General features: G+C 49.4%; 4 protein-coding genes across 14 annotated transcripts in view; 2 read left to right on the top strand and 2 right to left on the bottom strand.

The window, feature by feature from the left end:
• The window catches only part of LOC109574360 (group IID secretory phospholipase A2-like), a 51,232-nt gene extending 27,611 nt beyond the window's left edge, over positions 1-23,621 (bottom strand). Inside the window, exons 1-4 of one of the 3 annotated variants that reach the window (XM_019982361.2) lie at positions 23,346-23,501; positions 19,788-19,932; positions 17,925-18,031; positions 13,139-16,184 (exon numbers count right to left, since the gene is read on the bottom strand). In XM_019982361.2, coding sequence (XP_019837920.2) covers positions 16,033-16,184; positions 17,925-18,031; positions 19,788-19,932; positions 23,346-23,385 — 444 coding nt within the window. In that variant the 5' untranslated portion in view covers positions 23,386-23,501 and the 3' untranslated portion in view covers positions 13,139-16,032. The other 2 variants (XM_070777688.1, XM_070777684.1) reach the window with 2 other exon arrangements.
• A 25,367-nt stretch (positions 23,622-48,988) lies between these two features.
• PLA2G2F (phospholipase A2 group IIF) lies at positions 48,989-58,132 on the top strand. Its single transcript, XM_019985950.2, has 5 exons — positions 48,989-49,098; positions 49,755-49,807; positions 53,150-53,294; positions 54,658-54,767; positions 57,849-58,132. The coding sequence occupies exons 1-5, from the start codon at positions 48,989-48,991 to the stop codon at positions 58,019-58,021; spliced, it is 591 nt and encodes a 196-aa protein (XP_019841509.2). The 3' UTR covers positions 58,022-58,132.
• A 9,785-nt stretch (positions 58,133-67,917) lies between these two features.
• PLA2G2C (phospholipase A2 group IIC) lies at positions 67,918-99,325 on the bottom strand. Of its 5 annotated transcripts, none has more exons than XM_019982351.2 (5): positions 94,331-94,800; positions 87,193-87,308; positions 84,120-84,264; positions 82,110-82,213; positions 67,929-72,401 (listed from the first exon to the last, which is right to left on the bottom strand). In XM_019982351.2, the coding sequence occupies exons 2-5, from the start codon at positions 87,230-87,232 to the stop codon at positions 72,235-72,237; spliced, it is 456 nt and encodes a 151-aa protein (XP_019837910.1). In that variant the 5' UTR covers positions 87,233-87,308; positions 94,331-94,800; the 3' UTR covers positions 67,929-72,234. The 5 variants fall into 5 exon arrangements, with proteins under 5 accessions (XP_070633777.1, XP_070633748.1, XP_019837910.1 ...); XM_019982342.2 differs by having other exon boundaries at positions 94,265-94,382; XM_019982334.2 differs by lacking the exon at positions 94,331-94,800 and adding an exon at positions 98,996-99,104 and having other exon boundaries at positions 67,933-72,401.
• On the top strand, positions 98,672-106,692 carry UBXN10 (UBX domain protein 10). 5 transcript variants are annotated; one of them, XM_070777637.1, is made up of 3 exons: positions 98,693-98,766; positions 99,899-100,102; positions 103,608-106,692. In XM_070777637.1, exon 3 carries the CDS (start codon positions 103,623-103,625, stop codon positions 104,466-104,468), a length of 846 nt encoding a protein of 281 aa, XP_070633738.1. In that variant the 5' UTR covers positions 98,693-98,766; positions 99,899-100,102; positions 103,608-103,622; the 3' UTR covers positions 104,469-106,692. The 5 variants fall into 5 exon arrangements, with proteins under 5 accessions (XP_019837881.2, XP_070633738.1, XP_070633742.1 ...); XM_070777641.1 differs by having other exon boundaries at positions 98,718-98,766; positions 99,955-100,102; XM_070777640.1 differs by having other exon boundaries at positions 98,727-98,766; positions 99,902-100,102.
• Positions 106,693-141,897: the final 35,205 nt, after the last annotated feature.

The following is a 141,897-nucleotide window of genomic DNA, read 5'->3' as shown; positions in this document are numbered from 1 at the left end:
GGACACTGAAAGAGGAACTTCCCAGGTCAATAGGTACCCCATAAGCTACTGGAGATCAGTGGAGAAATAACACCAGAAAGAATGAAGGGATGGAGCCAAAGCAAAAACAATACACAGTTGTGGATGTGACTGTGTAGACCCAAGGTCCAATGCTGTAAAGAGCAATATTGCATAGGAACCTGGCATGTTAGGTCCATGAACAAGGCAAATTGGAAGTGGTCCAACAGGAGATGGCAAGAGTGAATGTCAACATTCTAGGAATAAGCGAACTGAAATGGACTGGAATGGGTGAATTTAACTCAGATGATCGTTATATGTGCTACTTCGGGCAGGAATCCCTTAGAAGAAATGGAGTAACCATCATGGTCAACCAAAGAGTCCAAAATGCAGTACTTGGATGCAATCTCAAAAACGACAGAATTATCTCTGTTCATTTCCAAGGCAAACGATTCAGTATCACAATAATCCAAGTCTATGCCCCAACCAGTAATGCTGAAGAAGCTGAACAGTTCTATGAAGACCTACAAGACCTTTTAGAACTCACACCCAGAAAAGATGTCCTTTTCATTATAGGGGACTGGAATGCAAAAGTAGGAAGTCAAGAAACACCTGGAGTAACAGGCAAATTTGGCCTTGGAATACGGAATGAAGCAGGGCAAAGGCTAATAGAGTTTTGCCAAAACAACACACTGGTCACCCTCTTCCAACAACACAAGAGAAGACTCTACACATGGACATCACCAGATGGTCAACACCGAAATCAGACTGATTATATTATTTGCAGCCAAAGATGGAGAAACTCTATACAGTCAGCAAAAACAAGACTGGGATCTTGTGGCTTGGATCATGAACTCCTTATTGCCAAATTCAGATGTAAATTGAAGAAAGTGGAGAAAACCACTAGACCATTCAGGTATGACCTAAATCAAATCCCTTATGGCTATAGTGGAAGTGAGAAATAGATTTAAGGGCCTAGATCTGATAGATAGAGTGCCTGATGAACTATGGACTGAGGTTCGTGACTTTGTACAGGAGACAGGGATCACGACCATTTCCATGGAAAAGAAAAGCAAAATGGCTGTCTGGGAGGCCATATAAATAGCTGTGAAAAGAAAATAAGCGAAAAGCACAGGAGAAAAGGAAAGATATAAACATCTAAATGCAGAGTTCCAAAGAATAGCAGGAAGAGATAAGAAAGCCTTCAGCGATCAATGCAAAGAAATAGAAGAAAACAACAGAATGGGCAAGACTAGAGATCTCTTCAAGAAAATTAGAGATAACAAGGGAACATTTCATGCAAAGATGGGCTCGATAAAGGACAGAAATAGTATGGACCTAACAGAAGCAGAAGATATTAAGAAGAGGTGGCAAGAATACACAGAAGAACTGTACAAAAAAGATCTTCACGACTCAGATAATCACAACGGTGTGATCATTCACCTAGAGCCACACATCCTGGAATGTGAAGTCAAGTGGGCCTTAGACAGTATCACTAACAAAGCTAGTGGAGGTGATGGAATTCCAGTTGAGCTATTTCAAATCCTGAAAGATGATGCTGTGAAAGTGCTGCACTCAATATGCCAGCAAATTTGGAAAACTCAGCAGTGGCCACAGGACTGGAAAAGGTCAGTTTTCATTCCAATCCCAAAGAAAGGCAATGCCAAAGAATGCTCAAACTACCGCACAATTGCACTCATCTCACATGCTAGTAAAGTAATGCTCAAAATTCTCCAAGCCAGGCTTCAGCAATACGTTAACTGTGAACTTCCAGATGTTCAAGCTGGTTTTAGAAAAGGCAGAGGAACCAGCGATCAAATTGCCAACATCTGCTGGATCATGAAAAAAGCAAGAGAGTTCCAGTAAAACATCTATTTCTGCTTTATTGACTATGCCAAAGCCTTTGACTGTGTGGATCACAAGAAACTGTGGAAAATTCTGAATGAGATGGGAATACCAGAGCACCTGACCTGCCTTGTGAGAAACGTATATGCAGGTCAGGAAGCAACAGTTAGAACTGGACATGGAACAACAGACTGGTTCCAAATAGGAAAAGGATTACATCAAGACTGTATACTGTCACCCTGCTTATTTAACCTATATGCGGAGTACATCATGAGAAACAGACTGGAAGAAGCACAAGCTGGAATCAAGATTGCTGGGGGAAATATCAATAATCTCAGATATGCAGATGACACCACCCTTATGGCAGAAAGTGAAGAGGAACTAAAAAGCCTCTTGATGAAAGTGAAAGAGGAGAGTGAAAAAGTTGGCTTAAGCTCAACATTCAGAAAAGCAAGATCATGGCATCTGGTCCCATCACTTCATGGCAAATAGATGGGGAAACAGTGGAAACAGTGTCAGACTTTATTTTCTGGGCTCCAAAATCACTGCAGATGGTGATTGCAGCTATGAAATTAAAAGATGCTTACTCCTTGGAAGGAAAGTTATGACCAACCTAGATAGCATATTGAAAAGCAGAGACATTACTTTGCCAACAAAGGTCCGTCTAGTCAAGGCTATGGTTTTTCCAGTGGTCATGTATGGATGTGAGAGTTGGACTGTGAACAAAGCTGAGTGCCGAAGAATTGATGCTTTTGAACTGTGGTGTTGGATAAGACTCTTGATAGTCCCTTGGACTGCAAGGAGATCCATCCAGTCCATTTTAAGGAGATCAGCCCTGGGATTTCTTTGGAAGGAATGATGCTAAAGCTGAAACTCCAGTACTTTGGCCACCTCATGTGAAGAGTTGACTCATTGGAAAAGACTCTAATGCTGGGAGGGATTGGGGGCAGGAGGAGAAGGGGTCGACAGAGGATGAGATGGCTGGATGGCATCACCGACTCGATGGATGTGAGTTTGAGTGAACTCAGGAGATGGTGATGGACAGGGAGGCCTGGCGTGCTGCAATGCATGGGGTCACAAAGAGTCGGACAGGACTGAGTGACTGAACTGAACTGAACTGAACTGATGTTTCTAATTGGCTTCCTTGGTGACTCAGACAGTAACGAGTCTGCCTGCAGTGCAGGAGACCCAGGTTCAATCCCTGGGTCAGGAAGATCCCGTGGAGAAGGAAATGGCAACCTGCTTCAGTATTCTTACCTGGAAAATCCCATGGACAGAGGAGCCTGATGGGCTACAGTCCATGGGTCGCAAAGAGTCAGACACGACTGAGCTACTTCCCTTTCTTTTTCTATGTTTCTAATTAACAGGCTCAAGCTTTCCTCTATTTTCTTAAACATATAGAGTATAGTGTAAGACTGTCTTAGTATGTTTATCTACTAATCCTATCATTTTTGTTCCTAAGTCTGTTTCTATTGATTTTTTTTTCATTATGACTTTTAGGTCGCCATTGCTCATCATTATAGGAAACACTCTAAGGACTTCCCTGAGGGTCAGAGTGGTTAGGACTCTGAGCTTCCACTGCATGGGGTGCTGGTTTGATCCCTGTTTGGAGAACTAAGGTCCCCCATGCTATGTCGCCAAAGAAAAGAAGAGAAAAGACTATGATAATAATAAATCTTTGTCTATTTTAAAAAGGAAGTGTCTTTAAAGTAGATTTCCAGAAGTGAAATTGCTGAATCAGAAGATAGAAATGTTCTTAGAGTTCTTCCTTTTTCTGAAATTGGTTGAAATTTAGAAACTCTCTAGCTTTTGGCTCCATCAGCAGCATATAATAGATGGAACCAATCATCTCCTGAGCCTTTCCAGCAAACCTGAGTTTTCACTTCCTTGGAAACAGAGTAGACACACTTGGTGATACTGTTCGCCCATGATCCATCGAGATCTCCAGGTGGAGGATGGAAGGAAGTAGGAGAGGGCTTAGACCCTGACGTGCAAATTCTATTAAGAATAGTTACCATCAGCTGGGGCCCAGCGAGGTTAGGAACCTGCCCAGAGTCACACAGCAGCAGGTGAGTGGCAGATTTTGGGTCAGAATACAGGTCAGCCAGAGCTGCCCCTACTACATGCTGGGCACTGTTCTAAGTGGTTCACACAGAGTAAGTGCAGAGAGGCACTGCCAGGATCCCCATGATACAGATGAGTCATTGTACCCAGGGGCTACTTTCTGAGCCAACATAGATGGAGGTGGAAATGAGAAGAGCTGGCAGAGCTTGGAGTCTGCTGCCCCCAAGCTCACTGCAGAGAAGGTGAACCCCCATCTCCTAAGAGACACCCCCTTTCAGCCAGTGACCAGAGTCCTTTGCTTGACTCATGTGCTAAGTCGCTTCAGTTGTGTCCAGCTCCTTGCAACCCTATGGACTGTAGCCTGCCTGGCTCCTCTGTCACCCCTTCCCATAAAGTCTCGTTTACTGAAATGGCCCCACTGCCTGGATTCCATCTGTGATGAAACCTGCCAGAGGCTGCTAGATGCAGCTCCGAATTATTATTATTGGTGCATAATGTCTGCATGGGAAGAGGAAATTGAAGGAAGCTGGGCTTACCAAGAGATGCTCACACTAAGGGAGAAAAGCAAAGAAAGCCAATACTATATGACATCACTTATATGTGGAATCTTTCAAAAAATGATACGAATGAATTTATTTACAAAATAAAAACAGACTCACAGACTAAGGGGAAAGTTAGGGGAGGGATAAATTAGGAGTTCAGAATTAACAAACACACTACTATATATAAAATAATGAACAAGGACTTACTGTACAACACAGGGAATTCTACTCAATATTGTGTAATATCCTATATGAGAAAAGAATCTGAAAGAGAACAGATATATGTATATGCAGAACTGAATCTCTTTGCTGTACCTCTGAAACTAATACAACATGGTAAGTCAACTAACTACCTTCCAATACAAAATAAAAATTAAATTAAAAATATAAAGAGAAAAATAGGTTAAAAATATGTATTTGTTTTCACTGCACAGCTTCAATTGTTGTTCATAATTTCATAGGATATCTTACCATCTACAAACATATTGGATGACTTAGGGGACACAGGAGATGTGGGTTGGATCCTTGGTTCAGGGTTGGATCCCTATGTTGGATCCGTAAATATCTATGGCTGATTCCTGTCGAGGTTTAGCAGAAAACAAATTCTGTAAGCAAATATCCTTCAATAAAAATACAAATTAAAAAAATAAAGAAAGAAGCTGGGCTTTCTTAGGGTCTCCTGCACTTCGTCTCCGATATGCTCTGCCAAGCGAGGAGGAGGGAGAGATTTAAAATTCCTTTGTGGGAGAGTGACCCACTTTTCTCCAGCTGCACCAAGGCAGAACTAAAGCAAGTGAATTAAATGACCAGAAACCACTCAAATGTCTGTCTGCTGCAGAATGGTAAATTATGTGATTATACCACCAACAAACCACAGCTGCACATAACAACAGGGAAAGCCTCACAAACATTATGCTGAACACAAAAGAGTACATGTTGTAAGAGAGATTTATATGAACTTCCAGACAGTCAAGCTAATCTGTACTTTTAGAAGTCAGGACAGTGGCTACCCATTGAAGGCCGTGGTGACTGGTGGGGTTACTAAGAGGGCTTCAGGGATGCTACCGATGGTCCTTCTCTTCTGGTATTGGTGACGTTGGTGTGTTCATATTCTGAAAATTCTTCCAGCTGTTCAGTTTTGATTTGTATATTCTTGTGTATCTTTTATATATACAATGATGTGAGTAATAACAATGATAATGAAGATCGTGAGAGTAAAAGCAAGTGGACTCAAACTTTGGTAGGAAAGACTTGAGATAGCCTTCTGGATGATCAGAGAGCCTTCTGGTACTTAAGATATCCTTCTGGATGATCAGATATCCTTCTGGATGATCAGGTATCCTTCTGGATAATCAGATATCCTTCTAGTACTTGAGACAGCCTTCTGGATGATCAGATATCCTTCTAGTACTTGAGATAGCCTTCTGGATGATCAGATATCCTTCTGGATGATCAGATATCCTTCTAGATGATCAGATATGTTTCTGGGTGACCCAGTATCCTTCCAGGTCATCCAATATCCTTCTAAGTGGTCCTTCTGTGTGCGTGTGTGTGTGTGTGTGTGTGTGTGCGTGCGCATGCGCGTGCACACATGCGAGGTCACTTCAGTCATGTTTGAGTCTTTGCAACCCCATGGACTGTAGCCTGCCAGGCTCCTCTGTTCATGGGATTTTCCAGACAAAAATAGCAGAGTGGGTTGCCATGTCCTTCAACAGGGGATCCAACCCTGAACCAAGGATCGAACCCACGTCTCCTGTGTCCCCTACGTCATCCAATATGTTTGTAGATGGTAAGATCTCCTACTAAGTTATGAACAACAACTGAAGCTGTGCAGTGAAAACAAATTTCTACTTTAATATCAAGCAAATCTGGCTTCAAATTCTAGCTTGTTTATGACATTAATTACATTACTTTGTCTCTCTGAACCTCAAGTTTCCCATCTGAAACTGGGACCGACATGCACTCTTTGAGGCTTGTTGTCATGATTACAAGTAGAATGGCTGGCACACAGTTGATAGTAAACGCATGGCACCTGGTGACCCCTCCCCGTCAGGAGAAAAGAGTTTAAAGTTCTGAGCTCCCCTTACACCTCAGGCCCAGAGACTCTTGCTTCTAAATGATACAGTTGGTCATAGACCAGGGAATTTCCACTTTGACTTCTCAGACAAGTGGCCACAGAATGTGATTTCAGAAGCACTCAAAACCTGCCTTCCCAGCAACTTCAATATTGTCATTGCTTGAAGGTTCTTCTTGTTTTCAGACTTGGCCTGAGTCCCTGTGACCTTCCACAAGGTCACATTACCCTGGGAAGCAGCAGAGCCTGGGTGTTCAGAAGGAGGCTTGGGGGTTAGATGGCCCAGATGTGGATCCTGACCCCCACTTGTGTTTCCTCATCTGTTAAATGGGGTGAAGGAACATGAGACTGCCCAGCTATTGGAGTTCTTGTGAGAATTCTGAGATATGGGGCTTGTGCCTAGACAGCATATTAAAAAGCAGAGACATTACTTTGTCAACAGAGGTCTGTCTAGTCAAGGCTATGGTTTTTCTAGTAGTCATGTATGGATGTGAGAATTGGACTATAAAGAAAGCTGAGTGCCAAAGAATTGATGCTTTTGAACTGTGGTGAAGGAGAAGACTCTTGAGAGTCCCTTGGACTGCAAGGAGATCCAGTGAGTCCATCCTAAAGGTGATCAATCCTGGGTGTTCATTGGAAGGACTGATGTTTAAGCTGAAACTCCAATATTTTGGCCACCTGATGCAGAGAGCTGACTCATCTGAAAAGACCCTGATGCTGGGAAAGATTGAGGGCAGGAGGAGAAGAGGACAACAGAGGATGAGATGGTTGGATGGCATCACTGACTCAATGGACACGGGTTTGGGTAGACCCCTGGAATTGGTGATGGGCAGGGAGGCCTGGTGTGCTGGGGTTCATGGAGTCACAAAGAGTCGGAATTGACTGAGCGACTGAACTGAACTGAGCTGAACACAGTAAGTGTTCAGTAATGGTAGTTGATGTTGCTGTTATTAGTACTATCTTGTGGGAGACAAAGACCACCTGTCCAAGAAATCTCAGAGGAAGCTAGCAAATGATTGATTCAGCAGGCATTTTGTAAGCACCTACTATATGCCCCATCCCCGAGTCAGACCCACCACACTGTGTGGGGTGCAGACAAGAAGCAGTAAGATACATCCCCACCTGCTAGGAGATAGTGTCCCTGGAATGACCAGACACTTTTGAGCTGGTTGGATCCTGAGCTGTGTCACCCCGCAGTGGCCTGTCTGGTGGGTGTGGGTTGGATCCTTGCATTAATTTGCACAGGCTGATTTGTGTGGAAGTGGGCTGATCTGCCTGAAGAGTCGAGTTGGGGGGATGACCACAGACCCCAAGATATTTGTCTCATGGCTTTGGCCTGAGCACTGTGGACAGAGTCCTCAGGCACAGGCTCCAGGAAGCTCCAGGCCCAGGCTCTGGTCACTGAGGGGGCCCTGCAGGGCACAGGGAACAAAACGGTGCCAATTCCGTACAGGACAGGGCTGGGGACATGCCCTGCCTCTGTGCAGAGCACGGAGTGGCTCTGACACTGGAAGGTAGGGAGACCCCACTGGGCATCCGCAGGCCCACAGCTTTGGGGTGCTGAGACCTCCAGGAACAGCAGCAGAGGTGGGGTAGGGGAGCAGAGCAGAAGACTGTGAGAGGCCTGGAACCCCTAAGTCTGCTCTGGAGACCCCCAGAAAGAACAGCAAGATTTCATGTTGTGAGGATTTAGAATGGAGCTGACTTATGTGGACCAGACAAGAGACCAGAGGCATTTCTGGCTGTTAGTATGATTCTCCCAGGGGCCCACAACCTCTTGAGACTGGGTGGAAGGGTACTCCCAAGAGATACACCATTAGCAGTGCTTTGCCTTTTTCGTTTTTAATTTTAATTTATTGCAGTATAGTTGCTTTACAATGTTGTGTTAGCTTCTACAGCACAGCAAAGTAAAGGAGCCACACACCATGTAGGTCCCTACCCTTGTGGACTTCCTTCCCACTCAGGTTACCCCAGAGCCTTAACTGGAGTTCACTGCACTATACACCATGTTCTCGTTAGTTATCTAGTTTCCGACATTGTTGCTCAGTTGCTAAGTCATGTCTGACTCGTTGTGACCTCACAGACTGTAGCCCGCCGGGCTCCTCTGTCCACGGCATTTCCCAGGCAAGAATATTGGAGTGGGTTGCCATTTCCTTCTCCAGGGGATCTTCCCATCCCGGGGATTGAACCCAACCCACATCTCCTGCATTGGCAGACAATTCTTTACCGATGAAATACCAGAATAGTACCGGTAGTACACATACCATTCACACAAGGTCTTTGATGGCACCATTTGTACCATGGGTATTATTTGTTCCATTTGCAGAAGGGGTTAGTGGAGCTCCATGGGGTCAAGTCACCTCCCAGGCAGGGCACTGACTAGACCCGGTCTCCTGTCTCAAGGCTGATTCTTTCCCAGTGGGCCTTCGACATGGGCCATCTGGACAATGGGTGGTGTTATGGGTTGAACTGTGTCCCCCCACTCCCACAAATGTATATACCCCAGTACCATGTTTGGAGATAGGGTCTTTAAAGAGGTACTTAAGTTAAAATGAGATCATTAGTGTGGGTCCTATTCTAACATGACTTGTGTCCTTTAAGAAGAGGAGATTGGGACACAGGCAGGTAGGTAGGAGACTGTTATCTGCAAGCCAATGACAAAGGCATCAGAAGGACCCAATCCTGCCTGAAATGGATCAGGACCCTCTGGTCTTTGTCCCCCCATGTCCTCTGCCTGACTTTTGTCTGTGGATAAACCTTAGCCAAAGAACAAATTTAATCAGAGAAGTGAGAACATGGAGAAACAAAGGAAAACTGTCCAAGAAGACCAAAGAATAATCATGGAGCCATTAAGCACAGTCAAGGACCTTTAGTTCCTCCTCCAGGACTATAGAGAGTATCCTGAGCCATATCCTGTGAGCTGTCTCCTGGATACTGAAACCCCAACCAGGTGGTGGTTATAAAGTGGTGGTTTAGTCACTAAGTCAAGTCCGACTGTTGTGACCCCATGGGCTGTAGCCTGCCAGGCTCCTCGGTCCATGGGATTCTCCAGGCAAGAACACTGGTTGCCATTACCTTCTCTATGCAATTTCCTTCTACCTGGTGGAGAAGTTAACTGCCTTATGACCAGACTGTAGCCTGACAAAAGCTTCCACAGTTCCAAGAATTGGCCTCAGGGAAGTGGGAACAAACTGACCCTGGAACTGAAGACCAACTATACTTGAAACAATCAAGATGATGGTCAGACCACCGATGGTCAATTTCAAAATGACTGTGAGGGCTGACTGTGCTGTTTCTGTTATGTAGCCCCCTCCTCTGTCTGTAAAAGCTCTTGCCCCCTGATTGTCAGGGGCAGGGTATGACTTTAGACAGGCATCTGCTTTCCCTAAAACCCCTCCTAGTTGCTGGTATCCAAAATAAATTTTCCTTTCCACCAGCCTTGCCTATTTATTGGCTTTTTTGGAGCAGCGAGCAGCTGGACCCCACATCTGGTTATTTACAGTACCTTGATATCTGACTTCCAGCTTCTAGAACTGTGAGAAAACAAAATTCTCTTGTTTAAGCCACCCACCCTGTGGTGCTTTGTTATGGCAGCCCGAGCAAACTAACACAGGTGTTAGGAGAGCCCAGACATGATAATGGATGCACAGGCAGGCTTCCTGGAGGTGAGCGGCCTCTAGTCATGACCTTCTTTCTTCTTCTTGGCCTCCTTCCTCTCCCCACAATGTCCACACGTGCCAAGTCAGCAGGAGAGACTGTTCTGAGGGGCTGTACTGGTCCCCAGGGTGCTGCCTGTAGCCAGACCTTCCCTGACTCCCTGAGCCACATGGCTTCCCATCTTGCTGTCTCAGTTTCCACCTCCATAAAATGGGAATCCTTTGATGCCTCCCTCCTCCAGAGTCAACTGCTTACAATTAGGAATTATTTGGCTAAATAGTCATTATACACTGTTCATGGGGTTGCCAAAGCAAGAATGCTGAAGTGGTTTGCCATTTCCTTCTCCAGTGGAGCACAACTTGTCAGAACTCTCCACCATGACCGATCCATCTTGGGTGGCCCTACACAGCATGGCTCATAGTTTCATTGAGTTAGACACAGTTGTGGTCCATGTGATCAATTTGATTAGTTTTCTGTGATTGTGGTTTTCATTCTGTCTCCTCTCCAAGGGCAATAAGGAGTTCATGATCTGAGCCACAGTCAGTTGCCGGTCTTGTTCTTGCTGACTGGATAGAGCTTCTCCATCTTTGGCTGCAAAGAATATAATCAGTCTGATTTCGGTGTTGACCATCTGGTGATGTCCATGTATAGAGTCTTCTCTTGTGTTGTTGGAAGAGGGCATTTGCTATGACCAGTGTGTTCTCTTGGCAAAACTCTATTAGCCTTTGGCCTGCTCCATTCCATGCTCCAAGGCCAAATTTGCCTGTTATTCCAGGTGTTTCCTGACTTCCTGCTTTTGCATTCCAGGCCCCTATAATGAAAAGGACATCTTTTTTGGGTGTTAGTTCTAAAAGGTCTTGTATGTCTTCATAGAACCATTCAACTTCAGCTTCTTCAGCGTTACTGGTTGGGGTATAGGCTTGGATTACCATGATATTGAATGGTTTGCCTTGGAAATGAACGGAGATCATTCTGTCATTTTAAAGATTACATCCAAGTACTGCATTTCAGACTCTTCTATTGACTATGATGGCTACTCCATTTCTTCTAAGGGATTCTTGCCCACAGTAGTAGATATAATGGTCATCTGAGTTAAATTCACCCATTCCAGTCCATATTAGTTCACTGATTCCTAGAATGTTGACATTCACTCTTGCCATCTCCTGTTTGACCACTTCCAATTTGCCTGTTCATGGACCTAACATTCCAGATTCCTATGCAATATGGCTCTTTACAGCATTGGACCTTGCGTCCATCACCAGTTACATCCACAACTGTGTATTGTTTTTGATTTGGCTCCATCCCTTCATTCTTCTGCAGTTATTCCTCCACTTATCCCCAGTAGCATATTGGGTACCTAATGACCAGGGGAGTTCATCTTTCAGTGTCCTAACTTTTTGCCTTTTCCTACTGTTCATGGGGTTCTCAAGGCAAGAATACTGAAGTGGTTTGCCATTCCCTTCTCCAGTGGACCACATTCTGTCAGACCTCTCCACCATGACCCATCCGTCTTGGGTGGCCCCACACGGCATGGCTTTGTTTCATTGAGTTAAACAAGGCTGTGGTCCGTGTGATCAGATGGGCTAGTTTTCATGATTATGGTTTCAGTGTGTCTGCCCTCTGATGTCCTCTCGTAACACCTACCATCTTAATTATGTTTCTCTTACCTTGGACGTGGGGTATCTCTTCATGGCTGCTCCAGCAAAGGGCAGCCGCGGCTCCTTACCTTGGATGAGGGGTACCTCCTCACGGCCACCCCTCCTGACCTAGAACATGGAGTAGCTCCTCTCCCACTAGACCATTCAGATATGACCTAAATCAAATCCCTGACGATTATACAGTGGAAGTGAGAAATAGATTTAAGGGACTAAATCTGATAGATAGAGTGCCTGATGAACTATGGATGGAGGTTCGTGAAGTTGTACAGGAGACAGGGATCAAAACCATCCCCAAGGAAAAGAAATGCAAAAAAGCAAAATGGTTCTCTGAGGAGGCCTTACAAATAGCTGGGAAAAGAAGAGAAGTGAAAAGCAAAGGAGAAAAAGAAAGATATTTCCATTTGAATGCAGAGTTCCAAAGAATAGCAAGGAGAGATAAGAAAGCTTTCCTCAGCAATCAATACAAAGAAATAGAGGAAAACAACAGAATGGGAAAGACTAGAGATCTCTTCAAGAAAATTACAGATACCAAGGGAATATTTCATGCAAAGATGGGCTCAATAAAGGACAGAAATGGTATGGACCTAACAGAAGCAGAAGATATTAAGAAGAGGTGGCAATAATACACAGAAGAACTGTACAAAAAAGATCTTCATGACCCAGATAATCACGATGGTGTGATCACTCACCTAGAGCCAGACATCCTGGAATGTGAAGTCAAATGGGCCTTAGGAAACATCACTTCCTATGACAAAGCTAGTGGAGGTGATGGAATTCCAGTTGAGCTATTTCAAATCCTGAAAGATGATGCTGTGAAAGTTCTTCATTCAATATGCCAGCAAATTTGGAAACTCAGCAGTGGCCACAGGACTGGAAAAGGTCAGTTTTCATTCCAATCCCAAAGAAAGGCAATGCCAAAGAATGTTCAAACTACCACACAATTGCACTCATCTCACATGCTAGTAAAGTAATGCTCAAAATTCTCCAAGCCAGGCTTCAGCAATACGTGGACGATGATGTTCCAGATGTTCAAGCTGGTTTTTGAAAAGGCAGAGGAACAAGCGATCAAATTGCAAACATCAATGGATCATCGAAAAAGCAAGAGAGTTCCAGAAAAACATCTATTTCTGCTTCATTGACTATGCCAAAACCTTTGACTGTGTGGATCACAACAAACTGGAGAATTCTTAAAGAGATGGGAATACCAGACCATCTGACATGTCTCTTGAGAAACCTGTGTGTAGGTGAGGAAGCAACAGTTAGAACTGGACATGGAACAACAGACTGGTTCCAAATAGAAAAAGGAGTACATCAAGGCTGTATATGGTCACCCTGCTATTTTAACTTCTATGCAGAGTACATCATGCGAAACACTGGGCTGGATGAAGCACAAGCTGGAATCAAGATTGCCGGGAGAAATATTAATAACATTAGATATGCAGATGACACCACCCTTATGGCAGAAAGCGAAGAACTTAAGAACCTCATGATGAAAGTGAAAGAGGCGAGTGAAAAAGTTGGCTTAAAGCTCAACATTCAGAAAACTAAGATCACGCCATCAGGTCCCAGCACTTCATGGCAAATATAGGGAAACAACGGAAACCATGACAGACTATTTTTTTGGGCCAAAATCACTGCAGATGGTGACTGCAGCCATGAAATTAAAAGACACTTACTCCTTGGAAGAAAAGTTATGACCAACCAAGACAGTATATTAAAAAGCAGAGACGTTAGTTTGCCAACAAAGTATGGTTGACAGAGCTATGTCTAGTGACTAGCTAGTCAAAGTTATGGTTTTTCCAGTGGTCATGTACGGATGTGAGAGTTGAACTATACACAAAGCTGAGCGCCGAAGAACTGATGCTTTTGAACTGTGATGTTAGAGAAGACTCTTGAGAGTGCCTTGGACTGCAAGGAAATCCAACCAGTCCATCCTAAAGAAAATCAGTCCTGAATATTCATTGGAAGGACTGATGCTGAAGCTGAAACTCCAATACTTTGACCACCTGATGTGAAGAACTGACACATTGGAAAAGACCCTGATGCTGGGAAAGATTGAAGGTGGGAAGAGAAGGGGATAAAAGAGGATGAGATGGTTGGATGGCATCACTGACTCATCAATGGACATGAGTTTGAGTAAGCTCTTGGAGTTGGTGATGGACAGGGAGGCTGACGAGCCCCACCATGGGGTCGTAAAGAGTTGGAAACTACTGGGTGATTGGACTGAACTGCTCAGGTTTTGGGATCTTAGTTCCCCAAACAGGGATCGAACCTGGGCCCTTGGCAGAGAAGGTGCAGAGTTCTAGCCACTGGACTGCCAATAAAGACCTTGGAATCTGAACCTGGCACCCATAGTTCTAAGCCTCTACTGTGCTCTCCGGCATGAGCCTCTGAGCTTCACGCAGATGGGAAACCACTCGGTCAGCTCTTTCACAGATGTGTGTCACAGCCCGGATGGTGTGGGTGGCTCCAGGTGCCCCGGCCATGTAGCTAATCCTTTATGAATGACAGGTGGGACTTCTTGTAAGAATATATTCACCATCTATCCATTCATCCAATGAAGGCAGATTCCCTAACTGCCAAGCCTGGGATGAGAATTCTTGGGCAAGGGAATGATTTATTGAGGAAGTGCCTTAGGGAGAAACCTGTAGGAGAAGAGGAAAACAGGGCAGCCAGGGCACAGATCCAGACGTCTAGGCTGAGCCCAGGAAGAGCCCTGGGGCACGCCGTGTACGACCCAGATGGCCTTGCATCAGGCGAGGAGAGGGCGGTTATGCCCTCCACAGTGTCATTCTCCCAACTCACTGGTTAGAGGTGGGCGAGGAGGGGTGGGTGATGGGCAGGGTGGCACCCAGCAGCCTGGAGGCAATCCTCAAGAGAAGGAGGCCGAAGTGTGCACTTGGCAGCTGACCCCTGGGTTGGGGACCTGGGCCAAGAGGGGATCTGGGTGGGGCCTGAACACCACCTGCCCCCACCTCCATCTCTTCTCTGGGGGCTCTTTGATTCCAAAGCATTGACTGCACACCTATCACCTGGGGGAACGGAGGAAGCAGAGATGAGAGTGACGTGGACTCCACCCTCCCGGAGCTCCAGTCTGCTCAGAGCGGCCCAGACAATCACACACCACTCAAGCGGGAGCTGGCAAGGTGAAGACACATAAAGTGCTGCGGGAGCTTGCGGGTGGGACTGAGCCCTTGGAACTGGAGAGGAATTCGCCGGGCAAGACTGTAGGAAATAGCCCTTGGACCCCGAGGAGCCTCAGGTGGGCTTAGCTACCTGGGGGACAGCAGGCCAGTGGAGCGTCGCTGCAGAAGTCCAGGTTGAGCAAATGCCTGGCAGTCAGAGAGGAAAGAGTGCCCGGAAGTCCCATGGCCTGCAGACCTGGAGCCCAGGGAGCTTGGTCTAGTCCTTGCCTCGAAAAGTATTTACTGAGCCCCTCTGGGCTCGGGGTACTGCTTTGGCCACCAGAGCTGCAATGAGTCCAAGACAAGCATTAGCCAAGTCTGCAAGGGTCCCCAAGGCTCCAAGGGACAGGGACACACTGCCAGGTAGTAACGGGTCCCAGACACTCTGCCTGCTGCCCCCCGCCCTGTCCTGGATGTGCAGAGCCTTGGGGTTGTGGGTTTTCTTTTTTTTTTTTTTTTTCATCTATTTATTTTTAATTGGAGGATAACTGTTTTGTAATATTGTGTTGGTTTCTGCCACACATCAGCATGAATCAGCCATAGGTACACATGTGTCCTGTGATGACTGGAGGGGTGGGATGGAGCGGGAGGCAGGACTCGGGGCCTTGGGGTTTGAAGAAGCAGAGTCCCATGGACAGAAAGATCCATATCGCCCTTTACAGAGGCCACTCTGGCAGCTGCTTGGATGGTGTTTTAGGGGTGGGGAGAGCCCCGAGGGGCCTGGTGAGTGGTCATGAAGGGAGAACCTGCCCCACCCTGGCCACAGACCCTGCCCCCATTGCCCACTGCTTTGCCCCAAACACACACACCCCCTGTCGGCTCCCTGGCCTTGGTTTTTCCTAAGATCTCAATCCACCCTCGGAACAGACAGCCTGGGAGATTCAGAAGGTCCAGGAGGCAAGTGGTAGCTAGGGGTGAGGCCAAGCCCCTTCCTCTTCCAGGAGTGCTTTAAAGGCTCCAGGCGGGGGTCGGGGCTGTGGCCAGTGGTCCTGGGGGGCCTTCCCCAGAGCTCAAGATGCAGGGGGACAGGCTAGAGTCTCGCCCTCGCATCTGGACAGACGACGCAGGTGATTCTTGTAGGTGTTCAGGTTCCGCTGCAGGCAGAAGGCCAACGTCTTGTCACAGGCGCACAGCTGCTGCTCACACCAGCTCCCCTTGGTGGCTGCGAGGGAGTGAAGGAGGGCACTTAAGCGGTCTGCCCCTTCCCGTGGTAGGGTGGGTCGTCGCCCCTGGAGGGGAGCTGCTGAAGGCAGCTCAGCCCTCGTCCACCCTTTGGTGCCCTTCCCGGGTCCTTGGACTCTGGCTCTGTGACCTTGGGCATGGGGTGTGACCTCCCTTTGTGCCATTGGTCCTTCGTTCATTCATCCGTTCAGTAAGCAACTGAGCACCTGTCCTTCGGGAGTCTTAGGAGGGAGAGGAGAACAGAATGGACCCCTGAGTTCACACTCCCCTGGGGCGGGGCGGGGGTGGGCAAATGTCAGAGAAGCGTGTGGTCGTTGTTGTTCAGTGGCTCAGTCCTGTCTGACTCTTTGTGACCCCACGGATGCCAGCGTGCCGGGCCTCCTTGCCCGTCACAGAAGTGAGTGCAACTGTGCTTACCCGGAAGTAAGGAACAAGACAGGGGCTCTGAGCTGGTGACTGATGGGACTGACTGAGTGTCAAAAGCCATTTGAGCTGAGATCAGAAGAGTGAGCTGTTGCTCCTACTCTGGAAAGCCAGGGTGGAGGAGAGGGACTGTCCCTGGCAGAAGGAACAGCATGTGCAAAGACTCTGAGGAAAGACAGACCATGGTGCTTCAGATTCACCATCTGTCAAATGGGGATAAGAGAGCCGGACCTACTCTATAGCATGGGGAACTCTGCTCAGTATTTTGTAATAATCTATAAGGGAAAAGATTATGTATACATACATATATATATATATTCAGATTAAAATAAGAAGGCAAAGCCTTTAGCACATAGTAAGTGGTCTATAAATGTTGGCCATTTCAGTTGTTGCCACTAAGTTCTCAGTTGACAGGGACAGCTGGTGAGCCCATTCAGCTTCTAGCCCCGGGACTTGCTGCCTTTCTCCGTGCGTGGACCCTGGGGCTTGGTGACCTGGGTTACAGCCCAGGCTTTCTCATTTGTAGCTGTGTGACCCTGAGCAAACAGTGCACTCTAGTTTCAGTTTTCTTGTCAGTAAAATGGAGATCAGGGCTTCCCAGGTGGCTCAGAATTTGCCTGCCAAGCAGGAGACATGGGCTCAAGTCCTGGGTCAGGAAGATCCCCGAGCAAGGAAATGGCAACACACTCCAGTATTTTTGCCTGGGAAATCCTGTGGACAGAGCAGATGGGCGGGTCACACGTCATGGGGTTGCGAAGAGTAAGATGTGACTTAGCGACCAAGAACAACAAGAAAGTGATCACCGGGGTGGTGCTGCCTCCTATCTGGGTTGCTCTTGAACCCATGATGATGAAAAAATGAACACTAACCTCAGTAGCCGGAGAATTCATCAAGCATGCATCTGCAGGGCACCTTATGTCTCCTCCTATTTTAGTTTTTGAATTAACTTTATGGAGCAGAATGCTATTATCATCCTGAATTTCCAGAGGAGGATCCTGAGGTTCAGAGAAGTTAAGCAAAGTGTTCAAGGTCACACAGCTGGTCGGTGGTGGGTCTGGGATCTAAGCTGAGGTCTGGCAGCCTTCCAGATCCTAAAGGGGTCAGAGTGCCTATGGGACCTCTCCGTACTTCTACCCCTATTGCTGCCTCTCCTTCACAGCCCAGATATTGAACTGGATATATGAGAAAAACAGAGAGGCTGAGCAGCTTGTGCTTTGTCACACAGCATACGAAAGCAATGTGTGCGATAACTCCTTTGCTCAGCCTCCTACTCCAACCCTGAGGCCCAGGCACTCACAACACTGGACTTTCCCCTGGAAAAAGGTGTAGTCATAGTGGTCGAAGCTGATGTCACAGTTGTCAGATTTCAGGTGACGGTAGCAGCAGTCATGTTCACGGCAGCACCTGGCAGGAGAGGACAGGAGGTGGGTGAGTCCTTGGCTGACTTGAGTCTCAGGTTGCCCCTGCCTCAGAGCAGAAACTGCGTATCTGCCTCGGAAGTCAAGACCTGCCAGGGTCTAATCTTCTTTCTAGCTAAAACTTCTCGAGTGCTTCCTGTGTACCAGGTGGTGGTTTAGTCTCTAAGGCGTGTCTGACTCTTGCGAACCCATGGACCGTAGCCCGCCAGGATCCTCTGTCCATGTGATTCTCCAGGCAAGAATACTGGGGTGGGTTGCCATTTCCTTCTCCAGGGGCTCTTCCTGACCCAGGAATCGAACCCGGGTCTCCAGCATTGCAGGAAGATTGTTTACCATCTGAACTATGAGGAAGATTCCCTCCTGTGTACCAGGCACCTGCTCTACCTAGGAATTCTCTCTTAATCCTTTTGGCCGCTCTGGGATAGAGGTACTAGCATTATCCCCATTGCACAAATGAGGAAACTGAGGCTCTGGGAGGTCAGGCCACATGCCCAAGATCATATAGCCTGTATGTGGTAGGTGAGGGTGCTGGCCTCGGGCCTGGCTGGCTCTCATCCCTCCTCTGGCAGATCCCTGGGTTGCTGTGAAAACCAGTGAGATCGTGGCAAAATGAAGTGGGGCTTTTTTAAAAACAATGTTCAACGGCAATGGGAAGTGTCTGTGGCTCTTCTAACTAGTTTGGGGTTGAGAGTGCAAGACAGACTTCAGAAAGTCTGAGGAACCCTCCAGAAGGGCTGGGGCTGGATCGGAGCTCAGTGGAGTTCCTAGCAGGGAAAAATATGAGAACATTCAGGTAAGACCTAAATCAAATCCCTTGTGATTATACAGGGCAGGTGATTAATAGATTCAAGGGATTCGATCTGATAGACACAGTGCCTTGAAGAACAGCTATGGGCTGTGGTTCGGAACATTATACAGGAGGTGGTAACCAAAATCATCCCAAAGAAAAAGATATGTAAGAAATTAAAATAGTTGTCTGAGGATACCTTACAAATAGCTGAGAAAAGAAGAGAAGCGAAAGGCAAAAGACAAAGGGAAAGATATTTCCAAATCAATGCAGAGTTCCAGAAAGAGCAAGGAGAGATAAGAAAGCCTTCCTCAGTGATCAATGCAAAGAAATAGAGGAAAACAACAGAATATGAAGGACCAGAGATCTCATCAACAAAATTGGAGACACCATGGGAATATTGCATGCAAAGATGGGCACAATAAAGGACAGAAATGGTACGGACCTAACAGAAGTGAAAGAGATTAAGAAGACGTGGCAAGAACACACAGAAGAACTATACAAAAAAGGACTTAATAACCTGGATAACCACCACAGTGTGATCACTGACCTACAGCCAGACATCCTGTTGTGTGACGTCAAGTAGGCCTTAGGAAGCTTTACTAGAAACAAAGCTATTGGAAGTGATGGAATTCCAGTTGAACTCTTTCAAACCCTAAAAGATGATGCTGTAAAAGTACTACACTCAATAAGCCAGGGAAATTTGGAAAACAGCAGTGGCCACAGGACTGAAAAAGTCAGGTTTCGTTCTGATCCCAAGGAAAGGCAATGCCGAAGAATGTTCAAACTACTGCACAATTGTGCTCGCTTCACATGCTAGCAAGGTAATGCTCAAACTCCTTCAGGCTAGGCTTCAACAGCACATGGCACCAGATGAATAAATGGATGGAGAAGAAGCAGGAGGGGAAAAGGGAGGGTCCCTGGGGAGAGGCAGAGCACGATTGGGAGGCATTACCTGTCTGTGGCATCTCTGGGTAGGCCTTGGCCACCAATTCTGCAGTAACAGCCATAGGATGAATAGAAGAAGATGGGGATCTTCCCCGTCACTTGTCTGACCATCTCGTTCAGGTCCAGTATGTCGGCCTCGGCTGGAGCCACACCTGCCAAGGAGCCCAGCCACAAGGAGAGGACGTGAGACTCAGGGAGTCCAGGGGCTGCAGGCCTGGCACCTCTGCTCTGCCTGGGCCAAACCAATGACCTTGGATAATAAAGTAACAACAAACACTACGGCTATTGGAAATATAATGACAGTTGGTAACTGATTACCATGGATTGGAAATATAATGACAATTGGTAACTGATTACCATGGATCTTTTCATGTGGAGACCTACTGACTCCTTCCTTTCCATGAGAGACTCTTTTTTTTTTTAATCCTTTTATTTTGGTTTATTCTCGATGTAGAGGAAAGTTGCCAAGATCATATAAAGAGATCTCATACACCTCCCCATTCAGTTTCCTCTCATCATGGTATATGTATGAAAACTAAGAAGCCAGTATTGGAACCATAAATGCTGTTTTTAATCTCCATTTTAGGGATGAACACACTGAGGCTCAGTAACTTGTTCCAGGTCATGGTAGCTGGTAAACAGAGGAGCAGGATTAAAGCCCAGGGCAGTCTGGTTCTGCTCTGTCTCTGGGTCACAGTCTATAGTAGGAAGACACTCCCCCCACCACCCCTGACTCCCACCACAGCCCATAGAGAATCCACACATTAAACAGTATGCCTGGGGGCTTCCCTGATGGCTCAGTGGTAAAGAATATGCCTGCCAGTGCAGGAGACACGGGTTCAATCCCTGGTCCAGGAAGAGCCCTCGTGCCGAGGAGCAGCTAAGCCCGTGCGCCACAGCTGTCATGCCTGGGAGCCACAACTACAGAGCCCACGGGCTGCAGTTACTGAAACCTACACCCCCTAGAACCTTCCTTCCACAACAAGAGACCCCCCTGTGCTGAGAAGCCCACACACCGCTACTAGAGAGAAACCTCACCCAGCAACGGAGACCCATCACTCCCAGAAATAAAATAAAAATAAATAAAATCATTTTTTTAAAAAGCCTCTTTAAAAAACTATGCATGGCTCTTGTGGGAAGCAGCATGATTTAGAAATCAATGTTTTTCATGAATATTTTTCACTTCAGTCATAATATCTGCTGGTGAGAATTGATCATTAAGGAAATTCATTTTGTTGGGAGAGAGGAATGCATTATATTGAGTTAGGAGAAATAAAATATATTAAGCCAGTGAGTTCAGGGAAGAATTTGGGAGAAACAGATGAGATGCGAAAGGGACTGGAATGTACCTGTGTGCAACCTCAGGAGATGACCAAGAACACAGATGGAGCCCAGAGTCTCAGACAGACTGGGCTGAGGAGGCCCCTTCGGGTGACCCTAGTTTTGGAAGCTCACCCCCCACCCTCAAGTAAATGGTGTTATAAAGAAAGCTCTATACTCAAATAAAGTGAGTAATAAGCAGGGGAGAGCCCTAAACTAGGGAAAGCTGGGGCTGGGATGAACTCATGCACTGGGCCAGGGGTGCCATCAGAAGCAGGGTGCTTGCCTTGTGAAGAAAGTGATAGTTACTCAGTGGTGCCCGACTCTTTGCAACCCATGGACTGTAGCCTGCTAGGCGCCTCTGTCCATGGGATGCTCCAGGAAAGAATACTGGAGTGGATAGCATTCTGTTCTCCAGGGGATCTTCCCGACCCCGGGATCGGATCTGGGTCCATTTCAGTCAGATGCTTTATTGTCTAAGCCACCAGGGCTGCAGCTAGACAGTGACTGGTAGAGTCTGGGACTCGCAGGTGGGTCGTGTCCCAGTGTGTGGAAGTCCACATTGCCACTCTCGTCTGCCATGGTGGCTCTAGCTGTACAGATGTTAAAGAGAAACCTTACTAATTTTGACTGTGCTGAGGAATGGCCCCAGGCCCCTTGGAACCCCAGATTTGGTGATAAGGCCCCAGAAACAGCCCACGGCCAAGAGAGTTAACGTGCACCCAATAAGCCAGCCAGGGATCTGAATTCGGAATCTCACCTTTTTGCTGAACCTCCATCCCCTTGTGCACCCCAAGTTTAGACCTTTCTATTCCAGCTTAGAAGTAGCCATGCAAATTCACGCCTGAATTCTGCAGCTGTTCCTCGCCAAGCAAACAAATTCAGCTTTGATTCGGGGTGCTTTCAGTGGTCTTATTTCTCACAGTTTTACAGTGAGGTCAACCCAGTCCTTGGGAATCGAGGAGCTCAACTTGTGGTCAAGAGGGCTTCAGGACACTGACTTAGCTTAACAGTGATTCCTGCCTTGGTTGCTTTTCCCATCCTCAGCTGTCACTTAGGAGGATGGAGCCCCCTCTCCCAAGGGTTAGTGACAGTGGCAGGGGCCATGTCACTACTAACTCATGCATGCACTTTGTGTGAAGTTACTTCTCGCTAACTGTTACTTACACTTGCTAAGGTTTTGTATATATTTTCTCATTAGAGTCCTTCTAACAACCCAATGAAAAGCATGTTATTGTGCCCACTTTACAGATGAGGATATAGAGGGGTAGGGGACTTGGCCAAGGTCATACCACCGGAAGCTGATGGGCCAGCATGTGAATGCAGGTTCATCTGTGTATTTCATCTCTACACCATATTGCCTCTTTGCATCTGAGAGATGAATTTGTGCAGCTTGATTGCAGTTTTCCTAATGGTTTTCACTGTAACCTGCTGATGTGTTCCTCTAGGGAATTTGGGAGTCCCCAAAACAACATAAAGCACATTAAAAAATGAAATGCAAATCCTTTCTCATATCACATATTCTGAGATGGATCAACAAGTAAAAACTCCAGTTTCCTAGCAACCAGATTTGCAACATTTTATCGATTAAAGATCAGGTGGAAACTTCACCATTTCCCAATGGACCACAGAGCCCCCAGGGTCAAGGGAGCTGAAAGGGTTCTAAAAATGTAGTGGTTTATCACTAAGTCGTGTTCAATTCTTTTGACCCCATGGACTCTAGCCTGCTAGGCTCTGCTGTCCATGGGATTTCCCAGGCAAGGATACTGGAGTGGATTGCCATTTTCTTCTCCAGGGGATCTTGCCAACCCAGGGATGGAACTTTGGTCTCTTGCATTGCAGGCTGATTCTTTACTGACTGAGCCACTAGGAAAGCCCTCTAAAAGTGTGGAGAGGTGTGCATATGTAAGAGATTACTATTATGTAGTCAGAGGGACACAGGAGAGCAGATCCATTTCTGTAGTTTGTGTCCGAGTACCACAGACGTCAGTTCAGCTGGAGCCCAGTTTCTGAACTTCTAGTTTCCCGCCTTTGCCTGCCACATAGCTTGGCCACCCACAGCTCTCTGACTGAAGCCACTGTTCCAGGGGATTGAGCCACTGACGACTCCTTGCAGGGGGCCGAATAGTGGGGGACTGGTACCGGGGCAGTGACGATCAGCACAGCAGCTCAGTTTAGGAAAGAGATACAGGGCATCCCAGCTTCCCTCCCCGCCTTCCCGGCTGTGGGTGGTGTCCCCACTTACCAGCAAAGACCAGCAGTGCGCAGAGCAGGGAGAGGCCCATGACCGCAGCACAGAGCAGTGGAGGCAGCGACTGGAAGTCCCTTGTGAGCCAGCAGCCCCTTATATCAGATGGGCCCTGCTCGCTGAGCTCGCCCCCGCCCTCCCAGCTTCAGCTCTGCCGGAGGTCACCCATGCTCTTTGTGTTTCCTCTTTTCTGGCAATGCGGAATTTTATTATTTCTGTTTTCAATATCTTTAAAAAATGTTTTTGATTGCATGTTTGGCATAGAAGATTTGGAGAAATTGAACAACTAGAAGCCATTTAAAATCATTTGTGAATCCATTCATCACCATTAATTTTTTCAATGAAATTGACATATAACATTGTATAAATTTAAGTGTACAATATATTGATGTGATATATTTATATATCATGATCTTGTGTTAGTGCAGCAATAACTAGAATTTCTATCACATTACATAATTACAATTTTTCTTTGTGGCTGGAATAATTAAGATCTAGTCTCTAGGCAAGTTTGGTGATTATGACACAACATTGTTGTCTATATTCACTGTACTGTCTAGGACTTATTTACTACTTGTTGCAAGTTTGTACACTTATACAATATTTGTCCTAGCTCCCCCCACCCCACTTTCTGTAACCACCATTTTACTCTCTATTTTAACATGTTTGTACACACACACACATATGCACAAACGGCATATTCTTTACGCACTCATCCATTGATGGGTGCTTAAGTTGTTTCCATCATTAACATCTTGGTGTCAATGTTATCCTGGCTCTATTACTCTCTGTATATATCTTTCCACACTGTTCCCTGACCAAATTAGGTAAACATTACAGGTAGTACGTTGTAGTCTGTCTTTTCATTTACTAAAATAACTTGAATATATTTCTATGTTGTTAAATCATCTCCTGCAGATTTTGAAAGGTAACCTTGTATGCCATTCATTTAAAGAATCCCCTATTGTTGAGAATATGGGTTATTTCCAATATCATACTATTCTAGACCACACAGCAGGACAGTGAAAGAACTCTTTGAGATGAAATCTCATCCCTGCCCAGAATCGTTTCTATAGGGTGTACTCCTGAAGTGGGCTTGCTGAGTCAAAGCACACCTACAATTTGAAGGCAATTGACATGTGTTGACAACTTACCCTGCAGAAGGTCTGCCCCAGTTTAAAATGGGACTCCTAATGAGGCAAATGATGTGGACCCAGCCCAACTAGGGTGGAGGTGCTGATGGCAAGACATGCTTGGCATTACAAATGGGTAGTCTGCTGCAAACGCTCTACCAGTAACCCCTAAGGTTTCCCGGAGAGTCCACGAGAGCAGAAACTGAGCTTCTTTGGTGCCTGTCAGATGGCTGTTCAAGAGCATAGAGCACAGGCTGACCTCTTTGCTGCCAGCTAACTGGTCTACCCAAAAAAAGTCAGGTCATGGCTGGGTGATCTCCCTCTCCCTCTTCCCTGTCTCTTTAAAATCTAATTTTCCTTTATTCCTAGACTCAGTCATTAACTGATCATCTCATACATGAAAAAGCAATCTGCATGCAAAATACTAAGCAGCAAATACATGAAGTCTCTCTGGCATAGTCTTGGGCATGCCTCCCCCATGTGTGCTCTGTAGCCATATGCTCTTTCCCTTTATGCTCTGACCACTGTGGGACCTTCCTGTGCACTCTCTAGGCCTGTGGTTACCCTTCTGAGCCCCAGCTTCCCCCTGAGTTGGTCTCAATCAGGCAGAAGCAAAAGTGGCCAGGACTTCTGCTGATTCCAGAAGTCTTTGCCCTAGTGGGAGAGAAGACTTGATAGATGCTGCAAAAAGTCTTCAAAATCTGCTGTCCCAGACATTCCCATAGGTCCCAGGGCACAGTTCAAAGGGAACACATTCAAACTCTAGCTTCTTCTCCTACCATCTTGGGACCCTGGGCAAGTCATTTGACCTCAAGAGCCTTGCTTTCCTCATGTGCAGAACGTGGACAATGTGGAGGCAACCGTCCCTCTCTCCTCTGATGGTCGTGGGCTTTAGAGACCACATGCACACAACACATTGCGTGCAACACACCCTCAGAGAGAATGCCGTTATGGTGACCGCACACAGATTATGTAGCATCACATGGAGACAAAGAGGCCGGCGTTCCAGATGCTTCCCGGGAGAAAGCTGCTCAGCTCCGTGTCTTCCATTTTCTCACGCGTGAAACAGGGTGGTGAGAGTGTTACGGAACCAAACTTGAGTCCACTTGCCCAGAAAAGCCAGTCTATTGACTTCAAGTCATGGTGAAGTAAAGAGCATTGTTTACTGCAGGGCACCAAGCAAGCAGTCCAGACAGCTAATGCTGAGTTCAGTTCAGTTCAGTCGCTCAGTCGTGTCCAACTCTTTCTCAAAAGGCCTGAGTTCCCATGGTGGCTTTCAGGGAAGGCTTTAAAGACAGGCTGAGGGGAAGGGGTTTGGGGGTGTGTGGTCAGCCTGTGGGCATTCTTATGATTGGTTGGTGATACGAGAACTAAGGGGTCAATATTGTCAACCTTCTGGTTCCAGTCGTCTGGGGTCTATGTGCTTGTGACAGCTTACATACAGTTGACTTCTTCTACGTGGTGATGTCTGTGAAACAGTTCATACGATTGGCTCAGAACAGCCCTTAAGGAGGAACTAAAGGTCCTCAAGTTTGCTTAATGGCTAAACTATTATTGTTTTTGTCCTGCTTGTCTGTTTTCTTTTGGCTTTGCATTTTTCTTACTTTTCTGATTAAATGCATTCATTGGAACTGGGGGAAGACCTAGGAGGTTAAAGTTTTTTTACATAGGTGAGAGGCAGGTGGAAGACTCAAGTGGGGGCAGGTGTCCTGGGAAAGCACCATAGGGTCCAGCTTGGTTACCATAGCACCTGCTTCATAGACTTGTGGGAATTAAATGAGGTAATATGGGGACAGAGCTCCGTCAGTAGCCAGAAACCAACAAATGTGAGCTACGGTGACTCCCCCCACCATCATCTTCATCTGCACCTTCGCTGCTTAAAATGAACAGAATAAATAGCTAAGCTTTGCTTTTACATTGTCTAATCTGCATTAATCCTCTCCAGTGTCTTCTCAGTGTATTTGTTTCTCTCCAAAAATTTGATCCAGTTTTTTTTTTTTTTTAAATATCTCCACATCCAAGGAGTGGTGGCTGCACGGGCACAGGAGGGCCGAGAGGAGCTACTCCACATTCAAGGTCAGGAGGGGCAGGGGTGAGGAGATACCCCTCGTCCAAGGTAAGGAGCAGTGGCTGCGCTTTGCTGGAACAACCGTGACAAGATACCCCACATTCAAGGTAAGAGAAACCCAAGTCAGACGGTAGGTGTTGCAAGAGGGCATCAGAGGGCAGACACACTGAAACCATAATCAAAGAAAACTAGTCAATCTAATCACACTAGGACCACAGCCTTGTCTAACTCAATGAAACTAAGCCATGCCTCTGGGGCCACCCAAGACTGGCGGCTCATGGTGGAGAGGTCTGATAGAATGTGGTCCACTGGAGAAGGGAATGGCAAACCACTTCAGTATTCTTGCCTTGAGAACCCCATTAACAGTATGAAAAGGTAAAAAGGTAGGACACTGAAAGAGGAAGTCCCCATGTCAGTAGGTGACCAATATGCTGCTGGAGATCAGTGGAGAAATAACTCCAGAAAGAATGAAGGGATGGAGCCAACGCAAAAACAATATCCAGTTGTGGATGGGACTGGTGATAGAAGCAAGGTCCGATGCTGTAAAGAGCAATATTGCACAGGAACCTGAAATGTTAGGTCCATGAATCAAGGCAAATTGGAAGTGGTCAAATAGGAGATGGCAAGAGTGAATGCCAACATTCTAGGAATCAGCGAACTAAAATGGCCTGGAATGGGTGAATTTAACTCAGATGACCATTATATCTACTACTGTGGGCAGGAATCCCTTAGAAGAAATGGAGTAGCCATCATGGTCAACAAAAGAGTCCAAAATGCAGTACTTGGATGTAATCTCAAAAATGACAGAATGATCTCTGTTCGTTTCCAAGGCAAACCATTCAGTACCAGAGTAATCCAAGCCTATGCCCCGACCAGTAATGCTGAAGAAGCTGAAGTTGAACGGTTCTATGAAGACCTACAAGACCTTTTAGAACTAACACCCAAAAAAGGTGTTCTTTTCATTATAGGGGACTGGAATGCAAAAGTAGGAAGTCAGGAAACACCTGGAGTAACAGGCAAATTTGGCCTTGGGGCATGGAATGGAGCAGGCCAAAGGCTAATAGAGTTTTGCCAAGAGAACACACTGGTCATAGCAAACACCCTCTTCCAACAACACAAGAGAAGACTCTATACATGGACATCACCAGATGGTCAACACCGAAATCAGACTGATTATATTCTTTGCAGCCAAAGATGGAGAAGCTCTATCCAGTCAGCAAAAACAAGACCAAGAACTGACTGTGGCTCAGATCATGAAATCCTTATTGCCAAATTCAGACTGAAATTGAAGAAAGTGGAGAAAACCACTAGACCATTCAGGTATGACCTAAATCAAATACTTTATGATTATACAGTGGAAGTGAGAAATAGATTTAAGGGCCTAGATCTGATAGATAGAGTGCCTGATGAACTATTGACTGAGGTTTGTGACATTGCACAGGAGACAGGGATCAAGACCATCCCCATGGAAAAGAAAAGCAAAAAAGCAAAATGGCTGTCTGGGGAGGCCATACAAATAGCTGTGAAAAGAAGAGAATCAAAAAGCAAAGGAGAAAAGGAAAGATATAAGCATCTGAATGCAGTGTTCCAAAGAATAGCAAGAAGAGATAAGAAAGCCTTCTTCAGTGATCAATTCAAAGAAATAGAGGAAAACAACAAAATGGGAAAGAGTAGAGAATCTTCAAGAAAATTAGAGATAACAAGGGAACATTTCATGCAAAGACGGGCTTAAAAAGGACAGAAATAATATGGACCTAACAGAAGCAGAAGATATTAAGAAGAGGTGGCAAGAATACACAGAAGAACTGTACAAAAAAGATCTTCACAACCAAGATGATCATGATGGTGTGATCACTCACCTAGAGCCACACATCCTGGAATGTGAAGTCAAGTGGGCCTTAGAAAGCATCACTATGAACAAAGCTAGTGGAGGTGATGGAATTGCAGTTGAGCTATTTCAAATCCTGAAAGATGATGCTGTGAAAGTGCTGCACTCAATATGCCAGCAAACTTGGAAAACTCAGCAGTGGACACAGGACTGGAAAAGGTCAGTTTTCATCCCAATACCAAAGAAAGGCAATGTTAAAGAATGCTCAAACTACTGCACAATTGTACTCATCTCACACGCTAGTAAAGTAATGCTCAAAATTCTCCAAGCATGGCTTCAGCAATACGTGAACCCTGAACTTTCAGATGTTCAAGCTGGATTGAGAAAAGGCAGAGGAACCAGAGATCAAATTGCCGACATCTGCTGGATCATGGAAAAAGCAAGAGAGTTCCAGAAAAACATCTATTTCTGCTTTATTGACTATGCCAAAGCCTTTGACTGTATGGATCACAATCAACTGTGGAAAATTCTGAAAGAGATGGGAATACCAGACCACCTGACCTGCATCTTGAGAAACCTATATGCAGGTCAGGAAGCAACAGTTAGAACTGGACATGGAATGACAAACTGGTTCCAAATAGGAAAAGGAGTACGTCAAGGCTGTATATTGTCACCTGCTTATTTAACTTCTATGCAGAGTACATCACGAGAAAAGTTGGGCTGGAAGAAGCACAAGCTGGAATAAAGATTGCTGGGAGAAATATCAATAACTTCAGGTATTCAGATCACAGCACTCTTATGGCAGAAAGTGAAGAGGAACTAAAAAGCCTCTTGATGAAAGTGAAAGATAAGTGTGAAAAAGTGGTCTTAAAGCTCAACATTTAGAAAACGAAGATCATGGCATCTGATCCCATCACATCATGGCAAATAGATGGGGAAACAGTGGAATCAGTGTCAGACTTTATTTTGGGGGGCTCCAAAATCACTGCAGATGGTGTCTGCAGCCATGAAATTAAAAGACGCTTACTCCTTGGAAGGAAAGTTATGACCAACCTAAATAGCATATTGAAAAGCAGAGACATTAATTTGCCAACAAAGGTCCATCTAGTCAAGGCTATGGTTTTTCCAGTGGTCATGCATGGATGTGAGAGTTTGACTGTGGAGAAAGCTGAGCACCAAAGAACTGATGCTTTTGAACTGTGGTGTTGGAGAAGACTCTTGAGAGTCCCATGAACTGCAAGGAGAACTGCAAGGAGATCCAACCAGTCCATTCTAAAGATCAGTCCCGGGTGTACTTTGGAAGGAATGATGCTAAAGCTGAAACTCCAGTACTTTGGCCACCTCATGCGAAGAGTTGACTCATTGGACAAGACTCTGATGCTGGGAGGGATTGGGGGCAGGAGGAAAAGGGGACGACAGAGGATGAGATGGCTGGATGGCATCACCAACTCGATGGACATGACTTTGAGTGAACTCGGGAGCTGGTGATGGACAGGGAGGCCTGGCGTGCTGCCATTCATGGGGTCACAAAGAGTCGGACTCGACTGAGTGACTGAACTGAACTGAACTGAACTGATGTTTCTAATTGGCTTCCCTGGTGACTCAGACAGTAACGAGTCTGCCTGCAGTGCAGGAGACCCAGGTTCGATCCCTGGGTCAGGAAGATCCTGTGAAGAAGGAAATGGCAACCTGCTTCAGTATTCTTACCTGGAAAATCCCATGGACAGAGGAGCCTGGCGGGCTACAGTCCATTGGATCGCAAAAAGTCAGACACGACTGAGCTACTTCCCTTTCTTTTTCTATGTTTCTAATTAACAGGCTCAAGCTTTCTCTATTTTCTTAAACATAGAGAATATAGGTGTAAGAATGTCTTATATGTTTATCTACTAATCCTATCATTTTGTTCCCAGGTCTGTTTCTATAGATTTTTTTTTCATAATAACTTTTAGTCTCCATTGCTCATGGTTCTAGGAAAAACTTTAGGGACTTCCCTGAGGGTCCAGTGATTAGGATCTGAGCTTCCACTACACGGTGCGCTGGTTTGATCCCTGTTTGGGGAACTAAGGTCCCCCATGCTATGTGGCCAAAGAAAAGAAGAGAAAAGACTATGATAATAATAAATCTTTGTCTATTTTAAAAGGGAAGTGTCTTTAAACTAGATTTCCAGAAGTGAAATTGCTGAATCAGAAGATAGAAATGTTCTTAGAGTTCTTCCTTTTTCTGAAATTGGTTGAAATTTTGAAACTCCCTAGCTTTTGGCTCCATCAGCAGCATATAATAGATGGAACCAATCATCTGCTGAGCCTTTCCAGCAAACCTGAGTTTTCACTTCCTTGGAAACAGAGGAGACACACTTGGTGATACTGTTCGCCCATGATCCATCGAGATCTCCAGGTGGAGGATGGAAGGAAGCAGGAGAGGGCTTAGACCCTGACGTGCAAATTCTATTAAGAATAGTTACCATCAGCTGGGGCCCAGCGAGGTTAGGAACCTGCCCAGAGTCATACAGCAGCAGGTGAGTGGCAGAATTTGGGTCAGAACACAGGTCAGCCAGAGCTGCCCCTACTACATGCTGGGCACTGTTCTAAGTGGTTCACACAGAGTAAGTGCAAAGAGGAACTGCCGGGATCCCCATGATACAGATGAGTCTTTGTACCCAGGGGCTACTTTCTTAGCCAACATAGATGGAGGTGGAAATGAGAAGAGCTGGCAGAGCTTGGAGTCTGCTGCCCCCAAGCTCACTGCAGAGAAGGTGAACCCCCATCTCCTAAGAGACACCCCCTTTCAGCCAATGACCAGAGTCCTTTGCTTGACTCATGTGCTAAGTTGCTTCAGTTGTGTCCAGCTCCTTGCAACCCTATGGACTGTAGCCTGCCAGGCTCCTCTGTCACCCCTTCCCATAAAGTCTCGTTTACCGAAATGGCCCCACTGCCTGGATTCCATCTGTGATGAAACCTGCCAGAGGCTGCTAGATGCAGCTCAGAATTATTATTATTGGTGCATAATGTCTGCATGGGAAGAGAAAATTGAAAGAAGCTGGGCTTACCAAGAGATGCTCACACTAAGGGAGAAAAGCAGAGAAAGTCAATACTATATGACATCACTTATATGTGGAATCTTTCAAAAAAATGATACGAATGAATTTATTTACAAAATAAAAACAGACTCACAGACTAAGGGGAAAGATAGGGGAGGGATAAATTAGGAGTTCAGGATTAACAAACACACTACTATATATAAAATAATGAACAAGGACTTACTGTACAACACAGGGAATTCTACTCAATATTGTGTAATATCCTATATGAGAAAAGAATCTGAAAGAGAACAGATATATGTATATGCAGAACTGAATCTCTTTGCTGTACCTCTGAAACTAACACAACATGGTAAGTCAACTAACTACCCTACAATACAAAATAAAAATTAAATAAAAAATATAAAGAGAAAAATGTTTAAAAATATGTATACCTATGGCTGATTCCTGTTGTGGTTTAGCAGAAAACAAATTCTGTAAGCAAATGTCCTTCAATAAAAATACAAATTAAAAAAATAAAGAAAGAAGCTGGGCTTTCTTGGGGTCTTCTGCACTTCATCTCTGATACACTCTGCCAAGCGAGGAAGAAGGAGAGATTTGAAATTCCTTTGTCGGAGAGTGACCCACTTTTCTCCAGCTGCACCAAGGCAGAACTAAAGCAAGTGAATTAAATGACCAGAAACCACTCAAATGTCTGTCTGCTGCAGAATGGTAAATTGTGTGATTATACCACACCAACAAACCACAGCTATACACAGCAACACGGAAAAACCTCACAGACATTATGCTGAACACAAAAGAGTACAGGTTGTAAGAGAGATTTATATGAACTTCCAGACAGTCAAGCTAATCTGTACTTTTAGAAGTCAGGACAGTGGCTACCCATTGAAGGCCGTGGTGACTGGTGGGGTTACTAAGAGGGCTTCAGGGATGCTACCAATGGTCCTTCTCTTCTGGTACTGGTGATGTTGGTGTGTTCATATTCTGAAAATTCTTCCAGCTGTTTTGATTTGTATATTCTTGTGCATCGTTTATAAATACATGAATGTGAGTAATAACAATGATAATGAAGATCGTGAGAGTAAAAGCAAGTGGACTCAAACTTTGGTAGAGTACCTGCGATAGCCTTCTGGATGATCAGATATCCTTCTGGATAATCCAATATCTTTCTGGATGATCAGATATGTTTCTAGGTGACCCAGTATCCTTCCAGGTGATCCAGTATCCTTCTAAGTGGTCCTTGTGTGTGTGTTTGTGTGTGTGTGTGCGTGTGTGTACGTGTGCGTGTGTGTACGTGTGCGTGTGTGCGTGTGTGTATGTGTGCGTGTGTGTATGTGTGTGTGCATGTGTGTATATGTGTGTGTGCGTGTGTGTATGTGTGTGTGCGCACGTGTGTGTATGTGTGTGTGTGTGTATATGTGTGTGTGCGTGCGTGTGTGTGTATATGTGTGTGTGCGTGTGTGTGTGTGCGTGTGTGTGTGTGCGCATGTGTGTGTGTGTGTGTATGTGTGCGTGCGTGTGTGTGTATATGTGTGTGTGCATGTGTGCGTGCACACATGCACGTTCTAGGTCACTTCAGTCATGTCTGAGTCTTTGTGACCCCATGGACTATAGCCTGCCAGGCTCCTCTGTTCGTGGGATTTTCCAGACAAAACCACCAGACTGGGTTGCCATGTCTTTCAACAGGGGATCCAACCCTGAACCAAGGATCAAACCCGTGTCTCCTGTGTCCCCTACGTCATCCAATATGTTTGTAGATGGTAAGATATCCTACTAAGTTATGAACAACAATTGAAGCTGTGCAGTGAAAACAAATTTCTACTTTGATATCAGGCAAATCTGGCTTCAAATTCTAGCTTGTTTATGGCATTAATTACATTACTTCATCTCTCTGAACCTCAAGTGTCCCACCTGAAACTGGGATCGACACGCACTCTTTGAGGCTTGTTGTCATGATTACAAGTAGAATGGTTGGCACACAGTTGATGGTACACGCATGGCACCTGGTGACCCCTCCCCCCAGGAGAAAGGAGTTTAAAGTTCTGAGCTCCCCTCACACCTCAGGCCCAGAGACTCTTGCTTCTAAATGATAGAGTTGGTCATAGACCAGGGAATTTCCACTTTGGCCTCTCAGACAAGTGGCCACAGAATGTGATTTCAGAATCACTCAAAACTCCCCAGGAGAAAAGAGTTTAAAGTTCTGAGCTCCCCTTACACCTCAGGCCCAGAGACTCTTGCTTCTAAATGATAGAGTTGGTCATAGACCAGGGAATTTCCGCTTTGACCTCTCAGACAAGTAGCCACAGAGTGTGATTTCAGAATCACTCAAAACCCGCCTTCCCAGCAACTTCAACACTGCCATTGCTTAAAGGTTCTTCTTGTTTTCAGACTTGGCCTGAGTTCCTGTGACCTTCCACAAGGTCACATTACCCTGGGAAGCAGCAAAGCCTGGGTGTTCAGAAGGAGGTTTGGGGGTTAGATAGCCCAGATGTGGATCCTGACCCCTACTTGTGTTTTCTCATCTGTTAAATGGGCTGAAGGAACATGAGACAGGCCAGCTATTGGAGTTCTTGTGAGAATTCTGAGATATGGGGCTTGTTCCTAGACAGCATATTAAAAGGCAGAAACATTACTTTGTCAAAAGAGGTCCATCTAGTCAAGGCTATGGTTTTCCTAATAGTCATTTATGGATGTGAGAGTTGGACTATAAAGAAAGCTGAGCACCGAAGAATTGATGCTTTTGAACTGTGGTGTTGGAGAAGACTCTTGAGAGTACCTTGGACTGCAAGGACATCCAACCAGTCCATCCCAGAGGAGATCAATCCTGGGTGTTCACTGGAAGGACTGATGTTGAAGCGGAAACTCTGATATTTTGGCCACCTGATATGAAGAACTGACTCATTTGAAAAGACCCTGATGCTGGTAAAGATTGAGGGCAGGAGGAGAAGGGGACGACAGAGGATGAGATGGCTGGATGGCATCACCAACTCAATGGACATGGGTTTCAGTGAACTCCGGGAGTTGGTGATGGACAGGGAGGCCTGGTGTGCTCGGTTCATGGGGTCACAAAGAGCTGAACGTGACTGAGCTGAACTGAACTGAACACAGTAAGTGTTCAGCAATGGTAGTTGATGTTGCTGGTATTAGTACTATCTTGTGGGAGGCAAAGACCACATGTCCCTGAAATCCCAGAGGAACTCAGCAAACAATTCAGCGGGCATAAGGTTTTGTTTGTGTCCTCCAGGAGTCTGTTTCCCAGCCCTGTGTAAGTTCTGGCAGCTCTATGATGGGGTTAATGGTGACCTCCTCCAAGAGGGTTTTTGTCATACCCAGGTCTGCTGCACTGAGAGCCCCTACCCCTGTGGCAGGCCAATGCTGACCCATACCTCTACTGGAGACACTCAAACTCTCAAAATCAGGTCTGGTTCAGTCTCTGTGGGGTCTCCTGGTGTGTGCAAGGCATTGCTTGAGCCCTCTGTCTCTGGCAGGTATGGGGTTTGATCTTAAATGTGATTTCATCCCTCCTACTGTCTTGCTGGGCTTCTCCTTTCCCTTGGGCGTGGGGTGTCTTTTTTTGGTGGGATCCAACCTTCTCTTGTTGATGATTGTTCCACAGCAAGTTGTAATTTTGGAGTTCTTACAAGAGACGATGAGCTCACATCCTACTCCGCCATCTTGATCGAGAAGAGCCAGAGCCAGAGCAAAAGCAACACCCAGCTGTGGATGTGACTGGTGGTGGAAGTAAAGCCCGATGCTGTAAAGAGCAATATTACATAGGAATCTGGAATGTTAATTCCATGAATCAAAGTAAATCAGAAGTGGTCAAACAGGAGATGGCAAGAGTGAACATCAACATTTTAGGAATCAGTGAACTAAAATGCACTGGAATGGGTGAATTTAACTCAGATGACCATTATATCAACTACTGTGGGCAAGAATCCCTTAGAAGATATGGAGTAGCCATCATAGTCAATAGAAACGCAGTACTTGGGTGCAATCTCAAAAATGACAGAATGATCTCTGGTCATTTCCAAGGCAAACCATTCAATATCATGGTAATCCAAGTCTCTGACCCAACCAGTAATGCTGAAGAAGCTGAAATTGAATGGTTCTATGAAGACCTACAGAACCTTCTAGAACTAATGCCCCAAAAAGATGTCCTTTTCATTATATGAGACTGGAATGCAAAAGTAGGAGTCAAGAGATACCTAGAGTAACAGGCAAATTTGGCCTTGGAGTATAAAATGAAGCAGGTCAAAGGCTAAGAGTATTTTGCCAAGAGAATGCACTGTTCATAGCAAACGCCCTCTTCCAACAACACAAGAGAAGACTCTACACGTGGACATCACCAGATAGTCAATACTGAAATCAGATTGATTATATTCTTTGTAGCCAAAGAGAAGAAGAAGAAGGAGAAGTTCTATAGGAGAAGTTTTATACAGTCAGCAAAAAAAAGACCAGGAGTTGACTGTGGCTCACATCATGAACTCAGTATTGCTAGATTCAGACTTAAATTGAAGAAAGTAGGGAAAACCACTAGACCATTCGGGTATGAACTAAATGAAATGCCTTACAATTATAAGTGGAAGTGAGAAATAGATTCAAGGGATTATAACTGACAGACAGAGTGCCTGAAGAACTATGGACAGAGGTTTTTGACATTGTGCAAAGAATAGCAAGGAGAGATAAGAAAGCCTTCCTCAGCGATCAATTCAAAGAAATAGAGGAAAACACTAGAATGGGAAAGACTAGAGATCTCTTCAAGAAAATTAAAGATACCAAGGGAGCTTTTCATGTAAAGACGGACACAATAAAGGACAGAAATTGTATAGACCTAACAGAGGCAGAAGATATTAAGAGGAGGTGGCAACAATACACAGAAGAACTACACAAAAAAGATCTTCGCGACCCAGATAATCATGATGGTGTTATCACTCACATAGAGCCAGATATCCTGGAATGTGATGTCAAGTGGGCCTTAGGAAGCATCACTATGAACAAAGCTAGTGGAGGTGATGAAATTTCAGTTGAGCTATTTAAAATACGAAAAGATGATGCTATGAAAGTGCTGCACTCAATATGCCAGCAAATTTGGAAAACTCAGCAGTGGCCACAGGACTGGTAAAGGTCTGTTTTCATTCCAATCTCAAAGAAAGGCAATGCCAAAGAATGTTTGAACTACCGCGCAATTTCTCTCATTACAATGCTAGCAAGGTAATGCTCAAAATTCTGCAAGCCAGGCTTCAACAGTCTGTGAACCATGAACTTCCAGATGTTCAAGCTGGATTTAGAAAAGGCTGAGGAACAAGAGATCAAATTGCTAACATTCATTGGATCATTGGAAAAGCAAGCGAGTTCCAGAAAAAACATCTACTTCTGCTTTACTGACTACACCAAATCCTTTGGCTGTGTGAATCACAACAAACTGTGGAAATTCTTCAAGAGATGGGAATACCAGACTGCCTTACCTGCCTCCTGAAATCTGTATCCAGGTCAAGAAGCAACAGTTAGAACTGGACATGGAACAACAGACTGGTTCCATATCAGGAAAGCAGTATGTCAAGGCTGTATATTGTCACTCTGCTTATTTAACTTCTATGCAGAGTACATCATGAGAAATACCAGGCTGGATGAAGCACAAGCTGGAATCAAGATTGCCGGGAGAAATATCAATAACCTCAGATATGCAGATCACAGCACTCTTATGGCAGAAAACGAAGAAGAACTAAAGAGCCTCTTGGTGAAAGTGAAAGAGGAGAGTGAAAAAGTTGGTTTAAAGCTCAACATTCAGAAAACTAAGATCATGGTATCTGGTCCCATACATCATGGCAAATAGATGCAGAAACAATGGAAACCGTGACAGACTATTTTTGAGAGTTCCAAAATCACTGCAGATGGTGACTGCAGCCATGAAAGTAAAAGACACTTACTCCTTGGAAGAAAAGTTATGACCAACCTAGACAACATATTAAAAAGCAGAAATGTTACTTTGCCAACAAAGTATGGTTGGCAAAGCTATGTTTTTTGACTAGCTAGTCAAGGCTATAGTTTTTCCAGTAGTCATGTATGGGATGTGAGTGTTGGACTATAAAGAAAGCTGAGCACCGAAAAATTGATACCTTTGAACTGCAGTGTTGGAGAAGACTCTTGAGAGTCCCTTGGACAGCAAGGAGATCCAACCAATCAGTCCTAAAGGAAATCAGTCCTGAATATTCACTGGAATGACTGATGCTGAAGCTGAAACTCCAGTACTTTGGTCATCTGATGCAAGGAAGTGACTCATTTGAAAAGAACCTGATGCTGGGAAAGACTGAAGTCAGGAGGAGAAGGAGAACGACAGAGGATGAGATGGTTGGATGGCATCACCAGCTTAATGGACATGCGTTTGAGCAAGCTCTGGGAGTCGGTGATGGACAGGGAAGCCTGGCATGCTGCAGTCCATGGGGTCACAGAGTCGGACATGACTGAGCAACTGAACTGAAATGAATTGAAATAGTCATTATATATGTGTGTATCTATATATTAATAAAACATTTTTGTTTCAAATAGAGAGGGAACATGTGTTTCTTAATTTTTTGTTTCTTTTATTTGTTTGTTTCTTTTAAAGGCAAGTTTGCTCATGGTCTTTGCTTTAGTTGTGTCTGACTCTTTGCAACCCTGTGGACTGTAGCCCACCAGTGTCCTGTCCATGGGATTTTCCTGGCTAGAATACTGGAGTGGGTTTCCATGCCTTCTCCAGGGGATCTTCCCAACCCAGATATTGAACCCACGCCTCCTGCATTGCAGGTGCATTCTTTACTGTGGAGCCACTGGGAAAGCCCCAAAATCAACTCTCTAAAGTACAATATACACAAAATTTGGTATGGTCAGTCTTTTTAATTTGGGGCACTCTAACAGGTTTGTAACAGAATTTCATGTAATGTCAATTTTTACATCCCTAATGTATAATGATGCGGAGCATCTTTTTCTCTATGCTAGTTTATCAGTCTTCATCTTCTTTGGTGAAGAGTCTGTTCAAACACTGCTTATTTTTAAAACTTGAGTGGTTTGGTTTCTTATTAAGTTTTGAGAATTCTTAACAAATTCTGGATAAAAGTCTGTTATCAGATGTGTGATATGCAAATATTTTCTTTTGCTCTATGATATATCTTTCTATTATCTTAGTATAGTCTTTAAAAGCAGAAGTTTAATTTTCATGAAGTCCAATTTATTATATTTTTTTCTCTTCTATATTGTGCTTTTAGTGTCATACCGAGAAGTCTGCCTAGTCCGATATCACAAAGACTTTCTGCTGTGATTCCTTATAAAAATGTTACAAGCTTAGGCTTTACATCTAGGCCTATGATCTGCTTTTTTTTTAAAAAATATTTTTTTAAATTTTTGGTAAAATATACAGAAGGTAACATTTGTTGCTGTTGTTCAGTTCAACGGGATAAGCCGTGTCTGACTCTTTGTGACCCCATGGACTGCAGCACCCCATGTTGGCCTGTCCTACACCATCTCCTGGAGTTTGCTCAGATCCATGTCCATTGAGTTGGCCATGCTGTCTAGCCATCTCAACACTTGCCATCTTAATTATTTTTGAATATACGGTTTACTGGCATTAAGTACATTCACAGTGTTGTGCAACCATTACCGTCATCTAGCTGCAGAATTCCTTTCCTCTGCAAAACTGAAACTGTACCCACTAACCAAAAACTCCCAGTTTCCACCTTCCCCCAGGCCCTGGCAACCACTGTTGTTCTGTGTCTATGAATCTGACTATACTAAACACCTCACATGAGTGAAATCATATAGCATATGTCCTTTTCTGAGGAGAGAAGTTTCTAATTCGGATGAACTTCCGTTTGTCTCTCTCTCTCTTTTGGCCACTTGTGCTTTTCTTGTATCTAAGAAACCACTGCCCAACCTAAGGTCACAAAGATCTCCTCCTACGTTTTCTTCTAAGAGTTTCATAGTTTTAATCCTTGCCGTTTAATCTATTACCCGTTTACTTAACACATTGCCCTCAAGTTTTATCCATATAAGTTCAGTTCAGTTTAGTGGCTCAGTCGTGTCCGACTCTTTGCAACATGGACTGCAGCACGCCCGGCCTCCCTGTCCATCAGCAACTCCCGGAGTTCACTCAAACTCATATCCATGGAGTTGGTGATGCCATCCAACCATCTCACCCTCTGTCGTCCCCTTCTCCTCCTGCCCTCAATCTTTCCCAGCATCAGGGTCTTTTCCAGTGAGTCAGTTCTTCGCATCAGGAGGCCAAAGTATTGGAGTTTCAGCCTCAGTATCAGTCCTTCCAGTGAATATTCAGGACTAATTTTCTTTAGATGGCCTGGTTGGTTCTCCTAGCAGTCCAAGGGACTCTCAAGAGTCTTCTCCAACACCACAGTTCAAAAGCATAGGTTCTTTGGTGCTCAGCTTTCTTTATGGTCCAACATTCACATCCATACATGACTACTGGAAAAACCATAGCTTTGACTACACAGACCTTTGTTGGCAAAGTAATGTCTCTGTTTTTCAATATGCTGTCTAGGTTGGCCATAACTTTTTTTTCCCAAGGAGCAAGCGTCTTTTAATTTCATGGCTGCAGTGAGTTTGGAGTCCAAGAAAGTAAAGTCTATCACAGCTTCCATTGTTTCCCCATCTATTTGCCATGAAGTGATGGGACCAGATGCCATGATCTTAGTTTTCTGAATGTTGAGTGTTTAGCCAGCTTTTTCACTCTCTTATTTCACTTTCATCAAGAGGCTCTTTAGTTCCTCTTCATTTTCTGCCATAAGGGTCGTGTCATGTGCGTATCTGAGGTTACTGATATTTCTCCCGGTAATCTTGATTCCAGCTTGTGTTTCATCAAACCCAGCATTTCGCATGATGTACTTGGCATAGAAGTTAAATAAGCAGAGTGACAATATACAGTCTTGATGTGCTCCTTTCCCAATTTGGAACTAGTCTGTTGTTCCATGTCCAGTTCTAACTGTTGCTTCTTGACCTGCATACAGATTTCTTAGGAGGCAGGTCAGATGCTCTGGTATTCCCATCTCTTTCAGAATTTTCCACAGTTTGTTGTGATCCACATAGTCAAAGGCTTTGGTGTAATCAATAAAACAGAGGTGAAGGTGAAGTCGCTCAGTCATATCTGACTCTTCGTGACCCCATGGACTGCAGCCTACCAGGCTCCTCCGTCTGTGGGATTTTCCATCTGGAACTCTCTTGCTTTCTCAATGATCCAACTGCCGCTGCTGCTAAGTCGCTTCAGTCATGTCCGACTCTGTGCAACCCCATAGACGGCAGCCCACTAGGCTCCTCTGTCCCTGGAACTCTCCAGGCAAGAATACTGAAGTGGGTTGCCGTTTCCTTCTCCAATGCATGAAAGTGAAAGGTCAAAGTGAAGTCACTTCAGTCATTCCCGACTCTTAGCGACCCCATGGACTGCAGCCTACCAGGCTCCTCCGTCTGTGGGATTTTCCATCTGGAACTCTCTTGCTTTCTCAATGATCCAACTGCCGCTGCTGCTAAGTCGCTTCAGTCATGTCCGACTCTGTGCAACCCCATAGACGGCAGCCCACTAGGCTCCTCTGTCCCTGGAACTCTCCAGGCAAGAATACTGAAGTGGGTTGCCGTTTCCTTCTCCAATGCATGAAAGTGAAAGGTCAAAGTGAAGTCACTTCAGTCATTCCCGACTCTTAGCGACCCCATGGACTGCAGCCTACCAGGCTCCTCCGTCCATGGGATTTTCCAGGCAAGAGTACTGGAGTGGGGTGCCATTGCCTTCTCCACAGATGTTGGCAATTTGATCTCTGGTTCCTCTGCCTTTTCTAAATCCAGCTTTAACATCTGGAATTTCTCCATTCCTGAGAACTTTGTTCATATGGCATATGTCAAAAATTCCTTTCTTTTTAAAGCTGAATAATATAATCCATTAAAAATAACTTTACCAAAGTATAATTTGGATACCATACCATTCATTCATTTCAAGAATATAATTATTTTGTATATTCACCGTTGTACAGCCATCACCACAATCTAATTTTAGGACATTTTCAACATGCTCCAAAGAAACCACCCCAACAGTTACTCCCCAACCTCCTCTACCGCACACTCCCTTCCCTAAGCCCTAGTGGTGGTGGTTTAGTCACTAAGTCAAGTCCAACATTAAGTAATATCCCAGGCTCCTATGTACATGGGATTTTTCCAGCAGGAATACTGGAGTGGGTTGCCATTTCCTTCTCCAGGGGATCTTCCCGATCCAGGGATCAAAGCATAGCTCTTGCATTGCAGGCAGTCTCCTGCATCGCAGGAGGATTCTTTACCACTGAGCCACCAGGGAAGCCATCTCTAAGCCATAGGCAACCGCTAATCTACTTTCTGTCTCTATAGAGTTGCCTCATCTGCAGTTTCATGTAAATGAAATCATATAATATTCGACCTTTTGTGACTGGCTTCTTTCATTTAACAATGTTCTTGAGGCTCATTCGTCTTATGTATCAATATTTTATTGTTTTTAATTGTTGAATAAAACATTTGTCAAATAAGACATGAATTCAAACAATAGTTGAATAAAACATGAATAACATTCCATTGAATAGATATTCCACCTTTCATGTATCCATTCATCAACTGATGAACGTTTGTTTTTTCTTTTGTTTTTTCTACTTTTTGGTTATTATGAATAATGCTGCTATGAACATCTGTGTGCAAATTTTTGTGTGGATGTATGTTCTCATTTCTCTTAGGTACGTACCTAGGAGTGGAGTTGCTGAGTCATGTATGGTAACTCCATGTTTAACGCTTTGAGAACTGTCAAATGTTTTCCAAAGCGGCTGCACCATTTTACATTTCCATCAGCAAAATATAAACTTTCCAGCTTGTCCACGACCTCGCCAACACTTGTTATCATTTGTCATATATGTATGTATATATATATGGCCAGTATTGTCATCCTAGTGGGTGTGAAGTCGTCTCTCATTATGGTTTTGATTGTGTTTCTCTAATGACTCATGATGTTGAGCAAATTTTCTTGGGCTTATTTGTCATTGTTAATCTTCTTTAGTGAAATGTTTATTCAAATCCTTCACCTGTTTTTTTTTTCCCCCAAACTTTAAACTTTATTTTGTGTTAGGGTATAGCCAATTAACAATGGGGTGGTAATTTAAGGTGAACAGCCCTTTACCTATTTTTAAATTGGGCTGTTATCTTTTTGCTGACATACAGGAATTCTTTACATATTCTGGACCCAAGTCCCTTATCAGATGTATAATTTACCCATATACTGTTCTATCCTATGGGCTGTCTTTTCACTTTCTTAGGAGTATGGTTTCCAACACAGAAGTCTTTAATTTTGATGAAGTTCAATTTGTCCCTTTTTCCGGTCACTTACGCTTTTGCTGTAGTATCTAAGAAAGCACTGCCTAAACTAAGGTCACAAAGATCTACTCCTATGTTTTCTTCCAAGAGCTTTATAGTTTTAATCCTTACAGTTAAATCTATTATCCATTTTGAGTTAATTTTTGTGTATGGCATGGGAAAGGAAACCAGCTTCGCTTTTTTACATGTGGATACCTAGTTGTTTCAGCATCATTTTTCTAAGGCCTCTTTCCTTCTTGAATTGTCTTGGTACCCTTGTTGAACTATGATCCATTCTGATTAATTTTTTAACATGGTGACAAGTATGGATAAAAATTTTTGTCCTTTTTTTCTCCTCCCTCCTTTCCTTCTTTCCCTCTTCTTTTTCAGATCTATTTTCAATTGTTCCACACCATTTTTGAAAATCTATTCTTCCTCCACGGAATTGCTTTTACACTTTTGTCAAAAACAAATTCTCCATAAATGTATGGGTCTAATTCTGGATCATCTATTCTATTCCACTGACTGTCTTTACACTAGTCTATACTGTGTTGATTAAAGTAACTTAATAAGCCTTAAAATTAGGTAGTATAAATCTGTCAACTCTGCTGTTTCAAAGTCAATTTGATATTCTAGGTCCTTTTCACTTCCATATGCATTTTAGGATCAGTTTGTCAGTTTCTACAAGAAAAGTGAACCAGGATTTTGATTGAGAGGGCATTGACGCTATAGAGCAAATGACATCTTAATAAAATGCAGTCTTCTGATTCATAAACATGGTCTTTCTTGATTTCTCTGGGCATTGTTTCATAGTTATCTATGTACAAGGCTTCCATGAGCTTCCCTGGTGGCTCAGATGGTAAAGAATCTGCCTGCAATGCAGGGCACCTTGGTTCAATCCTTGGGTTGGGAAGATACCCTGGAGAAGAGAATGGCTACCCATACCAGTATTTTTGCCTGGAGAATCCCATGGACAGAGGAGCCTGGTTGGCTACCGTTCGTAGGATTGCTAAGAGTTGGACACAACTGAGTGACTTTCACTTTCTTCCTTCATCTTTTCCACTATCCCTAAATATTTCATATTTTTAAATGTTACTGTTAAAGCATATTTTTCAATTCATTTTCTGGTTTTTTATTGCTAGTAAATATGAACTTAAAAGAAATTAAAAAAAAACATGAAATTACAGGCATGAAATTAAAAGGCTCTTGTTCCTTGGAAGAAAAGCTATGATCAATCTGGACAGCATATTAAAAAGCACATTATTTTGCCAACAAAGTTCCGTCTAGTCAAAGCTACCCAGGGACTGAACCGAGGTCTCCCACATTGCAAGCGGATTCTTAACCAGCTGACCCACAAGGGAAGCCCAGTATCTCAGAAGATGACTGTATTTGGATAAAGGGTTTTTAACTGAGTTTATGAGTTTATGAGATGATGCTATGAAAGTGCTGCACTCAATATGCCAGCAAATTTGGAAAACTCAGCAGTGGACACAGGACTGGAAAAGGTCAGTTTTCATTCTGATCCCAAAGAAAGGCAATGCCAAAGAATGCTCAAACTACCGCACAATTAGACTCATCTCACACACTAGTAAAGTAATGCTCAAAATTCTCCAAGCCAGGCTTCAGCAATATGTGAACCGTGAACTTCCTGATGTTCAAGCTGGTTTTAGAAAGGGCAGAGGAACCAGAGATCAAATTGCCAACATCCGCTGGATCATGGAAAAAGCAAGAGAGTTCCAGTAAAACATCTATTTCTGCTTTATTGACTATGCCAAAGCCTTTGACTGTGTGGATCACAATAAACTGTGGACAACTCTGAAAGAGATGGGAATACCAGACCACCTGACCTGCCTCTTGAGGAACCTGTGTGCAGGTCAAGAAGCAACAGTTAGAACTGGACATGGAACAACAGACTGGTTTCAAATAGGAAAAGGAGTACGTCAAGGCTGTATATTGTCACCCTGCTTATTTGACTCTATGCAGAGTACATCATGAGAAACGCTGGACTGGAAGAAGCACACACTGGAATCAAGATTGCTGGGAGAAATATCAATAACCTCAGATATGCAGATGACACCATCCTTATGGCAGAAAGTGAAGAGGAACTAAAAAGCCTCTTGATGAAAGTGAAAGAGGAGAGTGAAAAAGTGGGCTTAAAGCTCAACATTCAGAAAACGAAGATCATGGCATCTGGTCCCATCACTTCATGGGAAATAGATGGGGAAACAGTGTCAGACTTTATTTGGGGGGTTCCAAAATCACTGCAGATGGTGACTGCATGAAATTAAAAGATGCTTACTCCTTGGAAGGAAAGTTATGTCCAACCTAGACAGCATATTCAAAAAGCAGAGAGATTACTTTGCCAACAAAGGTCCGGCTAGTCAAGGCTAAGGTTTTTCCTGTGGTCATGTATGGATGTGAGAGTTGGACTGTGAAGAAGGCTGAGTGCCAAAGAATTGATTCTTTTGAACTGTGGTGTTGGAGAAGACTCTTGAGAGTCCCTTGGACTGCAAGGAGATCCAACCAGTCCATTCTGAAGGAGATCAGCCCTGGGATTTCTTTGGAAGGAATGATGCTAAAGCTGAAACTCCAGTACTTTGGCCACCTCATGCGAAGAGTTGTCTCATTGGAAAAGACTCTGATGCTGGGAGGGATTGGGGGCAGGAGGAGAAGGGGACAACAGAGGATGAGATGGCTGGATGGCATCACTGACTCAATGGACATGAGTCTGAGTGAACTCTGGGAGTTGGTGATGGACAGGGAGGCCTGGCGTGTTGTGATTCATGGGGTCACAAAGAGTCGGACACAACTGAGCGACTTCACTTTCAGTTTTCACTTTCATGCATTGGAGAAGGAAATGGCAACCCACTCCAGTGTTCTTGCCTGGAGAATCCCAGGGACAGGGGAGCCTGGTGGGCTGCCGTCTATGGGGTCTCACAGAGTCGGACAGGACTGAAGTGACTTAGCAGCAGCAGCAGCAACATTGTAAAGAATACCACAGTCAATATTCTTTTTCATCTGCCTCTAGGAACTACTCGGGTTTGTATCTCGGTTTATAGTCTCAGAAGTGGAATTACTGGGTCGACAAGTTTATTCTTGACTTTTCTGATTAAGCGCCCATGGCTGGGAGAGGAGAGAGAGGGGAAGTGCCCATCCTCCCCTCAAGGGACCAGCCCAACCGGTGGCAGCCTGTGGGAGTGTGGGATGAGAAAATGGCCCAGGACTATGCAAAGACTCCCAGGGCACCCCCGCCTGCCCTCCGCCCCAGCTATGACCTCCTTGGCATGGATCTAAGTGGCTCCCGGTTACCTGTATGTTGGCAGCTGTATCATCAGTATGGATTGGGCCTTACTTCTTGGCTGTTCCTCCTTTGGAGTTGAGTGATATCATTAAGAGGCATCTGCAAAACTCGAATAGAGAACTGAAGCCAAGCTCTGCATAGGCAAGTGAAGGCAGAGACCAGCCTCACCCTCCCATCGTCACACTCTGATCTCAGGGAGCTCCCGTCTGACAGGGCGGATGCAACCCCTGTCTTTGGGGGAACCCCTGGTCTTTATTGGAGAAATGACAGCCCTCTGTTCCCCAGGATCTCTGGCCTGAGTGCAATGCAAAGACCCACAGACCAAAACATGTACAGGTGCCCACAAAAGACTGTATCAGCAGGTACCAGTCTCCGGCATCCATGAAGGGATGGGTGATTAGATGCAGTGGGACTTTTCTAGGATAACTTCCTGGGAAAGAGAAGGGTCTGGACCCACAGACAGGAAGTTGGGCAGGGGAAGAGGAGGGGCCTGGGAAGCGGGAAATGGGACCAGCCAGCCCGCTGGTTTGGTAGAGCCAGAAGTACAAGCCGGAAAAGCCGGGGGTGGGGAGGGAAGTCCTGGGTGGGGAGGGGCTCACTCCTGTTCCTCACCAGCAAGTCTGGGGACGTCAGAAGGGACAGATGATGTGAACGTGGGCCGCGATTTGGAGGTTTCATTTCCGGTCAAACTCCTCCCCTCCCTCCCTGTTCCCACTCCCACCACCTTAATCCATCTCAAGGCTGAAGAACAGACCTCGGCTCAGTAACACACAGGTTACAAGCTTGAGCACCTGCCTTAAGCCTCACAGCGCACAACACCTGTTGTCTGTTATTATCTGGGAGCAGGATCCTTACTCAGTGACGCCTGGTTATACCCGCCCTGCAGCTGAGGACACAGAGGCCCAAGGACCAGAGCTAGCTTGTCAGGACGGCAGAGTCAAGAAGTCAGGGCGCTGGGGTCAGAGCCCCTTATCCATGTGACCGTCCACAATGGGGGTCTCTCAGGGCTCCGGCCCCCTCTGCTCCTCCCCACTCCATCTTTCCCCTACTCCATCTTTCCCCAACTTGTGCTGCTATCCCCTACCAGAGGTGAACAGCACCAACTCCCAGGCCACAAGGATCTCAGTCAGAGGTGACTGGGTTCCCAAGGGCACATTTGGGAATGTGTGGAGCCATTTCTACTTCTCAAAAGTCAGCGGGGTGTGGTGGTGGGAGCAGGGAGGAGCGTGCGTGCGTGCTAAGTCCCTTCCATTTTATCTGACTCTTTGCAGCCCTATGGACCATAGTGCCACCTGGGAAGCTAGGCTGGAGCACAGGAAGGCAGCAGCTACTGGGTCTAGTGATGGAGGTAAGGGGCGCTGCCCAAGCCCACAGGATGCCTAGGATGGCCCCGCAGAGGGGTGTCGGGTCACATGACAGTGGTGAGGGGTGCAGAGTAGCCCCGTCCCAGACGCGCAGGCTCGCCCTCCCACGTCTGCGCTGGCGGCTTCCTGTTGTCTGCCTGCACCTGTGGCCCACTCCAGTCTCAGCCAGAGGTGGGCACCCACAGCTTGCAGATGCAGGTGGAGAGTTCTCAGCAGATTCTAGACTAAAGCGCTTCCAGATGTGAAGGGATGCCCTGCAGGCACACGCGTATCCACATGGAGGGCCTCCCTGACAGAGCTGCTCCTTGACCCAACTCTGCTCTGGCTCCTTGAACTCTTTTTCTTCTCTTAGGCCTCAACTTCTGGGCTTCTGTATTCATTTTGGCATTGTTCAGTCAGGAAAGCCCAGGCGGCTCTAGTGGTAAAGAATCGGCCTGCCGATGCAGGAGTCACAAGAGATGCAGGTTCGATTCGATGCAGGAGTAGCAAAAGATGCAGGTTTGATCCCTGAGTTGGGAAGATGCCCTGGAGAAGGGCATGGCAACCCACTGCAGTATTCTTGTCTGGAGAATCCCATGGACAGAGGAGCCTGGTGGGCTACAGTCCATGGGGTTGCAGAGTCGGACACGACTGAAGAGACTGAGCACGCATGTACTGCTGAGTCAGTTCAGCCAGGATTCCTCATCTTGATGTCTGATGGGGCTCCTCACTCCCGTTGCTAGGTGACACCACCCTGCCTGCCTTCAGCCAGATCCTTCTGGTGGTGGGTTAAGCTAGAATCTCCGCTACTCCTGATGTTTCTTCTTAGTAATTGCCCATCCACTGACCTCCACCTTGCACCTTGGCTACAAATTCCCACTTTCTAGGTTCTTCTATTTGGAGTTGAATCCAATCTGTCTCCTCCATGGCAAGACTTCATCAGAGCAGTTTCCAGCCTTCTGTCTCTTGGTTATCGTGGACTCAGGGCATTGCCGGGGAGGCCTCAGCACATTGACCCAGAAGCCTGCTTATCAGTCCCCAGGATGCAAGACTCTCATAAGTTCCTTTGTTGGAAAGAAGTTTGATGGCAACTGCTTCCCAGCCAGGCTCACAACCTTCAACTTCTCTCTACAAGGGCTCTTGGGAGTCAGCAGTCCCTCCAGACCTGGTCCAATAACCCCATTGAATAAATGGTCTGCCTGGCTGTGTTTTAACAAATATTACTGAATGTTTTTCTTTAATTATCCTCATCCCTTTCGGGTGGGAAAGGAGAGAACGTGGGCTCATTTCCCTTCAGATGCTTGGAGAAAGGCCAAGCCCTCTTCTGATACATCAAGCCCCTGCCCCTGCAGGCCCAAGCACCCTGGGGTGGGATGTGACCCGGCGACTGTGGGCGGGGCGGGGGCGGAGGGAGGAGGCGGGGCCTCCTTTTTCTAGGCCATGTGCCACCCGCTTCCTGCCCAGGGGCATTGCCCCGGCACTCCCCTGCCAGTGAGCGGCAGCGAGACGCTGGGGCCTGTTCCCCGCAGCCATCGGAGCGGATTGCGGACCTTGCGAGACCTATGTCGCTGGCCCCCCAGAACCCAGAAGATGCCAGATGGGGCTCCGGCCAACCCCAAAGGGTGCAGGAAGAAGGGGCTGGTTAGACAACCCCCTGGGAGGAGAGGCCCGAGCCTCAGGACCTCTTCAAGAACCTCCAGGTACGTGCCTGCCTCCCCGGGATGGAGCCCTCGGTGGAGATGAGCAGGGAGGTGGGCGAAGAGCTGGCTCCTAGAACCTGTTTCTTCAGAAAGTCTGAGCCTCTGCTTACGGCTGAGATATTGCCTTTTCTGCACAACCGGGGCCTTGGGATCCATCAGTCCTCATAGGCACTTGAGGCCCAGAGAGGGTAAGGTAAGGGATCTATTGATGGTCACACAGCATTTTGGAAGTAGAGTTGCAGCTTGAACCCAGGGACTCAGGTCTCCTGGCTCCAGATACAAAAGCCAGCCACCAGGTGGGGTCACGTGACTGGCGTGCAAATGGAAGGGGCTGGTTCTGATGTGCGACCAGGTCCAATCCTGCAAGACAGGGAGCCCTCTGTCTCTTGGAAGCCTGGCTCGGGTGGAAGGGAAGGAGGCTCCCTGTGCCTCCCGGCTCTGCACTGCTGGGGGCTGTTGCTCCCAGAGGTGCAGGCAGGCAGGAGGTGCTCAGATGTCTCTGCAGGAGCTAATCACAGGGCAAGGGCAACAGGAACCCGGGCACCGAGGGGTGGTGTTGACTGCGGATGTAAGGAGGCTCAGGAGGGAGCCATAGGCCAGGAACCGCACGCGGTGGGGAGGGACAGACTAAGGACTGGGCTCTCTTCCCCTCTCAGATCTCACCTGGGGATGAAGAGTTTCATCACCATCACCATCCTAGCCAGCAGCGGTGAGTGAAGGTGCTGGGAAACCCCTCCTTCTGACCCCGACTCCAGCCTTTCTCCCGTGACTCAGCCATTGGCCACAGGCTCTCAGACCCACCGCTGGGTCTCTGCTCCCCGGCTCCGCCGGGCTTCCTTCCCTCTCTGCAGCTGTTTACTCCTCCAGCCACCTGTAAACACGCCCGAGGAGGTCAGCATTAACTGTTTACGAGCCTCCAGGGTGCGGGGCGCACAGCTGAGCAAGCATCATAGAGTGGTGCTGGTGGCTGGGCGTCAGGGCGCTTGGCGACACTGGGGCGCTTGTGGACATAGGAAGACGCGTTTGTGTACATACATGTGTACATGCAGATGGAACTCGTGAGCTTGCATGCAGGTATCCACACGTCTATGTGTAGGGGGTGTGTCTGAGCACATGATGATGTCTGTGTGTGTAACACACGTCTGGAAGATGGGTGAGCACGTGTTCACAGCAGTGTGTGTCTCTGGAGTGTGTAGGTGAATATAGGGAGCACACAACTGCACACGCGTGTGTGGAGCAGTGTCTGGGTGTGAGAGGTAGCGGAAGATGATGGAGGTGGTCCGGGAGCCTCTTCCTTCTTCTTTCTGGAAGGACCACCCCCGGGACCACCGAGGCTCCTGACACATGGGCAGGCATCCTGGTGGCAGGTGCCCTGTGTAGGCAGGAGAGAGGCTGGGTATTCCACTGGCCTTCTGTCCACCTGTTCAGCAGCCCCTGAACCCAACCAGGTTTGAGACAAAGAAAGAAAATACCAGAGACAAAATGAAGTTGAATGCAGCCAGACATGAGAAATGGTTGGTTGAATTCAGGCAAAGTGACCTATTATTTAGAAAATAACCCCTTGTGTCCAGCCCAGCCCAGGGGCCGGGCACAGAGGCTGCAGACTGAGTGAACACAGGTTTTGTTTCTTCTGCTCCAAGCGGAGTGCGGACGTGGCCACTCTGGGTGTTGCACATGTGTGACAGTGGGAGTGTGTATGCGTGTATAAAGGTGTGGGAGGTGAGTGTGGGTCTGTTTGTGAGACCATGTGCGTGTGAGAGGCATTTGTGGGTGAGTGTGTGTGTAACTGTGTTATATATGGAGGAGAGTGTGCAGCGGGTGAGTGTGTGTTTACATCTGCCTGCGTGTAAGAGTATGACGTGTGTCTGTCCTGCATGTGGATGGGTGAGTTTTAGGTGAGAACTGATGGTTGAGGGGTCCGGGGGATGGAAGCTGCCCCCCATCAGGGGTAACACCTACAGGACTAGGGGCAGGAGGCCAGGACCTCACAGCAGGCAGTCGGTCCCAGGCCCTGGAGGGGAGGGTCTGTCTTGCTTATGAACCCTGCCCCTGGCCCCGCAGCACTAACGGAGAAGCCTGTTTGCAGATGGGGGTCTGTCTGACCCCCAGGCTTCTGGGCACACGTTTGATTACAGTGGCAAGAATCCTGCAGAACAGAAAGGGCTTGGGGACAGCTGATGTTACTGGGAAGCCCTCTCAGCCCCCCTCTCTCTTCCATCGTGGCCAAATCAGAGACAGGCCCCCAGGTCGCAGGGACCCCTTCCTCCCTGCCCCAGACCCAGACAACCATTTACAGGCTCTAAACCACCCTCTTAAGGTTGTTGGCCGTTTCTCTCCACGCCTTTGTTTCCTCTTTCATTTGCTACTTATTCTCTGTAACGACAAAAGTCCCGAAGATAGACTGGAAGAGGCAGGTGGAGAGGGATGCCCTAAATTAGTTCTCTGACAGGAGGGCAGGCCTGGCCCAGGGTCCCAGTAAGCCCTGAGAGGGGACGCCGTGGGAAGAGCAAGGGTCTGGTGTGAGCTGGGTGCTTGCACTTCCCTGGAGGCTGGGGTTGTCATTCCCATTTTACGGATGGGAAAACCGAGGCCTAGGGAGCCTTAGTTCTGGGCCCGCATCTGTCTGACTCCAAAGTCTGTGCCTTTCCCACCAAGGCAGGTTGAGGTGGTGAGTTCCCCCATCATCACTAGGGATGTTGGACAGCCAAGTCTCCAGAAGCAAGTCGTTTCAGCCTTCGGGATTCCATCTGGGCTCTGTTTCTGAAATTCTCGGCTTCCTCCCTCTCCCACTACATTTCCTCTATCCGGCCGCAGAGTGGGGTGGGAAGCATGACTTGAGAGCAGGGGCAAAGGTGTGGAACTGGGCGCCTCGCCCCAGGCACAGTTGGAGGAGCCTCCCGGGGGAGGCAGCAGGGGTGAGGGGTGGTGAGCTGGCATCCCAGCTCCTGGGGGGTCACAGACCCGGGTCCAGGTCTGGGCTCTGCCACTTCCAGGCTGCATGGGGCAAACCACCTCTCTGAGCCTCAGCTGCTCATCCATAAAATGGGGTAAGAGCGGCCCTCCTGCCTGTGTGGTAATGGGGGGCAGGGGGGCGGGTGCGCAGCCTCACCCAGGTAAGAACCCAAACACCAGGCTCAATGTTGACTCAGCTGGGAGCCAGCATGCCTGGGAGCCCGGGAGGCAGGGAGACAGAGGAGGGCAGCAGATGGCCCCGGGGTTAGCAGCCTGAAGGGCGCCAGGAAGCTGACCCCGGGAGTCTGCTGGTATCTGAAGGGTTGTGGCACCGCCTGTGAGACAAGGACAAAGGGGAAGAAATGTATACTTGGGCGTGTGTGTGTGTGTGTGCGGGTGTGTGTGCGCACGTGCGTGCGTGCATGTGTGTGTGTGTGTGCGCGCATGCGTGTGTGTATGTGTGCGCGTGCGTGTGTGTATGTGCATGTGTGTGTGTGTGCATGTGTGTGTGTGTGCATGTGTGTGTGTGTGCATGTGTGTGTGTGTGCGCGCGCGTGTGTGTGTGTCCAGAACACCCAATTGTCTCCGGATTAACCCTGAGATGCTCCCGCCCCAGGCCCTGCTGGGAGCCCAGGAACCAGGCCAAAGCAGCAGGGCCCAGAACCCTGTTCAGAAGAGCACGTGGCATCTGGGAAGCAAGCCCCTTAGGGTGTATCAGGCACTCGGCTCTCCCTGTCTGGGTCCAAATTCTGCCTCCACTGATTTTCAACAATGTCTCCTTGGGCCAGTTGCTAAATGCTCTGGGCCTCGATCGCCTCATCTGTAAAATGGGTTTTTTTTTTTACAGGGTTGCAGTGAGCACTTGATGGACTCAGGCATGGAAGGGCGGTGGGCAGGGCCCACTTTCTTCTGGGGGCTGTGGGGCTCGGTGTGAGGACATGGGCAGAGCACCGCACGGGGCGCCCTGTGGAGTGCTGCCTCCTTCTGCTCTGCCCTCCTCCCCTGCCCCTGTCTCCCGTCCCCTGACCCCAGCCAAGTGGGCAGGAGCGGCCACGAATGGGGCTGGGAGCTCACCACACCCCTCGGCTCTCTCTCGCAGTCCTGCCTGCGGCCCGCAGCAGCCTGCTCAACCTCAAGTCCATGGTGGAGACGGTCACCGGGAGGAACGCCATCTTGTCCTTCGTGGGCTACGGCTGCTACTGCGGGCTGGGGGGCCGCGGCCTGCCCATGGACGAGGTGGACTGGTAGGTCCCGAGAGGCTGGGCCACGCTCAGAACTGGGGGGACAGCCCAGGTCAGACCGTCCCCAGTCTCCCAGTGGTGGGGGAAGGCCCTTACCCCAAGGAGGAGGCTTGTGTGCTGAGTTTGTAACCAGAAGCCTGACATTTGACCTACGTTCTCCTCAACCGTCTGGGACACTTCCTATTGTCTGTTTCCAAGGTCTTGGGCTTGGAGGCATTCAGTTCAGTTACTCAGTCGTGTCTGACTCTTTGCAACCCCTTGAACCGCAGCACGCCAGGCCTCCCTGTCCATCACCAACTCCCCGAGTTCACCCAAACCCATGTCCATTGAGTGGGTGATGCCATCCAACCATCTCATCCTCTGTCGCCCCCTTCTCTTCCTGCCCTCAATCTTTCCCAGCACCAAGGTCTAGAATTCCCATTCTCAGCGGAACCTTTGACCTGTCCCCAGACACACATGGGGTTCCCTGGTGGCTCAGATGGTAAAGTGTCTGCCTGCAATGCGGGAGACCTGGGTTCAATCCCTGGGTCGGGAAGATCCCCTGGAGAAGGAAATGGCAACCCACTCCAGTACTCTTGCCTGGAAAGTTCCATGGACAGAGGAGCCTGGTGGGCTACAGTCCATGGGGTCGCAAAGAGTCAGACACGACTGAGTGACTTCACTTTCACTTTTCCTTTCACTTTCTTTCAAACACACATGAGAGCTACAGTCACACTGTTGTGCTGAACAAAGCAAGGGCTGAGACCCCTGCCTGCTCAGACAGGAGGCCCTGGAGAGCAGGACTGTGCCTCCTCCATCAGCTGGGAGTTCCTGGAAGCCGTGGCTTGTCCTCTCCTCCTTTCCCCAACCCAAAGCAGCCAGCATGAGTCTGGCATCCCTGGGGGCTTCATAAATGCATGTTGACTAATTGCCTGCCTCTCACCAGAGGGGATGGGACAGCCACATCAGCAGTGGCTCCATGTCCCCCACCCCCAAGCCCCACTTACCCCTCCAGACTTTGGTCCCTCCCTGGCCATTCTGCACAGCCAGGAGTAGCCCCTGCATCTGGCCGGTCTCCTCCGCTGTGGACTTCACCCAGGCCCCTCCCTCCCACCCTGCCCCTCCTACAGCTGCAGCCAGGGCTCAAGGGTGGGGAGAGCCGGAGCTCTGGGGAGAGGACAGAGAGAGGGGGTCACGGACTTGATCCCAGGGCACTGGCCTGACTCCTTCTGGCTGTGTAACTTCTGGCAAGTAACTGCCCTCTCTGGGCCACCGTCTGAAGGTCTTACGTGAGGGATGGGAACAGCTGATCATGGCAGGGCTCACTGCCAGTGGGAGAGGGGCCAAGCCTGGCCACGTCTGCCTACTCTCCCCTCCCTGCCCCTAGGTGCTGCCATGCCCACGACTGCTGCTACCAGAAGCTCTTTGACCTGGGCTGCCGCACCTATGTGGACCACTACGACTACACCATCGAGAACGACACTGACATTGTCTGCAGTGAGTGCCCCCCAGTCACCCCTTCCCCAGGAAAAGCCTGAACTGCCAGCCATCCCCCTAGCCTGTGCCGGGGGCAGGGCTGCCAATGAAATGCAGGAGGTCCCAGTAACTCTGAATTTCAGATAAACAATGAAAAGTGTTTTCATGGAAGTTTACACTGACTCAGTGGACATGAGTTCAAGTGAACTCCAGGAGATACTGAAGGACAGGAAGCCTGGTGTGCTGCAGTCCAGGGGGTCGCAAAGAGTCAGACATGACTGAGCAACTGAACAGCAACAACAAATATCCTAAATACTGCGTGTGTGTGTGTGCGCGCGTGCTAAGCTGCTTCATTAGTGTCCAACTCTATTTGACTTGATGGACTGTAGCCTGCTAGAGTCCTCTGTCCATGGGACTCTCCAGGCAAGAATACCGGAGTGGGTTACCATGCCCTCCTCCAGGGGGTCTTCTCGAGCCAGGGATCGAACCTCCATCTCTTATGCCTGCTGCATTGGCAGGCAGGTTCGCCTGGGAAGCCCAAATAGTGCATGGAACATACTTACACTAAACCTTAGCAGAAAATTATTTAGTATTAGTATAAAATAAAGAAGTAGCATAAGTATATCCCATGCAATGTTTGGAATATACTTATACTAAAACGTTTATTGTCTGAAATTCAGATTTCACTGGACACCTTACTTTTGTTTGCTTGCTTGCTGAATCTAATAGGCTCTGGCACATCCCCCTGAAGCGCTCTGAGGCCCCCACCTGAATGGGCACCCTGATTCTTCAGTCCCCACTTCAGCTTTGGAGAACTTAGAGAGCAATCTTGATTCAGTGGGTCAAGTTTGGAGGGTCCCAGTTCTCTGTGTTTTTAACCAGATCCTTGGGTGATTCTGAGACTTTGTAGCAGGCTGGCCAGGGAGTCGGAAGTCCTGTGTTGACACCCAGGTTTGGCCAGCATCTCCTCCCCATGTGGCCCTGGGCAGGGTCCTTCCCTACCTCGCTTCAGTCTCCCCATGGGTACATTGAGGGGTTTGGATCTGAGCAGACCCCTTCCCTTCTAGTTCTCTCTCGGGGACCCCAGTAGATGAGGTGGCCCCATGGTACAACACCCAGTGTTTCTAGGGATTTGAGATGCTGGAGCCAGGCCTGGCAGTTTCCCTCACTTTGCCATAGACTCTCCACGGTCATTCCCCACCCGAGGGGTGCCGCATCCGAGCTGTCAGCCCAGAAGTCCCGCCTGTGGCGCCTCCTGCCTGGGCCAGCAGGTGTCCCCTGGGTAGCCCCAGGCTCCCTTTGTCCCCTTACATTAACCAGGCTGTGCGTCATGCCTCACTAAGAGCTCATGAGCAACGTCAGTTTTGCAAAAAAGAAAACAACTCAAGACTCCTGTTCTCTGGTAAAGAGTCTGATGGGGACCCAAGCACTGCTGGTGCCCCTTGGCAGCCCAGGGCTGAGTGGTACTCAGATGCTGCAGTTCAGATGTAGAGTGGAGGCACTGTTTGAGCAGGAGTCCATTAAGCAGATCAAATCTCCCTCCTCAACCCCTAAGACTGTGGACCATCCTGAGCTGTGGCCCTCACACTGGGTTCTGGGGAGTTCTGGGACCAGCAGGTCAGCTGCTGTGAGCAGTGATGGGGAGGTATCCCTGAGTGGTCCAGCTGGCTCTTTGATGTATTTTGTAGCTCAAGTGGCTTCTCTTTCAGGTGCTTGAGATATTCGTCTTTGGTAAAGAGTTTCACGTCAGAGAAAAGATTCTGCTGATAGAAAGTTTGCAAGTTTGCAAACCACTGGGCTAGTGGGTGGTTCTCGAAAGGGGTTCCCTGAACCTCAGCATCAGCATCACTTGTTAGAAATGCAGATATCAGGCCCCCACCCCAGACTCACTGAATCTGAATCTCTAGGGGTGAGGTGGGATAGCCTTTGTTTTAGGAGCCCTCCAAACAGATTTCATTTTCTTGGGCTCCAAAATCACTGCGGATGGTGACTGCAGCCATGAAAGTAAAAGACGCTTGTTCTTTGGAAGGAAAGCTATGATAAATCTAGACAGCATATTAAAAAGCAGAGATATCACTTTGTTGACAGAAGGTCCATATAGTCAAAGCTCTGATTTTTCCAGTAGTCACATCCAGTATGGATGTGAAAGTTGGACCATAAAGAAGGCCAAGCACCAAAGAATTGATGCTCTCAAACTGGGGTGCTGGAGAAGACTCTTGAGAGTCCCTTGGACTGCAAGGGGATCAAACCAGTCAATCCCAGAGGAAATCAACCCTGAATATTCACTGGAAGGACTGATGATGTGACCGAAGCTCCAATACTTTGGCCACCTGATGTGAAGAGCTGACTCATTAGAAAAACCCCGATGCTGGGAAAGATTAAGGGCAAGAGGAGAAGAGGGTGACAGAGGATGAGATGGCTGACTGGCATCACCGACTCAACAGACATGAATTTGAGGAAACTCCTGGAGACAGTGAAAGGCAAGGAAGCCTGGCGTGCTGCCGTCCATGGGGTCACAGAGTCAGACACGACTTAGCGGCAGAACAAACAATGACAAGCAGGTGATCCTAAAGCTCACCCGAGGCCGAGAACTCACGGGAAGATGATTTCTGAAGGCCAATAGTAACAACAACAACATCTGCTCCGTGGGAGGCACTGAGCTAAGCTCTTCTCGAGTGTTTTGCTCCCTCCATCCTTACCACAGCGCCCTCCAGAGTGGGGGTGCTGGGATTCTGGGCTTGAAGAGAGGAAGCCTGTGATGGTAGAAAGTGGGGAGGGGGCGGGGTGGAGATGGGGGTTAGTTCCCGACACCTGAGTTTCTACCCCAGCTCAGCCCCAGGTTTGCTGGGTGACTTAGGCAAGCCACACCCCATCCTGAGCCTCAGTTTCCCCAACTCAACACTGTCCTGTTGGGCTCCCGTGGTTGTGTGTTTCCCACACGTCAGGGGCACCTGGAGGGCTGGGAATGCAAGAGGCTGGGCCCCGGCCCTGACCTCCTGCGCCTGCAGGCCCAGGGTGGGCCCCCGGACGATGGTGCGGCTGGCCAGGACCACTTTCGGAGGCCCCTGTGATCTCAGGGTCCGCGCGCTCCACTCTCCACAGGCGAGCTCAACCAGACCGAGTGTGACAAGCAGACATGCGAGTGCGACAGGAGCGTGGTTCTGTGCCTCCAGAAGCAGACATACAGGGAGGAGCACCGCAACTATCTCAACATCTACTGCCAGGGCCCCACGCCCAACTGCAGCATCTACGAGCCGTCCCCCGTGCCGCCCTAGGTCCCCTGGGGCTGGCGGAGGAGCTGGGAGGAGGCTCTGGCCCTGGGGGCCAGGCGGATGGAGCAGGTGGAGGTGGGGGTGGATCGGGAGCCCCCGGTGTGTCTGGCCGCCTTCCCCCGGGAGCCTTCCGGTGGTCCAGAGGACTCAGAAAGGTCTGGGCCCTGGCCCTGGCCACCAGGCTCCTCAAGCCCAGCCCTGGGTGTGGCTTCATCCTGGATGCAGCAAGGGGGCGGCGCATGCCTTGTTGGGGTCTCCCCCAAGTGTGGAAGGGATCGGGGGCCTCTGAGAGGGGCCTCTCGCTGACTGAGCCAGGCACGAAAGGGTGGATCCCAGGGTCTTCAAGACCTGCAGCAGCCGCACGGGCCCAGAGCTCGGTGCGTCCTAGGGGCAGCTCCCAGGCAGACGGAGTGCTGGTCACAGGTCTGGGTTCTGGGGGCCCCTCGCTGCTCCTGCAGGATGAGTCGGGGTGATCCATGCTTTGGGGGGAGCAGGATTGTTAAAGGGGCTTTGTTAAAGAGCAGGTGGCCCCATCCTGGCCTTCATCGTTGGCACATGAGTCCCGGCCCAGATCGGATAGTCACAGGGCTTGGGTCCCAGCCCTGAAGTCCAGCCTCAGTGACCCAAAGAGCCTCTAAGCAGGCTCCTGGGCCCTGAGAGAACCCACATGCACCACCCCCACCCTGCCCCAGGTCCACAGGGACCCAGATGGGGGCACACACAAACGTGCACCCCCAGGCAGGCCTTCCTGCCTCTCCCGCTGACCCACTCAGCTCAGAGGAACAGCCTGGCCACGACTCTGCAGCCCTGAGCACTCTGAGGAAGCCCCAACCCCAGCGTCCCCAGTCTCTGACAAACACACAGGCCAAAGGGTCACGGTCTAGACGGCCAGGCCCTCCCCCGCGCCTCCCCCTATGCAGCAGCCAGGCCAGGGAGTGGAATGGGCCAGAAGCCTCTCTCCCTGGACGAGGAGGGACAAGGCTGCAGCGTCAACTCAGAATCCCGCTGCATGCGGAGGGCGCCGAGAGCTGGAACCCAGCTTGAGGAGGAGGAGACAGAGGCAGGAGGGACCAGGGCCAGGCAGGAGGCCGTGGGGAAGATTCAAGAAGGGGTAGACGGGGAACAGGATGAGGACAGGGAAAGGAGGGGGGAGCGGGGAGACACGGCGGGGGGACCAGACTCCAGACCAGAGCGGTCTTGGCAGGAGAAGGGGGAAGAGGAGCCTTGGGGACAGGGCCCCGCGGGCTGGGGGGCCGCCGGCTGGGGAGGGCGGAGGGCCAGGCCCGGCAGGCCGCCTCCCGACGGCGCCAGCATTGATGTCTTCCCAGGCACGCCTTCCTCGCCTCCCCTGCTGACCTCAGGCGTCAGCGGCCTCTGGGTGCCCAGGGCACCCCGCCGCGTCCTGCCTTCTGTCTTTGTCTGGCATCAACCCCTAAGGCCCAGTGGTGCAGCACTGTGACCCCAGGGATGCTCAGAACATCCACCAGGAATCTCGGCCCTCCCAGGGGCCCCGAGGACTTACAGTCCCCAGGGGAGGGCTGTGGGAGTGGCGAGAAGGTCTACAAAAAACCACGACAGGACTGGACCGAGCCCCACAGAGCTGCAGCTTCTAGGATGCCTGCCCTGGGGGCTAGGGTCAGCACTCACCGAGTGTGGGACCACCGCTCACCCCCTGCTGTCCTGCTGGCCACAGTGGGTGACGGCTGTGGCCCCCCGCATGCCCTGACCCCACCTGCCCAGTCGCCAAGATCCTCCTGGGAGCCCACCTTTTCCTCACCGTCCCGGGCTGACCCCCGACTTCTCTGAGCTGAATCTCCACCCCCGCTGCCCCCACAACCCAGGCAGGGATGGAGTCAGGATGGGGAGTCCCCCAGAGGAGGGGACCACAGAGGCCTGGGGCCCTTGCCCATGGAAGCCCTAGCTGGGCCCCTCCACACACAAACACACCCTCACCTTCCTGAAGGTCTGGGTGTTGGGAGGCATTCTGCTGCTAAGGGGTTCTGCCTGCCCCCTCCGTCACCCCAGACTCTCCCAAGTGCTGCGACCCCAAGAGACCGTTCCCAGGACTCGACGTCCCCTCCTCAAACTATTAAAACCCTCCTTCCTCAACTCCTCATCGCTGGATCCTCCCTGGCACGGCACCCACTGGCCAGGCGTCAGGGGAAAGCACAGCCGTTCCCTCCTGGGTCTCCGGCTCTGGGGAAAACAGGTTCCTTGGTGCCTAGCGGTGGGCATGGCCTGCTCCCTCCCTGCCTCTGGCCTGACAGCCGCCCTCCAGCAGAAGTGCAAGTGTTGGGAGGGTTGGAAAGTAGGGCTGTGGTCCAGCAATTGGACAACACGAGCAACCAGTGGGCTGAGAGCTTGCCCGGCGTCCAGTCCATGACACTCTCCATCCATCCCATCTTTTTTTTTTCTGTTGGAGAACTGAGGCCCAGGGAGGGCAGGTAACTTGCCCAAAGTCAGCCAGGCCATTAGTGATGGTGCTGGGCTCTGAATCCTCAGCCTCTGACTTTTCATGTCACCTCTTTGCACCTTCTTAACGAGGACTCGGGCCGCTGGGGCCAGTGGGACAAGCGACTGAGAGCCCAGCAGGGTGCCAGGTCCTGGGTCCTGGCTTGACCCCTTGCCTGTGAGGGGCGTCGGTTTCCCCAAGTGCGGAGACCAGAGCAGCTGTTTCAGAGGCTCCCCAAAGCTGTGGATTTTCCCGCGACACCCAGGGGTGACCTCTGGGGAAGGGGAGGCTGAGCAGACAGGAGTCGGAGGCCTCCTACTCATCCTTCCATGAGCAACCCTGCTTTTCCTGCAGTACCTACTGCCCCTTCACAAGAGCTACTGCAAGGAGAAGAGGGACTCTTCGGTCAAAAGGTTGAAAAGCCCTGGTCATGGTCATCCATTGATTGGTTCATTCATTCAGTGAACCTGTCCTGGTGGTCTCCTATGGACCAGGCTGGGCTTTACAGTAGACACTGCTGATCAGACACAGCTCCTGCCCACAGGAAGCCCACAGGAAGCCCACAGTCTGGGAGGGGGAGGCAGACATGTGGACCGACATCCTTGACATATGGGGCCAGGTGGTGTCAGGTTGGAGCCCAAGCATGTCTCTGCCAGTCCCGGAAGTGGCCCCGGAGTGGGTGGGGTGGAGCTGGAACGGTGTATTAGATGCCTCTGAGGTGGCGAGGGAGAATGGGACCATGGATTTTGAGGAAGGACTCTGCTTAACCCAGTCTGGGTGGTCTTTCTCTCCTCAGGTTAGTGAGGCCTTTGATGCTAAGGCTTGAGGAGGATGAGGGACTTCCTTCCACTGGTCTGAGGGCGGCCACCGACAAAGACGCTCTCCTTGACCACAACTTGGGCAGGCTCTTGCGAGATCTTTTCTCAACCAGGGCTCCACATGTTTTAGCAAGAATCTTGCTACGTCGGTTCACTGAGCACCCCCACCCACCCACGGTATCTGATCAAATCTCTCATCCTCCACTCCTCCCCCCACCAGTGACATCAGATCACCCCCATGCTCTTTCTCCAAGAATCCTGTTTGGTCAGTTCAGCAGAAATTCCCTACCCTCTCAGGAATTTTCCATCCCCACCTCCAACTCCTGCTGTAAATCCCCACTTAAGAAAACTCAGGATCTCACAGTGCTGTACAGCAGAGGTTAACACAACATTGTCAAGCAACTATACTCCAGGAAAAATATAAAACTGAAGATTTGAAGTCGTATTTGGAATTGAGCCCAAATCTATACTGGCCCCTGTTGCGAGAGTTTTTGAATAAAAATCTGTTTTGGCAACTTTACTATCCATCTCTGGTTTTCTAGGAGCTGTGACTCAGATGGAGGAGTCAGACTCACCACTGGACCCTGGGATCTCTGCCAACTAAAAACTGTCACTTGCCACGTGCTTCCATAAGAAGGAAGCCACCAGACACTGCAGCCGCTGACTTTTGACACTCCCTAAAAGGAGTTCGGGGTGGAAATGAGCCTCAGGAATGAGGCTCTCTGTGCTCTGGGAAAAAGTGGCAGAACAGGTCTTCAGATAGCTAGATACTTTCAGGAGAAGATTTTATGAGCCCAATTTCTAGCATCTTCTCACATATAGAAAAGCGTGAAAGTCACTTATGGAGACATCTGCTCCTCATAACTAAACAGCAACCTTCTTGACTCACGGGCATCTTTCGTAAAATGTGTGCTTGGTGGTGCATAACTCCCTTCACCAAAGTCACATATATTCTGACACCTTCCCTCTTTAACTCTTTGGAGCATTTCCTCAGCACTATTTCAGACACTATAGTTCTCATTTTGCCCCCAATAAAACTTAACTCACATCTCTCACACTGTGCCTTTTAAAAAATTCGACACCTCTCACTTTCAGTGGGAAAGCATGGTACATCCTCCTGGGTTATTACATCATAGTCCTATTCATGGTCTTTGAGCCATTTTTCACTTCTTGGTTAGACTCCATTTGCCTTTATGCTTTGTTATCTGCCTTTAAACCCGAACAGATTCTGCCATCCTGCACATTTTATTAATTCTTCTAGTTTTCTCCAGAAATGTGGCTACAACTCTTTAAATTAATGTTTCCAATTTTTGTCCCTTCCCTCTTTGTTGTAGCCACACGTTCCAGGAAACAAACTCACTCAGAAGGACAGTGCAGATGGTGGAGTGCAGTCTATTACACCGGCGGGCCCAAGGCAGAGTCTCCTCTTAGCCAAGGACCCTGACCAGCATCTGTGAAAATCTTTTATACCCCATGTGCACGTGTCTGAACCCACCACTCCAAATTCCTTGAGACTTACATAAACCAAGGAAAATACAATCCCAATAACCCCATCATTCACGTGCTATGTGCTCATGTGGTCAACAGTTAAACAATTAGCCAATAATCAATAAACCCGAGGTTACACTCTGATAGATACAGAAAAATTTATGGCCTGTCTGGAGGAAGGGGTGATTAGTGTATGTTTTCTCTTAGGCAATGAGTAACCTAGATACGATCTTCAAGGTTCCCCTGTCTGGAGGGGGTCTTATCCTTCTGTTGTTGTTTTCATGGGCACTAAACACAGAGTTCAGAGTCCATTGGAAAGGTGGCCGAGCAGGATCAGCATGAACAGGCCTAAGATGGAGTCCAGGCCCTGTGAATTCCTTCTTCATCTTGACTTGCAGTCACTGGGAACTAAAGCCAACTGTCCAGAAACTTATCGGAACTTTCTAAAGAAACCCTGGGACCTGAAGCTGGATGCGTCTATGCTCTTCTCCAAGACGCAAACGTGACTGTGACCTTAATGTCTGTGCCATCAACAAAGATGCTTCAAACTGCAAACCAGGAAGACCAACAGGTTGCCACTGCTCTCCTCACTTCACCATCTACAGATGCTTCAAGTTCAACATCTCAGTTGGCTGCCCTCTGGACTTAGAAACTAAGTTTAATTGCTCTACTCATTAATCTCTGTTTTTCTTCTCTTTTTTTTTCCTAGAAATCCCCCTCGTTTAAAAGTTTGATGGTTCGTTTACACCATCCAGAAAATACCCTTTACTGCCAAGTCTCAACAGATGGTTCCACTGGTCACTAATGAACAAAAAATGATCAATTGATAAGTGAACTGCTGAAAAAAGTTTGCTATGACTAATGTGTTCTCTTGGCAGAACTTTATGAGCCTTTGCCCTGCTTCATTCTGTACCACAAAGCCAAATTTGCCTGTTACTCCAGGTTTTTCTTGACTTCCTACTTTTGCATTCCAGTCCCCTATAATGAAAAGGACATTTTGGGGGGGTATTAGTTCTAGAAGGTCTTGTAGGTCTTCATAGAACTGTTCAACTTCAGGTTCTTCAGCATTACTGGTCGGGGCATAGACTTGGATTACCGTGATATTGCATGGTTTGCCTTGGAAACGAACAAGATCATTCTGTCATTTTTGAGATTGCATCCAAGTACTGCATTTCAGACTCTTTTGTTGACTATGATGGCTACTGCATTTCTTCTAAGCGATTCCTGCCCACAGTAGTAGATATAATGGTCATCTGAGTTAAATTCACCCATTCCAGTCCATCTTAGTTCACTGATTCCTAAAATGTCAATGTTCACTCTTGTCATCACCTGTTTGACCACTTCCAACTTGCCTTGATTCATGGACCTGACACTCCAGGTTCCTGTGCAATATTGCTCTTTACAGCGTCAGACCTTGCTTCTATCACCAGTCCCATCCACAACTGGGTGTTGTTTTTGCTTTGCCTCCATCCCTTCATTCTTTCTGGAGTTACTTCTTCACTAATCTCCACCGACCTGGGGAGTTCATCTTTCAGTGTCCTATCTTTTTGTGTTTTCATACTGTTCATGGGGTTCTCAAAGCAAGAATATTGAAGTGGTTTGCCATTCCCTTCTCCAGTGGACCACATTCTGTCAGACCTCTCCACCATGACCCACCCATCTTGGGTGGCCCCACATGGCCTGGCTTAGTTTCATTGAGTTAGACAAGGCTGTGGTCCATGTGGTCAGATTGGCCTGTTGTCTGTGATTGTGGCTTCAGTCCGTTTGCCCTCTGATGCCCTCTCTCAGCGCCTACTGTCTCACTTGGGTTTCTCTTACCTTGGACGTGGGGTATCTCTTTACGGCTGCTCCAGCAAAGCAGTCACCACCCCTGACCTTGGACATGGGGTAGCTCTTCTCGGCCACACTTCTGCACTGTCGCAGCCACTGCGCAGTGCCAAGAGAATGCACTGGTCATAGCAAACACCCTCTTCAATAACAACACAAGAGAAGACTCTACACATGGACATCACCAGATGGTCGACACCAAAATCACATTGGTTCCATTCTTTGCAGCCAAAGATGGAGAAGCTCTATACAGTCAGCAAAAACAAGACCAGGAGCTGACTGTGGCTCAGATCATGAACTTCTTATTGCCAAATTCAGACTTAAATTGAAGAAAGTGGGGAAAACCACTAAATCAAATCCCTTATGACTATACAGTGGAAGTGACAAATAGATTTAAGGGACTAGATCTGTTACACAGAGTGCCTGATGAACTATGGACGGAGGTTCATGACATTGTACAGAAGACAGGAATCAAGACCATCCCCAAAAAAAGAAATGTAAAAAAGCAAAATGGCTGTCCGAGGAGGCCTTACAAATACCTGTGAAAAGAAGGGAAGCACAAAGCAAAGGAGAAAAGGAAAGATATACCCATTTGAATGCAGGGTTCCAAAGAACAGCAAGGAGAGATGAGAAAGTCTTCCTCAGTGATCAATGCAAAGAAATAGAGGAAAACAATAGAATGGGAAAGACTAGAGATCTCTTCAAGAAAATTAGAGATACCAAGGGAACACTTCATGCAAAGATGGGCTCAATAAACGACAAAAGTGGTAGGGACCTAACAGAAGCAGAAGATATTAAGAAGAGGTGGCAAGAATACACAGAAGAACTGTACAAAAAAGATCTTCATGACCCAGATAATCACAATGGTGTGATCACTCACCTAGAGCCACACATCCTGGAATGTGAAGTCAAGTGGGCCTTAGGAAGCATCACTACAAAGAAAGCTAGTGGAGGTGATGGAATTCCAGTTGAGCTACTTCAAATCCTGAAACATGATGCTGTGAAAGTGTTGCACTCAATATGCCAGCAAATTTGGAAAACTCAGCAGTGGCCACAGGAATGGAAAAGGTCAGTTTTCATTCCAATCCCAAAGAAAAGCAATGCTAAAGAATGCTCAAACTACTGCACAATTGCATTCATCTCACACTCTAGTAAAGTAATGCTCAAAATTCTCCCAGCCAGGCTTCAGCAATACGTGAACCCTGATCTTCCAGATGTTCAAGCTGGTTTTAGAAAGGCAGAGGAACCAGAGATCAAATTGCCAACATCCAATGGATCATCGAAAAAGCAAAAGAGTTCCAGAAAAACATCTATTTCTGCTTTATTGACTATGCCAAAGCCTTTGACTGTGTAGATCACAATAAACTGTGGAAAATTCTGAAAGAGATGGGAATACCAGACCACCTGATCTGCCTCTTGAGAAATTTGTATGCAGGTCAGGAAGCAACAATTTGAACTGGACATGGAACAACAGACTGGTTCCAAATAGGAAAAGGAGTACGTCAAGTCTGTATATTGTCACCCTGCTTATTTAACTTCTATGCAGAGTACATCATGAGAAACACTGGGCTGGAAGAAGCACAAGCTGGAATCAAGATTGCCGGGAGAAATATCAATAACCTCAGATATGTAGATGACACCACCCTTATGGCAGAAAGTGAAGAAGAACTAAAGAGCCTCTTGATGAAAGTGAAAGAGGAGAGTGAAAAAGTGGGCTTAAAGCTCAACATTCAGAAAACGAAGATCATGGCATCTGGTCCCATCACTTCATGGGAAATAGATGGGGAAACAGTGGAAACAGTGGCTGACTTTATTTTTCTGGGCTCCAAATCACTGCAGATGGTGATTGCAACCATGAAATTAAAAGATGCTTACTCCTTGGAAGGAAAGTTATGACCAACCTAGACAGCATATTAAAAAGCAGAGACATTACTTTGTCAACAAAGGTCTATCTAGTCAAGGCTATGATTTTTCCAGTAGCCATGTATGGATGTGAGAGTTGGACTATAAAGAAAGCTGAGCACCAAAGATTGATGCTTTTGAACTGTGGTGTTGGAGAAGACTCTTGAGAGTCCCTTGGACTGCAAGGAGATACAAGCAGTCCATCCTAAAGGAGATCAGTCCTGGGTGTTCATTGGAGGGACTGATGTTGAAGCTGAAACTGCAATACTTTGGCCACCGGATGCAAAGAGCTGACTCATTTGAAAAGACCCTGATGCTGGGATAGATTGAGGGCAGGAGGAGAAGGGGACGACAGAGGATGAGATGGTTGGATGGCATCACCAAGAGAATGGACATGAGTTTGAGTAGTCTCTGGGAGTTGGTGATGGACAGGGAGGCCTAGCGTGCTGTGGTTCATGGGGTCACAAAGTGTTGGACATGACTGAGCGACTGAACTGAACTGAACTGAAAAAAGTTTGCACAATGTGAGAGTTGCAAGTTAAGTTTTATTTGGGGCAAAATGAGAACTGCAGTCTGAGCCTTAGTGTTTCATCTAGCTTTGAGAATCTGCTTTGAGAAGGCAAGGAGAGAGCTAGGTCTGTATCGGAGTTTTGCAACAAAGGGCAGGTAGTGAGAAACATCAAAATTTTATTGTAAATGAACTAAAACCAGGTATCCCAAGTTAAGGAATTTAGTGCTTTTCTATGTATGGAGAGATGCAAGAGTCTGGCACACTGAAATCATTCCTTCGATGGGCACGTCACCTATCTGGGTCTAGCATCTTGTGTTTTCACACCCTGAGTCTCCCCAGGGCTCACCGCAGGGAGTGGCTGCGGTCTGATGGCTGTGGTCTGATGGCTGCTAGGTGGCAGGCATTCTTTCCTTCGGAGTTCCCGTAGGGCTCAGCGGCTCACCATCCTTAGGGGCTGCAATCACTGAGGACTGTGACATCCTTTGTCTACTGATCTGGCAGGAAATATTCCATTTCTCAGAACTCATAGGGTTCAGGAGAAACACAATCTCCTCCTTCCCTGAACGAGAGGAAGGAATGGCAAAGACTCTCTCTTCGACCAAACTTCAGTCAGGCTCCTCTGAGACCTTTTATCAACTCACCCGCCACCTGTGGGCTTCTGCATTCATCTCTGCATCATTCCTGGGTCTTAGCAATGCATGCAAGGTAAGTCTCTTCAGTCGTGTCCAACTCTGTGCGACCCTATGGACCATAGCCCACCAGGCTCCTCTGTCTAAGGGATTCTCCAGGCAAGAATCGTGGTATATCAGTTTAGTGAAGATTCCCACCTTTCCTCAATATCTGATCAAATTTCTCACCCCACCTCCCCTGCCCCCCTACCCAGCTCACAGGTGATATCTGATCACCATGACCTCTCTTTAGGAAGAATCCTGTTACGTCAGTTTAGTAAAAACCCCCTACTCTCTTAGCAAGTTTCTATCCACTGATTCCCCCCACCCTTCTCCTTAGTTAGAAATCCCCACTTTTCTCTGTTCTGTTAATAACTGAGCCCAGGGACCTTCACTGGTGGCCCAGGGCCTAAGACTTCACGGTCCCAACGCAGGGGGCCAGGGTCCGACCCCTGGATGGAGAACTAGATCCCACACGCCACAGCTGAAGACGCCCATGTGCACAACTGGGACCGAAGCTCCTGCATGCGACACCTAAGGCCTGGTGCAGCCAAATAAATGGAAAAAGAAGAAGAAGCCCTGAGTCCAGTTCTATACTGTCCGTTTCCCCCTGTTGCAGTAGTTAACAAAATCTACTCTCACCACCTTAACTTTTGTCCGATTTTCTACATCATCTCTGCCCAGAGCTTGGTCAGCTTCCATTTTCACTCCTGTTCTTCAGACCCTTCCCGGGAGTGGCTGTCAAGCCTTTTCTAGAACTTGGGTGACACCTAGTGGTCATGATAGATGATGATGCTGTTTGTAGCTCAGTTGGGTCAGACTACAACCCCATGTTACCCGCCAGGTGCCTCTGTCCACGGAATTCTCCAGGCAAGAATACTGGCGTAGGTAGCCATTCCCTTCTCCAGGGGATCTTCCTGATACCCAGGCTCTGAACCTGGGTTTCCTGCCTTGCAGCTGAATTCTTTACCGTCTGAGCCACCAGGGAAGACAACGGATCATGATCAGTTACCTCCTAGGCTTTGCTCCACACCTGTTGCCCCTCTGGGTCTGAACCCAAAGTGAGACACGCTGCCCAGGCTGGCAATTCCCAAGAGAGCACTAGGAAATCATTACTGTCCCTGCACCTTATCACCGCCATCAACACCACATCTCACAAGGAGCAGACGGGGCTCAACACGGGCTCTGCGGTTCAAGGGCCACTTGGCCGTGGGCTAGTCACCCCACCCCTCCCAGTCTCCATCTCCCCTTCCTGTAAAATGCGGGCAATAATGACGAGCATCGTGGGGTCTGAGAACCACACGAGGCCATGGAGGTGAATGCTCCCAGCACAAGGCCTGGTGTCGAGACTGGAAAATCAGTGCTGGAGACTGGGGCCCTGGGCTGCGTGTTGGGACAGAGGTCCTGATGGCCAGCTCAGCAAAGGGCGGCAGGTGGAAGGAAGGAAGATGCTGATGGGGATGGATGGCCTGTGACCTTCTCTGGCAAATGGAAACCTGGCAGAACAAAGCTGTGGTTTAGCCAGAAAATCTGGCTCTCTGCACAAGACTGCTGGGGGTCAGGGAGGGGAATGATGAGGGAGAGGCTGGGGGACCAGGCAGGGGAAGGATGAGGGAGAGGCGGCAGGAAAAAGAAGGAGGCAGCTTGGTGCCCTAGATCCATGGCCAGGCGCCCGACGCCTGCCCGTCTCTGACCTGACCCAGTCTGCCCAGCTCTCCATGCTCGGGGCCGGCCGTGAACGCAGGGAGGTGGCCCTGTCCTCCCCGGAGGCTGGCACAGCAACACTGCTGTCAGCTTCCCTGGCTACGGCTTCTAAAGAGCAGCTGATGCCGCCAGCTGTGACAACCAGCAAAGCTGCGCATGGGGAGGCAGGGGTGTGTGCACGAGCCTGGAACCCTGCTGGCAGTTTGGGGTCTCAGGATGTTGGGGCCCAGGGAGCAGAGCAAAGTGTATTAAGCACTTACTGCAGCCGGCACTGGGCTCAGAGCTCTGTGTGTGCCAACTCAGCTAACCCTCCTCGCAACCCTATGAGGTGGGGGCCATTCGTAGCTGTTTCTAGGAGGAAACAGGCCCAGAGAAGCCAAGTTAGTTACTCAAGGTCATGCAACAGAAGCAGGGTTTGAATTCCAACTCCAGAACCTTAGCCTCAGAGAGTAGCCCATTGACAACCCCCTCATTGTGAGAAAGGGGATGGGAAACAAGAAAGAAGACACGGGTTCCCATTTCAGCCCCACGTGCTGGCTCAGACCCTCTGCCTCCATCTGTGAAATGGGAATGAATATGTCCTGAGATCCTGCTGCTGACCAACAACATGAGGACAGGTGAAAAGGGGCTTCAGAAAGGGTCAGTTCATTCAGTTCAGTCGCTCAGTTGTGTCCGACTCTCTGTGACCCCATGAATCACAGCACGCCAGGCCTCCCTGCCCATCACCAACTCCCGGAGTTCACTCAGACTCACATCCATCAAGTCAGTGATGCCATCCAGCCATCTCATCCTCTGTCATCCCCTTCTCCTCCTGCCCTCAATCCCTCCCAGCATCAGAGTCTTTTCCAATGAGACAACTCTTCGCATTAGGTGGCCAAAGTATTGGAGCTTCAGCTTTAGCATCAGTCCTTCCAAAGAAATCCTAGGGCTGATCTTCAGAATGGACTGGTTGGATCTCCTTGCAGTCCAAGGGACTCTCAAGAGTCTTCTCCAACACCACAGTTCAAAAACATCAATTCTTCAGTGCACAGCTTTCTTCACAGTCCAACTCTCACATCCATACATGACCACTGGAAAAACCATAGCCTTGACGAGACGGACCTTTGTTGGCAAAGTAATGTCTCCACTTTCTAATATGCTATCTAGGTTGGTCATAACTTTTCTTCCAAGGAGCAAGTGTCTTTTAATTTCATGGCTGCAGTCACCATCTGCAGTGACTTTGGAGCCCCTGAAGATAAAGTCTGTCACTGTTTCCCCATCAGTCAGCACCTGCCCTTCTCCTCCCAAGCCCTAAGGTAAGGCAAGGGCACGCCACGCTGTTCCTGGTGCCTCCAGGCGTGTCACAGTGCTGAGCCGCGGGAGTGAGGACCAAGTGCATCAGTGAGTTAGACCGCACGACAAACCACACCAAAACTTAATGTAAACAGGGCCTTATTTAGCTTGCACTTCCACAAGGTGGTGGCTTCGCCAGGGCTCAGCTGGGTGGTTGTTTTGGCCTCACTGAGGTTCTCTGTCTGTGGTCATCTGTGAGCTGGCTTTGCAGATCCTTGACGAGCACTCTCACAGGTCTGAGGTCTCAGCCCAGACAGCTGGGCGGATGACCCTGACCCTGGCGGTCTCCCATCCTCCTGCAGGCCTCCCTGGGCTTTTTCTCTTGGCGGTGGCAGTGTTCTGAAAGGGGGTGTGCCCCGGGCCTCCTGAGTCCTCGCTGGGGAACTGGCGGACCACTGCTCTCATCGTGTTTTATGGACCATACTAAGTCACAAGGCCAGCTCAGAGTTCAGATTCACAGTTGGTGGGGAAGCAGACTCTACCTCTTGATGGGAAAAGCTGAGCATTTAGGACAAGGAAGCCTGGCGTGCTGCACCCCATGGGGTCGCAAAGAGTCGGACGTAACTGAGCGACTGAACAACAGACAGAGACGTGAGGATACAGAGAGGTAAGAACAACGGTGGCTTTTTTTGTTTTTAACCAAAGAGTCTTCATTATTTTTTTTAATGATTTGGCTCCCTCAGGTCTTAGTTGCGGCACAGGGGTTTAATTACCCTGTGGCTTTGGAGATCTTAGTTCCCTGACCAGGGTCGAACCCACATCCCCCGCACTGGGCGGCAGAGTCTTAACCACTGGACCCCGGGGAAATGTCCAGCTGTGGTCATTTTTGCAATCTCCCCTACAAGCTGGGCGTCAGAATGATCAGAGTCCACCAAGACTGGCTCACTTTAATATTTATTAGAATTTATGTCTTGTGACCAGGGGCTTCTAAACGTGACCAGCAACCTTGGATCCCCCTGCCTCGCCCGCCCCAACTCTCTCTCCATCACTTCGGCGTCTTCCTGGCCGTGACATCCGGTGGCAGCCGTGGGCATGGATGTTCCCAGGCTATGTGTCCTGAGAGCTGAGAATGGCACTGACGTTTTCCTACCTTGGGGTTTTCAGAAGGCGGGACTCCAGCAAACGAGAAAAGAGTCCAGGTGCACCTCTCAGGGCCTTGGCATGTGCCCAAGACCTTGGCTCCAGCTGGATCTGGGATGTGGGTCTGGTACCCAAGTCTGCCCAGCATCCCAATCTTGGGGTGGGGATGAAGGGAGTGCTTAAGGCAGATCCTGGGGCCTTCTCCCCTTTTGGAATCTTCCTGGGGTGGGGGTAGGGGCCATCTCTCTACCTTGTCACTTTGTTTTGTAGCTTCTTAGCACTTACTGTGGTTGGAACATGTCATTTATTTATATTTATGGTCTGTCTCCCTCCATCGAAGGCCCAGATTCCGTCTTTTGCACTTTTGATCTCCAGCCCTCTGATGCCGAGTGACAAAGGAGTACCCGGGCCTGACCAGGGGCCCTGTGGCCTCGCTAGCACTGGGGCCTGTGCTTGCCGCAGTGGGGCCGGCTGGACAACTGCTTGAAGTTCTTCTCGTAGGTGGGCAGGTTCTCTCTGAAGCAGTAGGCAGACTGAGTGTCACACTCGCAGGCCCGCAGCCCACAGAGGCAGCTGACGCCGGGACCAAGGGCACACTCACCTGCAGGGAGACAGAGGGTCACAGGGGCTTCCAGCCACCCCCGGGGTTGGTTCTAAGGTTGGGGAGAACTGGGAGCTGGCGGCAAGGGGTCAAGGGTTGAAAATTGAAAGGAAAAAGGAACTGGGAGTCCTTCTCCTGCATTTCAAGCCCTTCCACCATCACAGCTGGACATGCCCTGAAGAGATACCTGGAAAGAAACAGGAGATGGGGCAGGTGTGGGCTGCACGTGAGGGGGGGAGCACTGAGTCAGCGTCCCCAAGCAGCTCCCAGGGCAAGGACACAGAACCCATCTTCTCAGAACTCAGCTCCTATTTCCAGCAGCTTACCTGGCATCTCACGTGGAAATCACTAGCATCTCCAGTATAAGATGCCCCAAAGGAAGCTCTTGATGTAAGTGCCCCTGCCCTACCCACTGATCTGGCCCTCCACCCACACTCTCAGCTTAAGAATCAGTACCACCTCCAACTCAAGCCAGAAAACAAGCAGCCAACCTCGATTCCTGCCTTCCTTTCACTTCCACATTCCATCCACCCAAAGTTCCATGGATGTCTCTACGTTTAAAATATTTCACGCTGTGCCCTCTTCTCCCCGTCTTCTTGGCCATGACCCCCTCCCTGCCATCACCAGCTCTCCCGCCCTAATGGAAGGAAATAAACAGGGACTGTCTTGGAATGAATGAGGTTCACTCTCTTGCTGAAAGCCCTGCTGTGGTTTCCTACTGTTTGAACCAAGACATCCCAAATCCTTGCCACGGACTCTGAAGCAGGCTTGCCGTAACGGGGCCCCTGCCCGCCTCCCCACCCTCACAGCCCTCACGCTCACCTTCCCTCTGCTCCGGGAACACTGGCCTCTGGGTTGGTCACATGCTTTGGTTGGTCTTGACCCAGGGCCTCTGCACTTGTACTTGCTAGTTTGTCTGACACACTTCTCTCCAGGATCTTCAAGTGGCTGGAGGCATCCCACCTTTGGGTCTTGGTCAAATTTCCTCTCTTCAGAGAGGATCTCCCTGACCACTCCAGCTAAACTTCTCCAGCCTCTCTCCCTCGCATCCCCGTTTGTTTGATACCCCGTACTTTTCACATCTCTCACTCCTCTGATTTGTTTACCTGGTTGTGTCTGTCTCTCCTGGACTAAGTGTAAGCTACGTGAGACTGAGGCTTTTTCTGTCTCGTCCCTCCCAGTGTCCCCAGGGTGCAGAACAAATGCTGGCCCACAGTATGTGCTCAACTAACAGTCCTTCAGTGAATGAAGGAAACGTTAATGGGCCTTTGGGATGGAGTGTCTGCACTGCGGCCAAATGACCACTAGGTGGGGATCTTTTATTTAGCAGTCAGAGTTGTCCGAGCTGTGGTGCTGCGTGTGCGTGCGTGCGTGTGTGTGTGTGTGTGTGTGTGTGTGTGTGGTGTTCAGTTCAGTCGCTCAATGATGTCTGACTCTCTGTGACCCCAAGGACTGCAGCATGCCAGGCCTCCCTGTCCATCATCAACCCCCAGAGCTTACTCAAACTCATGTCCATCACGTCGGTGATTCCATCCAACCATCTCATCCTCTGTCGTCCCCTTCTCCTCCCACCTTCAGTCTTTCCCAGCATCAGGGTCTTTTCAAATGAGTCAGTTTATCAGATGGCCAAAGGACTGGAGTTTCAGCTTCAGCATCAGTCCTTCCAATGAATATTCAGGACTGATTTCCTTTAGGAGGGACTCGTTGGATCTCCTTGAAGTCCAAGGGACTCTCGAGAGTCTTCTCCAACACCACAGTTCAAAAGCATCAATTCTTCTGTGCTCAGCTTTCTTTATATTCCAACTCTCACATCCATACATGACTATAATTCCCAATCTCTTTGGCACCAGAGCCCAGTTTTATGGAAGACAATTTTTCCACGGACTGGGGGTGGGGGAGGAAGAGATGGTATCAAGATGATGCGAGGGCATCACACTTATTGTGCACTTTATTTCCATTTCTATTACATCAGCTCCACCTCAGATCACCAGGCATTATTAGATCCTGGAGGTGGGGGACCCCTGGCATAAGGGATATCTAAGGCAGCCTCCTTCTGGATAACTCCATTCTCTTTTGAGGGTTTGGGGTGAGGAAGTGAGGCAGCCAGATCCCCTGATGTGTTGGCCTTGGGCAAGTTAGTTTCAGTATCATTTATAAAACGGTGATAAAAACAACAGCATCAAAAATAAACAATGCCGTCTACTTCAGGCATCATGAGGACCTTCATTGTTGTTACAGATGGAGAGGTCTGGATACGCCTGGAACACAGAGGCTGCTATTACACTGTTACTATGACGATGCTGCACATGTTGGAAGAGGAAGGCCCCTCTGAAGCTGGGCCAGTGCTGGCTACAGTCTGCTTTCTTTCCTCCTCCCTCTCAGAAGTCCACAATTCCTGCAGGAAGCTGTCCTCCTCCAGCTCGATGGAGCCTGGGCTTCTCAAGACATGTTGACACCCACCTCACGCCTCAGTAGCTCTCCACTCACCCTCAGAAAATGCACCAGGAATGGTTCCTGCTGTTCCCACTGCTCCTGGTGCCTGGATCACCTCTGCCCTCGCACATGTGTGACAATTCTACGACACCCACGGGGCCCCAGCTCCCCTGGGGCTCCCCGAGAGCCCCCGTCCCATCCGTGTCCAGGTCTCTCACCTGTGCCGCGCACAGCTGCCCGCTGGATTCCCTCCCCAGGCAGCCGCCGGGTAGGGGCTGCCGGGTCATGTGGCTGCTGCACGCAGTGGGGCTACTTGGGTGCAGGGCTCCAGCCCATCCAACCTCTCTTTCCTCCCAAAGGAAGGTGTCTGGTGCCTCGAGCTGTCCATCACCCGGGTGCTGCCTCTCTGGAAACCAGAAGGGAGTCAAGTTTCCCACACTTTCCTCTTTCTCCCCCTTCTCTCTTTCTGTTCCTCTCTTGGTCTCCTTTTCTTTCCCATCTCTTCTTTCTTCCATCTCCTTTCAGCAAGCCTCCCTCTTCCTTTCTCACCACGTCCCTTTCTTGCTTTGTCTTCTGGTCCTTTCCAAAGCATGAAGCGTAAATTCTCTCCTGATGATCAGCTCTACGTCTAATGACTGGCCCGGTCCCCAGGCCTTGGGGACTGACAGGGAGCCGCAGTCTATTGCTGTGGGCATCCCACAGCCGTAGTAGGGTCAGGCCTGCCACTGTCTAGAAGAGGCAGCCCTGGGCCAAGAAATGCCATGCCGGGAAGTCATCTTTTAACAACAAGCCCAAATCCAGACCCAGCATCCTTCAGTTTGTTGATGAAGAAACTGAGACATGAAGAACGGAACTGATAATGCTTTCTCATTCCATGAAACAGACTGAAATACTTCCAGCTGGGCTTCCTAGGCGGCGCTAGTGGTAAAGAACCCGTGTGCCAATGCAGGAGACATCAGAGACACGGGTTCCATCCCTGAGTTGGGAAGATGCCCTGATGGAGGGCATGGCAACCCACTCCAGTATTCTTGCCTGGAGAATCCCATGGACAGAGGAGCCCGGGGGGCTACAGCCCATGGGTTGCAAAGAGTCGGACATGACTGAAGCGACTTAGCACACACACAAGCACACACTTCCACCAATGAGATGGGAAGGTCTGTGCTCCTGAGTGGGCTAACCTAGGCTGCCTGCCAGGCCACTCCCTGTTTGCACCTCTGCCCTGGTCTCTAACCTCTCTCCTTGGGTGCCCCTGTTTTAAAGCCCAGGGCTTTAAATACCGCCTGAGCACTACCCACTCCTCACTTCTCCCCGCAGAGACTCCCCAGTTCTCCCTGCAGCCCTTTGAGCTCCAGACACCAGTACGCGTGTGTTCACGTGACCCCCCTCCCCACCCCCCCACCCCCGAGCGTCCGATGTGCATCTCAAACCCAGCACGGCTCATCTAGGCTCTTGCTGTGATTGCAGAGTCTGTGCTCCGCTATGCGCACGAGCTGGTAGACGCACGGTTACTCACGGATGCTCAGACCCACGATGTCAGAGTCAGCCTCCCTCGCCTCCAAGCCTCACACCGACCCCGACAGCAGGTTCTGTCGGTTCCCCTCCCAAGTGCGCCCAGCGTCTGACACTCCGCCCCAGCTACCGAGCCACACAATGGTCACTTCTCCCCAGTGCAACGGAAACAGCCCACTAGTGGCTGCCCCTCTTTCTTCCCTTGCTCCCCAACTTCTCTGGGCAGGGGCCAGAGTCTTCTTTCTAAAGGAAAATTTGAGCTGATCACTGTCTGCTTGAAGGCTTCCCCCTGCAACTGAAGGAGCAGGGGAGCCCCTCACCCCACGGCCAGGCCTTGCCAGACTCGTTTCTCATGGGACAGGCACCCCCCCACCTCCTCCGGCTAGATGCCACCTCCCTCGAGAGGCCTTCCTCCACACCTGAAGGAGCCATCCACCCCCCACTGCCGCCCTCATTCCGTAGTGTGTGGCCTTATTTTAGAGGTGTCACAGCACTGTCGCTACCCGAGTGTATCTTTCTTTCTGAATATTTCATGGACTGTCTCCCTGCCTGCACACAAGCTCCTTTCGGCCACGGAGTTTGTCTCTTTCTTGCAGATCTTCGGTGCCAAACACGCGGTAAGGGCTCCATCACCGTATGCTGCCACCTCGCTGGCTGGGCTTAGACACAGACCGCTGGGCAGTGAACAGAGCCCCCATCCCAAGCAACAGGGAGTCAGGTTCTGGATCCAGATCTGCCGCTTGCAAGCTCTGGCATCTCAGGGAAGTTGTTCCTCTCTGAATCTCTTCCCTAGGCTTTCAAATGAGGGTACAGGTTCATGTACAGACTATTTCATGAATTTCTGCACTCATTCCATCATCAAACAGATATTGAGTTTCTAACATATGCCCGGCCTTTGTCCAGGAAGCAGGGGGACAGGTCTGAGTGAGTGGACCCCACAATTGCATGGCTTCGGGCATCATTCTCTGTGGCTTTATGAGAGTGAGCACCCACCCCCTCCCCGGGGCTCCCCAGAGGGTTCAGCGGTAAAGCCATGTCTCTCCCCCAGTGCAGGAGACATGGGTTTGATCCCTGGGTCTAGAAGATCCCCTGGAGGAGGAAATGGCAACTCACTTCAGTATTCTTGCCTGGGGAATTCAAGGGACAGAGGAGCCTGGAGGCGGGCTGGCTACAGTCCATGGCGTCGCAAAAGAGTCAGACACGACCGAGCATGCATGCACCCCACCCCCACCCCCAATAAGTGCTCCCCAATCTCCTGGAGCTCAAACTCCAATTGAGGGGAGAGTTGATCCATAAGTAAACAAATAACTGAGCAAGATGAGATGGTGGCAGGTTGAGCCAGATTCTAGGAAAGGAAAAGGATGATGCGTCAGTGAGTGGAGGTGTTGTTGTGAGCAGTAAACTCAGCAAAAGAGAAAGATCTTTGCAAACTAAAAACTCCAGTGGTTACCTGGTTCACCCTCTGCCTTGGGCAGAGGGCAGAATCACAGGCTCAGAGATGGAGGTGACAGAGGGGCCTCGGGCTGGAACTCTGGCTCTGCCACCCACGGCCGGGCCCCTCTCTGCCCAACAGATGCGGGCACACATGGGTGGAGGGGGCATCACCACTTAAAATCCCTCGCGAATTCCAAGTGCTTATGCAAGCCCACTCAAGACAGGACTAACGGCCTCCCCGATTGCCTGAGGGCAGCCGTCACCACTCCGCAAGTTGGCCCCAGGGCTTGGGTTCCAGGCCTTTCTCTGCACTGCTCTCCCACTGACATTTCGAGACATGGACAGACCAGGCTGTTTTTCTCCTTTCCCTTCGCTGCTCACACCAACCACATCCAGGAGCAGCCGCTGGTTGCTAGGCAACCTGGAACTAGGCTTGGGTGCCAGATTTCAGAACTGGGAGGCTTGGGAGGTGATTAACCCTTGCAGGGCAGTTCTTTGAACTGCAGTGTAACTGAGGATTGTGGTGGGGGCAGGGGGAGAGCTTTCATCCTATAAGGGGTTAATGACATTAGTTCAAGGGGAGACCAATGCAGAAATCTCAACGGTAATAAAGAAAATCCCAGTGCTTAACTACGATGTAAAGGGGAAAAGGAAACTAGGGTTAAAAAAATAAAAAGAAATCTCAACTTCTGAAAGGAAAGGTATTAATTACGCACCCGCTCTGGGTCAGACCTCTGAGTTGGGGAGTTTTGGGGAGTGCTCAGTCTTTTGCAACCCCATGGACTGTAGCCTGCCAGGTTCCTCTGCCCATAGAATTTTCCAGGCAGGAATACTGGAGCAGGTTGCCATTCCCTTCTGCAGGGGATCTTCCAGACCCAGGGAGGGGAAGTCTCCTGCATCTCCTGCCCTGGCAGGCAGGTCTTCCCACTGGTGCCGTCTGGGAGGCCCCTGCGTTGGGTTACCTCAGTCGATTCCTTAGTGACCTTGGTGGCGTCGCTTAGCTGTGTCCAACTCTTTGCAACCCCATGGACTGCACCTGCCAGGCTCCTACATCCATGGGATTTTCCAGGCAAGATTACTGGAGTGGGTTGCCATTTCCTTCTCCAGTGACCTTAGAGACCTTAGAGACCTTCGGAAGTACTGATTAGTACTTTACAGAGAAGGAGACTAAGGCCCAGGGTGGTCATGCAATTAATCCAGCTGGAAAAGGTGAAGCTGGGATTCAGGCCCGGCTCTGCCTGACTTCAAAGCATTTGCTGTCTCTGGGCCTTTCAGCGAAGTACACGGAGCTGGAACAGGAAGATCTGGGGCACTGCAGGGCGACAAGCTCCTTCAGCTTTCCTTTGCCCCCTGGGCCGGAGCCGAACATTCTGACCTGCGTGCTTTAGATAACAAGACTTGCATTTGTGTGAGCCCCCCAGTCCAGCCCCTCCCAGCAGTCTCACGCCAGCGGGGAGGGCGGTGGGAGGCAGGAGCACCAGCTGGGGTTGGACGACCTGGTCTGAGTCCCAGCAGTCCTTTCACCGGCTGTGTGGCCTTGGTCATCTCACCTCACTCTCTGAGCCTCAGGGTCCTCCTCGACAACGGGGAGGACAGCGCCCACCTCAGAGGCTTACTGTGGACTCGTAGAGCTGAGTGCCAAGCCCACTTCAGCTGCCGATGGACTTCAGCTACGGCGAGTGCACCTGCTTTACAGATGCAGAAACAGGCCCAGAAGACTCCGGCCAGCAGTGTGTTCCCGAGCACTGGACAGTCTCAAGACACATGAGACTGAGTCTGCATGGAGCCTGGGTCAGCCCTTCCCTGCCTCTGGGCCTCAGGCTCCCCATCACTGCAGCGAGGGGTTGACTGGGCTGGTCTCCAAGAGCACTGGCAGCAGGGCCCCGGGCTGCCTCTCTCTGTGCCCCTGGCCCTGGCACAGTGCTGGCCCTGCTTGGGTACCCTGGGGGTACTCAGTTGATACTAGGCAAGGGAATAGATGTGCTTGGGGTTCACTCGGGGTCTCAGCACACCAGCAACAGACCCAGGATTAGGAGCCGGGCCGCCCAGCTCCCAGCCCTGTTCCTGGAAATAGGGACTTGGCAAGCTGAAGCTCCAATACTCTGGCCACCTGATGTGAAGAGCTGACTCACTGGAAAAGATTGCAGACGGGAGGAGAAGGGGACAACAGAGGACGAGATGGTTGGATGGCATCACCGACTCAATGGACATGAGTTTGAGTAAACTCTGGGAGTTTGTGAAGGACAGGGAGGCTTGGCATGCTGCAGTCCATGGGGTCGCAAAAAGATGGACGTGACTGAGCGACTGAACAAAGGTGGGGCTGGGAACAACAGGGCTCAGCCTGGTACTCACTGGATAGCGCAGCTGCAGAAGGGGTTGCTAGTGCCCTGGTGAGGATGGGGAAACATCCCTCTTCGCTAACTCTCTTAGACAGGCGCTGGACTCCGGGATCCCTGGCCAAGCTTCAAGAACTGGCCACCGCGAACATTCCAGTCCAGCTCCGAGACCCTGCCTGCACCTCCCGCCACCAGAGTGATGTGCCAAGCAGGCAACACTTCCTGTGCCACCTACTGGGGCTCCAGCCTCTGCTCCCGGGTCACCTTCCTCCATCTCCCGGGGTCCCTGGCTGTGGCTCCGGTCCCCACGGCAGAAGGTGAAGCGGGTTGCTAAAGAAGCTGCTCCAGGTGCAGAGGACCCAGGCCCACAGGCACTCTGAGTACGGCCCACCCACAGGAGCAGAGGGCTTGGTCTGGGGCATGGGACCACAGCGCAGGAAGAGCCTTGGCACCTACTGAAAACCTGCTTCCCTCTTCAGAGCTCTGTTCCCCTCCCTCCTCAGTCCCTGTGCTTTACGGGGCATGGGGGAAAGAGCTCTTAGAGCGTACCTTCTCTCCAAAGGATGCCTTTTCAACCACTCTAAGGTGACACCTGACATGACAGAGGTCAAGGTCAAGGTCAAGGTGAAAAGAGATGAGAAGAAACCACGTGAAGGCAAGACCACCAGCCAGACGGAGAGGAGTCGGGGCAGCTTTTCTGCGTGCCCCTCCCCAACCAAGCGACAGCCGGGCTCACCCCGTTTCCCACCCCCACCCCCAACATGTGGGGTCGGGAGGGACGAGAAACTCGGTGCCACCACTTGCGGAAGCAAGCCATCTCTGAGATCATCCTCCTCCAGTCCCCCCTCGCCCCCCATCCCCCAGACCATGATCCCGCCCTGTGTCCTGGATGTGGCGTAGGGGCCTCACAGTGGAGACACTTTGCTTTAGGCTGGAGGGTGGTCAGGAAGGCTTCTCACGCTCACATGGGAAAAACGGGGTCCCTTCCCCGTCGGCAGTCGCCCGAAGAGGGGAGAGCGGAACAGGAAACTTGGCTGAAGCTGGGCCTCCCACACACTTCCAGCTTCCTGCTACTGGCACCGGGCAGATCAAGCCAACCTGACTCCGTGAGTCCGGAGCCTGAGCTCTGGGTGGGGGGAGCTGGAAGATGAAGGCAAGGGAGGTGTTCTCCCCACCTTTGGAGGGGACAGGTGATCTCCAAGACACACTCACAGCTCTGAGTAAACACGCAAGGGAGGACAGTGGTTCCCGTGACTCCACAGGGCTGAGCGGAAGGTGAGTCACACACGCAAAGGGGCGTTCAGACCACCCGTCCTGCCGAGCTGAACAGCGTCTGAGACAAGTCTGTGGCCTGCTGCCTGCAAGTGAGCTTGCGCTTTAGATCCAGCCTGCCCTACCCAACCCCACCTGCCCCGGATCACACTCTGAGAGGTTGGAGCCCCTCCCCGCACGCTGGACACTCAGCGCTGGCCCACCCTGTCCTTTGTCCTCCTCCCTGAACGGCCTCGATGCCAGGTGGGCTCCCTACCCTACCCCAGAGCTTGGCACGCAACCCCCTTCACAAATATTTGTTCAACTGAAAGACAGCCGAGCCGCTTTGTTAACACACAACAGACATCGGGAAGAAGCTTCTCAATAGCAACAGCTGCCAAGCGCAGCCGCAAAATTCAGTGTAATCTTCAGTCAACAACTACTTATCGAGCCCAGGAAGGAGCCCGGGTGGGCAGCGGGGACTGTGGGCTGAAACCCGCACTCCAGGGGAGGGAGCTGGGGACACAGCTGTGAGCAGGGACCCGGGGCAGGGGGAACCGGGGCGGCGGGGGGGGGGGACCCGGGCTGGACTCTCAGGAAGCACAGATGCTCAGAATTGCCACTCTCCCTCCCAAAGCACTTGGGAAAAAAAAATCTCCTTTTCCCAAAGTTCTCTGGGTCCACGAGGCTGAACTTTGAGAAAGGCCCAGATTCAAGGACATTCTGTGCAGAGAGGACTACTCACAGATCACGGTCCCGTTGACCACACGGAACTGGTAGCCGTTCAACACGGGCTGGCAGCCAAGGTGCTTCACCCTCTCGTAGCAGCAGTCATGGGCCAGGCAGCACCTGCGGGCCAGACAGAGGGAGACGGCGGCTTTCCTGAGGACGGCCCTGGGAGAAGGCGGGAAAGGACTCATCCACCTCCTTCCCAGATGACAATGTACGGAAGGCAGGGAGGTGACTTCCTGGTGGTGTTAAAAGTCATAGAAAGAGCCCTTCTCTACCTACTGCTGGCTCATGAGCTCCTCATAGTGACCCTAGGAGGCGCAGTCCTTGTCCCCATTCTGTGCGGGAGGAAACGATGTTCAGAGGTGAATTTCCCCCAAATCTAGGCTCCCGTGATGTATTCATTCATTTAATGACTTGCCGTCGCTATTCAGTCCCTACGTCGTGTCCGACTCTTTTCGACCCCGTGGACTGCAGCACGCCAGACTTCCCTGTCCATCACCAACTCCCAGAGTTTGCCCAAGTTCACGTCCATTGAGTCGGTGATGCCATCCACCCATCTTACCCTCTGCCGTTCTTTTCTCCTTTTGCCTTCAATTAGTGACTGAGCACCAACTACGTGCCCAGCCCTGGGAGAGGCTCTGAGCAGACAAAGTTCAGCACATCAGATGTAATCCTTCAGTCTCTGCGCACTTGAGGCTGAGAGCCGGTGCGGCGGCAATGGGGTAGATGGGGCGGGGGTGACACTAGAGGAGAGAGAACAGCTGGGGATGGCCCCCGCCCGCCTCCCCAGCCAAGCCAGGGCGGCAGGAACGCAGAGACGGGGACTGGCCGATCCGCTGGGCTGGACGCTCAGTGTTCCTCCGTCACCATGTGCATCTACGCGTGGGCTCCTGGTTGTCATCTTTGGCTAACGGTGTTGGAATGCTCATCAGCCTTAGGACTTGGAAGGGGACGCACAGAGCATTAAGGGGCCTGGACGTTGAAACAAGAAAACTCTGGTGCAAATCCTGACTCCGCCACTCAAGGGGCTGAAGGTCTTCCGGCTCTGTGGCTTTGTTCAGTGGGCCCCTCACCACTGTCCCCTGTAAAATGGAGATGGCGGTCTGGCCTCGACCATGCGCTAGGAGGAGTCAACCAGGCCCTGCGTGCAGACCACCAGTCCCAGGGCTCAGCGCGTGCCGGGCATTTCGTCAGTGTTGGACTCCCTCCAGGGCTCTGGGGTCTTCCTGGCTAGAACAATCTGTGGTCTCATGAGCCCAGCCCAGAGCACTCGAGCTCCAGGGGTGATATTCAAGCCCTACTGTGGGGCTATATTCATCCACATTACGGTGAACATGGCCAGGAACATTTTGCTTCTCATTTCTTTAAATAAAAAGATGCACAGACCGTCCTGTTTTCTACTTCCCTGTTCCCTCCCCAGATAACACCAACCTCCACCTTTTATGGGAACTCACACCCCCCCCTCCCCATCCTGAGAAGTAGGCCTGGCAGCCGGGTCTGTGCCACATGTCCTCACCCAGATGGACAACTTCTCCAAACTGGGCCACTCAGATTCTCTCTCCTTCCTGCAGAATGGAATCAGGATGGGAGACAGCGGGTCAGTCCTACTGCACTGATAATCCTAAAACGTGAGGGCCCAAGAAAAGACGGCATTTGCCCTGAAGACTGAGAGCTCTGGGTTGCCCACATTTTTCTAGAGCTCTGGGCAGGGCTGACCATACGATCTGCAAAGCCTGGTGCAACATGAAAACGAGAGGGTCCCTTATTCAAACACCGTCCAGCATTTCAAGATGGTGACAGCAGAGCAGTGAACCTCCTGCAGGCCCCAGACCACAGGAAGCCAGCCCCAGCCCTGGGCTCCTCGAGACCTCCCTCCCACTCCCATTCAGTTTTGTCCTTCTGCTCAGGCTCACCCGAATCAGTTTGCTCCTTGCAATTTGCAAGTCTGAACATCCTCTCTGTCTTCAAGAAAGGATTTCGATGCGAATCAAATGACAGAAAGCCTCAGAGCCTCTGCACCCACCTGTCAGTGTTATCCACGGGGGTCCCCTTGCCCCCAAGCCCGCAGTAGCAGCCATATCCGTAATATGAGAAGAAGGCGCTCCGCCCTGTGATGTGCTTGACCATCCTTTGAAACTGCCAGAAGCTGCTGTGCGTGGGGGCCATAACTGACAAGAAGCAAATAAGGAAGAAGGGAAGACGTGATGAGAAAGATTGCTTTCACATCCCCTAGCCAGAGCCCCCTAAACTGGACACCAGCCCCTTTAATGGGGACGAGAGAGGGTCAGTCGGCCACATCACACAGCTAGTTTCTTGCTAACCCAGGAGGAGAAGCCAGTTTCCAGGATGTTCAGGACAATGCTGTCAACTACAGTCTTCTTCCCACAGTGAAAGACCACCATCCCGTGCAGAATGATGTTAATCATTAACAAGAAAGGTTCAAAGCCAGAAATGCCAGCAAATACAGGTGGCCCAGTAGTAAAGAATCCCCCTGCCAGTGCAGGAGATGCAAGAGATGCAGGTTTGATCCTCGGGTAGAGAAGATCCCCTGGAGGAGGAAATGGCAACCCACTGCAGTATTCTTGCCTGGAAAATTCCACGGGCAGAAGAGCCTGGTGGCCCACAGTCCATGGGATCACAAAGAGTCGGACGTGAATGAGCATAAACACACACACACACACACACACACACAAACTCAGTAATTTTTACTTCTACAAAGTGCTTAAGAAAATGAGGAGTATATATACACACATATATATATATATATAGAGAGAGAGAGAGAGAGACAGAGAGGAATGTTTGCTGCAGCATTATTTGTGATATCAAAAAATTGGAGACTACCCACATGCCTACTGACAGGGAGATAATAACTAAATGATGTCTTGAAAACATGCTACTTTTAATAGCAATATCACTAGGCAGTGGGACTCGGAAGTAGGTGGAGAAAAAAACAGGCAACATTTATCTTAACTACTTTTATGCTGCCTGATTGATATATGTATATATATATATTTTTTTTTTAACAACAAGCCTGTATTACTTTTCTATTGAAATGTTGGCAACATATGTATGCAAAGGCCTGAGTGTATGTCAGTCTCTCAGTCGTGTCTGACTCTTTGTGACCCCATGGACTGTAGCCCGCCAGGCTCCTTTGTCCATGGGATCTCCAGGTACGAATACTGGAGTGGGTTGCCATTTCCTCCTCCAGGGGATCTTCCTGACCCAGAGATCAAACCCACGTCTCCCACTCCAGGGGATTTTCCAGACTCAGGGATCAAAGCTTTGCCTCTTTCGTTTCCTTCACTGGCAGGTGGACTCTTTACCACTGCACGACCCGGGAAGCCCAGGGCCTGAAAGGATGTTTATCAAACTCTGAAGACTGTTCACATTGAAACGCATAAGGGTCTGTGAAAGATGAGAAGGGATTTTATCTTGTTACTCCACCCTAATGTACTTTACATTTTAATTACGAGTGAATCTTAGTTTTACAATAAAAATAAAATAAAAACATGAAGAAGAAAACCCAAAATGGGAGGTTTAGGGAGATTTTCCCAGGAGCCCTCCCATCTCTTCCTGTGACTTTGGATGCCTTGTGGTCCCACACACTGCGGAGGGGGCCCAAGCCCGGGGGCGGTCTCTGCTGCCGGAGCAGTACCTGGAGAGAGGGTAGGACCATACTGAGACTCCGCTCTTGGGGTACACGGAGCGGGGGGCAGGGGGCGGTGTGCAGCAGTGGTCCTGCCTGCACACAGACCCCCTGCCTCTAACATCATGATCTTGAAAACTGACTTCCACCACTGACTAAGTGAACCAGGGACCCCGTTTTTGACATTTTGACTTGGGAACCCAAAAGTGATTGTTTCACAGCTGAAACGGATAGAGAAATGGATTTGGGCAAATCTCCACTCATCTAATCAAAGCAACAAGTCAGAGGGTTTTCCAGCAAACCCAACACTGCTTCCCAGTAAGTTCTCTTTCACTTTGCAGAGATCTGTAATCCAATCTCCTGAAAGCAATGACTTATAATTACCCATTATTCCATAAGTCACCATAAGAATGCCTTTCTGAGGAGAATTAATCATTCCTATGGTGTTGGAGAAGACTCTTGAGAGTCCCTTGGACTGCAAGGAGATCCAACCAGTCCATTCTAAAGATCAGCCCTGGGTGTTCTTTGGAAGGAATGATGCTAAAGCTGAAACTCCAGTACTTTGGCCACCTCATGTGAAGAGTTGACTCATTGGAAAAGACTCTGATGCTGGGAGGGATTTGGGGGCAAGAGGAGAAGGGGACGACAGAGGATGTGATGGCTGGATGGCATCACTGACTCGATGGATGTGAGTCTGAGTGAACTCCGGGAGTTGGTGATGGACAGGGAGGCCTGGTGTGCTGCGATTCACGGGGTCGCAAAGAGTTGGACACGACTGAGTGACTGAACTGAACTGAAACTAGCTAGATGTATATCCACGCTTTTGTTCTGGAATCCATAGGACTTTAAATGAAGGCAACTTAAGATGCAGAAAACAAACTAGGGTTACCAAGGAGGCAAGAGGAGAGGGGTAAATTGGGAGACTGGAACTAACACATACATACGACTGCATATAAAACACATAACTAATAAGAACCTACCATACAGCACTCTACTCAATACTCAGTAACGACCCGTATGGGAAAAGAATCTATACAAGAGGGGACATGTGTACACACGTGTAACTGTGCTCTGGAGGGAAACTAACACAGCACTGTAAATCAACTCTACGCCAATAAAAGTTAATTTAAAAACAAGTACATAAAGGCAACTAGCATCCAAAGACTCCTGAAAGGTATATGTGTGGTACAACAGTGCTCAGATGCCCTCTTTCTTAGCAAAACCTTTGATTTTCTAAATGTTCTGTGAGATCCCAGCACTGGGCTGAATGCTTTTTGCAGGAGACGCAGAAGCAGGAGGACTTCGGTGGGGGCCCACTTCACTCCAGATTCCCCTTTGGGCGACGCTTGACTCCACTCACCTGACGCCACCTGAGAAGGGGTCGCCCCAGACACAGACACAGACAGACAGTGGGTGACACCTGGGAGCTCGCCCCGCTGCGACTACTTACGGCAGGAGGCAAAGACCACGAGAACCCCGAAGACCTTCATTCCCGAGGAGCTCAGGCGGCCCGAGGCGCCACGACCACACCTTCCTCTGTTGCCGAGGGCTCTGCCCGATGAAGTCCTATTTGGGGAGAAAATGACCAAAATGCAGGGTGCCACGTGGTGGTGAAACCCACAAGTCCGGTGCAGGTCCTCAAAGACCCTCAGTGGGGGCTCCGAGCAGACAGACTTTTCCAAACCTAATCACCTCTGAATACGATACCCCTTTGGGTATTTAGACCTAAGTATAAAGATAAGAATGGTTCAGTTGTTTGAAAAGTCCAAGTTTTTTTTTTTTTTTTTTTTTTAATTTCTTTCTTTGGCAACACTAAGCCTTCATCCTTTTTCAGTTTTCTTTTGAAGAGTCAATATTTCCTGAGGTGCCAAGTTGACAAGCAATGCCATACGGCTCGTGATGGAAATCCAGTGTGGGAAAGTCTGGCCCCATTTACAGGGCAGTCCTCCTGGGTTTTCCTTCCTTGATGACCAGGAAACTTATCCAATAAACGTAGCCCCTCTGAATCCCAGTTTCCTCTCCTAAAGAGACTAAAATTGCCTATCAGTCATTTCAAACATTTATGAAGAAATTAGTTGGAATCTTAAAAAAGTATACAAATGAACTTATTTGCAAAACAGAAATAGCCTCACAGTCATAGGAAACACAGTAATGACTGCCAAAGAGGGAAGTGCGGGGTGGATGGATGAATCAGGAGCTTGGGATTAACAGACGCACACTATTGTAAATAAAACAGACAACCAACAAGGACCTTCTACACGGCACAGGGCGCTCTACTCAGCACTGTAATGACCTACGTGGGGGAAGAAGCTGAAAACGAATAGATATATGCATAACTAGACGGGGCTTCCCTGGCGGCTCAGACGGTAAAGCGTCTGCCTGCAGTGCAGGAGACCCAGGTTCGATCCCTGGGTCGGGAAGATGCCCCAGAGAAGGGAATGGCTATCCACTCCAGGATTCTTGCCTGGAGAATCCCATGGACAGAGGAGCCTGGAGGGCTGCAGTCCACGGGGTCGCACAGAGCCGTACATGCCTGAGCGACCAACACATACACGAGTCACTCTGCTGTCACCTGGAACTGAGGCAGCACTGTAATGAATTACAGTTCAATGAAAACGAGAAAACACTCAGCAGATCACTGTCACATCTATTATTCCTAATACAGTAAATTCTTTGTAAAGAAGAAATAAAAAGAAATTAGTAGATGCCAGGTGCTATCTTCCTTAAGGGCTTCACGTGTGTTCCATCATTTAATCCTCGCAATAACCTGAGAGACTCCATTATCAGTTTCGAGATGGAGAAACTGAGGCCCAGTGAGTTTGGACAACTTCCTCCTGCTCACACAGCCCCCTACTGCACAGACTTGTGGAGATCAACTAAATAAGGCAAGTGAAACAGATTGGCACCATAAAATGCTGTTCCAGGTGACCACACCCTCTTGTTACCATTAGCAATGGTGCATGCGTACCTGCTCAGTCATGCGTGACTCTTAGCAACTGCATGGACTGTAGCCTGCCAGTCTCCTCTGTCCACGGGATTTTCCTGGTTAGAATACCAGAGTGGGTTGCCATCCCCGCTCCCAGGGGGGGTCTCCCAGACTTCGGGATCGAACCTGCATCTCGTGCATTGGCAGGCAGATTCTTCACCTCTGAGCCGCCTGGGAAGGTCATTAGCAACGGTAATGGTAGCCATAGCTGGCACACTTCTCCCAGGATGGCAGAGAAGAATGTGGGCCCAAGGTCCCATGTCCTCACATAGAGTCCTGTGGCAAAGTTTCCCAGAAAATTTCAAACAAGCGTCCTGCTCGAGCATCCTGGGAGAATTTGTTACTTTTGCCCTTACTGGCAAGATTCGGGTAGATGTTGAGAGGCTGGGCCCTGACCGGGCCTGGTCCCAGCCAGCCTTCATCTCAGATGCTGCAAGGGATGTTTTTAAATTAGGTTCCATCTTACAGGCTGACTTCGTTTCTTTTGAGTGTGAAAAAAAAAATAACTGTGTGATGGTTTAGCCCATGATGAAGCGACTCATATGTTTCAAAAGAGCGAGTGATGACACTTTGGTGAGAAGAAGAAAGGGACCTGGGTACATTTCTGGTAATGAGATAGTACAGGCTCTTAATAAGCATCAACTATTCCCTGGTGGCTCAGCGGTAAAGAGCCACAATGTAGGAGGCCTGGTTTTGATCCCGGGGTCAGGAAGATCCCCTGGAGGAGGAAATGGCAACCCACTCCAGTATTCTTGCCTGGAGAGCCCCATGGACAGAGGAGCCTGGAGGGCTACAGTCCATGGGGTCTCAAAGAGTCGGACATGACTGAAGCAACTTAGCACACACATGCCTTCTTCTAAGGAGACAAGATTGTGGCCCCAGGAGGGCCTCCAAGCTGGTTGGAGACCAAATAGGTAAATACAGACCATATCTGGATCAAAAGCACCCCACGGGAAGAGAGTCTGCTTGGCTCTCCATTGCTTCCGGAATGCTTGGCACAGTCTCTGGCAGGCCCCCTCTTTAGGGATGGGCTATCAGCTGCTCCTGACGCTCTCACTCACTCACTGGGAATTGCCTCTGTCTGCTCCAAGGTTGTGACCCTGCCCGACCATGATGGGAGGAGTAGCCCCTGGAGGAGATGATTTAAAGGGCCAAGTCCCCAGGATGTGGAGAAAAGGGGATTCTTGGGCACTGCTTGTGGGAATGTAAATCGGTGTAGCCTAGCCATGCGGAGGTTTCTCAGAATGTTAAAAACAGAACTACCATCATCAGTTCAGGTCAGTTCAGTCGTTTCTCAATCTCAATCAACCTCAATCTGAATCTCAAATGAGATTCAGTCTCAGTCGTGTCTGACTCTTTGTGAACCTATGGACTGCAGCACGCCAAGCTTCCCTGTCCATCACGGACTCCCGGAGTTTACTCAAACTCATGTCCATTGAGTCGCTGATGCCATCCAACCATCTCATCCTCTGTCGTCCCCTTTTCCTCCCGCCTTCAATCTTTCCCACCATCAGGGTCTTTTCCAATGAGTCAGTTCTTCACATCAGATGGCCAAAGTACTGGAGTTACAGCTTCAGCATCAGTCCTTCCAATCAATATTCAGGACTGATTTCCTCTAGGATAGACTGGTTGGGTTTCCTTGCATCACTACCATACAATCCAACTATTCCACTTCTGCGTAGTTACCCAAAGAAAACAGAAACACATATGACCTTTATAATCAGTGCAGCATTATTCACTATAGCCAAGATATGAAGCAACCTAAGCATTCCTTAACATGTATATGTAATGAAATATTGTTGTTCAGTTGCTAAGTCACGTCCAACTCTTTGCAACCCTATGGACTGAGGCCCTCCAGGCTCCTCTGTCCATAGGGTTTTCCAAGAGAGAATACTGGAGTGGGGTGCCATTTCCTTCTCCAGAATGAACTAAATTGTTTGCCATTTGCAACAACACGGATGGGCCTAGAGGACATTAGGCCAAGTGAAATGTCATACAGACGAAGACAAATACCATATGATTCCACCAAATGTGGTATCTGAAAAACAAAACAAATGAGCAAATAAAACAGAAACAGAGTCACAGATACAGAGAACAAACAGGTGGTTTCCACAGGGAAGGGAGGTGGAGGGTTGGGCGAAGAGGTGAGGGCATTAAGAGACATGGATTTCCAGTTATCAAATGTCACGGGGATGTAATACACAGCATAAGGACTATAGTTAATACTACTGTGATAATTTTGTGTGGTGACAGATGGTTAACAGACTTATCATGGTCACCATTGCACAGCGTGTTTCATCAGCCACTACGGTATATTCCTGAAATTAACATGATACTGTATGTCAACTATACTTCAATAAAAAAATAAATAAAGGGCGGCCCTATTGTCTCCTTCCGGACATCTCCAAAGGACAGCCCAGGCCCTGAGCGCCCTGGGGGACCACCTGTGGCCTCAGCAGCTGCCTCCAGGTGTCAGCTTCTCCTGCTCCCCAACTCTGCGGCATCCACTTTTGCACAGGTGTTGTCTCCAGGAGCCTCCCGGGGCTGCACCCCTCCGCCTGAGCCTGGGTCCAGGGAGGCCAGTCTAGGAGAGTGATGTGTGTGCCCTCTAGTGGCTGAGTAAATAAATGCCTTTGACCTCAGAGAAAGGAGCCCTGGACTCAACTCCAAAAGGAAGGAGGCATTTAGGGGGGCCTTGAATGTTCCAGTTGAGCTATTCCAAATCCTGAAAGATGATGCTGTGAAAGTGCTGCACTCAATATGCCAGCAAATTTGGAAAACTCAGCAGTGGACACAGGACTGGAAAAGGTCAGTTTTCATTCTGATCCCAAAGAAAGGCAATGCCAAAGAACACTCAAACTACCGCACAGTTGCACTCATCTCACACGCTAGTAAAGTAAGGCTCAAAATTCTCCAAGCCAGGCTTTAGCAATATGTGAACCGTGAACTTCCTGATGTTCAAGCTGGTTTTAGAAAAGGCAGAGGAACCAGAGATCAAATTGCCAACATCCGCTGGATCATGGAAAAAGCAAGAGAGTTCCAGAAAAACATCTATTTATGCTTTATTGACTATGCCAAAGACTTTGACTGTGTGGATCACAATAAACTGTGGAAAATTCTGAAAGAGATGAGAATACCAGACCACCTGATCTGCCTCTTGAGAAATTTGTATGCAGGTCAGGAAGCAACAGTTAGAACTGGACATGGAACAACAGACTGGTTCCAAATAGGAAAAGGAGTTCATCAAGGCTGTATATTGTCACCCTGTTTATTTAACTTATATGCAGAGTACATCATGAGAAACGCTGGACTGGAAGAAACACAAGCTGGAATCAACATTGCCGGGAGAAGTATCAATAACCTCAGATATGCAGATGACACCTTATGGCAGAAAGTGAAGAGGAACTAAAAAGCCTCTTGATGAAAGTGAAAGAGGAGAGTGAAAAAGTTGGCTTAAAGCTCAACATTCAGAAAACGAAGATCATGGCATCTGGTCCCATCACTTCATGGGAAATAGATGGGGAAACAGTGGAAATAGTGTCAGACTTTATTTTTCTGGGCTCCAAAATCACTACAGGTGGTGACTGCAGCTATGAAATTAAAAGACGCTTACTCCTTGGAAGGAAAGTTATGACCAACCTAGATAGCATATTGAAAAGCAGAGACATTACTTTGCCAATAAAGGTTCATCTAGTCAAGGCTATGGTTTTTCCTGTGGTCATGTATGGATGTGAGAGTTGGACTGTGAGGAAGGCTGAGCACCGAAGAATTGATGCTTTTGAACTGTGGTGTTGGAGAAGACTCTTGAGAGTCCCTTGGACTGCAAGGAGATCCAACCAGTCCATTCTGAAGGAGATCAGCCCTGAGATTTCTTTGGAAGGAATGATGCTGAAGCTGAAACTCCAGTACTTTGGCCACCTCACGTGAAGAGTTGACTCATTGGAAAAGACTCTGATGCTGGGAGGGATTGGGGTCAGGAGGAGAAGGGGACAACAGAGGATGAGATGGCTGGATGGCATCACTGACTCGATGGACGTGAGTCTGAGTGAACTCTGGGAGTTGGTGATGGACAGGGAGGCCTGGCGTGCTGTGATTCATGGGGTCGCAAAGAGTCGGACACGACTGAGTGACTGAACTGAACTGAAGTGAATGACCTCAAATTTGTTTTCTGCATCTATTTACTCCTCACTGCAACCCTTCCAGGTAGGACCTATCATTTCTTCACTTGAGAGTTGAGAAACCAACTCAGAGAGGAGACATGACCTGAAACAGATCCATGTGGCTTACCAAGTTGCGGGTGGGGGTGGCGTGCAGGACAAGCCCATGGTCCCAACTCCAAATCCATGTTCCTTCCCCCTCGCTTGGCGCCCCTGCCTAGACCTCTTGTCCGTGAGGCCTTCTGGAGGCTACAGAGCTTTTCCACAGACACTGACCTCCACAGCTACAACTTAGGCAAGACAGACGTGGTCCTCTCCCTTTGACTAATCATTTACGGGGGATTTGAAGCAAAGCCAAGGGCACAGGATCAGAGGCACAGAGACTTGATGAAGGGGGAGACAGAGCAAGTAGGCGGGTCCCTAAGAGCGACTCTCTCAAACCCATCAATTCATCTTCCGTGGGCAGTGATAAAACATTGCTCGGTTTTTTCTCCCCATGGAGAACAGAAGGAGGAAGGAGCCTGCAAGGTCCGTAAGGGTCACCATTATGCTGTTCACCTGGAGTCCAGCTAGCCCTGTGCCGGGCACTGACTAGCACTAAAAATACGGCTCACGTGTATCACGTTTACTTTCTACGTGGCACAATTCTGAGCACTTCACATGTATTTAAACATTAAGTACTCGTATCTAGTCCTCAGCTAGATAAGTACTGTCATTCTCTTTGTTTTTCTGATAAAGAAAACTAGACGTGGAGAGATGTGCAGTAATCAATATTGGATCGAATGAATGAATGGTCTGAGTCCTACCATGCTTCAAGTCTCATAAATAAAAGCAAAGCTACAACCATGGAGGACCAGAATGAGGCCAAGCCTGGCACACATGATCAACCGCAGTTCACGGACAATGGGATGGAGACTGGCAGAGGTTAGGTGTGTTGCCCTGCAAACTGACAGAGCCAGGGCTTAATCCAGGTGTGTCTGAGTCTACTTTGTTTTGGTTTTGTTTGCCACATCACGAGGCTCATGGGCTCTTAGTTCCCCAGCCAGGGATCGACCCCATGGCCCCTGCATCTGACCATCAGGGAAGTCCCCAGGTGTGTCTGACTCCAATCTCAGCACCCCGAACCCCCTTAGCAGTTCTCTTGCTCACCCGTGGGTCACTGAGCCAAGCCCTCTAAGTATCCAAAACACAGCTGAGAAAACAAAACTGACAACCCTGAGCATCCAAGCACACGGCACAAGGCTCTTACGGCAGACAAAATTCTAGCAAGAGAATCAGCCTCTTTTTCTCAGACCCAGAAGTAGGACAGGCATGACAAGCAGTGGCTGCTCTTAGCAGGAGGCAAGGGAGAGAGAGGAGTGATTAAAAGGATAACTGACCGAGCCCGTGAACCTGGGGCTGTGAGCGCGGGGCAGATGGCTGCAGTCACGTCAACAGTGTCTCACCTGGGGTGTAGTTAATGTCTTCCAAGCCCCAGGAAGACGTTGCATTGTGCAGAGTCGGCCACTTCTTGGCAGAGCCACTGAAGCTCCCCGAGCCTTGGCGTCTTCATCTGTGGGGCGGAGACAATAATCTGGCCCCCCATGGACTGCCGGCAAGACTCAGCAAGCTCCCGATGGTAAAAGCACTTGGTCAACAGTAGCCAAGGTGAGTTACCATGTCTGGTATGCTTTGCTGAAGGACACTGAGAAGCAGGCGATATATTTTTGGATATTTTCCAACCATATGGCAGAAATAATATTAAAAAAAAAACAGCAGCAGTGCTTCAAGGGGCAAATTTCATTCTCTAGAAACTTCTCTTGCAGTGCCCTCAGGAAGCTGATTCATCGGGAGGCACGACTGACTGTGCCAGTCTCTTGGCCTCTTTACCAGAAGACCCACCCAGTGGACCTTCTGCTTCAAGGCTATCTGTGATCTCAATAGACATGTCTAATGAGATTGAGGACAGACAGAGTGGGACACGGGGGCACAGACACCAAAATCCACAAGTCTCTACTTGAAAAACAAACAAACGAAAAGGCCAATTGGTCTCTGGGAACAAGCTGCTAAGGAACCGAAGCTCCTGCCTTCAGCCCAGCCCTGGGAGAGGCTATTCCCACTTCAAGCCACATACCCTCAGTGGGGGTACCAATGGGCAACTTGCAGGATCTCTCATAGAAAAGTCAGTTTGTGCAATCAACATGACCACTGCCGTTACTCTAATTCCCATTTGCTACACACCTACCACAAAGCAGGGGACACAGACACAGGCAACTTCCTGCCCATAGGGAGCTCATAACCGACTGAAGGGGAGGTGCCCTGTGAGACGAGAACCACAGGGCAATGGACTTAACCCTCACCGAGCATTTACTGCTTGCCACACACTGTGCACTGTGCTAAGACCTTTACATGCATTATCTCATTTCAGCCTCACAGCAATCCTATTCTTATCATCTCCACTCTAGGATGTGAAACTGAGGTCCAGAGAAGTTAAAGCATTTACCCAAGGTGGCCAGCTAGCCACCTAGCTGGTGGCTGGAATTCAGACTCAAGTGGTGGAGCTGGAATTCAGACTCAAGCCTTGATCCCAGAGGTCACGCCTGCCACCTCTCTTCCAGCACAAGAGGCGGGTACAGGGCAAGTGCCAGGTGGGAATGCCAGGGGGGGAGATGAGGCTGCAGGGTACACAATGGGCTTCAGAATCAGCCAAACTGGGGTTCAACACTGCTCTGCCAATCGTTAACTTGGGGGGCTCTGAGGCTCAATTGTTTTTTGCAACTACATTGGTAAGGAGGAGAGTGATGAAGATCAGAGGAGCTGACCTAGTAAAGTCCACGGTGCCATCTTTGGCATGTTCCACTGGACTGAAAGGGATTAGAGAAAGCACAGGATGGCGTGGGGGGGCAGGTATGGTCAGGAAAGGCTTTAAGAAAGTGGTGATTTTTAAGAAGAGTCTCAAAGGGTCAGTGAATTTGGATTAACTTCAAGGAAGGGACCAGGGTCAGGGCAGGCAAGCATGAAGACCCTGAAGATGAAAAAGCTGAGGGTGCATTTGGGGAACAAGCTGGCTGGAGCCCAGGAAGAGGGCTGGGGAGCAGAGAGACCCAGGGCTGTAAAGGAGGTGAGTCCACATGCAAACCCACCGGGCAGTGATCCGTGGCCATGTTTACTGAGAATCCACTTTGTTATGTGTGCCAGAGACCCGGCATTGCAGGGTTCATCCTTTAAAGACATCCTCTTCAAAGAAGGAGGTGAGACAAAAGCACAGAGTCAGCCTTCTCTTTAAAAAGCAGGCAGACACAGCAACTGGTTGGCCGGCCTCCCCTGCTTCCCTTCCCTGCAGCCTCCCCCACCAGAGCTGTGCATTCCACGGCCCCTGCGAGCAAAAGGCACAGGCCGCTAAAGATGAAACAGACCCCGGGCATAAGCACGGTTTCCCTGTGCGCCCACACGGGGACACATCCACACCCACAAACACACTCACTCACACACACACAAACAGGGTGAGAAGCCAATTTGATTTTCCAAAGGATTGCATAATCCTTAGGTGATATTAAAATAGCTGATGAAGAATCCACTTTCATCTTTTTTGGGGTGGGCGTTGAAGGGCTGAAGAGCCTGGCTTAGATATTTTCTGACAGAATCATTTACAAGAAGCAAGCCAGCAGCACAGAGCTGCAGAACCATCGGCTCCAGAAACCTCCACCTTCTGCACCCTCGTGGGTCCTTAGATGCCTCCCTGCGTGTGCAGGGCGGGTGAGGGGGTGACCCGCGCAGGAAGCCTACCCAGCCCAGGCCCCTCTCCAGCTGCTCCCACAGATCAGGTGCTTCTTTTCTGAGATGGGACGAGACACCTCTACTGAAACAACCCCCCACCTTCCCCAGGCTCCCAGAGAACTTCCGGTCCCTGCCAGTCACTTGGCTCATAATCATGTCCGGCCTGCACTGCTCTTCCAGCCTTGACTCAGACTGTGCTGAGAAGGATCTGATTTGTAACTCCTTATGGCTGTGCGACTTGTCTTCTCAGCCAAGTGTGAACACCTTGCTGGAGGGTCGGGGCCGTGCTCCATTAGAGTCCTGGGTCCACATATCCGAGCTAGCCACAGCAGCAAATGTATCGCCATTAGGCTGCACAGTGAATCTGAACTCCTTCTTCTGATGATATACGGCTCTTGAATGTCTCCTAATAATATCTTCTAATAATCTGTGTGAAAGTGTTAGTTGCTCAGTTGTATCCGACTCCTTGTGACCCCGTGGCTTGTAACCCACCACATTCTTCTGTCCATGGAATTCCCCAGGCAAGAATACTGGAGTGGGTTGCCACGCCCTCCTCCAGGGGATCTTCCCAACTCTGGGATCGAACCCAGGTCACCTGCATTGCGAACAGATTCTTTACTGTCTGAGCTACCAAGTCCTCGGATGATACAGTTGCTAGTCATTCCTTTGGAATTTCAAGAGTCTAGAACAGGGCCTGGCAGACTAAAGAGTCCAGGGAGGATTCCTTCTGAGGCTCCCTTAGTTCCATCTTGGAAGAACACTTTCATCTATTAAGTTGGGATTTGAAGGCTAGGTGGGCATGAGGCAAAGGAAGGGGATGAAGGGTTGTGGAGAGTGGCGAAGAACGTTCCAGGCAAAGGATACAGCAGAAGCGAAGGGCTGGAGTGTGGCGAAGCTGCGGACCGGTGGGGACCCGCGGACAGGGGGCAGGCTTCAGGGCAGCCCTGGAGCAGCCGTTGGTCTTAGAATCAGAGGACGGGTCCCCTCTCACTGGAACCAGAGGGAGAGAGAAAAGCAAGGAGACAGAAGTAGGCGAGTCTGCGGCTCTGAGGGCAGAGAGCTGAGGAAGCTTCCATCTGACGGCTTCTATTTTCTCTCTGAAGAGGGAGAAAGGTTACCTTCTGAGCAGGCGGAGGAATGGGGAGAGGTGAGAGATTCCAGGAGAGAGGACAAGGTTTGAAACAGCCCGTGGGAAGAAAGGAGTCAAAACTGAGCTGGAAGGATTTCTGTGTTAAGGCTGAGGGTCCAGTTGAGGTTGGAGACCGCATATGTCCATGACATCACCGCCTGTCAGGATTTCTTCAGGACCTTGGTGTGGGTGGACTGGCTGGGATTTCATCTGGTGGGAGTGATGGAAAGACCACAGGACGGGGCACGGACTCTGGCGAGGGAACAGCTGAGGCAACGGAGCTGGGATTCGACAGGGTAGGGAAGACGCAGGGTGATGGGGAGAAAGCAGAAAAGGCCATCAACAGGCCTCTGGAAGGCCTTGGAAGACAAGCATGGTAGAAGTGGCTGGAGTTAACCAAAGCTGAAGGAGTGGTCAGGAGGGTCAGCCGGCTGCAGATGTAGTTACAGGAGGGTTTTGGATGTGGCCTGGGAGTGGCAGGCTGATGGGGAAAGGAGGTCAAGAGGCAGGTGTTGGCAGGGCGACACTGAGATAAGGCACATACATCAGGCGGACAAGGGGTACCAGACCCAAACAGATGCCCTTACAACAGCGGCTGGGATTCGCGGGTTCCCAAGAATCAGCCAGTTCAGCAGCTTCATCTGAAAACCCGGGACACTGAGGTGGGTCAAGGCCTGAGCCACTTCTCACAAAAAGGGTTTGAGGCAGGCAGGAGGCCGCTCCCAGCCCCAGGCCAGGGCTCCTCTCCCCTGGTGCCCTCTCCCCCTAGGAGATGAGCAGCCAGGCAAGCCACGTGAGGAGAGGAGACAGGGGAGGCCAGGCACGGGTCCCAACCCCCTCACCGCTACCGCTACCACACCCAGCCCCTCCCCACCCGCTCTGGCCGGTCAGACCGGAAGCACGTGGCCGCCCAGCCGCGTGGTTGCCCGGGAGACCCGGGCTGTTTACCCGCGGGCTGGGCCCTGCCGCCTACAGCAGATGGAGCCGCGCGGGGAGGTGAGCGCGGCCGGCTGGGCCGCTGGGCGGGCCCCGGGGGCTGTCTTCTGCCTCCCCGGGGGCCTGGAGGGGCCAGACTCGAGCCCCGGAGGGCTCGTCCATCCCCCGACCCCGGGGAAGGCCTCCCCAGAGCAGGGCCCAGGGGCGAATCCCGGGAGACAGGCTGGGGTTCCAGGAGGGAAGGGGCTACTCCCCAGGGGCAAAGCCAGCTCAGCTGGCCAGAGCTCACCGTTGCCGGAATGGGACGGTTCCCGGGCTCTGCTGAAGCCGAGGGGCCTTGGAAACCGTTGGGCCATGTCCTCCTGGCTGGGCAGTACAGACCGGACGCAGACTGAGGGACAGGCGGACGTCCTGTGACACGGGCAGAGGCCGGAACCCGCTCTGAGCCTCCCCCAGACCAGTGCTCTTTCACCCAAGTCAACTGGCACTTTCTAGAGGCTCTTTCTTGCCCCTCCTCCCACATTGCTCCTGCTGCCCAAGCTAGCTTCCTTCTGGAGCTGCCTGTACTTGGGAAAGAGTTGAGCTCTTCCGCTCCACCAACCCCTGATCCCTGCTCCTCACTGCTGTTGGAATCATCCCCAATTCCTTTTCCAAACCTTTGATCACTTGGTGGCCCTGTGGTCCTGTTTCTCCACTCCCCCCTTTTGAACGTGGCTCTCTGCACAGGACAGTGTATTCTAATCATTAGTCCCGGGCAGAACTGGGAATGGTACCAAAGTGTTCTCATTTTCAGGCCAACTGTCCTCTCCTGATTCTTCTGAGTGTTTTCATCCTGAAATCTTCACAAGGAGGGGTGGGAATTGGCAGGGGAGAGTATTAACTGATAAACATTTTTAGAAGACCAATTCAAAACAAATGTATGTATTCTTGGTATATACCAGCAGATGGTATGTGGGTGCTTATTATTTTATTGCATTTATCGTAGGCTTAGATTTGGGTTGTGAGTGATATAGGGTGGTTTGACCTGCTAGGGGGAGGTCGGAACCTTTGGGAAGCAGGAATATGACTTTAGCTTCTCCAGTCAAAATTCTCCTTCTTTCCAGCTGATTTGGTAATTAATCCTAAGAAATGGGCACCTGTCCTTTGGCGGTTCCTTGGGAACAGTTATCAATGTTTGTTTTCTGACTCCTAGCAGGCCTCTGGGTACAGCTATTATGTTTTAAGTAAACAGGCCACTTGCCTATTCAGCTGGCAGCTTGACGGAAGCCTACGCCTAGATCCTGTCAAAAATCACTTTGTGGTTGAGAATGTGCCAGGCCCAGAGGTGGTGAGCTGAGCTGAGCAGGGTTGACGACGGCTGTGGCAGAAGCCTCCCAGGTAGAGTGTGAGACCCAAGGTGAGACTCTAAAGGCACCGCTGGCCCAGGTCCCCAGACACCTGTCTCCCCCACCTCCCCTCTCCCTGCGGGGGAAGCTGGGGAGAGCTGGTGTTCCCTCCACGTAGCAGATGGTCCCTGCACTCGCGAGGAGGCAGAGGGTTATGAAAGCAGGTTCGATGGAACGCTTTTACCTGAAGGAGGTGTTAATCTCTAAATAACCATGAGTGGGCTTAGGGGAATTAGTCATAATTGAGGATTTTTTTCCCTCTGAGATAGCTCAAAGTCATGTTATCTTATGACCAGGGTGTCTTGACTATGACACCCCCTGAACATGGATAATTATATAGCACCAAAAGGTATAGAAAGTGCATGCACACAGTCAAGTTTTACTGTTAAAAATAATCCAGCAGAGAGCCTGCGAGAACACATGACTTTCCCCATCAAAGTTGTTAAGGAAGAGGTTTCTAAGTTACCAAACTTACTGACAGTTAAACCTTCCCCAGGCATGTGTGGGAGTTAGAAGCCAAGTCTGTGATAATTCTGTAGAAGCTGTGGCGAATTAATAGCCCTTCCTTGAGTGGGGGAGGGTGGGCAGAGAGGGGGAGTCAGCTTCCCAGTTGAGCTTCTCTTTGGCAGAACAGTTGGGCAGTTCTGACCTTCCTGTGCCGCCCTGAGTTCAGCTGCAGAGCTGCTTAATTACAAGCGAAAGGCTTTAAAATTGAAGGGGAAAAAACCCCACATTCTTCACAGTTGATCAGAAAATAGATTAAATTAACAAGGAGTTGGGCAGGCATTTTTTTTTTCTTTTTTTTAATGCCGAGAAGGCTCCCAAACTCCCCAGCAGCCAGATTGAGTGTGAAAGACGAAGTGGGAACTTGGGAGTGTGGAAAGGCTCAGGCTGTGAGCAGAGTGGAGTACACACAAGGGCCTTGCAGTTAAGACAGAGCAGACTTTGAGCTGAGTAGGACTTCAGGAATACATAGGAATGTTGCATGTTTGTTTTAGCTGTGGTTTTAGTAGCGAGGAAGGCCAGACACCCTCAAATTAGGCAGTGATAGTAATATGCACAGAATGGGAATACTGGGGTGCAGAACTAAGAGGCTTGAGTTGAATCACTCAGGGTTGTGTGATGAAGGCAGCTTGGAGTAAGTCAGTGAGAAGTAAGTATATGATTAAAGTGTGGGACTGGGAGGACTCCCTGGTGGTCCAGCGGTTAGGACATGTGCTTTCACTGCTGAGGGCCCAGGTTCGATCTGTGCTCAGAGAACTAGGATCCCACACACCTTGTGGTGTGGCCACAAATAAATAAATAAAATGTGGGAGAAGAAGGGACACATGAGAACACTTTTTTGGAGACAGTTGCATATGCAGTAGCTCGTTGGAGTCCACCTTTTGGCATTTCTGAGCAGTGAGGGGGTAGACATGCGTCCCGTGAGTCACCCAGCTAGTGAGAGGTGACTGGGAGGGGACCCACCGCAGGACCCCCTGGAGAAGAACTCTGAGGCAGCTGGTAAGACTTTGAGACCTTAAATAATTGAAAGCACTAAACAAACAGGAAACCAAAAGCAGAAAGCCGAAGCCTTTACAAGTCTGGTTTTTACAGCCTTGCCTACTCTGCCTCATATTACCGTCCTCCTGTTGCAGACAAAGAGACTAAGGTTTAGAGCTAGTTACATAATGTTTTCAAGGTCACGCAGCTACTCCTATAGATGAAGAAAGCAATGTACCAGAAATGTCAACAGCTACCAAAGAAACAGAACGTGATCGGTGGTGGGGGAGAGGCCAAGCTTGGTCCTTGAGAACTGGGTATTACGGACCTGGGTTCTGTTTCTCAGGCTGGCTTGATGGCCTTGGGGCTTCACTCTTCCTTTCTGTTTTGTTTGTTTGTTTACTTATCTAGCTGTGTCTGGTCTTGGTTGCATCATGTGGGATCTTTGATGCGGTGCACAGACTCTGGTTGCAGCATGCAGGCTTAGTTGCTCCATGGCATGTGGAATCTTAGGTCCCCAAGCAGGGATGAAACCCACGTCCCCTGCGTTGCAAGGTGGATTCGTAATCACTGGACCACCAGAGAGAGTCCCCACACTTTGTGTGGCTCATGAGCTAACAGGGCTTCCCTGGTGGCTCAGACAGTAAAAAATCTGCCTGCAACACGGGAGACCTGAGTTTATTCTGGGTCGAGAAGATCCCCTGGAGGAGGGCATGGCAGCCTACTCCAGTACTCTCACCTGGAGAATCCCCATGGACACAGGAGCACGACGAGCCTGCAGTCCATGGGGTTGCACAGAGTCGGACACGACTGAGCAGCTAAGCACGAGCTAACAACCGTGTTTAATGGTTGAGAAAAAGAGAAGACTCTTCCGTGCCACATGAAAACGATACGAAATTCAAATGCCAGTGTCCATAAAGGCAGTTCTCTTGGAGCAAAGCCACACCCGTTCATTTCCACACTGTCGATGGTGGCTTTCACACTACACAGGCAGAGATGAGTAGCTGCGACAGACTGTGGCCCACAGAGCCAAAAATATTTACTCTCCAGCCATTTATGGAAAGGGACTGCCGACCCCGGTCTGGAAGCCGAATCCTCCCTGAGTTCTGGCCAGTGAGTGGACCAGCAATGGGGTCTCCTCTCCTCCCCTAGCCTGGTGACTGGGGGCAGCAGAGGGTCATTGCATGAAGTGACGTGCACCGAGCCACACAAGGTTGAATGAAAAGAAGCTCTGAGGAGATGGGAAAAGAGGGAGGAAAGGATGGAGGGAAAACCGGGGTGGCAGAGAGGGGCTCTTCCCCAGTGAGGACTGGGCCCCTCCTCTGTAAGGAGTGCACACCGCTTGTGGGTCTAGCTTTCAAGTCTTAAGTGAAGCTGAGCGTGGTTTCCTGGCTGGGCAGCCGAACAGGATTCCTTGCCCTCTTTGGAACAAAGGGAACCCCTGGTGGCTCAGACTTCTAGTCAAGAATCCACCTGCAATGTGGGAGCCCTGGGTTCTATCCCTGGGTTGGAAAGATCCCCTGGAGGAGGGCATGGCAACCCACTCCAGTATTCTTGCCTGGAGAATCCCATGGACAGAGGAGCCTGGCCAGCTACAGTCCATGGGGTTGGAGAGTCAGACATGACTGAGCAGCTAAGCGCTCCTGCGTCGTAGGCAGTCTCCTGCATCCCGAGCGGATTCTTCACCACTGAGCTACCAGGGAAGCCCAGGCTCTCTCTGGTGCAGTACTTTTATTTTTGTCATAGCAGTTGTTGCTCTTTCAAAAGATCTATTTGCTGTGGGTTTACCACCAGTCTCTTCTCACTGTAATATTTTGAGTTGCAGGGACTTGGGTTCGCTGATACCTTCCAGTGCCTGGAGTGAATGAATGAATGAATGAATTGCAGCTTCTAGAGAGAAGCTGCTCTGTACCACCCCTCCCCCTGCCCCCACTGTGGCTGGTCGTTATTCTGGCCCCTGGGGAGTGGGACGGCTCAGGTCCAGAGTCCCAGAACATTTAACCCATGGCCTCCTCTTTTCTCCTGCTTCCTTAGGGCTGTTGAGAAGCCATGGCCACAGAAGCCCCTGTGAATATAGCCCCCCCTGAATGTAGCCCTGTTGGCAGCACGGCGACCAACAGCTTCCCTTGGCAGCCAGACTCACTAAACATGCATGTCACGAGGCCCAAGTCCGCCAAGGGACGTACTCGGCCAAGACTGCACAAGCGCCTGGGCATGGAGGGGTGTTCTGGCCGTGCCCCAGCTTCTCTACCTCCAGCAATTCCCTGCGAGTCGCCGAGCAGCCATAAACCCGGAGCCTGCACCCCCGGATCCCCAGATCAGGGAGCCCCCGGCGAGATCCCGGAGCTGCTGCAGCAGGCGCCCTTTGGGGTGTCCTCTTCCCTCAATAAATACCCAGTCCTCCCTTCCATCAACAGGAGGACCCTGGAGGAGGGCGCCCTGGAGACTGTCGCTAAGAAGGCCGGCTCCCTGCAGCTCAGCAGCGCCCAGGCTCTTTCCCAGGAGGAGGCCTGCACCATGAAGATGGGTGAAAAAGATCCCCAGGCTCAAACCTGTTCCCCAGAGAGGAGAGTCCTCGTGCGGACCGAGAGACAGACCTCCTCCAGGGCCGGAGACCTGGAAGAGCCATCAGATCAAGAGCCAAGACTGCTGCTCGCCATCCGCTCACCCTCAGGCCGAAGGTTCGTCCGCCACTTCCGGCCAGCTGATGCCTTGCAGACCGTCGTGGCCGTGGCCGAACACGAGAACAAGGCTGCCTACCGACACTGCAGCATTGAAACGATGGGCGTGCCCAGGAGACGTTTCTCTGACCTCAGCAAGTCTCTGCAGGACTGTGGAATCCCCAACAAGTCGGTGCTGGGCATCTCCCAGGAAGAGGGGGAAGGTTGGTCCTGAGTCCGCAGCCATCGAACCGGGGTCCTGGGTGTCTCAGCGAGGCGCGTGCATGGGTGCCACAGCCTCCCCAGCAGCTTGCTTCCAAGTGCCATATGGACCTGGTGCACCTTCGGCTCCTGGGATGCCCGCCCTCCAAGCATCTTCTTCGGAGCCATGAAATCTACACACACACCAAATGCGTTAAGAAGATTCTCTTCCTGTTGTTCAGTTCTCTCCATCGCTGGAGTGAACTGGCAAGTGACCAAGGCTGTTCCCTGAAGAGCTGTGCCCAGGCCTCCTTTGCTGCTCAGGTCCTTCCTGGAGCACCTGGTTGCCTTTACAATGAACTTGCACTCGCTTGAAGCCAGTGGTTCGCCTTTCTGTATTTGATGCAGGATTAAACACTTCCCAGAGAGGATTCTGGTCTGTTAAATAACCAGGGTTGAGGAAGTACTGCACTGGCATTTGCGTTTCTTGCAGGCATCTTTAAGAAGCAGGCAGTTGACCTTGTTTGGGGAGCAGCCCCTCTGCCAGGCTTGGGTGGCTTGGGTTCTTGGGGATTACCGTTCGTATGAGGTGGTTTCAGGGGAAAGAATAGGTCTTTTGCTAATACAGATCCCCCAGCACATCAACATTTCCGAGAGAGCCCAAGAGCTGGAAAATAAATCCCTTCCATAAGCAGCGAGTAGCCAGGAGCCACTTAATATTTTTAACAGAGTCTGACCAGGTTTACAATTTTGGGTAGCTGCTCTCTGTGCACAAAACTTCCCCCAGACTGAGAAAAGCCAGCAGCATCTGACATCCTTGGCATTTGTCAGTGGTGGTATTGTTTGTTTTTAAACGACACAAAAACCCACAAGTCTGCACAAGTTTGTAGGAAAGGCCCCCTTGGCTGATCTGGGTGTGGATATTCTGTTTTATCCCCCAGTTTCAGGGTCTCCCAACTTCAGGCACAGAAACGCCCTGGAGATAACACAGGTGCCCCGTTCTCCGAATTAGAATCCCCTGGAGGGAGAGGGCGCCTGGGTTTGGCGTCGCTTTGCCGCACCTGTGCTGAGACCACGTGCCCAAGTAAGTGTCTGGTCGATCAGCATGACGCCTGCAGCTGTGTGGCAGGCCCCCGAGCCTTGTTTTTCCAGCTCTGAAGTGCTGACGTGGAAATCTGCCAAAGCTTCCTCGTGTGGTGAGCTCAGCAAGGCTCCCGTGTCGCATCTGGATCCCCTTTATGGCCAAATCACCATTCAGAGCGGGGAACACTTGTCCTCCCAGAGCCCTGCTGTCAGGAAGCCCTGAGTACTGATAAGCACCCCTACTTGCTAGGTACACAGAGAAGGCAGGACTTCCAGAAGCACAGCAGCAAGTGCATGTCAGGACTTCTCTGGTGGTCCAGCAGATAAGACTCCAGGCTTCCAATGCAGGGAGCGTGGGTTCAATCCCTGGTCAGGGGACTGAGATTCCACGTGCTGCCAAAAAAGCAAAACAAACCAAAACCAGGTGCATCTTATGCATAGATAAGGCCTGCAGTTGGAAATGTTACTTCCAGCAAAGCGATAACGCAGCCCTGGAGATTAACACCAGCATCATTTCTCTGAATAAGGCTTGCCTTGTCCCAAACTGCATCCCACACCACCCAGATCATTCTAGAATAGGCTATTTTGGAATGTTTTGCAACATTTCTTAATGCCATTTTGGTTAGCCACTCCTCTGATTGCAAAGGTCAGCCAGGGCGGGCAGTGCCTTGGTCAGGCCCCCGCCACTGGCCACATCCTCCGGCCACTGACCATGCAGAGGGGCCAGGGGCCAGGTAACTCACGCCTGGTACTCACAGTCCAGGAGTTTCGCCTCCCACCCAGGACTGGAGCACAGAACTCTGCCTCTGATTTCGGAGGCTAGAGGAAGAGCCTCCCACGAAATGACACCTACTCTGTGGTAAGAATAAAATCCCACCCACCTGGGACTTGGTAATTTCTCCAGGCAGGAAATCTTTAGAAAACTGCAGTGAAATGGAGCATGCTTGAAGGAGTTAGAATGTTGTGCACTTGGGGATTTGCTGCTGCTACTAGCTTAGAATTTTGGGGTGGTGGGAAAAAATTGGAAAGCATAAAGCATAGAAATATTTTAGTATTTTTGGGGATCTGTTAATAAAGCTAGATTTGAAACTCCTTAATAGGCTTTTTGTGTGTGTGTGTGAGAGGGGACAAGACAGGACAGTGCTAACAATAAAAGTCAATGTACATGAAAATGAGTTGGCAGAGAAGTGCGTCTTCTTAGTTCAGCCCAAGACTTCAGCCACCACACTTGGCTCGTGGACAGACAGCTGCATGGACCCGGTCTGCAGTTTTCTCCTTGGCAAAGCACTTGGCTCTGCTATGAGTTCCACGTCTTCTTTCCCAGGCACTCCAGATGTCTCCCCTTCCCAAAGCTGCTGATCTCAGCTCATAGCAGAGCACTGTGGTGGTTTAGTCACTAAGTCGTGTCCAACTCTTTGCAACCCCATGAACTGTAGCCCGCAGCACCTCTGTCCATGGGATTTCCCAGGCAAGAATAATGGAGTTGGTTGCCATTTCCTTCTCCACAGGGGCTCTTCCCAACCCAGGGATCAAATCTGATCTCCTGCATTGCAGGGGGTCTCTTGCATTGCAGGCAGATTCTTTACCAACTACGCCAGCAGGGAAGCCTATCAAAGCATTAAGCTTGTTTGTATGGAAAGAGACTTCTGAATTTCTCCCCCAGATCATTCCAGTACTCACTCTCCTCTTGAGGTTGTCAAGAACAGACTGTATCAGAATTTTAGAGTTCTTGGCTCTGTAGGTGGTACTGCCCATCAGATGCCCTGGCCCCGTGGGCTGAGCTGAGCCCAGGACCCAACTCTTGGTGGCCCTGGTAGGTCTGAAGTTGGCCCCTTCTGCGGTAGACTTGAGTGACTCATTTAACCAACAATCACCCAAGGCTCGCCCTGTGCCGTGCTTGCTGGCCAACGATGGCACCCTAGCATGACAGCATTGGCAAGAAAATGTGGAACCACCTTAGACAGTGGACTCCAGGCAGGTGAAGGCGACAGCTGTTGTGGTATCTGGGAGGGCCCTGGAGTAAGGGCCAGGCTGGATGGCGTCTGGTCTTCTCTCTGTCTTGTTGAAACTCAGGGGAGCCTCCTCCCCACCTCTTCTAGCACTGGCCCTGGGATGATCGCTCATCAGGGACCTGAAGTTTGCACAGGATAAAGTATTGCATGCCAAGCCACTCCAGCGCATCCCCTGATAAAGTCCAGTAGGTAAATTCATCCTGGCAGCAGAAGGAACAGCAGGAGAAAGAAGTGACTCAGCCCGTAGAATCCAAAAAGTTTTCGCCAACAGATGGCAGGTGGTTCTGACACAACAGTCCCTGCCCTGAAAGTACCCAGGGACCCAGCCCCCAGCCGCAAATCCAGGGCAGTCTTGCTGAAGAGGCGAGGTAAGCGTGACCATGGACCAGCAGCCACCCCTGAGCACCCCATAAAAAGAAAATACAACAAGGCTTGATTCCAGTGCAAAACTTCCAAGACTAGATCACTCTCACTACCAGGAATGAGAAAAGCAAGGCCTCCCACACACGAGACTTTGCCTTTGTTCACACCCTACAACCATTTGTCTGATGGCAAAGAAAGCCACCTTGCCCCAAGATGCAAAAAAAGTTTCTCTTTACACATTCTTTAACTAAGGTTTCATCATAAGTTGAGATAAAAGGGTGCACGATTCCCTTTTATGGAACCACATTCCCTTTTGTGGTTCAGGGTATACTTAAGATGAGCCTTTTATGTAGTCGGTGGGTCTACTTTTAGGACTCTTAAACAGAATTGCAAAGAAAACTAGATCACTTTGCTTCAGCGTTAGTTTGGAAATCATTCTGAGAATAACAACAGGCATATCTGTTTTCTCAGTCCCATCAAGACAACACCCCACGATAAAGTTAAGACTTTGAGCATGTTTACCCTCGCCCTGAAACCGGAACCGACCAAACTCCACCAGAGAAGCAGAGAGGGCGGGGGGCCGCTGCGGAGGAGTTAGCTGTCCAAGAGGAGCAGACTTGGTGACTCACTCATCAGCACACAGGACAGTCACTCGCATTACAAACGTGAAGCTGGGTGTTTTATTTTGTGTCCACACTGGCGACGCGACGTTTTCCTTTCCTGATGAGGGCAGTTTCCAGCAGCCCTGGCTGACACCCCTCTGTGTGCCCCTGTCTTCAAACGCTTAAGGAAACAGCAGCCACCCTGATCGGCTGATGCACAAGCCCGGGTCTCTGGAAGTATTTTGGGACACACTTAGATCTCATCTCAAGAAGGTGAACAGCTGATATGACAGCTTCCGATAGGTTCAGTGAAGTGAGCCTCAGTCCCACGGTCCTATGGAGGTGAGCAGACTGTAGGGGTCGGGGTGGAAGGTGAGAGACCAACTCCTGGGCGTTGTTAGTAACCAAGGACGAGATGGTGGTAGCTTGGGCCAGGGTGGTAGTCATAGACGGATTCTGGATACATGATCCATTTTCTTAAAAGACAAGATAGTTTGACAAGTTGTGATTTACCTGAGTGGACTTTGTTATTGTTCAGTTGCTCAGTTGTGTCCGATTCTTTGCAACCCCATGGACTTCAGCACACCAGGGTTTCCTGTCCTTCACCAACTCCCAGAGCTTGCTCAAACTCATGTCCATTGAGTCAGTGTTGCCATCTAACCATCTCATCCTCTGTCACCCCCATCTCCTCCTGCCCTCAGTCTTTCCCAACATCAGGGTCATTTCTAATAAGTTGGCTCTTCGCATCAGGTGGCCAAAGTATTGGAATTTCAGTATCAGTCCTTCCAATGAACATTCAGGACTGATCTCCTTTAGGATGGACTGGTTGGATCTCCTTGCAGTCCAAGGAACTCTCAAGAGTCTTCTCCAACACCACGGTTCAAAAGCATCAATTCCTCAGTACTCAGCCTTCTTTATGGTCCAAGTCTCACATCCGTACATGATTACTGGAAAAACCATAGCTTTGACTAGTGTTGGCAAAGTAATGTCTCTGCTTTTTCATATGCTGTCTAGGTTGGTCATAGCTTTTCTTTCAAGGAGCAAGTGTCTTTTAATTTCATGGCTGCAGTCACCATCTGCAGTGATTTTGGAGCCCAAGAAAGCCAAGTCTGTCACTGTTTCCATTGTTTCCCCATCTAGTTCCATGACATGATGGGACCAGATGCCATGATGCTCCTTTTTTTAATGGTCTGCCTGCAGCTGGCTGGGCACGCCTGTTAACAGTGGGCTGGGGCCGGAGCAGACCCAGGACGCCTGTCGGTGGTGCCCACCAGCCAGGGCAGATCCATGGTTCCACCTCTCTGCTAGAGGGTGGATGTCGGAGAGGGGCAGCTATCAGCTGGCCCAAGGCCCTACAGCACAGATCTCCTCATTGCCAAGAACAGAAGAACAGGTGGGCATGGAAATTATGAAACAAGGAGCTTTGTTAATTGCACCAAAGACAGTGGTTTTATCTGCCCTCTTGAGAGGAAATGCACCCCAAATTGGATGTTGGATTTGGATGAATGGAATGAACAGAGGCAGGGGAGGGAGGCACGGAAGAGGTTTAGATAAACAATGTATTATTTTACTGAAACAAGGATTTCTTATAGACTAACCTTGGCTGGTAATCACACCCCTAGAGTTAGATGGTAATTGAGTTAAACTGTACATTAAGTGAAGCAAACATTTTAGTTGCATCTCTTAATTAACACAATTAATAGCTTTGAGTTCTCTATACACTTTATCCGAAAAACTTCATGCATTTCCTTCCTATGCACGTTGGCTTCTGGTCAGGGTTTTTCTCCAGCCCAGGGATACCACAGGGTCAACCCAGACTCGGCTTCCATGGGCCATGTCCCGAAGACTCTGGATCCAGACCCTGTAGAACTTTGTTAGCCTCTCCAACTCAGGCCTGGACCTCAGCTCGATTTTGTCCATCTTTTTTTTTTTTAATTGTTTATTTCCGGTTGCCCTGGGTGTTTGTCACCACGTGGCCCTTCTCCAGTTGCAGTGAGCGGGGGCCACTCTTCCCCTGCAGTGCGCAGGCTCCTCACTGCAGCGGCTTCTCTTGTTGCCAGCACAGGCCCCAGGCACGCAGGCTTGGGTAGTTGTAGCCCAGGGGCTTAGCTGCTCTGTGGCATGTGGAATCTTCCTGGACCAGGTGTAAAACTTGCGTCCCCTGCATTGGCAGGCAGACTCTTACATGCTGTCCCACTAGGAAAGTCTGCTTTTTTCCTTCTTAATGAAGTTCCTAACAGGAACTCATCTTATTTAAACTAGCTGTAGTTCAAAATATATTTATAGGCACCTACAAAGGTTCGTCTAGTCAAGGCTATGGTTTTTCCTGTGGTCATGTATGGATGTGAGAGTTGGACTGTGAGGAAGGCTGAGTGCCAAAGAATTGATGCTTTTGAACTGTGGCGTTGGAGAAGACTCTTGAGAGTCCCTTGAACTGCAAGGAGATCCAACCAGTCCATTCTGAAGTAGAACAGCCCTGGGATTTCTTTGGAAGGAATGATGCTAAAGCTGAAACTGCAGTACTTTGGCCACCTCATGCGAAGAGTTGACTCATTGGAAAAGACTCTGATGCTGGGAGGGATTGGGAGCAAGAGGAGAAGGGGACAACAGAGGATGAGATGGCTGGATGGCATCACTGATTCAATGGATGTGAGTCTCAGTGAACTGTGGGAGTTAGTGATGGACAGGGAGGCCTGGCGTGCTGCGATTCATGGGGTCGCAAAGAGTCGGACACGACTGAGCGACTGATCTGATCTGATCTGATAAGACAGGCATGTATTAAATCTATGAGGGAAACAGAGCAAACCCAAGTTTCCTTCCTTGAGGGAGGTTGCATTCTAATGCCTGAGACAGAAAAGAAACAATATATATAATAAAAAATATATCGAGTAGTATGATAGATAAGGATACAGGTGATGGAGAATAGAAAAGCAGAGCAGGGTGAGGGGGATCTGGAGAGCACGGAGGTTGTAGAGGATGCGATCTTACACAGGGAGGTGGTTGGTCCAGGCAGAGCTCATAGAGAAAGCAATGCCTGAGCAGCAGAAAACTTGAAATGAATCAACCATGCTCCTGGGAGCAGGGGGGTTGGGGGTGAGGACGCCAGGGACCGGGAGCCTGCTCCGGGCAGAGGGGATGCCCAGGTCCCAAGGAGGGAACATTTCTAGCCTGCTGGAGGGAAGGGCAGTCAGTGTGGCCAGAGGGAAGGGTGGGTAGAGCTTTCAGAGATAGGAGTGGGGAGCCAGAGCCCCTGGGACCTTTAAGGTGCTGTACCTCCAGGTACAACGGGAGCCCCTGCAGGGCGCCGTGAGAGGGTCGACCTGACGTGTACACTCAGATCAGCGCTCCGGCTACTGCGCTGAGACCAGACGAGAGCGAAAGACGGGAAATCAAGTGGAAGCTGTTGCATCCACAATCCAGGCGCGCGTTGGAGACCAGAGAGGTGGCCACAGATGTCGTGAGAAGCAATCAGCTTCTGGGTATCTAATCCCTTTACCTTTTAAAGAAGTGATACTTGATTTTATTGTAGAGATAGTAGTAAAGTAAATGCTAACCCTCGGTGTGTATCATCATCATAAATGACTTTTCCAGGCTGAAAAGTGAAATGGCTCCAGAATCCATTATACTCTCCCTCCAAAACAAAGCACATGGGAAACTTGAAAAATACAGAGAAGATTGAAGGGAAAAACTGAAAATCACCCATAATCCTTTCAGTCAGAGATAACCATTGTTAATATTTTGGTATATGTTATCTGATTCTCAAAGATTACATTATTTTGCACATTATGTTCTTGCCAATAGGCACACAGGCATATTTTTAACATTTGTAAACCCAGTAAAACCAGCAGAACTATATTCCTTTTCCAGATTTCTATAGTCTTCATAATTATTATAAGATTGAATAAGATTTCAACGTGTTGATCTACTGTAAATTATTAAGTATTTCCTTTTGGGGAAACATTTGCACTTTGCCAGATTTTTTTGGTTTTGATTCAGAAGTCAAGGCTGGAATCTTCTTTTGTGTAGCTTTTTGCAGCTTTTGAATTATTTATTTAGGACAGATTTGCAGGAATAGGATGTGAAAGTGAAAGTTGCTCAGTTGTGTCTGACTCTTTGAGACCCCATGGACTACACAGCCCATGGAATTCTCCAGGCCAGAATACTGGAGTGGGTAGCTATTCCCTTCTCCAGAGGATCTTCCCAACCCAGGAATCAAACCCAGGTCTCCAGCATTGCAGGCGGATTCTTTACCTGCTGATTCTTTACCAGCTGAGCCACCAGGAAAGTGCAAGAATAATCGAGTGGGTAGCCTTTCCCTTCTCCAGCAGATCTTCCCGACCCAGGAATCGAACTGGGGTCTCCGGCATTACAGGCAGATTCTTTACCAACTGAGCTGTCAGGGAAGCCCTGATAGACTTCTGCCACTCTGATATGAATAGGATAGGTTGGTGCAGTTATATATACACAAAAAAACCCTTCATTTTTCTGCTTTGCTTTTTGAAGGGTTATATAACAAGGACCTAACAGTTTCACTGCGGCTTCTTTTGTTTGGAAGTTGCTGTTTTTTCAAATTTACTTTTGTTGAAAATAGAACCTAAAAGTTTTTTAAACATATGTTTCATGTCTTTCATTAGTCTTAACACCTTTTACATGTCTTTCAAAATATTTTTAATATTAAAATTAAAATTCAAGGTGCAGTTAATTTGTTGTCATAGTCTGGGACACTGTTCCACTATTCCAGTACTTCCTTCCAGCCAAGGAAACTGGGGACTGATGGCGGAGGTCTGAGAGAGAATTTATTCTTAATATTCATATTTGTTGATACATGCATTTTTGGTGACAGAAACATTGTAGTTTTCTCTATATGGAGAGAGAGTCCCGACCTAAACTACCTTTGTGTTGGGTTTTTATGACTCAAATCTTGGTTGAATGCGTGTCTTCTCATTGAGCCAACAGACTGGACATGTAGATGCAGCAGACACGGAGCGCAAAGGTGGATCAGGCGGGTCTTTGCTCTTAGAGAATTTTCAGCCTAGTGGGAAGAGGCATGTAGATTTTTAAAAACCACGTGTGGTAAGTGTCATACCTGTCATTTGTCTCCTTTGACTGTCGTCTGAAACCACCTAGGCACCAGAGTGGCAGAAAACATGCCTATTGATCTGCAACGAGTAGTCTTGGAAGGAGGTCTCCCTGTTCAGCTGCCCAGGAGCCTGGTCAAAGCCATGAGTGACCACCCCACCACAGTCTTCTAACTCCTTTTAATTTGGGTTTTAGAAAGAGGGTGGAGGCAGCAAAGGCCAGTGTGGGAGCGCAGGAAACCAGCTCCCATTTGCCCCCAATGCCGTCTGTCTGGAGGGGGGCCGTGGAGGGGACAGTCCGGGAACTAGCTGGAAATGCTCCCGGATGCGGTCCTGACTGGGCACGATGGGCCAGCATCCTCCCCCGCCAATGCCCCACCAGCCACGGATCCGGTACCAACCCATCTAGATTCCTCAGTTCCGCCTCCAGGAGGTTCAGAGGTGAGCTTGGTGCTCAAGAGAGACCGAATCAACATACAGACTCAGAGGCAACCTGCCCCTGGGTGTCCAGGCAGAGGAGAGGGGACCGGTGTGTCCAAGGGTGGGGGCGTGCAGCTGGGAGACAGGGGTGAGGCTGCGAGCTCTGGGCACGGTTCAGACCACCCCCAACCAGCCTTTGACTCGGCACGGCCATGTCGCCTCCCAAGCAGCTTTGAGCTCGACGGCTGTGTCCAGTAGGCAAACAACTGAAGACTGGGCTCTTAAAGGGGGTCCCAGCATCCCAAAGGCTCTGGAAGGGTTTTACAGAGATTCACCCCAGATCTTCTGGGGATGGAGCCTGGGAAGGACACTTTTAGAAGCAGCCCCAGGGAATGGTAAGGGTTCCCAGGCTGTGAGCTGCTTGGCTGGGTCATTCCAAGGTGCCTCCCAAACCTGTGGTCTCTGATTCTCTTCAGCGCCAGCTCCGCAGGGCAGACCAAGGACTCAGTGACTAGCTGCCGAACCTTGGCAGGGGGCTTCCTCCTCCCTGCCCCTGCAGCCTTGGGCCCAGCCTTCTCTGCAGTTCTCCGTGGGGAGTGATCTCTCCATATTCCCCTCCCCCCAGCACTCCCGTGAGGGGTAGAAAGAGCACAGGATCTGACACCTAAAGTCCCCTCCTGCTGAGACGCTCACGGTCCTCCCGAGCCTCCGCCTTCCCGCTGCTCCTGAAGACAAGTGCATCTCGAGGGGCTGTGGTGAAGACTCAGATGAAGCAGCGTTTATTAAGAATGTTCTGACACCCGCAAAAATAGAGATAAATGCTCATTTCTGTTTTAGGACCTCCCCTCTTACTGTTGCCATTTCTCTCCTCATTTGCTCCACAGATGTTTACGGAGCAGCGGCTTCGTTCCAGGGACGGGGACGCAGGAATGAAGATGTGCTCACAGTCCTGAGGAAGCCGCCCACCCAACCCCCCAGCCCTGCACTGAGGAAGCCAATCAATGCACAAAAGACTGTCGTATCCCTGGATTAGCATGGCCATCTAAGCAGCGCCTGGCACACAGTAGGCCCTCGGTAAGCACTTGTGGGCGTTAGTGAATGCACTGAAGGATACAATGGATTCACAGATGGAGGGTGGGGGAAGCTTCTGGAGGCTCCGAGGGCCCGGTAAGGAGAGAACCAGCCAAGGGAGAAGCAATGTTCCAGAACCAGTGCACAGCTGGGCTCTCTGACTTCGAAACTGGCCCATGACTGGTGGACGTGTACACACTGCTATATTTAAAACGGATAACCAACAAGGTCCTACTCTATAGCACAGGCAACTCTGTTATGTGGCAGCCTGGATGGGAGTTTGGGGAAGAGTGGATACATGGATATGTACGGCTCAGCCCTCTTGCTATTCAGCTGAAACCATCACAACATTGTTAATCGGCTATACCCCGATACAAAAAAGTATGTTAAAAAGAAAACTGGCCCGCCACTCATTCATCCTGTGTTCCTCTGTGTGCTTAGCAATGGAGCTGCCCATGGTAGCTGTCAACATCTCGGAAATGAAACTGCCTTAAAAGATCCTGCCTTCGAAGCAAAACAAAACACGTATTCAGCATCAAAGGCACAGAACTGGCTCGGGTCATTTGGGTCACCCAAGCCCTTCAGCCTGTTCCCAGTGACACATCTCCATTGTGCCATTCCCAAGGAGCTTGGCATGGCCTGCAAAGTCCCTGCGGTGCGCTGGCTAGAGCTGGCAAACACAGATTAATTCCGTCCATCTGCTCTGGTCCGCATCCACGTATTTCAGAGCACGTCCTTCACTACCTTAATCAAGATAATACATTTTTAGCGGTGAAGACAGGGAGGTTCCTGTTCTCAAAATGCTTCCCATTTTCACAAGAACAGAAGCTCAGTCTGCAGGCGAGATAGCCGCTGGATATCAGATAAGGAATCCAATACTTTAATGACCTTTGCTCAGGTTCCTTTTGGAGAGCACATTTCTGAATGAAAACACTGTAACCAGAGATGGAGTGTAATCCTAAGGACACTGGGGCCAGGGGGTGATTGCATCTGGGGTCCCTCTATGACCTCTGCCCTTAGATACATTCAAGAAGAGAAATAGTGCCTTGGGACCAGGAGGGTTTACCCCTTCCTGTCTGAAGGCAGAGGCTGGGCAGTCTCTCAATAGTCCTTCAGTTCTTTGGTTCTGCAGCCCACAGGGGCTGGATCTTTATTGCTCATAGCTGGAAATTTGGCTGAGAGTGAGAACTCCTGCCAAGGTGTAAGCATGAACAGGCTCCTTCCTGCAAAACGCTCAAAACTGAGGTTCAACTTCAACAACTACCACAGAGCCCTCTGACCCGGCCAACTCCCCAACCCAAATGGGGCTGCGTTTCTGTGCCATTTACACCTGGGGCCAGGTGAGCAATTGAGGTGCGCAGACGGCCTGCCCGAGCTCCAGAACCCCTGGCACTTGGAAAACAAGTCTTCCCTTGTTTAACCTGTGCCTAAACTGATGTTATGAGAGGAGAGGTGGTTATACAAGGGTGCTGTCCAAGTCGGATGACCTTTCCTTCTCCAGAAGGAGATCACAGAACTTGGAAATGTGCGGTGCAGACTGCACACAGAGCGATCTTACTGCACTGACCTGATCACTCTGTTTCCCCTCCCCCTCCTCCGGCCACTGTTCAATCTCTATCCCACTAACCTGCTGTGTTGTTGTTGCTGTTGTTCAGTCGCTCGGTTGTGTCTGACTCTTTGCGACTGCATGGACTGCAGCACTCCAGGCTTCCCTGTCCATCACCAACTCCTGGAGTGTGCTCAAATTCATGTCCCAGAGTAAAGAATTCGCCTGCAGTGCAGGAGACCTGGGTTCGATCCCTGGGTTGAGGAGATCCCCTGGTGCAGGAAATGGCAACCCACTCCAGTATTCTTGCCTGGGAAATCCCATGGACAGAGGAGCCTGGCGGGCTACAGTCCATGGGGTCACAAAGAGTTCGACACGACTGAGCAACTAACACACTTTCATGTCCATTGCCATTCGACCACCTCATCCTCTGTCGTCCCCTTCTCCTCCTGCCCTCAATTTTTCCCAGCATCACGGTCTCTCCAAGGAGTCAGCTCTTCACATCAGGTGGCCAAAGTGTTGGAGCTTCAGCTTCAGCATCAGTCCTTCCAATGAATATTCAGGGTTGATTTCCTTTAAGATTAACAGGTTTGATCTCTTTGGTGTCCAGGGATTCTCAAAAGTCTCCTCCAGCACCACAACCTGAAAGCATCAATTCTTTGGCACTCAGCCTTCCTTATGGTCCAACTCTCATATCTGTACATGACTAGTGGAAAAACCATAGCTTTGACTATACAAACCTTTGTTGGCAAAATGATTGAACTTGGGTCTCCTGTATTGCAGGCAGATTCTTTACCATCTGGGCCACCAGGAAGATCCCAACCTGCTTTTCTTTTCTTTTTTTTTTTTTTTTCCTTTTACTTTCTGAAATTTTCTTATTTATGGATTTGCTTGTTAGCTGTTTTTCCAACCCCAGTATAAAGTTCACAAGGACTGGGAACTTGCCTGTCTGTACCCCTGGCACCCGCTGCCTGGCTGGTAAACATTTTGGGAAGAAGTGAACACAAGCCCCACAGGCCAAGAGCACATGCCAGGCACACTGGGTTTGGGCTTCTTGAAAATGGCAACCTAAAGGTCCGTCATCCACGAGGAAGTGGAATCATCAGCCTCCTGAGGTATCTTCTCCAGGCCAGGGCTGCTGCTTTACCCTCAAGCCACTGGAGGTAACTTGAAAGGTATCTAAGCTGTCAGAGCAAAGTCAGCTCTTTGTGTAAGGAGGCCAGGCCACCCGGGCTCCACTCTCTGCCTCCCACCTGTGGCCAGGCCTCCTGGGGCAACGTCTCACCTCTCTGCGCTTCAGCTGCAGTGTTCCTCGTTGGGGTGGTTTGTGTGCCTAGCTCCAGGGTTGTGAGAAGTACCAGGTAACACACATGAAGCTGCCCTGGTGGTGCAGATGGTAAAGAGTCCGCCGGTAATGCAGGAGACCTGGACTGGATCCCTGGGTCGGGAAGATCCCCTGGGGGAGGGCATGGCCACCCACTCCAGTATTCCTGCCTGGAGAATCCCATGGGCAGAGGAGGCTGGCGGGCTACAGTCCATGGGGTCGCAGAGTCAGACCACGACTGAACGACGAACACACACATTCACACAAAGCACCTAGAATTGAACGTGGCACACTGTCAACCATCTTGTCAACAACCCTGCAAGGAACATAGATAGAGCTGCTCTGGCTGGTGCTCAGATGAGTCGGAGGGGTGTTCCTGAGCGGGGCGCCTGTTCCCGATGGCAGGTGAGCCTCCAAGGGCTGTCTGTCCGCCTCCCCTCCCCCGCCCGCCCTCCCCAGAATCTCGGCCTGTTTGGGCTTGCGCGGCCCTTCTCGGCCCTCTGGTTACTCCACAGCGCCACCTGGTGTACTTCCTGGAAGAGCGCCTCATCCCATCCCAGACCGGTGTGCACCCCACGATGAAGTCAGCGGGCACACCAGGGCCACCTCCGCCCCTAACCCCCGGTCACAGACGTGAGTGAGAGCTACAGAACCCCCTGCCATGCAGCGTCTGAGCTTCTCCCTAAGCTGTAGAAAGAAGAGGAGAAGGGGCTGCGTTTTGCCCCAGGGCGTCCCACCCTCGGGCCTCAGAGTCTCTGTGCCACAGCTGAGGACTCCCTCCCATGGGCACCTGTGGGACCCAGGGAGAATTTCTAGCTGACTCGAGGAAGTGGCAGGAGAGTGGGGCTCACTTGTTTTCAGTGTGTGCTAAGAACCCTGGTAGCTCAGCTGGTAAAGAATCTGCCTGCAATGCAGGAGACCCCGGTTGGATTCCTGGGTCCGGAAGATCCCCTGGAGAAGGGATAGGCTACCCCTCCAGTATTCTTGGGCTTCTCTGGTGGCTCAGATGGGAATCTGCCTGTAATTCGGGAGACCTGGGTTCAATCCCTGGGTCAGGAAGATCCCCTGGAGCCGGGAATGGCAACCCACTCCAGTATTCTTGCCTGGAGGATCCCCATGAACAGAGGAGCCTGGCAGGCTACAGTTGGGGTCTCAAGAGACCCCAACACGACTGAGTGACTAAGCACAACACAAGAACCTCTTAGGCAGATTCTCATTTGATCTTCAGGGAATTTCTCTGAGGCCAGCATCATCTGCTCCGTTTCACAGATGGGGAAGTGGAGATTCAGAAAGGAAGTGTGACTGCCCAGCACTCGGGTGACTGATATTCAGTGACTACGGCAGGTCATAGCAGGTAAAGCGGGGGGAGGATCGGATTCAGCATCCAGTCTGTGTCAGCAAAGCCCAGGATGCCTCCACTTCCGCCTCCAGTTGAGAACTCCTGCCAGAGTTCAGTGTGTGGGTGTGTGTGTGTGTGTGTGTGTGTGTGTGTGTGTGCTCAGTCATGCCAACTCTGTGTGACCCCATGGACTGTAGCCTGCCAAGACCCTCTGTTTACAGGATTTCCCAGGCAAGACTACAGGAGTGGGTTGCCATTTCCTCCTCCGGGGATCTTCCCAACCCAGGGATCGAACCCACGTCTCTTATGTTTCCTGCATTGGCAGGCAGGTTCTTCAACCACTCTTTAACCACCCAGGAAGCCACCACAGCTCAGAGCACATTGCGGTTCTAGGTCCCAGTGATTCTCTGCGTCGTTATCTCAGAAACGAGGAGACCTTTTAATGGCATTTAATATCCTCTAATCTTCCGTTACACAATTCCCACGCCTAGGACAATTTCTGGAGTAAATGTTTACCCTAAGTCTCCTAAGGAGGCTGAAATGGAAAGTGTGTGACGTTTCTCAAGGCCAGGCTGCACCATTCAGAGATACCCAAGCCCCGCACAGAAATTGGGGGTTGGGGGGCAGGGGCTGGCCCTTGAATAACAGGAAACATCTTGGCCTTCACCAGGCAGGAGGCTCCTGGTGGCCAAGGAGCGCGCGAACTTCTGCTTGAGAACGTCAGAGGAGGCCACGTAGATGGGGCTCACCTTGTAGCTGAGTTTTAAGTGATGAAACAGGAAGTTCCAGGCAGAGAAGGGTGGGTAGGGGACAGCCTGCCAGGCAGCGGGATGACTTTGGAGCCAGGAAGGGCCTGCCCTGCGTGAATGATGAGTGCAGAGGACCAGGGCTGTGTCTTTCTGGGGGGGTGTTATGTGGGGTGATTGTCAAGGGGCCCTGACAGCCATGCTAAGGACTGTGCACTTGACCCTTGGAGGTCAAAGGGGAGCCTGCAGAGATTTTCAAAGAGGAGCATGCGTGTGTGCATGCTTAGTCGCTTCAGTCGTGTCTGACTCTGTGTGACCCCATGGACCGCAGCCCGCCAGGCTCCTCCGTCCATGGGATTCTGCAAGCGAGAATTCTAGAGGAGGTTGCTGTGCTCTCCTCCAGGGGGCCTCCCTGACTCAGGGATCTAAACTCGTCTTCTGCATTGCAGCCGGATTCTTTACTGCTGAGCCGCCAAGGAAGCCCCAAAGAGGAGTGTTCAGTTCAGTTCAATTCAGTCGTTCAGTCGTGTCCGACTCTCTGCGATCCCATGAACCGCAGCACGCCAGGCCTCCCTGTCCATCACCAACTCCCGGAGTTCACTCAAACTCATGTCCATCGCGTTGGTGATGCCATCCAACCATCTCATCCTCTGTCGTCCCCTTCTCCTCCTGCCCTCAATCTTTCCAGCACCAGGGTCTTTTCAAATGAGTCAGCTCTTCGCGTCAAAGAAGAGTGTATCATGACTCAAATCAGAAGCTGATTCTAGACAGGCCTCTTGGTGGCTGTGTGAAGGGTGGAGGAGGGTGAGATGGGGAGGCCCGCTTGGAGGGCCTGAGCTAAGGCTGTTGCCGCGTAGAGGAGGCTCGCTCCCGGCACTCGGCGGTTGACGAGGCCCCTTACAGAGGATGGCGGGGGCTCTGTTCTATTAGCCATGCAGGTGGGCCAGCAGTGCTTCCTGAGCGCAACCCGGACCCCCGGGGTGCTCGGAGGAGGGCCGGGCTGCCGTGAAACAGACCCCGTGGGCAGCCCACCTGCCGGCGGGCTGGGCTTTGTCCACACCGTCGCTGCAGTCGGCCTGGCCCCCGACACACCAGGCTGAGGCGGCTGGGACCTTCTGCGGGAGCCATGGGCAGCCCCCTTCCCTGGCCCCTCCGCTCCTTCCCTAATTCACAGAAAGGGACACGTCGCCTCCCTAAATGAGGATGTCATGAATCTCCCAGGCAACAAACAGCCTAGTCACTGGCAGCGTGCCAGACTCTCGGTGCCACCTTTGTGCAAAGTCTCTCTTTCAACCTCACGATGACTCCAGAGGGGTGGCTCCAGAAGAGTCAGCGAACGCCAGCATGACAGGAGGGTCCTTGCCGAGAAACGGGAAACAGTTTGGAATCATCTGAATCCAGAAATCCCAAACTAGCAGCTCTCTGATGCCCGGGGTACATCATCAGAAGCCTCTTCCATCCTTCTCACCTCTCTCATCCTCTCCACATCCCACCGGAAATTGGGGTTATTTTTAAGGCCCCTGGTGAACGCTTTCTGTCTATCAAAATGTCTGCTGAAAACCTATCACACTTTTCCTTTTAAGTTCTTCATTAATGGATGAGGTAGCCTTTCCCTGAGAATTTCTGCCCGACCTGGGCCGCGGCTCTGAGCTTTAATGAGGTGGTCTGTGGCTTTTCCAGTGTGCTCATTAGTGACACTTCTCAATTCATGGTTTTAAAAAGACATTAGATTCCTACAGGCACACATTGAATTTCTTCGCCCCTAACAATCTCACCCCTCTGTAACAAGGCCCTAGAGAGGGGCTAGGGGGTGAACGGTCTCATCGGAGAGTTTACTGCATGGAGCAGTGTGTGAGCTACAGCTGGTCCAGCTGCTCAGAGATGAGTCCAAGCAGGATTCCAGTGTGATTCTCTCAGGAAGACAGCTCAGCTGGCAAAGTGAACCAGGATCAGGATTCCAGACAACCATATTGGCAAATTTCCTCCTGCACCATTTGAAGGAAGGCTGCAGGATTAGCTGTTGACAGGTGCTTTTCAGGGGTGGAGATTTGTGTTGCTAAATTGAAGATGACAGTTCTTTGTTCTTCTATGAAAAGGCCAGCAGAAAGTCCGAGCCTCACTAGGGCCATTTGCCAGAGAGCTGTCTTGAGCCACGCCTGAGAAGGGGAGAAGGGGAAGGTCTTGGGATTTGGGCAACACTTCCTCGTAAGTCAGAAGCCAGAGCGTGGCAGAGAGGAAAACAGCCTCAGGGCGTCACTGCAGCAGAGTGGGGACCAGGGAGCAGAGCCTCCGAAGCTCCTAGCAAATGGCAACCATCGCTTCCCTGGGAAACCTGGGATGCTCAGGAGATCTGGTTTCGCTCTGGTCTTATTGAAGCAGAGCAGGGAACTGCCTGGAAAAATGCCCATCAGGGTTCTGTGGCCCTGGCCTATCGAGGAATGTGCCGGGGCGGCCCCCCTGAGTTACTAATAAACCTAAAGAATTTCCCCGAATAAGGTGGGAAGAGACCGCAGACATACGCTTTCGTGAGTCCCACTGCTGAACTGACCTGGGCTATCAGGAGATACCCCACACGCTACGGGGTGATGCAAAGACTCCAGCCTCAGCAGGAGACCCCACACCTCCAGGCTTGACTGTCACATAGAGCCTTTTTTTTTTTTTAAGAAAAGGGGGGCTTCTCTGGTGGCTCAGTGATAAAGAATCTGCCTGCCAATGCAGGAGACACAAGTTCAATTCCTGATCCAGGAAGATCCTCTGGAGAAGGAAACAGCCACCCACTCCAGTATTCTTGCCTGGACCATTCCATGGACAGAGAAGCCTGGTAGGCTGCAGTCCATGCCTGAGTGACAGAACAACATCGACAGCAGATCGTTGATTTACAATGTGGTGTTGGTTCCAAGTGTGCAGCAAGCTGAATCAGTTACACATGTACGTATGTTCACTTTTTAAGGAACAGATTCTTTTCGCATATGGGCCAGTAGAGAGTACTGAGTAGAGTTCCCTGAGCTACACAGCAGGCTCTTATTAGTTCTCTGTTTTATATGTAGTCCTGTGTATATGCCAATCCCAATTTATTCCTCCCTCTCCCTTGTTCCCTGGTAACCATAAGGTTGTTTTCTACAGCTGTGACTCTACTTCTGTTTTGTAAATAAGTTCATTTGTATCCCCTTTTTTTAGATTCCACATATAAGCAATATAGGGCTTCCCAGGTAGTGCAGTTGGTAAAGAATCTACCTGCAAAGCAAGAGACCCCAGTTCAATTCCTGGGTCAGGAAGTTCCCCTGGAGAAGGAATAAGCTACCCATCCAGTATTCTTGGGCTTCCCTGGTGGCTCAGATGGTGAAGAAACTGCCTGCAATGCAGGATGCCTGGCTTCCATCCTGGGTTGGGAAGATCCCCTGGAGGAGGGCATGGCAACCCACTCCAGGATTCTTGCCAGGAGAATCCCTATGGACAGAGAGCCTGGCGGGTTGCAGTCCACGGGATCACAAACAGTCTGATAGGACTGAGTGACCGACCACACACACACGTAAGTGATACATGATGTTTGTCTTCCTGTGTCTGGCTTACTTCACTCAGTATGACAATCTCAGATTCATCCATGTTGCTGCAAATGGCCATCATAAAAAAATCTACAAACTAAATTCTGGAAAGGGTGTGGGGAAAAGAACCCTCCTTCACTGCTGGTGGGAGTGTAAATTAGGACAGCCACTATGGAGAAGAGTTCTAACTGTTGCTTTTTGACCTGCATCCAGATTTTTGGGGGGCTCCAAAATCACTGCACATGGTGACTGCAGCCATGAAATTAAAAGACAGTTGTTCTTTGGAATAAAAGTTATGACCGACCTAGACAGCTTATTAAAAAGCAGAGATACTACTTCGCCAACAAAGGTCTGTCTAGTCAAGGCTTTTTCCAGTGGTCATGTATGGATGTGAGAGTTGGACTGTGAAGAAAGCTGAGCACCAAAGAATTGATGCTTTTGAACTGTGGTGTTGGAGAAGACTCTTGACAGTCCCTTGGACTGCAAGGAGATCCAGCCAGTCCATCCTAAAGGAGATCAGTCCTGGGTGTTCATTGGAAGGAATGATGCTAAAGCTGAAACTCCAGTACTTTCACCTCTTCATCTGAAGAGCTGACTCGTTGAAAAAGACCCTGATGCTGGGAAAGATTGAAGGTGGGAGGAGAAGGGGACGGCAGAGGATGAGATGGTTGGATGGCATCACTGACTCACTGGACATGAGTTTGAGTAAACTCCAGAAATTGGTGATGGACAGCGAGGCCTGCTGTGCTGCAGTCCATGGGGTCGCAAAGAGCTGGACACGACTGAGCAACTGAAATGAACTGATGGAGAATAGTATGGAGGTTCCTTAAAAACTAACAGTAGAACTACCATATGACCCAGAAATCCCACTCTTGGGCGTATATCTGGAGAAAGTCATAATTTGAAAGCATATATTCACCCCAATGTTCATTGCAGCACTACTTACAATAGCCAGGACATGGAAGCAACCTAAATGTCCATCAGCAGAGGAATGGATAAAGATACAGTACAAATATACACTGGAGTATTACTCAGCCATAAAAAAAGAACAAAATAATGCCATTTGCCTGGAGCCTTTTTGAGCTATTTCCTTCTCAGCAAAGTGAAGATGTTACCACCTGCCCGGCCCACTTTCCAGAACTGTTCTCTGGAACCAAAGGGAGAGAATAAGTATGGTAGCGTGTTGTATCCTGTAAAAGCCTGTGCCCATGCCATGTGAGGAGGTTAAAGGTCATAGAGGTTGCCGGTCACCTGAGCCAAAGAGCTCACGGGACTCACTTTCACCCCCGAGTGAACCTGAATCCCAGAGTCTCCCGTCCTGCTTGACCAAATCCCTGCCAGGAGAGTCCTTAGAGCTTGGATGTTGATCTTAATTTCTGAGTTCCTCAAATATTCATCTGAAACTGGCAAATCTTTACAAGGGTGAGCACTCAGAAACGAGTGAGAAAGCATCTCCCACACTCGTGCCAGAAAACATCCCGTGTCCTCAGGAGGTGGGAGTATGATCCAGGCACCCCCGCCTGGACCCGGTGCCTGGAGCAGGATGGAGCCCCCCACCCCCCGTTTCATGACCGTCCACCAGAAGGTCAAGGTTAGAAGGCTCCTGAGCCACTTCCTCTTGGCAGGGAGGTAGACGTCAATGCCAGCTGTCTCCAAAACCAAGGGCAGTTGCAGGGCGACCAGGTGGTCATCTGCCCAAAGATAGAAAGCAACCCTTTACCTAGATTCCGCTTCCAGAAGGGACTGGCATTTTGCTCTTGGAAAACGACTTCCCGGCTGGGAGCTGACCTACATCGCCGCCCCTGCCCACACCAGTAATTGTTTACCACGGGGAGCCTGTTCTTCGGCCACCGGCCGTTCTCTGGTTTCCAGCCTGTTAATTGGTTTGCAGTGGTTCTGTTGCAGCAACCATACAGAATCCCGCTCTGGGGTCTGTCCACTGGCTACCCTGAGGGAGTCCAGGGAGTCCCAGGTAGCCCCCAAAGGCACTGCCATGACCCCAAAGGGGCATCCTCCTGCAACAGCCCTCTTTGAAGAAGGGCTCACTTGACTGCTGTTGCTCAAAGCTATGTATGACCCCAGGGAAATGCAGAAGGGAGGCTGCAGCGGGGATGAGACGGGAAGGCAGGCGGGGTAACCCGATGGAGGGGCGCTCTCCTTTCTTTCTTTCTGAAGAGCAGAACAGAGTCGAAGCAGGAAAGGGCTATGAGGGCAGAATGGGGAGCTTGGCAGGAACGATGCCCCCTGCTTAAGGAGAGTCAGGAGAGGTCGCTCTCTCGACTGGGAAGCCAAAGACATACCATGGAAGGAGGGCCACAGATCAAAGCGCCCCTAGAGGGTCACTGGGAAGGACTCCGGTGAGGAGCCAGGATCAGAGGCGGAGAAGTGACTTAACCAGTAGGTGGAAGCATCTGGACCGGCTCCTCAGACTTCCCGGCTCCCAGGCCGATGAATGGTCTTTCCAGTCATTAGACAGATGCCTTTATGCCTTCCCTTCTCGAGCTGTCTGTGGGTTTGTATCTGCTTTATTCACAGCTATATCTGAGTGCCTTGGAAAGTGTCTGGCTCATAGAAAGAAATCAATAAATATTTTCAGAGTAGATGAATGCCCCATTTAGCTATACTTTTCTCTTAAAGCTGACTGGATTGAGGAGGTATATTCAGGCTGTTTTAGACCTGGAAGTGCATTATATAGGGGGCTTCTTTACATGCTAATCACGGTCCAGGATCAATAACATGGGGAGGGGGGCTGTTAGGGTGGCCTAGGGGGCTGTTTGTCACAGCGACAGTGGTGTCACTGTGGGGGCTGGCGGGGAAGGAGGGCAGAGGAGACTGTGAACTGAGCTTGGAGGTTTTTCGGTTAAGGGCATTTGGTGAGAAAAGGAGAGCCGGACGGTGTGAAACGACTGAAGGATGGAGATCAAAGCCCCGAGAGGAGATAAAGGGGCCCCGGCCTGTGTGCTGGGAGGGACAACTCAGTTCAGGAACACCGAGTAATGAGCTGGGGGCCCTGCCAGCATCCAGAGCGGAGGACTTGTCAGAGGTTGTCCTCTGATGGACGACTACAGAGGCTTGGGGACATACTGGCTTTTATGCCTTGCAGCTGGATATCTCGGTGATTCGTGCAGTGCCAGATCCCTGCTTAGAAGCACACCCAATTAAACAGTGTCCCCATAGGAAAGAGCTCCATCATAAGTACTCTTTGTAGCCCCTTTCCCGGGGGTGAAAGTGAAAGTTGTGTCCGACTCTTTGTTGCCCCATGGACTATACAGTCCATGGAATTCTCCAGGCCAGAATACTGGAGTGGGTAGCCTTTGCCTTCTCCGGGGCATCTTCCCAACCCAGGGATTGAATCCAGGTCTCCCGCATTGCAGGCGGATTCTTTACCAGCTGAACCACCAGGGAAGCATTCACTCCTGGACACTGCCACACAGCCCAGGTGTGACCACACACCTCAGAGGACGGTGACTTTGGGGCAGCAGGACAGTGAGGCTGGGCGGAGATAGAAGCAGGTGAAGGCAGGACCTCGCTGGGGGCTGGACTTGCTGTTCACGGGCTGCAGGAAGGCTTTGGCGCTTGGCCTCAGAGGCTGTTCTGTCATCCAGGGAACTTAGGCGTTCTCGCCTGGGTAAGCCAGGCCGTGTGAGGCCGCACAGTGACTCACCCAGGGCCCCGGGCCCCGAAGGTCTTATCAAATCTTGGCCAGTTCAGGACATTCCGGTCCACAAAAGTCCCTGAGTCAGATTCCCTGGGTTAGAAAAACAAATGAAAAAGGTTCCTCTTACCCTAATGAGCTTTAGAGAAATTAAATGAAAAGAGTGAGCACAAAGGTTAACAGCATGGCCTTCACAGTCACGTTGACAAGCTGAAGGCTCTGCCAGCGCCCTAGAATTTCAGACAAGATGGGCTCATCCTTCCTGCTGAAGCGATGACCCAGGACTCAAGGGGAGGCCCAGGCTCCGAGGAAGAGAATGCAACCAAGAAATTCGTTAGCTGTTTTGGGTATCCACGAGGAACTAGACTTGAGATTTACCTCAAAGCACAGCCATATGTTTCAAGTCAGCATTTAGGATTTTATTTCGAGGGAACGAAGCTAGGCAGTGGCTTTCACCTTTCCTTCCACCCCGCAAGCTGACACTGAATAATGTACATGCATCTCCCCCTCCGCCGTCTACCCAATCTGGTTGCCTTTTCGCGGTAGACCGGCTGTGAAGCCTACACACTGCAGCTCCGCACAGCAGTCTCTGGAGTGCAAGAAATGGGGGTGCTGCACCCCATTCCCACTCCCACTTCTCTTCTGGGATCTGGGGGACCTGGAAAGAAGGTGCACATTTTTCCTTAGCTCTAAAAATGCAGTGGAAAGGCGACTGGCAGCCCACATGCGTGCTTGCTAAGTTACTCAGTCGTGTCGAGCTCTTTGCAACCCCATGGACTGTAGCCCGCCAGGCTCCTCTGTCCATACGATTCTGCAGGCAAGAATACTGGAGTGGGCTGCCATGCCCTCCTCCAGTGGAACTTCCTGACCAAGGATTGAACCTGCATCTCCTGTGGCTCCTGCATTGTAGGCGGATTCTTTACCACTGAGCCTCTGGGGAAGGCCCGCCAACCCACAGGCTATTTCCAGTCTCTTCCCTCTGGGCACAGGTGACCTGTGGCATCTTCTGCTCCATAATCTAGTGCCATGGATGTGGTCTGATCTTGTGCTGAATTCTTGGCAGGTCTGTGGGCGGCAGAAGGGGCGGGGGAGACTGCATTTGTTTTAGGAGCCCAGCCAAGGCATTCTCTAGGACAGTAAACAACCAAGCCTGCTCATCAGACATTGGGCCCTACGTGTGTTCACCTGCACCCTGGAAGAGGTCTGAAATGCTCGACCGAAACTAGAAACTCTTTTATCTTCCGGTTTCTTTCCTGCTGCTGCTGCTGCTGCTAAGTCACTTCAGTCGTGTCCGACTCTGTGCGACCCCATAGACGGCAGCCTACCAGGCTCCCCCGTCCCTGGGATTCTCCAGGCAAGAATACTGGAGCGGGTTGCCATTTCCTTCTCCAATGCATGAAAGTGAAAAGTGAAAGTGAAGTCGCTCAGTTGTGTCCGACTCTTTTCAACCCCATGGACTGCAGCCTACCAGGCTCCTCCGCCCATGGGATTTTCCAGGCAAGAGTACTGGAGTGCAAAGAATGCTGAACCAAGGCTCCGGTGATGAGATTCTGTAGGGTCGATGCTGCCACTAGCCGGCTGTGTGACATTTGGGAAGCCCATTTCCTTCTCTGATTCTCAAGCTCCTTTGGTATCAAATGAGGGCAATTGATTTCTTTGGTCTACTTCAAGGATGCCCTGCTTTTTTTTTTAAAGTGGGGGACAGATTTCTTTTGTTTCTCCACTAGATGGCGATGTGTCTCCAACTGCAGCTGGCCGGGGCCTGCGGCAATCTGGCGGGTGTTTGTTCAGCGGTTCCACTTGGCCCAGCACAGCGATGGCGAGGGCGGGGTGGGGACAGGGTTCGCTCTTCCAAGACCAGAGGGAGATGGTGCGATCTGGCTCGGCAGGTTGAATCAGGGAAAACAGGAAACGGTCATGAGCTTACACGTCAAAAAGGCAACGTAGTTTAAAGAATGACGCTCAGGCTCAGGTTGCACAGGCCAGGCAGGCTCCTAAAGACAGCTCCTGCCCTCGGAAACCCACAGCACCACCTGTGTTGCTACATGGACCGGGTTTTCACCAGGACAAGTCCCTGGAAGATTATGGTGCAGGCTCTGTGCTGGAGCTCCGTTTGCAGCTAAGCTTTCTGGAATGTCAGCCACACAAAACAAAGGCTCAGAAGCTTTAGGAAGAACCTTAAGGTCAAGTACTCTCTGCTGCAGAATCCCTGCCACAGGGTTCCCGAGTGGAGGGCGTCCAGGTGACCTGGGACTGGGACCTTTCCTCATGTCTGTTCAAGCCAAACACGACAAGACTGACATATTTTCCCTTTCTGCGACAATCTCAATGGTGTTTTGGTTTTTTAAAAAAGCAGGTCAGATAGTTCAAGTCAACAAGTGTACCAGAATAACCATGTTTTTAAGTATAGTCAGTGAATCCTTCTCTGAATACATTAAACAATACAGTATTGTACAATATAAGTAAAAATACGAACAGCTGTTGTGGGAAAAAAGCTATGTAAATGTATCTGAAGTCATGTTAAATTTTGTGTGTATGTGTGAGCAAATATTAGAGTATAAGGAACAAATCCAAAGATGCTTTGGTTTGTGGCATTTGTGTGTTTGGGGGGACTTTTTCTTTCTTATTTAGAATGTTCTTAGTTTTGCTCTGATGGTTGAGAAATACCAGTAGCAGTTCCCTAATTAGACCAGGATCTTTTGACTTCTAAAAATCTTCCTGTATATCCCTAAAAATGCGTTTCTGCTTTAAAATCCTTTTCAAGTTCTCTGTCCACAGGTCAGAATTTCCATCAAGTGTGACTGTTTCTGAGTTATTTTTAAAGATTCCCTTTCTCAGCCTCACTGAGATGCTTTTCCCATTGATATTTTTTTAATATAATGTTTTGGCTATAGCAGAATAATTATTTGTTCTCTCTTTAAACTGAAGGCAATGCAATATTGAAATATTTCCTAAAAAATAAAGTCATCGTCTCACCTCTAAAGTAACTCCCTTCCATACATATTCCCTTCTGGATGCTGGATATGTATATGTCTATTTTTGTATAGTTAGAATCACAGAATACATGCTATTTTGCAGAATACTTACTTTTAAAAACTTGCCAAAATTTATCCAATATCTGGCTGACATTATTTCCAAAATGCCGAAAGTCTCAGTACCTAACCCAAAGATCCTTCAGAATGATAATCACTTAAAGCTGAAATGATACTGGGAATTACATTACCTATCATGGTCTTTTTAGTCCTCAGAAACCGTATCACCTGCGGGTTCTGATCAGTAGAAAAGGACTCTGAGGCATCCACATATATGGTTCAGCGATCTTGTAGACAGATCCGCTGAGTTAGCTACCGCTTCCTCTGCACTCCCCCGGGTATCTCTATGTAGTGTTTTGAACTTCTAATTCTTTTTGTTGTTGTTGTTGAGTTACTAAATCATGTCTGATTCTTTTGGGACCACCATGGACTGCTGCCCGCCAGGCTCCTCTGTCCATGGGATTTCCCAAGCAAGCATCCTGGAATGAGTTGCCAATTCCTTCTCCAGAGGATCTTCCCAACCCAGGGGTCGATCCCGAGTTATTATTTATCTGTGTGTGATGATGCTGAGGTAGTGTGTTCTATCCTGGCCCATCGCTGAGCCGAGCGCCTCACCATCCACAGTTTAATGAGAAATTCCTAGGAAGGCACCTCCTTTTTTCAGAGACAATGGGCACCAATCTATGGCAGAAACTGGGCTTCTGAGAGAGGTAAGGAATAAAAAAAGAGGCTTCGCCCAACTCCCAGTGGGAGGAGAGAACTAGAAATAGTTCTGAAGTACCCAGAGTCTGCCTTCCATCTCCCACTTGGCAAGGAGGAATCTCACCGGAGCACACTCTTTCACTTGTACCACTGATCACCCTAGTCCTTCTACAGACTCAGTGATATCCTTCACCGGTCGCTGCAAATCTGGAGAATCCGAAACAGTTCCTTTGCTGCTTGATCACTGGCCCATCCCTTAGGCTCTCTGAGGCTCCCCAAGAAAGGGAAGAAGTGATTTCAATTAACTTCTGGTAGGAAAGAGGCAGGGGAGTCACTTCAACACCAAATATATTTCTGGCTCTACAAAGAGATTCAGAAATCACTTTACAGCACGGTATTTTTGCTTTAACTACCGAAAGAACAAGTCAGGATCGGTGCTAATGTTTAATTAAAACAAATACAAAATAAGCTACTGTTGTGTCCTTACATTCTGCTCAGAGCAGCCTTGCAGATACCAGTAATGAGACATGGCAGGCCAGTAATTAAAATGTAGACTTTGCTTTCATGCCATTACAGGGTAAGAATGGGCACGGCTTGCTAAAATACTTCCACATGATGGTAATTACTTGATACTTCTCTGCAAGGTTATATTAAAGCATTCCATGCAACCTCAGATGCCAGGACAAAAGGGGTACCTTTTAATAAAGCTCTATCACACAGCCATCTATTTATACTCTGCCTTGACTCAGAAAGGATCTGAGGTAGCCAACAAAAACAATGATAAGAGAAAAAAATGCTGTCATTTGTGAGTAGCTGCTGCATGCCAGACGTTGCATACCAGCTGTTTTATTTACATTGCCTATCGTTTTTCAGAAAACCCCTAAGGAGAGATGTTATTAATACTAGGGAGGCGACAGGCATAGAGGTGAAGTACCAGGTCCTGGAGTCAGAATCCTGGCTCTGTCTCTTACTGGCTGTGGGCCTAAAGCAAGTGGCCTAAACCCTCTGTGGCTCAGTGTAGCATCTGTACAATGGAGACATTAGTAACTGCTTCCTAAGGTTTAGGGCTAAATGGAATCAGCATGTAAAGTAGTTATGAAAGTGCCTGGCACATAGGAAGGGCTCAGTTAATGTTAGTAAGGTGGCAGAGACATTTGCTGCAGACACAGCGACCTATGTATTTTCCTAAACATCCAATCTCCTTGCAGTTAGGCAAAGTTATATGACTAGTTTGAGTCAATGAAATATGATAGGAAGTGACATGTCATTTCCAGATGCAACAGTTAAGAGACAGTGCCCGATCTTTTAACTCTCACTTCCCTGGCTCAATGACCCTAGAAGCGACATGTTAGGTGATGGCGACGCTGGATGGAAGGTACCTGCATCCCAGAGTCATCGGATCGAGGAGGGCCCAGGAAATGCACATCAGATGTTAATAGAGCAAAAAGTCAATTTCGCTGTTCTGAACTACTGATATTTCCAGATTTACTTGTTATTGCAGCATAGCACACCATATCCTGAGGAACCTAGCCCTATTACGTTATTCTGATTACCTTCTTTTTGCACTTTGAAGAAACTGAGGGTCAACTAACCAAAGAGAAAACATCCATTTGAACCTAGGTACCTATTAAGCGCCGAATGTTGCATCTTCATATGAACATTTGCCTTTTGGGGAGTTCTCACAAACTCACGGATGCTACAAAAAAAGTTTCCAAAAAAAGTTTATCTTCAGTTAAGCACTGATTAAAAAAAAAAAACCATCAGAGATGGTAACTGTCAGGGAATATGTATATATGCTTCTTCTGAATCTGGACCGTGACCACCTTTTAAAACTACATCAGAAAACTGGGAGGGAGAAAAGCTTAGAATTCTCTTATCATTCCAGGGAGAGTATACCCTGAATCCCAAATATGAGTTACCTTAGATGGGCTGGTGTGCTGGAGACACCAGTAGCGGGAGACTGGAGGGCCACTAGGGAGGAGCTCGAATAGTCTGACTGTTACACGGGGATGAGGAGAGCCCAGGACACTGAGCAGGTGGGGAGACCGGGAGTCCGGCCCACTTTCTCTGGCTGCCAATAGCCCTCCTGCCTGCCCCATCTCCCATCTACTCTGTAATCATTCAGCATCCCCTCCTTTTTTCTTTTGAAGGTTCTCAGCAAGAATAATTTAATCATATATATTAAAGTAAAAGCTCATTTGGAAGACCCTCTGTACTAAACAAGTAGGCGTGGAAATGATCTTTCCAAATGCGAGGCTGACTCGTGTTCCCCTCACTTTCCTCCTGGCGAGGCAGTGGACGACACGCTGTTTCTACGGTTCCTGCCAATCCTAAATGTCTGGTGTGAATGAATGAGGACGGGTGGCAACACGTCCTCATGTGGGCCTGAGTTTCACAGCTTAAAAACATCAGTAGAAACAAAATGCAATGTTCATTCTGTGCCTGGATTTTTTTTTTTTTTTTTCATCCACAAAATCATTACAATTCTTACTGCTTGCCACACAGGGATGGTATGAAAATGAGCTCAGGCGCTACAATACACCTTAAAGGTATCCCATTAAATGTTATCTCAGTGCTAAACTGGAGAAGGAGATGGCACCCCACTCCAGTACTCTTGCCTGGAAAATCCCATGGACGGAGAGCCTGGTGGGCTGCAGTCCATGGGGTCGCTAAGGGTCGGACACAACTGAATGACTTCACTTTCACTTTTCACTTTCATGCATTGGGGAAGGAAATGGGACCCACTCCAGTGTTCCTGCCTGGAGAATCCCAGGGATGGGGCAGCCTGGTGGGTTACCATCTACGGGGTCACACAGAGTAAGACACGACTGAAGCTACTTAGCAGCAGCGGCAGCAGCAGCAGCGCTAAACATTAATATCCAGCAGCTGCCACTTCCTACTATTTTATAATCTAAAAGTTCTACCACAATCACCTCCTTGGACCTATGAGATTTTGCCTTTACTTCTGTTAAATGACACTTTTACCTAAATCACAGTTATTAATGTGTGCTGTGAAAAATAGAAAATATAAAGAATAAAATAAAAGTCTCTTAAAGTCCCTCTTCCAAGGAACAACCTTGGTACAATTATCCTCTAGGATCATTTCCTTTTGGTCTTCATCTATCTTCCCAGATTTACGTAAAGATTAGGCTCAACAAACAATTTTATGTCCTACATTAACATTAATTCACAAACATTTCCCCATGCCATCTGTTAAAACCCTCCCATAAAGGCAACTCTTTCTCATGGTGGGTTCTAATCCCCTCAACCACATCACCACTGCTGGATGTCTCAGGTGTGTCCAGTGTTTTCCTGCTATGAGTGAAGCTGGTATGAATTTCTTCAGCTTTTTGGGTGTTCCTAATTATTTCCTTGGGATATGCTCTTAGGTATGACAGCTGCTGCTGCTGCTGCTAAGTCGCTTCAGTTGTGTCCGACTCTGTGCGACCCCATAGACGGCAGCCCACCAGGCTCCCCCGTCCCTGGGATTCTCCAGGCAAGAACACTGGAGTGGGTTGCCATTGCCTTCTCCAATGCATGAAAGTGAAAAGTGAAAGTGAAGTCGCTCAGTCGTGTCCGACTCTGTGCGACCCCAGAGACGGCAGCCCACCAGGCTCCCCCGTCCCTGGGATCCTCCAGGCAAGAACACTGGAGTGGGTTGCCATTTCCTTATGACTAGTTTGTACTAAAACAGTTTCCAGCAAATACTCAATGCTGTGAAAAGAGTCAAGAGAATCCAGTTATTGGATTTGATGCTACAAATGGCCCACTCAAGGCTTTCAGGAAGGGCCTATGAATAGAAAAGCAATGGGTTCCAGTGTAAAGATACAAAGAAAAGAGTAGCCCTTCAGGTTGCTTTTAAGCCAGGGTTAAGATATTGTTATATGGTACCTCTTAACCAGAGAGCTATGAAATGAAAATCAGACATTAGTGTAGAAAACTATATTTCTATTGAAGGGAAAGAATCTGGCCACCCACGTCTTGCTTGTAATTCAACGGGCTCACTAAAAAGCACACATTGCCCACAGACGCCAGCTGACAGACACGAAGAGCTTTGCAAGTGTGACCTTTGTGTGTCCTCCATCCGAGAGCTTCCTCTGGGAAGCTCAGCTCGTGCCTAACCAGTTGCCAAGGATACCCTGAAAAGCTGCAGAAGCGAGACTCAAGTAGTCCAAGTAGCCTTCACTGGTTAAACACTTTATCCTTTTATTTTGACAGATTAATTCATATTTTTCTAGCACAAAACAGGGAAAATACAGAAAGCTATCTGGGCTACATTCTTCATATGCCTTCGGTTACGTGTAACTACTTATCATGCAAGAATCTATCTTTAACAGAAACTTTCCATCAATAAGCATCACAATGGTGCTGTTAGTGACAACAGTAATTAGAGCAGCAAATCCTTTATTGCACTCACTTCCGTGAAAATGGTGAGTACATGGATCAATCATAGCTGGTTCGGACAAGCAAGCAAGATCAAGGCAAGTCAAACTAATGATTTTACCTGGAAAAAAAAAATGTGGTTTATTAACAAGTAATGTTCCTTAGGTGACTCCATGGGCCAAGCACTTGGCTGGGGGCTTTATAGACATTTTCATCAGTCCTCACAACTACCCTCCTGGGGAGGGGCTATCAGTCCCATTTTGCAGATGAGGAAACTGAGGCCCACAGGGATGAAGGGACAGATTGCACACCAGGGCTGGAACATGGGATCAAGTCCTGAGCTTTCATTCTTCTTTTCCATTGCTTTTACTTCCTCAAGAAAACCAGTAGGTTGACAATAACTCTTAGCCCAAAGCTGGGAGGTGGCAGAGTATCAGGAGGGGTGCTCTAAGGGGAAACAGCTGACCCAGGTAAATGATTAATGAGAACAGGGACTTCCTGGTGATCCTGCAGTTAAGACCTCATCTCCCAGTGCAGGGGGTAAGGGTTTAATCCCACATGCTGTGGAGCAGCCAAAAAGCAAAACATAAAACAGAGGCAATATTGCAACAAATTCAATAAAGACTTTAAAAATGGTCCACATCAAAAAAAAATCTTTAAGAAAAAGAAATAAATGGGAGAGAGAAGTGAACACCAGGTTCTCAGACCCTTTAGCCAGTTCCTTCTAAATTGTGGTGGAAGGGGGGTCACTTCCACCAAGAACAGTGAGAAACAACTGCTTGTAGCTTTTATACTCAAGGATGCCTCTTGAGCGGAGAAGGCAGTGGCACCCCACTCCAGTGTTCTTGCCTGGCAAATCCCAAGGGCAGAGGAGCCTGGTGGGCTGCCGTCTATGGGGTCGCACAGAGTCGGACACGACTGAAGTGACTTAGCAGTATGCCTCTTGAGAGCCCCGTTCAACTGGTCTTCCAAAAAAGCACAGTTACTCTGTTTCCAAGGAAAAGAGTCCAATTTTACTTTTTCCCCCAAGGAATTTCCTAGCCCTTGTCCACACAGAGAAAGCGCCAGGGCCTTTATATTTGGGCCAAATCCTGCAAGAGGAGATTAAAAACAAACGAACAAAACATTTCCACTAGAAAATGTGAGAAGTGGCCCTTCTTTTGAAGGTAGGCACTCAAAAAAACAGGAAATCTGTAGAGGAGCCAGAACCATGACAGGTGGTGAAGACAAGTAGGAGAGACAGTCACACTCGTCTTAGGAAAAATGACTCCAGAGAAAGTCGGTTTACACTGTGGGCCTGGTGGGTGGAACTGAGATGGCACCACTTAAATCAGTTAGAGACTCCTGTGACTTGCAAACTAAGGAGTTTTTCCTCCAACATTTTCCTATTTATTCAGTGCTGTCGACCCTTGAGCACCGAAGAAAGGAGCCTAGGAATACTGGACTCGAAATCAGGATTCTGGATTCTAGAACGAGCTCTGCCAGCAGCGAGCTGGAGCTTATCCTTACCCTTTTATATAAGAAGGAAGGACTGTAGACTAGCCTGGGCCCTTCCAAGTTTTGTCTTTGCCAAGCTGGGTCCTTGTTGTGGCACATAGGCTTCTCTCGTTGCAGAACACAGGCTCGCGAGCGCACAGGCTTGGTAGTCGCAGCTCAGGCTTATTGGCCCTGAAGCATGTGGGATCTCAGTTCCTCAACCCGGGATTGAACCCGCACCCACGTCCCCTGCCCTGGAAGGTGGACTCTAAACCACTGGACTACCAGGGAAGTCCCAGCGCCCTTCCAAGTTCAGATTCAATGTAATTTCATCCAATTGGGCAAATATCTAGACAGAAAGCTGAGCGCTGAAGAATTGATGCTTTTGAACTGTGGTGTTGGAGAAGACTCTTGAGAGTCCCTTGGACTGCAAGGAGATCCAACCAGTCCATCCTAAAGGAGATAAGTCCTGAATATTCATCGGAAGGACTGATGTTGAAGCTGAAACTCTAATACTTTGGCCACCTGATGTGAAGAACTGACTCATTGGAAGAGACCCTGATGCTGGGAAAGATTGAAGGTGGGAGGAGAAGGGGACGACAGAGGATGAGATGGTTGGACGGCATCACCGACTCCATGGACGTGAGTTTGAGCAAGCTCCAGGAGTTGGTGATGGACAGGGGGGCCTGGCACGCTGCAGTCCATGGGGTTGCAAAGAGTCGGACACGACTAAGCGACTGAACTGAAGTGAGCTGGGCAGACGTGGTCCACATGCACACTGTGTCAGGCACTGTCCTGCTTTAATGTGTAAAGAATCCCAGCCCTCGAGAAACGCAGTCTGGCAGGAGAGTGTAAACAGCTAATCCAAGTAGTCTGTGAACTGGACTCAGTAAAAAGCAGCCCGGGGAGGCAGCATCAGTTCAGAACTGGGGGCCTAGGGAGGGTCATGAAGTTAATGACATCTAAGCTGGGTTTCCAAGGATTATGAGGCAGTTATCACTGGGGGGATAAGGGGAGGTGTCTGGTAATTGGCTCCCGGATCCTTTCTAACCTGGAGTAATGCAGAGGTCAGATTCTGTAAGCTCATGGCGCAAAGGAGCTGGGCTGTTGGCTGGTTCATGGGGTAGCGTGGTGCACAGCCTCGGGAGAGTCCAAAGGCGATTCTGCTGGGAGATGCCCTCAACTCAGGGGACCAAGTGGGTGTCCTCTAGGCCAGGGTGGTTCCAATGTCCTTCCTCAGAGCCTTGGGGTTCAGAGGTGGCGTTGACAAGAGGAAGGCTGAGCGAGCAGCATCTCAAGCCCTGCTGGAAAGGGGGTCACCTGGAAAGATCTCACTTTCAGGGGCTCTGCTGCTTAAACGTTTTTGGAAACCAGTGCGCTCAGGCCTGCGTGGTTATTGGTCCACAGTGATCTCCTTGCAGAAAGCCTCGAACATGAAATCCATCACCCCAGGGTGTGTCTCTCCTCCTGTCTCTGGCAGCTTCTTCTTAGTTGTCTTGGTGAATTCCCAAGATTCCTCCTTTCCTTTTAAAGGATTAAAAAATATATATCTATTTATTTGGCTGTCAGGGCTCAGTTGCACACGCAGGATCTTCACTGCATCGTGGTCTCAGTTGCACATGCAGGATCTTCACTTCATCGTGCACAATCTTTTGCTGTGGTACACGCACTTGCAGTTGTGGCTCGTGGACTCCAGAGTGTGGCTCACAAGCTTCTCTGCTCCGTGGCATGTGGGCTCTTTTCCCCCAACCAGGGAAGGAATCTGCATCCCCTGCATTGCAAGGGGACCACCAGGACAGTCCCTCATTTCCTCCTTTTTTGAGAGACTGTTAAATGGTGGAATTCTTCAGGCCCTGGCTTCAGGTTTGTACTTCTTTTGGGAAGAGAGGCTTGCCTCCCCACAAGGAAGTTTTATGGAGCTCCACAGATTTCAGTCTACTGTTAGCTAAGGACCCTCCACTCATCCTGGTTCCAGACCTACCAATCCCACTGGCCTTCCCAAGGTCACCATCCTATGCCTCAGATTAAATACGGCCAAGACGTGAGTTACCACTGTCCCAGCCCCAGACCTGGTTCTACCGTCTCCCCACCACTCTTAATCTCAGGAAATGGCCCCACTTTGAACCCACCACTAAAGCATACCTTTGGGAACCACTCTTGACAACTCCTTTCTCACCCCCAACACCCAATTAACCAGCAATTCTTGCTCATCCCATTTTCTATATAGATCTCTCAAGTACACCCCGCCCCTTCCCCATTCCCACCATCAGCATCGTAGTGCAAGCCACCACTGACTTTCATTTGGACCACTGCAGAAGCCCAGATCATTGGCCCGCTTCCCATCTGGACTCATTCTGTTCAGTTCCCCCACACAGCTGCTGGGAGATTTCAAGAATACAATCCGATCCTAAGAATCCCCTGCTTAAAACCTTTTAATGCCTTCCTTCCAGTCGCAAATCCATCGTGTGACTTAAAGGGCTACAGATAATTGGGCTTTGCTCCAGCCTCAACTCATGAAATCCTGCCATTCCTGTCTCTGCTCCAACATATGGCACTTTTCTTAGGTCCTGTTCTCTCTCCCTCCCATTTTCCGTGTGCTGTTGGGCAACGGGAACTCTGCTCTGGCCCCTCTGCCCCTCCAGCCCTTACATGACCTTTGCATCTCAGCCTAAAGCTCCTTCTGCAGCCAACTCTGCAGTGTCCGTACAGGGCGCTCAGAATCTACCTTTTGCAGTACTTCACACTTTACTTACAATCATTTCTTTATGGTCTGTCTTCCAAAGAGTCGTGTTTCATTCCATGCTCTACAGCTTGTGATCAGCACGGCACCTGGCACAGAAGATGCTCAATATATATTTTTAAAAAGTATTTCACTGGGGCGTCCCTGGTGGACCAGCGGTTAAGAATCCACCTGCCAGTGCAGGGGACACGGGTTCAATCCCTGGTCTGGGAAGATCCCACATGCCGAGGGGCAACTGAGTCTGTGCGCCACAGCTACTGAAGCCCACGTGCCCTGGAGCCTGCGCTCTGCAACAAGAGAAGCTGTCGCAAACAGAAGCCTGTGCACCGCAACTAGAGAGGAGCCCCTACTCGTAGGAACTAGAGAAAGCCCACATGGCAACAAAAACCCAGCACAGCCAAAAATAAATAAACAAATATACTTAACAATTTTTTTTCTTTAAACCCTTTGTCTATCTCCCCTTTTCTTCAGTGTCAGTCCCATCCCCTCTCCGGTCCCCTCTGCCTGAGCTGTGGTCTGTCTCCCATCCCATCATCAGGCCCCTCTGGCCTATTTGCAGACCTGGCTTCACAGGATTCCTCACACCTTGTGTGAGATGACTGCAGCCTAGAAACCAACTTCATTTTCTCCTGAGTCATGCCCACTATGTCAGAATTCACCCACTATTGTTGTTTCCACCATAAAAATCATCATCCAGATGCAAGAGTTCTGTGTCCGGAGTCCGGCATCCAGGTTAGCAGGGGGGTAGGGGGAATAAAGTAGAAGTATTATTTAAACCAGTTCGGTTTCAGTCCTCATGCTGCACACACACACACACACACACACACACAAACACACACACACACTATGTGGGATGTGCTGGTTACATGGCGATTCAGCGTTTATCTCAGAAGGTCAGTGGTCAGGGGCGGGGATCAGTAGGCAGAGCAAACCCCTTGGAAGTAGAAGGTTTATAGTTTCAGGCACGGGGGAAAGGGAAGCCTTGCTTCCCCAAGTCCACACGCTTCCCCCCTCTGCAGTGCAGTCTCTAGCTGGCACAGGCAGTGTGACCAGGAGCCAAGCAGCGATGACAGCGGCTGATTGGTTCAGCAAAGCCTGTTTGAAAGCAATTAAAAAGAGAGTGTCATCTCCTGAAGAGGTTGCAAAGAAAAGGCCTGGGATGCTTTTTCCTTTCTTAGTTGATCTGGGCTGTCAACGACTTCATTAGCAACCTGATCAGGTTCTAATTAGCACCCTCATTAAGTGCTTTCAAATCAGAACCCCTGAGAACTGGAAGGGAAGGTGAGAGCCAGTTGGACAGGACCTCTTGTAAGAAATGGACATGGGTTTCTGGACCTGAGTCAGTGGCACAGACTTTCTTCTTAAAGTGGATTCCCATATGGGGGAGTCCTCTGAACATTTTATTTCTGAAGCGAGCGGTTCAACCCTTTATTGAAAAAGTCTAGGCAGTAAAGCAAGAGGAACTACTTGCTTAAGAACAACATGGAAAAATAATCGGGAAATGTTTCACAGGCAAGCATTAAGGGAAAAAGAAAAATTAATGCTTTTGGCTCAGGGGCTGTGCTCATATGTTCTCTAAGATGGCTTTCCTTGACCTTAGGAAACCTTGGACTCTAGGCAACCAAGAATAATCTTGGAAAGACCTTTACAACCTAAGATTCATGGAAATCCAGCATCATTCCTTGCAACACCACAATGAGGCGGGCATGGATCCCAACACACACTCCACTTTAAAAGTACTCAGCTTTCGAGATGTTTGTAAGGTGGTGGCAGTTGTTTCTCAGCTGTTTGTTCCTTTCAGCTGCCAATACCAAGAGTCCTTCCGATCATGCTCAGCCTAACAGACTGTGGGACGGCAGCCAGGTCAGAGCCACAGCGGTCCAAGAGAAGGCTTGGGAATTTTATTCTTCAAAACCACAAGTATCAAATTTCAACTGTTAAAAAGTTTGTTTTTTTTTTTTAAATCAAGCACAGAGGAAAGGACAGATCTTTCTTTTCTAACCTCTCTTCTTCAACATAATTTCTCCTCCTTTTCCTGTCTTTGCAGCAATCAAAAAAAGGGCATCACGTAAGAAATTGCTCGGTGTGACTCATTTAAGCAAGAATTTTTCACACATATGTGATGAGAGGGTTTCACTGGTTGGCCAACGCAAGGTCTTAGGACCCAGATGTGATAAAGCCACCGTCTCCAGAATTTCCTAAGCCCAGAAAGGTGACGGAAAGCAGGTTCAATCCATTTGGTTACAGTGGGTTGAACCAAAGATAGTGTGAGAATGAACAGAACTGAATCTCTTCCAACAACTCTTTCAAACTCAGGGGAGTGTGGGCATGGGGGGTGTGTGTGTGTGT

The sequence above is a fragment of the Bos indicus genome, chromosome 2, assembly GCF_029378745.1.
Source record: "Bos indicus isolate NIAB-ARS_2022 breed Sahiwal x Tharparkar chromosome 2, NIAB-ARS_B.indTharparkar_mat_pri_1.0, whole genome shotgun sequence".
NCBI lineage: Eukaryota > Metazoa > Chordata > Mammalia > Artiodactyla > Bovidae > Bos > Bos indicus.
Note: the sequence above shows the minus strand (reverse complement) of the source record. Positions and strands in the feature narration are given on the sequence as shown.

What these genes read in the sequence shown, in the direction of transcription:
- PLA2G2C (XM_070777647.1), bottom strand. Translation starts at nt 99,229, where the DNA reads ATGTGGGAGGAGGGGCAAGAAAGAGCCTCTAGAAAGTGCCAGTTGACT. An exon ending in ACCGTCCCATTCCGGCAACG is followed by an intron (nt 87,309 to 98,995) that starts GTGAGCTCTGGC and finishes CTCCCCAAATAG; the next exon opens with GACTTCATCGGGCAGAGCCC. An exon ending in GGTCAACGGGACCGTGATCT is followed by an intron (nt 72,402 to 82,109) that starts GTGAGTAGTCCT and finishes GTCTCCCTGCAG; the next exon opens with GTGAGTGTGCCCTTGGTCCC.
- PLA2G2F (XM_019985950.2), top strand. Translation starts at nt 48,989, where the DNA reads ATGCCAGATGGGGCTCCGGCCAACCCCAAAGGGTGCAGGAAGAAGGGG. An exon ending in CACCATCCTAGCCAGCAGCG is followed by an intron (nt 49,808 to 53,149) that starts GTGAGTGAAGGT and finishes TCTCTCTCGCAG; the next exon opens with TCCTGCCTGCGGCCCGCAGC. An exon ending in CGACACTGACATTGTCTGCA is followed by an intron (nt 54,768 to 57,848) that starts GTGAGTGCCCCC and finishes CACTCTCCACAG; the next exon opens with GCGAGCTCAACCAGACCGAG.
- UBXN10 (XM_019982322.2), top strand. Translation starts at nt 103,623, where the DNA reads ATGGCCACAGAAGCCCCTGTGAATATAGCCCCCCCTGAATGTAGCCCT.